General features: G+C 42.5%; 1 protein-coding gene across 13 annotated transcripts; it reads right to left on the bottom strand.

Annotated features, from left to right (window-relative positions):
• Positions 1-76,499: 76,499 nt before the first annotated feature.
• ephb3b (eph receptor B3b) lies at positions 76,500-136,098 on the bottom strand. Of its 13 annotated transcripts, none has more exons than XM_085774574.1 (16): positions 135,075-136,098; positions 103,803-103,867; positions 98,565-99,237; positions 94,677-94,832; positions 93,341-93,676; positions 90,800-90,936; positions 90,012-90,174; positions 89,378-89,486; positions 87,687-87,739; positions 87,196-87,414; positions 84,893-85,140; positions 84,177-84,392; positions 82,948-83,133; positions 82,440-82,639; positions 79,252-79,407; positions 76,500-77,125 (listed from the first exon to the last, which is right to left on the bottom strand). In XM_085774574.1, exons 1-16 carry the CDS (start codon positions 135,136-135,138, stop codon positions 77,017-77,019), a joined length of 3,090 nt encoding a protein of 1,029 aa, XP_085630700.1. In that variant the 5' UTR covers positions 135,139-136,098; the 3' UTR covers positions 76,500-77,016. The 13 variants fall into 13 exon arrangements, with proteins under 13 accessions (XP_085630700.1, XP_085630703.1, XP_085630705.1 ...); XM_085774577.1 differs by having other exon boundaries at positions 82,948-83,097; XM_085774579.1 differs by having other exon boundaries at positions 87,280-87,414.
• Positions 136,099-144,179: the final 8,081 nt, after the last annotated feature.

The raw sequence follows: 144,179 nt of genomic DNA, 5'->3' as shown, positions 1-144,179 counted from the left end.
GACTTATTATCGCCGCTTGAGTTATGAAATGGTTGATACTACAAACCTATCTAAACCTAAAGACTATCATGGTTACTGTAGATCACCTCAGAAGATATCTTGGTCACACAATATATAGAAAATTTCTTCACGCTCTGCTCGTAATATAGGCTAATTTCTGTAAATGTTTAAAAAACTAAATACTTTTAATAATTGACTCAACTTAATGAGTAGTTCAATACATTCTGTCCAATAAAGGCAACCTATAGGCATTGGAAGCTATGTTGTTGTTCTTTTTGAGGCAATATACTCTATTAAAAACAGAGCATTAACCACTCTTTTACTCCAGTTTGTCTTTCTCTCATTTACTGTCTGGGTCTGGAAATGAATGACCCCATCAGTCACACTGTGTCCACACATTGCTCTGACACAGTCCATGTTTGTGCAGGTGCGTGGGTGCATATAGGTGTTTGTGTGCATGTCAGTTTGTCTTCCCTGCTTTTAAAACCATTGCTCAGGGAGCACTTGATCAGTTTGCACACAATCTTTGTAAACCTTTCTCTTTTCACTGGGGATATCTAGGTGGCTCAACTACCGGTATTTGTCTTTCATTTATCATAAGACAGGTCATTAGGTTAGAGGGTTAAAGACACTATAAAGTCAACTCTAAATGAAATTGAGCCTTGGCAGAACCTCAAGTTGTAAACCTTTTTGGCTATGAAATAGGTGCAAAACATTTCAGTGCAATTCAAGTTTCTAATGTGTGTGGAAAATTGAAGTCTTTTTCCTGTATATACCTGTGTCTCCCTTTTCCACATCATCACAGAGAGAAACTTACGAGAACAACATCCCAAATCTCGAAGGTCCCCTAGATTCCGCTGTCTTTTTATTTCCCTGTCAGCAGACACCTGTCCATCTCTTAGGGAAGGTCTTTAGGGAGTGTTACCTCAACCCAAGTACCAGATGTCGACTCACTCTGCCTCTCCCTCTCATCCCTGGTTTGTGTTGCACAACCTCCTCCCGCTGTTAGCACCCTGCAGCCCAAAGTATATTATGAACCGCTCCAGTGTTACAGCTACCAGACGTACACATATACATGCAAACTCATATCCGCTGCCTACTGTTTTAACCACTGCAGCTGTGAGAGCAAGCCTGGGAAGCGAGAGTAACAGTTCTGTTCTATATGGAAGATACAGTACTTGCAATATGTGTTGGGGAGTGTGTGTGTGTGTGAGTAGAGGAAGAATACACACTTTTAAGTGTTTATTACTTTAGTGTAAAGTGTACATTTGTAGCTGAGTGTGTTCATCCTGGTGGAGAGATTTTTCCATCCCGCCAAGTTATCGCCTTCTCCTCTTTAGGGAAGTTTCTATATTTATATTCTATCCTATCCTATCTATCTATCTATCTATCTATCTATCTATCTATCTATCTATCTATCTATCTATCTATCTATCTATCTATCTATCTATCTATCTATCTATCTATCTATCTATCTATCTATCTATCTATCTATCTATCTATCTATCTATCTATCTATCTATCTATCTATCTATCTATCTATCTCCATCCACCCACCCACCCACCCATCCATCCATCCATCCATGCTTTAGTCAGCATAGAGGTCAGGTAACAACTATGTATCTCAAAAGTGAAAGTTTTTTGGGTTCTTTTTTACGTAAAAGTATTTCAACAGAGAGAGGCTTGTAGCATTTTCCTATCCACTAGTACAACATATAATCCATCAACTCAAATCTAAAATTTCACAAGAGCAGCAAGAGACAGCTTTCTGGCGAAACACAAATAAAGTTTGCCTGCGGATGTGTTTGAAAAGCGCTGCATCCTTCTGAAGACTTTTTTTCCTGGAATGAGAGTGGAATGAGAGAGTGCTTATCTGTTTGTACGCCAGCGCTACACTTTATGCTTTATTTAGATACCTGGGTTTTCCGGTGTGGAGCTGATGACACTGTGGTGTCTTGTCTCCCACGCCTGCCCTGCCCTGACACACACAAGAGCTGCTAACAGATAAGCTGTGGGAGAGGGACAGAGATATTCCTCGCTGGCTCCACTTAGCCAGGCTGACACATTCAACTGCAGACACCAGTTCTGCAGTGGAGATGAGTGCATTACTGTAAATATCACAAGGTCAAATTTTCACAAAGGTTATGCGAATACAGAGTTTTAAGGTTATTGCTCAGCTGGTCACTTTCAGACATAGATTTGAATCTCGCAGATTACTGTATGTTTCAACTTTTGTTTGCCTCCTCAACGTTACAGTAAAATAACTGGTCCACCTTTTTTTTCCATTGTATGGAACAAGTGGACTGTAATGTTTAATGGATGTTCATCTTACTAACATAGTTAACATATTTTTGCAAATCAAACCCCAGATGTGTAAATGTGCAGATATTTTGAGATTTAATTCATGCTGCCAAAATCATTAAAAAAATCATTCTTTCTTTTTTTTCCTATAGTCAACAAATATTCCATCCAAGTCACATACTTTTTTTCCTTGGGATTTGGTTAAACTAATCCTTTAAAATTAATTAGTTGCATTTTGAAATCAAGCAGTCAGTTGTCACAAAACAATTGTGTAAGAAACTAACGCAAATGTGAGTTCCGTACAAAGCTCAGAGCAAATGATCTGGTACGACACTAATGGCATAATACACAAGATGACCAGCAGACCATGCGCCCCTTAAGTATAGATTTTCAGTGTTTAGAGCATTAGCTAATGGAGATAACTCTAAACTGCACCATTTACATTCCATTATCAAATCCTCAGTTCTTTGTATGCCAACATCCAAAACAATGGCAGCAACCTCCTCCAAATGAAAGGCTAAGTTTCAGCCAGTGGGAACAGGGAGACTGAAAAACATATCTCCTCCTCCTATTGCTGCTTAATTCCTCCCCACCACACACACACTTGCACGCTGCCTTCTCTTTAAGTGGGGTCCGACAGATTTCTCAGGGAAGGAGTTTTTTTTTTCTCTCTCTGCTCTTTCCAGATGACCTCCTCTAAACTTGGATCCTGGGCTTAGCACACAGGAGGAACACAAGGGGGAACAGTGTTGCAAATTTGTCGCCCAGAGTGTTAAAATTCCCCTAGGAATGTTAATCTGGCCAGTCCTCCCATCTACACACACACTTCAATAATCCTCAACCCCATCGCGTAATACGGATTTGGTTGTCCACCACCACCACTACTTGTATTAAGACCGTGCACTTCTCTTTTAGCCCATCATCTCTCCAAGCTGAAATATACTTGAATAAATTCTAAGTTCCAATTGTCATAAAATAATTATGAGGAAAGAGTGAAAGAAAGAAAGAAAAAAAAGTGTGATTGACCAGTAAGGTCCTGGTGAGCAGCTTTCCACAGAGCATTTAATTACTTCCTATTCTTGCTGCTTTTGATGGATAATACATCTCATGGAAACAGTTTCACTGTGAATGAAGAGGGTCACTCTAAAGTGAGATATTCAGCATGTGGAAAACTTAACACCCATTAAAATTCCTCCATTTAGAAAAAAAAAGGAAAAACATTTAAAGAAAGTTAAATTACTTTTTTCCCTGATTAAAACAATGACAGTGTTTTTTGTGAGTAGATTTTCACAACTAATTTGACAGTAAAATAATTTAGGTCGGAAAAAAACACACAGGTAGCAATTAAAAAGCATCTCATGGAAGAAAGTTCAACTTTAAAAACAAAGCATGCCATTTAATTTTAAAGATTATTTCTTATTTTAGCACTTTCAACAAGTACAGTCAGGCATGGAACATTTTTACTTCACTGACTAATAAGCTTTTTATGTGGAGACAAACAGCTACAAGTTGTTTAGCATTTGAATATGTCAACTTGCCATTTCCTTTTACAACTTTACACACACATTTCTGTTTGTCTATGTAGGTTCTGTGTGTGTACGTGAGGTATAAATGGAAGCACTGTCTGCTTGTGCACTGAGCTCTCCTGAAACACAAGATAAATTCCCCACAGGGCAAGTGCGCATTTCTTTCCTATGCTATGCTGTGTGGACATTTGTGTGGAATGATGTGTAACCAGGATGTGTGTGTTTGTGTGTGTCAATACTTTGACTGCATGCATGTTTTCCTAGAAAAATGAGGCGATGTTTACTTGCAGAATCATTTCCTCTGGTTTGAATGTTTTCTTTTTATGCGTTTTTCCTCGCTGTGTCCGTTCTCGTCATCCCATGGAGAGAGGGAAACAGGAGGCAACTTGGGGGTTTTTAACTTCTTGACCTTCAGACATGATTGAATCTGTTCTGCTGCCAAGCCAGACAAAGGGCTTCTGAAAGCAAAGAGTCAGCTCATGACTTGGCCTTCATGTAGCCATGGACAGAAGGAGGGAGAGAGGGAGAGAGAGGAAGAGAGAGAATGACGGAGAGATAGGAAGACCGGAGAAAGAGCAATCGTGTCATGCACAACGTTTAATTCAAAACTGTCCATCTGCTGTGTGGCTTAAACTTGGCTGGCATACAGTACACACACACACAAACACATACACATATACACACACACTTTTGTCATAGACATTCACATGCACAGACACATTTTACTCAGGACGAGGACGCCAAAGGTTCATTGAGTCATATTCCATTATTCTTCTCAGTGCTCCCTATGTGGTGTTTCATTATTGACTCTGTATTTTCAGCATTTTGCAAGAAGGTAGGCGAGTTGATGAATAATTATACACCTAATTATGAGCACAAAAATGCAAAGAGATATGCCTCCCACTATTTTGCAAAGCCTATGCATTTATGTGTCCGTGGTATTTTTACATTTATATGAAATTCCATTTTCCAGTGCTAAAATGTGTTGGATATGTATTTTTAATAGATACACAGTATGTCAAAAATGATTTAACTCATTCTAACTGTGGCTGATCAGCTACTTACTACAGCACCAACTAGTGGTGAAGGATTTCTTCAAGAGCTGATGACCTGAGTTGCCCCACTGGTTACTGTGGTACAAACTGAAGAGAAGTTTCAGCTGCAGCAGTTTTACTAAAAGCTTTGTGCAGATCAGCTGTCTCAATCAAAACCACTAGACCTCTTTCTCATGACTGTGAATTTCATATCAAATTCTTAAAAGCAGAGCTGTCTGTCTTTGAAATACCAACCTGTCAATAATGACTCATGACTGACTGGAATTTCAAACTGAAAAGACAGTAACTTAGACAGAGGTCTGTGGTCAGGTGGGAGGAAGTCAACCATGCCGTCAGTGTTCCCGCCTCTGTGTGGCTAGGGGTATCGATGATAGAAGATTGTAAAGGAGGCAGCTGTGCAGACACGGGTCCATAAACAGTTATGACACGATGACCCTGTACAGCGTTGATGTGTCAGTGCTGTTCCTTTGTGTTATCAGTCGACCGTTCAGTCGTTATGATGATGATTTGCTTCCTGTGACAAGCTTTGTTGTCAAAGCCGGTGCTGGAAAACAGGCAAAGCTTCAACAAACACAAGAAGTGTGAAAATGCACAGGGAACGGGCTTACACGACAGTACAACAATGCACACTTAACATGTACAGGCACATACATGACTGCGCTCAGTCAGGCTTGTACACACAGAGAGGGATGCGTGAGGACAGATGAACACAAAACACTGTCACACATGCTAGCATATTTTCATAAAACTGTAAAGCCCCCGCATTGCTGTAAAAAAAAAAAGAGAGAGAGAGACTGTTGGCCATTTCCTTTTAATTTCTCCTGGTGGGAAACCAGCCAGATGTCATCATAAGTTTAAGAGCAAGCACCTCACATTTTGCATCTACACCATTAAATCTCATGGCAACATAGTAATGAACCCTCAGTGGATTTCTCACCTGATATTGCATTCCAGTACCTTGCAGCTCATTGGTTTTGTTTGATTGTTGCCACAGCGAACAGTGGCTTTTCAGACGAAATGCTCACATAAATCCACTGAATACCACTTGTCCAGCGCCGACCAATAAAAGGCACAGATAGTGATTAGCAATAGAGGAACATTTGACTTGACTGACTGCTCATCAGGTGGCCAGAGACTTGATGTTGTTATTTGTCTACAGGATATGTTAAAGAGGAATCTATTCAAGATTTGCATCTTAATTAAACAGCTTCTGAGTAATTGTGATGGTTAAATGACTTGTGACGAGGAGAATGGAGGCTCTCTGCCTTCCACCTATTGGGTGTCCTGGCCGAAAACCAACCTTGCAAGGCGATTGCCTCCGACCTGATGCCCCAGATCTTGTCTCGCGACAAACATGGACTTCTTTACAGTGTTACACACAAACATGCCCCGTAATCCATAATCTCTTGTTAATGTTACCCACCTCAGTAGACATCTCTCTAGGGATTGCCTACTCGCCAGTGTCATTGAAACCAAATGCACATAACTTTAGCATATTTCCCCTTTTAATAGGTGAGTAATGTTTGACATAACTGCTTAGAGATGAGGGGACGACAGTCACAAATATCTTGAGCATTTAATGCCTCTTTAGATTTCTGGTTTGATTTCAGCCCCTCTAAAGTCATTAGCCAGTATGGTGCTCTGGTGCTGGAAAAATGGATAAGCTGAGCTACCTTGAGCCCTGAGGGACTTTAAAGCAATATTGTAGCATAGAATAATGTGTTTCATATTGCTACCCTAAAAGATACACTGTGAATCTCAACATCATAGGGCTCTCTGTTGGTTGAAATTTCTCTTCATTTGCATTCCTTTGTTGATAGTTTTCTCTACATGAGGCACAGTGCAGTTTACCTCAGGAACATTTATTGCCACTTTCCACCACTGGTGCCACCAGCCTGAATGAAGTTGATTCTGATTTAATCAAATGTATCAGGTGATGTTTGATTGAAGGTGGTGGCGGCGTTGGAGGGGAAATGCAATGGATAGTTTTACAATAAAAGACGAGACCTGGCAACGTTGCTCAGCAGTACGGGCTGATATCCCTGATGAAATGTTCTGGGAGAGCATGCGGTTATTACCCCAGCGGATGTTATTGTACAAAACCGAAGACGGGTAATGAAATGATGTATGGTCTTTTACTGAGCAGGCAGGAGTGTGTGTACTTGTATGTCTGTTGGCGCACGTGTGTGTGTTAAACGAGGAACCAGACGGCACCATCTGCCTGACAGCGGCAACAAAAGATGATGAGATTGTGTCCGAGAGGAAATCTACTTGTGTTTGCCCTGCGTGATCCCCCTGCTCTCCCTTAAAGACACACATACATACACACACACACGCATATATATGAAGGCACACATGGTGGCTCTTTTGACTCCTTTTAGCTCTCTGAAAGGGTGGGAAGGTGGAGGGGAAAGCAATTTGTTAGGAGTCGACAGTGTCACCTTATTGCCTGGTTTCTCTTTGTTTTTCAGGCATCTCTTGCCAGGGAAGAATGAAAAAAGGAGGGAGGGTGGGGAGGGGTCAGGTCAGGTAGGAAAAGAGAGGGACAGCACTGGCAAGCAGTATCACAGGAGGAGGGGGGGCGAGGTGTGACTCGGGAGGGCGAACAGACTTACAGCTTGTCCTGCAGTTCCTGGACCAAGTGACTCTTTGTTTGACACCTTGGCTGAAAGCAGAGCTCCGCCAGGCACGTCCGCTGCTGGCTGACAAACAGCGTATCCTGTCTCTGTTGGCCCACCTCTCGCTCCTCCAGCCAGCGGTGAGGGTGACGAACAAATGAGAGAATGGGAGAGGACAGAGTGGCAGGCAGAGAGAGAGAGAGTGACAAAGCCAAAGAAAAGGGGGGAGAGAGAGAGAGATGGGGGGGTTGGAGGGGGCATTGAGGAAGGAATGTATCAAGTTCACCTACTCCTGCCAAGAGAACCTGAAGGAGGCTTGCATTATTGGCATTTTTCATCTCTAGATCATCTACCCGACTCGGCCAGAGTACAGGTTGCCAGATGCTTCCTTGGTGATCTCCAGTTTCACTTAAAGAAGAGGCCTTTGTCCCTGCACAGGAGATCTGTGCCTCACTCATCTGGGCATAACCCAGTACAAAGCCGTGTTCAGGATGGAGTATCTTGTCTCCAGCTAAGAGTGCACACAGTAACATTAAAATGTTAAGGAGTTCCCTTTGTGACAGTGATTTGCATTTATTACAGCTCCAGTGACGTGACAGTGAAAGAAGTCACATCGTACCTTTTTACTAAAAGCTGCTAGTCACATAATTGACAGAGATGGAGCGGGATGAAGGGGCAGTAGAGGGAGAAAAAAGGACAGATGGCATGATATGTGTCATAGAGGCCTTAGCAGATGTTTACTTCTGGGGGAAGAAGAAAACGTGACTGGCCATCTTGAGGCTCTGCTGTGTGGGGGGCCTATGGGAGTGGGACTAAATTGAGTTAACATACATTAGCATTGCTTCCTCTATTGCAGGTCAGCCCTGCTTTACTAATTATTTTCAGCTCAATTTCAATTCTCAAAAGACCCATTTCTAAATAGTTTCCTTCATAAACAAAAGGAAATAAGAAGGTTTTTATAAAGCAAACTTGGCAATCCCATTCTTTTCATTTGATTGTGCTGTGAGGCAGAGGGGAAGGGCTGAAGTGTTTTCTTTTTGTTTTCAGGAGGGCAGAAAGTCAACCGTGACGAATAGAGCATATCTTCTGGATCATTACATCTGTACTTCAGGTCTGCTTCACAGATTTATGTACAGGACAAGCTTGTTTTAGCTCTCCTTCCTTTCCACTTCTTATTGGCTTCCGCTTCATGCCTGACTCCGTGCACTTTAACATGTGATTTGGTGTAATTTCAGGCTTTTTACTTGCTTAGATCAGTCAAAGGTAACATCTCAGCCATGACACTGAACCTTGTTTGAAGTTCTTTTAGTAGAGAAAGTAAGTTAGATATGAACCTGTTTGTTGAGCAGCTCTTGTTTTCTGTTCAGCTTTTCCATGCCGCATGCCTCCTGTTTCCGTCTTGGCCAAAGTTTGAGACTCGCAAAACAAGAATCAACAATTTAATTCAAACGCAAAGACTGAGAGCAGAGAAACAACATCGGTCAGAACAGTCAAGAAGGGTAAACCTTGTAATCCAATACAGGACTCATTACAACATCTTATTTCCAAGTTCAAATTAAGTCACAGTACTGTACGTACTCTGTTTCATAGGCAAAGGTTGTCTGACAAAAGAGCCCTTTGAGAAGGAAATCAAATCTGGATCTGAGGATCCAGTCAGGAGTTTGAAATGGGAGTGCACGTATGTGCACTGATGAGAGTGAATGAGCATTTGTGTACTGCAGTGGCCCTGTCGTGCTGCACGTGTGTTAGCATGAGGGAGGGATAAAATGTAAGAATGTATGTAGGCATGTGAGAGTACGTATAGCACAAATTTCCTGCTTTTTCCTGTCCAGCATCCAGCTTTAGGCTCACTGGTAGCTTTCACCTGTTGTAACCACCCCTGACTGATACCACGCATTAGGATCAGACCCCTGCAGCAATAGCACCGGGGCATGGGCGTGTGATCACTCTGATGACATATACTGAGGTATGAGAACTATGCCCAACGTGAGCAATGACCTTCAGAGGATTTCCCAAAGCTATTTTCGTGAGGGAAATAAACAAACATTTTTATTTCGCTGTTCCGAGCAAAATAATAGAGGCCAGTGAGTCACGGGGTGAAACCCACATACAGACATAACAAACCTGCCCACACGGGCACAGTCAAGACCAAGGCATGACTGGCTGTCTCAGCACAAGGGGAGTAAAGATCACTGGGGTCATCACATATGTTCATTAGTCACACTATCCAAACTGGAAAATCCAACTTTTGTCTCAAAAGTCGATTCTAATTCCAAAAATGCCATTGTCCATGTGAAGTACAGTATATCCTATTTTATAATTAAGTATTAAATGAGTATCGTGAATGTGTTTGTGAAATAATGATTTATTATAAATGATAAATGTGGATACTAAAATGCTTTAGTATTAAAGTTTTAAAAGTTTATATAGCTATAATTACTGATTACAAGCAGCATCTTCAAGACTTACAGATACTGTATATCACTATATATTATTTCCACTTCCATGTGAGTCATAGTCAAGGTTGAAGTCAGTAGTCAAGTGGGCCTTCTGTTAGGTAAGTCGCCAGCTAGTACACATCTTGGGCTCAAATGTCAGACAAATATCTGATTTTAAAAATGATACTTTAAGCTTTATGATGAGTTCAGTGAATAGTTGCTGTATTGTAATATAGTACATTCCAGTGCCATAGGGCGTGCAATTTTCAAGCTCTATTCAGTGTTTCATTGCAGTGCTTCAATGTCACATACAGCAAACAGCAGTAAGAGCCAGACTTAAATACAGAGGTTTCTACAATGGTCCACAGTTAACATGTCAGCACTCAGACTGTCTGGGAAACAAATAATTCTTGAAGGATGCAGCCTGCACTCATATTATCAGCTCTTATTTATCTCTGGTCAGTGACTTAAAATGTGGTATGAGGAAGTTGATTAAGTTCAGGTCACTGCGTTGCTGCTATCATTACAGAATAATTAACATGCTAATGGCTGTGCAATGATGAGAGAGACGGAGAGATGGAAAGAGAAAAGGTGCAGAAAGAGGGCAGAAAGACTATCATTCTGCTACTCCTCTTGAAGTGTTCTAATGGTGCTGGCAAAGCAGCTATTCCTGTAGCGCTTATGTTTTACATTTCCCAGACAATACTTGTTACACAGCTTGATCGTTTCTGTCAATGGTTTTCTGCCTTTGAACTTGTCTAATATTGTGCATGCATGCTTTTGAAAAACCAAATCAAACAAACTGGTTCTGTGCAACAGTGGATTTCCCTGAAGAATGAATAAAAGAGAGGCAAGTCTACAAATCTTTCATCACCTGGTCATGGATCAAATCAATATCAATATGGTCATAGACATGTGGTGGGAAAGTTAAAGACAGGACATTTATTTATACAAATGTGAACAGATTATTCATTTAACCAGTACTTCTGTGTCACACAATGAGTCTTCTGCTCTACTGTAAATGACGCCACAGGGCACTGACATCACTCTGTGGTAATGTCCTGAGATCCAACCATCTGTATGTGGCCACATGACATGGGAAGGAATGGGTAAATGGGGGGGGGGGATGTTACTATTGAGCTGTTGCTCAGTGTTGTTATCGTCTGCAGGAGAAGGAAATGGTATATTTTTAGTCAGTAATTGGAGGTTAGTTCTTGAGTTGCCACCGCTGCAGAACGGTCCAGAAAAGGGATAAACAAAACATTTGAGGTGCTTTGTTGTGGTGAAGTCATTACGATGCAAGATAATTGAAAATTTTTAATCCCAAATTGTATGCCAACATGTTTCAGCTCAGTGGAGCCTTCATGCATTTGTTTGGAAGTTCTCCCTGTAAATCACCCACTTTGGGTCTGTTTGTGCGCCTCTGATGCTTGTATTTAAATCATCATTTGATTGCTAATGAGAATTATTTATCTTTTTTTCCTCTTTTGCCAATCTCCTGCTTCCAATGCCTCTATCTCACTTAATCCTTCCGCTTCTGTACCATCACTCGCTATCACTCTCTCCCTCTTCTGTTTCCTCCCTCTGTCTGTGCCTGGGTAGGCTATGTGTGCATCCTGACATCGCTCCAGATCTAATGTGGTGCAACAGCGGCTGACGTAGACTCTTCTTCTTCTTCCTCTTCTTCTTCTCTGTGTTGCAGCAGGCCCTAATTGCTGGTCTCTCACACAAACACACACAGCCGCTTTATCTCTGGCCACACCATGCTTCAACAGACAGCCCCCCCTCCTCTCCCCAATCCCCTCACCACCCTCTGCATCCTCCACAAGCACCTTAAAAGGCTCCAATTAAACCATTACTGTAAGGAAGGGAGGAAGCAGGAGCGGGGGAGGGAGGCAGGAGGGGAAAGAAAAATGAGCCAGAAAAGACAGAAGATGTATCAAAGAGAGTGAGAGGATAAGCTTGAGATAAATAGAAAATTAAGCATTGTTTTGCCATGCAGGGGGGGAAAAAATGCCACAGGGAGGTAAAATATAAAGAAAGCGAATAAACAGTGTGAGATTTCTTGCTATTGCAGGAGACAGATCCACCCTGTAGCAGCAGACTGAGTGTGACGCTACATGCGGAAGGAAGCAAAGAAAGGAAAAGGAGAGGAGATATTGAGGCAGTGATTTACAGTCCTTTTTGTCTCCATGTCCAAGGAGCCTGGGGGTAAAGGAAATGGCAGAAAGCACAGGGAGATAAGAGATAAGAGTCTTTGTTCTGTGGAGGTGTAGAGATCGTTACATTCCACCAGATAGTCTAACACTCCTATCTACCTTGGCTGACTAGAAATTAAAGAGAATGTAACTGTTGAAGATGGCCAACAACTGTATTTTCTCCTAGTTTTGTATGGTAGGTGCCCTTGGCTATTTTTCAGAGGCTCTTCTCGCAAATGCTCATTGAAAACATTTTTCAATAGTTGCCATGGGGAATGCTCTTTGCAGAAGTTAAGCACAGAATTTATCAGTATTAGTACAACGTTTATAAAATCATTAATTTTCGATATATGGCTCTTAAAGGAATACATTCAGTTAAATGTGCTTACTCACTTCAATGAGGAGATTATAAGCACTCCTGTGTTTTGTCTGTTATAATAAAAGGCTGGTAAGGTAATGGGAAGGTTAACCTTACCATTATCTGCCTCCTAGCACCTTTTACTATTTAACAAATTACATGTTTATTTAATCTGTAGGGGGAAAAAAGCAAAGCGTAAAAAATAACAAATTGTGGTTGAATGCAGTGTGCAGCCACACAGAGGTCCTCATTTATCAAACTTGCGTAGGATTTGGTGTAGATCCCGTATGCGAGGTCTCACATGTGATTTAAAAAAGGTGTGCTACATTCCCGATTTTGGTGTAAACGCAGTGTTGATCAATATGGCGGCTGAAAACAATCGTAATTTAAATGACACGCCCCATACTGTATATTCATACTTTAGAGGCCTTGTCCTGCCCCCTTTACGACATGGATACACAGAAGATGGCCAAGAAGAGGAACTTTACTGATGTTACCACATTCAGCAGAGAGAGGGCAGGATCATTACAGTGATAGTTCCTGTGAAAAAAAAGTGTAATCATTGGTGGGTGAGGGCTTCAGACACACGTATGTGTACAATCAGTTGTGCCAATCACATTATAGGAAACCCAGAAGCTTCAAATGTACACCTGGTCAGACCTGCATGGTGTGAGATTGTTGAGTATACGCTCATGCCAAACCTTGTGTCAGATTTGGCGTACACCCATTTTTTTTTCGGTGTATGCACATGAGGGCCAGTGTGAGGATAAAAAGTTGCTGCACCTAGCCAAGAAAGAGTCAAAGAGTTATTTTTGCATTTAAAATTTTATACAATAGACTGCTTTATTAGTTATTAGAAGATGGCAACATTTAGCTTTGAATAGAGCCAGGCTGACTCTAGTATATGCTCCACCTACCTGTTGCTGGCTGTCATCTCTAGCTCTTTGAATAATGAATAAGCATAACCCCCCCCCCCAAATGTGAAACTGCTCCTTTAACATTTATTTTACATGCCTTTTATAGCGAGTGCAACAAGCATCAGGGTGGCTGTTTGAATCATTCAATTACATCCTAGAAACAACACGTAACCCTGACCTGTGCAGAAGTTGTCAGACATGCACTGATTCACAGCAGTGGCACAATCATTCATTTCCACAACTGCTGAAACAGGGATTGACTGATGAAGCCATTCTCCTATGAGCAGACAGACGGGCTGTATGTATCACCAGCCATCCCACACAATTCATTATCAGCCTGTAGCTACCTGGAGGGCCGTGATACATGATAATACCTTATGTTTTGTTTGTCATAAATTTAGGCTCCCAGGCAATACGGAAATCGGCGACCGAGAACTGTGCCACCTATTTACCCAAGGCAGCCAAGCGTTGAGCCATCTGTGCTTGCTAGTTCATATATTCAGCAGCGCACCCCAAGGTGTGATACATCAGATGTAACAGGCTGAGGGCAGGGCTGGGCGTCGGCCGTTATGTAGTCAGAGCGGTGGAAAATGACACAAAATGTCTCTTTCTGCCCCTCTCTGCAGCCAAGCCAAGAGGTTCTCCTGGCAGCGAGGAAGCTCATTCCATGTAATGGCTTGATAGTTTTGCATGGGCAACAAGTCAAGCTGAGAACACCGAGAAGTGAACTGCCCCATCTAGGAAAATTGCCACTAATCGGATACAGTAAGTAGGCTGTGATGCTCCACACCTCAGTGAAATTTATCGTAACATGTGTCACAGTTTTGCAAAAAAAGCGCTTACTGTAAATCATTTTATTTTGTCATGTCTTCCTGCTGGCAGCTTCAGATTGTAACACTTTGGTGTGAGAAAAAGACACAGGTTAAGAAAAGGAAATGGGATGGAAAGGGAATTAGAAAATGATGGAGTGACTATAGGGGAATGAATTAGCTCTGACTGTCTGGCTGTGTGTGTCTGGAGGAAGGTGAGGATTCAGGGGCCACCCTGGGGCCTTTTCTGGTTTGTGTGTGTGTGTGTTGTGGAGGGGGGTTAAGGTTGGAAGGCAAGATAAGATAAGAATGACAACGGAGGGTGGGGTCGTTTAATTGTGTTTATCCAGAGCTTTGGGGTTACTGTGAGTGTGTGTGTGTTTTAAGGGGAAGCATCTCTGTGGGTCAACATGGCCTGGGAGTCATCTCAACTCAGTCTGACACGAGGGTGACGGATCACTGTTGTGAAGGATGGACGACCAACACACATGGACTTTCAGTGGTGTTGGTTAGCATCCTGTCCTCATCTCCTTCAGTTCCATATGTCAGGGAGGGAAGATGGACGAGATTCACCCCCTAACTAAACACAAAATCACCCCCTTGTGTATTTTTAACTCCACAGATCCAGCAATTTCCACCCACCCCTCAATTCATTCAGGCAATATGGGATCGCTGAAGGCACCGACAAGCTAAAACACCATCCCTGGTTCCGTTAATAGCAAAAAACACCCCGCTAATGGACAGAATGGTTTATTACCACTTCAATCATTCCTGACATGTGTTTAGCTAGTCTTTGTGTTAGCCCCTGTTTCACTGAGGTCATTAAAGTAGCCATCTTCCAGGCGGGGGGTGGGCAGGTAAAACGGTCCACTCTAATGCAACTCATACATTACCTGTAAGCTGTTAGGAGGTCACCACCCTTAGGCATAGATGAACGATAATGCCTTCTATTGCCTCAGTTAAGTGTTCCTGTCTTATCATTTATCTTGTGTTGTTTTTGATACTGTGGAGGTGCAATTTAGTCAGTTAACTCCCTACACATGACCATAGTGTCTCTTTATGCCTCCTGGCATCCCTGTAAAAGTTGATTGATTGCTCAGGGGAAAAAAAAGGCAAATTAACATTTCCACCTGGGATGGATGGATGGATGGATGGATGGATAGAGAGATACATACATACATACACAAATACATAGATACATACGTATACATAGACAGACAGACAGATACATAGATAGACTGATGCTGACAGTGGAAAGTATGACAAGTTGGTGAGATGCAGGGGGTGAGAGATCAAGATATCATCAGCAGGAACAGAGAGAACAACATGATGTATTTTCTTCCTGCCCAGTCTCTGTGTTTGACTCAGAGAGCCAGCATGCTCCCTCTGCACCAATTACACACACACAGCTGCGATAACCACAGACAATGCTCATCAGCTGACTCACCTGATAAAGCTTGTCATGTTCAACTTTGGCCTAATATGTAGTGCTAAAGAGAAGTCAATGTTAAATGTAACACACAATGCTGTTATACAATATGCTTGATCAGTTTTTGTTTTGTCTATTTACAATATACACAACAACTTTAATTGATTGAAGGTGCATTGATTTAGATCCATGTATCATCACAAGAGTAAAATGGCAGTGACAATAACAATGCACTCATGTTGTATGCACAGGTGGCACAGTATAAATAATAATTTAATCACTGGAGCAAAACCATAATTGACAACAATTCACTATAAAGGGCACACTATTGAAAGCGAAGGCTTGGTCTATAACTAGCTAAACCAGAAACACAAAAAAGATCAAGTGTCTCATGAAAGGAAATGAGCAGGCCTATGACTCACATATGGAATGTTTTTTTGTTATGTTTTTTTCTCTAGGGGCTTTATAGGAAAAGAAAAGACACAACTATGCATCACCTTAAAAGATCACAGGAAATAATGCTTTAGAAATACAAAAGATAATGGCATTGAGAAGATATCCATAATGAATGCACTTACGCATGTTGTTGTTGTGCATGTGCATACAATAATAGGGTGAGGTCATGTGTAAGAGCTACTGTTTGCAGTGCCAATGTATATCCTTTGAAATGTGGATGGTAAAATCAAGGTTGTTGCATTCTGGTTTAGTTTAATTGGGTAATGAGATAAAGGTGCTGTAACGTTTTTTTAGTATCCAATACCACAAAAGGTTTAGAAGAGTAACAGTGGGCATTTAATAGACATATTGATCAATGTGTTGGATCTAAGCTTTAATTATCTACTTCATTTGTATTTGCTGTGAAAATGAGACCTGACTATTGATGTCAGTTCCAGGTTATTGTAGGAAACCAAAGCAAAATAGATTTTTATAAAGGTCTGAGTGGTAATTTCCATTTCATGTAGCGGTATTCTGATTAACATCTACCATTTAGTGAACAATTTATTCCAAACTGACTTACTAAGCTCCCAGTTTGTCTCAGACATTTAACAATGGCGTAAACAAAGTATGGCCCACTGAGTTACATGGGAAAATAATGAGATGGAGGCAAAAAAACAGAAAAAAACAAGTTCTGGACCAGTAGTTATCAAGCACAGTGGTGCATTTTTGGTCCTGCTTTCAGCGCAGTGAGTAAAAATATTTCACCACCTCCTATAACAAAGGAAATGCACCCTGTCCCCTCCAGGATTTTAGAGAACTGTAGAGCTGTTCTGACCTGTCTGGTCTTCCCAGCAGTGAAGAATCAAAGGGTAAACATGAGTGTGTGTTCCAGTTAGTGTGAAAAAAGAGGTCTTTAATTGCAGACAAGCTGAAAGAATGACGAGTCACTATCAAGCAACCGTGGTGATGCCACGTTAACAGAGGCAAAACCAGCTGGAGCCGTGTAGTGTTTACTAACACAGAAAGATGGTGTAGGGATATTGTGTTTGGTAACACTTAAGATTATAGCCTGTACAAAACACTGTAATTATTTTGTAACTACAGGTGCTAATTAAAACATTTAACCACTGCACTAATTCAGTTGTTGGAAAACAATACTTGGACATAAAAATACATTCAAAATTAAACAGTAACAGAAGAAAATATTATTATGCTGCAAAGCAAAGTTCTGTTGGGATACAACAACATTTAACAAGGAAGTTGAACTTATTCATACAAACTTATTGTTATTCACTCAAAGGCCTCACAACTCCCAACCCCTCACACGCTGGGATGCAATGTGTTAATGTGCATGTCGCTAACAGATCTGAAATTCTCAAGTGCACTTTCTTCAACTACATTTCCAAACACAAATTATTTGTGCGAAATAAGATAGAAAATACTCTTCCCATACCAGAGACAATTCAAAGCTGAACCAACAGCAAAGTGTTTCCTCTTGGAGGTATTTCCCAAGCTAACTGCCCTGACCAAGACTTCTCTAACGTGACTGTTAAACTTATTAAGCAGCTGGTGAATTGAAAGGATATGATTTTCATTCAGTTTTGGGAATGAATCAAGAGCTTTTGACTGGGCACGGAAGGAAATTAAATAATGTAGTAAATGGGGCACAGATATTATGATCCAGCCTTGAAATAACATAGACTTCTCACATTTGCCATCAAGTAGGAGGTCCATATGTGAAGCTCTGCAGATATGATTTAATAATTCAATATAATTTCCCAATGTTTTTATAGAGGCAGACTGCGCTGCCTTTCAATATCAATGGCAAGCACTCTGCCAACATTTTGATGCTAATTACTATACTTTCTCTAATTTACTTATTCGTGCTGAGAACAAAACTGTTGCAGCGAGGTCTCCAGTTGTGTCACTCTCTCTTTCGTGCCTCATCCTGAACCCTAACACCTTGTGTCGGGCTTTTAATTTGGGAGGTGAGATTGGAGGGCGTTCGCTGGGGGAAATCGATGGGAAAATGGGATGGAATCTGCTGAGTGGATCAGAGCGAATGGAGTCAGCTCTCATGGGCATAAAGGGAAGACTGGAATGAGAAAGTCTGGACAGTGTTTTTAACTTCTTCCAGGAGGCTGAAGACAGCAATCTGCTCTTTCAAATCCCTTTGTGGAATGTGCTCGCAGGATTAATTTCTTGTTATTCAGAATTGATCGCTTCTTTATGGACTCATTTGTGCTTGATTTCATTCAAGCCTGCCTCAGGACTACCTGCCAGCAGCTCCGCAAATTCCAAACATGGGAGTTCGTTTTCAAGAGGGCGGGGGTGGGGGGTGTGTGGGGGTTGACTTACTGTAAGACTCGGATACTGCTGCTGGCTCATGGGAAGAGGAGTGCCTTTAAGCTGCGGATGTGGTTTGAGGTAACACCTTGAACGTACCTTTGCCGCTGGCAATCGGAGCATGTTTTTCTTTCTCTCTCTTTTTGAAAAGATGATCTTAATCACAAGCATCCATCTGTAGTTTAATTAAACATCAAACTTTGCACAATGGTCGCGGTTCAGGTTCAACAACTAACTCAATTATAGCTTATTTGGCCAGGAATGTGGAATGAAACCAAGGAAGGAAATGACTGCACAACAGTCGAGCTTTTCATGTGTTTATTAAAACATTACTGGAGTCAATTCATTCCTGATATGATAATGGGAGTTTGAGGTACAGCAAAGGCTGTCGGTGCTGCTAAAGCAAAACAGGGTCTGTTTTCAGACTGTATTTTGGCTTGTGTGTGAGGAAGGTGAAATGATCAAATATCACGTTCACCAGATTCCAGGTACAATATGGTATGATCTTAAATTTCCGACATGTAATGACTTACAGGTGTTATCCTCCATGTCTGCTGCCTCACTATTTCTCTCGTCTTACTATGTCCTTCATTTTTCCAAAGCAGATTGCATCGCCGTTTCTCCCCTGAAATGTCACAAAACTCTTTGCCCTGGGCAGTGCTGAGGACATTATCCCCAATTAACTGGGGAGCTCTGCCAGTAACAAGTGCTGTCTTTTCTGTCATCAGACAATGTGTCATTATCACTGCCGAAACGCTACAGCGCCGGACACTGTGACGTGCTGTCGTCTGCAAGGCCTGTCAGTGTCACGGCTACCCGTTGTACGTCTAAGCCACTGCCGAGATGACATACTGCACTGTCACAGAATCATTTGTAGCTCTCATTATTCCTTACAGCATTTACTCCTTTCTGCATCAACTGCTCTCTCCAGCTTTTATTTTCTCCTCCTCCCCATGTCTGTCTCATGCCTACAGTATATCTCCTGTTACCCATTACTTGGGTTGAGTCCCTGCATCTTTTGAGGGCACAAAAAAAAATTATTTATAATTTCAGAACCTGGTGTAAAAGACTTTATGGGCATGTTTTTTCCTGTACAGCAAAGAAAACCACTGTAGTCTCTCATGAGAGCTTTGTAGGTTGATTTGACAGCTCGGCCCTTTTGGTTTGTTCTTTTGCAATGCTAACAGTAATGCACATTTGGACTTGAAACACAATAATAATGGTCCTACTGCTTAGTCACACAGACTGATGGCATGTGGTTAGAAAAGCTTTCCCAGTGAGAACCAGCTTTGCCTAAGGCGGGTACACACTACAGGATAATCGGGCCGATTTTTGTCCCGATCTTCCCCTTCCCATCAAAGCCAGCAAAGGCCCGATTGTCTGATGTTTGCAAACGACGATTGTGTCTGATTTTCCTGTGGTATACCACTGCCACAAATTTTTCTGTCTCCAGTGGCTGATGTACAATGTCAGCGGCGGGGGGATGCTTGTAATTATATCATATACCCTGCTTAAGAGGAGGAGGCGTGCAGGTCAGTTGAATTAGAAAAATTCACCCACAAGCCATGTGGGCGTTAGGGTTAGGGACGGTGCAAGTGTGAGCTATGCTGGTGTTATGAAACAAGAATTCTAAGAATTTTACCAGCTAAATCAGCATCATTCTGCATTCTGATGATAATCACAGGCTTTTTGTCATGTTTTTGTTGTTGTTTTGACTCTTTCTCTCTTGTTTAAACTCAGCCTTGTGGACAAGGTTAGAAGTACCTGTTAAATCAGACAGAATCAACAGTGTGTAGTCTGGTGGAGATAAATCAGTATACTGTATGTTGTGTATCAGTTAACATAATAGAGGTATTTCTTGAATGGAATACGATCATGTTCAAAGTCCAATTACTAAGGGGCCTTAGTCAAAGCAATTAGTGGCCTTGCCAAAGAAAGAGACTCACTTGCAACCTACTGCATGTGGCATCTAAAGTCATGTGAGCATGCCAATTACCCTGCCATTTTAATGATACTCCCATATACTCACTAATGACCAAACTAGAACTGTACATAAACACATACAAACCACTCATCACTGCACTTAATAACTAGCTTGGTTGCTTTGGAGGGTTTATGAAACCATGCTAAACAGATACCGTCTCCATTTCTCACGCAACAACGGGAAGCTAATTATTCCAGCATTGTGCTCTGAAGACGGCTGCTGCATGGGTGTTCACAGTATGAGAGCGCCTTTGATGTCACAAATCTGTCCACTCTTCAGCCTCAGACTCCAGACTGCTAATGATTATTTGGCTCTGGGTGGCGTAGTCATTCTTCAGCAGACTCATAAAATAATGCAACCACAGGACAAGCAAGGTTTGGCACATTAAGTACACCTGCCCATAACACTATGTTTTGTGGCGTATGCACCCTTTGATCAATCTCAGAACAGTTTATGTTTGGATGTTGAGCAGCTAATCTTGCGTGAGCTCTTGTTATGATACTGTGATGACAGTATTTAATGTGAAACTAGCATCTAGGTTGCAAACATATCATGGTACAAATAGTGGAGGTGCTAGTGTTCAAATGGTAAATGTGTTGGGAGTTTAACCTTACAAAGTGTGGGATGTTTCCACCTGGAAATCCAACGGTAACACGAGGTCTCTGCTGCGCTGATTAATGTGCTTTGTAAAGTGACACTTAAAGGATGTGTGTGAGCCTCCCTTCCTGTCAGAGCCAGTAGTCCACTTGAGACTGAAGTACTAACACACATTTCACACAATCACCCAAAAATAACCCGAGCGGGTTGGTGCAGCACATACCCGTCACAAGCAAGCAAGGAGTTGCCATTTACAAAAGCTGTAATAATAATGATAATAACAATAATAAGGGAATGTTATTTGTTTGAATTAGTTATATACCGGTATAAAACTTTAACTAAACTGTCTGTCCAAGAGAAATTAATCTATGTAATTCTAAACAGCCTTTTGAGTCATGGCCCACTGGTGGATAGCAGTGTTTTCAAGTGCTACTACAAATGCATAATCAGTGCCGTCAGCTTATAGAGTGGCTTTGTATCACATTAGCCAGTGGCTGGTGAGTTAAAGAAAAAAAAATCCTGCTTTTCTAGGGCTAGGGCTTTTGTACTGTACCAGCTGCAGGCAAGTGGACTACTGCTGTCAGCCTCTCAATTGAATTACTCTAATGTTTTATCCTGCACTGTTCCCTGCTTGTAATGAAATTAATGCCACTTTAATTTGCATCACCCTCTTGTTAAGTTTCGGGCTGCAGAATGAATGTGGCATTGTTTGACTGCAGGACACATTGGAGAAAAACAACATTGGGGCTTGGAGAACTGCAGTGTTTGTGAGTGGGTGTGTGTGTGTGTGTGTGTTAACTCAGTGGGTAAATGGAACTTATAAAGTGTCTTTCAGGGATGTTGCAATTTCTTCAGAAGTGTGGTCAGCCATGTTTTTTTTCCCCACACTCCATCTTAGCACCTATGGTTTCATCATGTCCAAGGTCTTTCCAGACACCCTGGTGAGGAATTGGAGGTTTGGTTGTGCATGCTTCACTGCGGGTGTGTGATTCACCTCAAATCAGTGTCAGGTGATTCCCTGAATCATTCTGTGTGAGAATCAATGTTACATCCTCTGTGTATTCATCCTCACAAAGGCAAGACACTAGTTCATTGATCACTCTGTTCCCTCTCATCACTGCATCAGTCTCTCAAAGCAGAGGGGGGGAAAAATATGTATTTTCAATGGAAAATGAGCAGAGCTATTACTTTACATGCTGACAACCAATCAATTCCACTACAGTGTTTTCTGTCTTCAGTTGGAGGAGATGCTCAATAAAATGAGAAAGATAAACCGGGCATATGAATCTGGCTGTCAAATCTCTCCGCCAGATATTTTATGAATAGGAGTGAAAGCCAGTATGTGTGACAGCTGTGTACGTACACCCTCACAAAATCCTGAAGCAACACAGAATAATTATGGTTTTTCATGAAATGTATGTGTGTGTGTCAGCTGCACTGCCCAACAGCAAATCAATGTGCCCCAATAAGGATTAATTGTGGTAGTAATTGAACAATTGTTGAGAGAAAGGAAACAAGTCAGATTCCTGTCAAAAATGTCAAAAAATGTCAAAAGAATTCATTTCTTTCATCAAAATACTTTTTTCCCCTTTCCCTCTATTTCATCAGAGTGCAGCACATGCACAGGTAATGAACAGCAGTGTTAGAAAAGTCACTGAACTGTGCAGTAAAGCTAAATGGCCCAAGCAGTTGGGATCCGGCGCAGTCTTCCACCTGCTACTTGTCAAATAATTCATCTGGTCAAAATGGGTGCAGTCAGGTCCCACTACACAGCCCGGCACAGCCATCTGCTCCTGTTTGTCACACTTTCCCACAATTCTCCTGTTGGCGCAGTCATATTTGAACATATTTGATTTGGTTCAGCATGTCTGTGAATGTCAATAACATGTAAGTCAGTGGTTTTTATGTGTATTTAAATCCACATCACTTAATTTAGTTTCATTCAGTCAAGCTGATTGGGATTCTGTTGAGTCAGTTTTACTCAAAATACTTGCCAGTCTCTCTCTCTTTTTCCCCCCTCTCTTTTCTTTTTTTTATATCTCCTATCTTCCTTCTTAAGATCATAAAGTAAAGTGCATTTTATGCCCCAATCTGGTGCACTGTAATCATTATTGCAGTCTTTTCACACCTCCATCTATTTTCAGCTGTGAGCAGAATAATTAAAAAGCACATGGGCAACTCTCACACAATGTCTTTCTGAAAGTTTGATGATGGAAGTGAAGCTTTGCATTTTACATAACATCTTTAAAGCCCAAGTAAGAAGTTTGCTTTTTGTTCTGTGGGATAGCTTGAAGCTTCTCTTTTGCACATCTCCAACAATATGCTTATAGAGTTTTACATTTGGGTGTAGATCGGTGTTTTTGGTTCATACATTTAGAAAAAACAAACAAAAAACATGTCATATTGCTTAATAACGCTTCATCTGTTTTAATGACTGGACATAACTGTGAGTTCAGCCATTTTCTCGTAGGAGAGCTTTCACTGGCATTTGTTTACTTAATTAAATCATGAGAGCCATCTCGAGTGTGACAGGTGAGCAAAACAGACGGTCGAGGGCTTCTTCCCCCAATCCCATGGAGACACTTGCATCCAGAAGCCTGGCACTAATGATTTCATTAACATGGCTAACAGGGCATCAGTACACCTGTTCACAGGCGTTCCAGCAGATACCTCGGTAACCTTGAGACAACGGTTCGAGGCCCCTGCCAGCACTCCTTTTGTTTTATGGCTGCTGTCTCGGCTCTAGTGTTGTTTTATTAAAAGCTGTAGTTTGTGCCTTTGGATTTTTCTTCCTTGCGCTCAGACCACAGGCTTCTGTGCTATATGCTGTTTTCATTCAAAATGGTCTTAGCTGTGTCACATTGTGCTTCATACCAAGATAGTGTCAAAGTATTTTTACATGAGAAAAACTGGAAAATGTCAAAGTTATCATACAGTATGTTTCTCAACTGCTGAGCCAGGGTGGAAGTCCTGCACATTGTTATTCTTTCAGCCCTGCTGGAAAAGCAGGTGTGAGATATTTCCACATGAAAGAAACAAGTGTCTGAAAGTTAAGACAGCTACAGAAAAAGGATCTAAAAGTCAGTTTTCCTCATATTGCACTATGCTTGATCTGACTGTTTCAGAAGAAAACCCAGCCATCTGGCCCTAAAAAGATCTCAGAACAATTATTTTGCATAAAATCTGAGTCTTGTTGTTTTTGTTTCTACTTTAGAGTACTTGAAGCTCTAAGTAAGCCAGCTGTAGTTTCTCTGATCCTTTTTGCATTGTTGTCTCAAATTGCACCGTGTCTCACCCTTTCTCTCACATTATCTGCATGCCTTAATGGTCTGTAACTTGTCAAGAGGGCCTATCTGTCTCCTCACCCACTCATCTGACAGCCTCACTGGTGTGCCGCCCCTCCTTCCTGCCTCAGAATGTGATCGATAGCCCCTGAGCCCCCAACACCACCACCGCCCCACTGTCATCGCAGGTGGATATCATTAAGGGATGATAAATGAAAAATCAAAGCCGGCGATCTCCTGCCCTCCATATAAACTGAGTATTTCAAAAACAATTTAACACTACTTCATTAATACACACTCATAGAAACAAGCAAGACATAATTCGTGCAGATGTACAATAGTTGTGCACAAACACATACACAAAAGACTGGGCAAGTTGTGGACAAAACAAACATGTGTGCCTAAAATTATTAAAGCATTGTGCCTCACATTAAAGGCTGTTTTTGTTCAAAAATTTTACTTGAACAATGATTAGTTCTTTGCAAGATCATTCGAAGGAAATGTGTCCTTTTTTTTTTTTTTTTTCTTTTTTACAAATTTGACCTTGTCATACGGGTCTAATAGATTACATACACTGAAACTATGTGTTTCTGTCCTTAGTTATCATTCCTAACAGTAGCCTACTACAGAAATGGTTTATTATTATTTTAATATATCAACAAGATCTATGTTCACCACTTGCTTGATTCCAATTTGGCATACAGTATATAGACAGTAAAGCTAGCGTTAGCGAGGAGAGGTGAGACCATATACTTTCTTCTCACATGGAGCAGCACCAGACATTTTGGAATTACTTGACAAACACTGAAAAGTTTACTTTCTTCTCTGAGGGCGTAAAGGAAGCTTATTAGCCACTGAACAAGTCATTAAGAGGGATCAGAGATAGAGTTAAAAGGAAAAAGGTAGGCTACGTAATTGTGGTTTTTATCCACTTTCACTCGCCCTGTATTTTGACAAGACTGTTACTCAACTGTACCTCAATCAGTGGAGCATTAATTCAAAAAGAAATAGTGTGTATAACTAAAACTTCAGTCAGCGAGCAGGATCTCTTCTATCACTCCAATGGCAGGCTTCCAGTATAGAGTGCTACAAGCTTTAGACTGGAAGAACATAACCCAGAAACTGTGGCCTACTTTGTCCAGGTCTTCCACACTGAGCCCCTCTGCTTTTCCAAAGAATCTGCACTCAGTATCAATAAGCATGGTAATTGTATTGTACTAAGCAGAGTTTAATTATGATTGAGGGTGTAATTTTTCTTTAATTTGTTCAGTTCTATGCAAAATATGTGCACCATGCAAAACTCATGACTTCAGCTGATACTGTTTCTAGGAAGACTGCCTACTCAGTTGTACATTTGATATTTCATTATGCATAATTCTCCCTGTGATTCTGAATGGCCAAGGCACAGTGGAACATTATACTTATATGAGAAGTTAAATATGATATTTTGCTTTTTTTGCTTTGCAGAGTTTTCATGGGGTTAAAGGTTTACTGAATATTCTAAAGAAAGTCCAAGTTGATATTATCAGTTCAAGGTATGAACCAGGGACTGGTATGACTAACACGGTTTTCACAGCAGTGGAAACCACAAAAACTCAGCCTAGCAAGTGTATCAAAGTCATGCTGCCCTGTTTTGTGAATCCCGCTGTGCCTGAAGAGAGAGGTAAATCGAACTCCTCGGAACAAGCACCGTATTCAGAATGAGGAAGAGGATATATGGCCTGGGTCCTGTGCTAGATGTTTGCTGATATGCAGTGATAACAGGCTTGCTTTATCACACACTCACACACAGACATGCAGTCGCCCATGCACACTCGTGCTCCCTCACTGTCCCACACACACACACACACACACACACACACACACATACTATCTATCTTTAACTATTTGCCCACATACACACAGACACATGGTCAGCTGTGTGAGATCCCATAACAGAACAAACATTATCTGGCAGACTACCTTGGAGGACAGGGAAGGTATGTGCCACCCTTAGCGAAAGCCCTATTATTTTAATGGGCTCCTGTGTTTTCTCAAATGCTAAAGTTGCAGTAGAATAATGACTGTTTCAGCTCGCCAGATAAGAAAGAGAAAACAGATTACAAGGAAAGCTCAATGTGCGTTTATATAACCTGTGTATGGACAACCGTTGTCGATGTAAGCGAGATTAACGTGTTTAAATATTGCGGTAAGTTTCTGGAGTGGCCGCGTTACGCCTTGCTACCTCATTATAGTACTTGAGAAAACACAGTAGCTTCCAAAGAAATGCTGCATAATACATTACTGTATTACTCTAGGGCTGTGGCAAGTTTGTATCTGTGCACAGAGCCTCTAAGATCCATCTGTATCTGCACAGCTTCCCTTTGATCTCCATTAATTGATCCTTGTTTAAACAAGAGGGCGTCACAGAACACTGTCGCCGCTTTAAAGTTCAAACAGAAATTCAGACCACTGTATGAACCAGAGATATGGCTTTGACTCCCTGACACAAGGGGAGGCGAGGATGTCTTGGTTGTCTGGAGTTATCTGGAGTTATCTGGAACAGCAGGACCCTCCCCGGGCTCTCTGAGTCCAGCTACAAGAGCGATATATCAAGCAGGGAGGGGAAGGGAGGAACGATGGAGGGGGAGGTTGCAGGGAGGAGAGACGGGGGTGTCTGCCAAGGTCCAGGTTCACTACCTCTTCTGTTTGACTTGGCCCGCTGACGAGAACATCGTCATCAGCAAGAAACCTGCAGAGCATTATTCCTGGCCATTATCTGCTCTACTCCTCACAACAAAGCTGTCAAAACATCATGTTGAAAATATGTTGTTTTGGGGTCAGACAGGTGCTGTTTAGCATCACGCACATAATCCTGTATAAATGTGCTGAAGTTTTCTTCTCTAGTTCTGCTTCCCTGGCATGTCAGTGACTTTTAAACTTGTGCTCATCCAGCAAAAACCCATCATTCTTTTTTATCCCACTTTTTGTGTCACATCATGAAAACAACTCTGTGCTGGAGCCTTGTGACATCAAAATATCCTCAAGTGTCAGAATAATTGCACTTCTTGTGATGTGTCACTTGATATTTTTCACTTTTGAACTTTGACCACTCTCCTTCTTCCTTCTTCTTTGTTCCAGCATTCACTTTCTAATCACACAACGCCAGTGAAAATCGGACAAAAAAAAAAGAAAGCCTAAGCTGTTAAACTAAATACAATAAACTTGGTTCAGCTATATCAGAGGAAGTCTTCGTCTTCATTGGTGAACCCTAAACCCACCAAGGTGAGGCTTCTGGGGGGTCTGCATTCTAATGAAGCTGTTATTTCCTGCCAAAGAGGCTGTCCCTGCAGTGTGTATATTGCAGTTGGTGGGTGGAAGATGGGGTTTATATTTAAGGTTGCCCATTTAGAGAACAGTGACCCCTGTCGAGTTTTACTCTCCCAGTTGGAAAATAAATCTAGGTGGTGTCTTTCATGATGCTAATTTATGTGTCCCCACTGGCAGCTTAAACCCTGCACCCTTTTGAATTGGCAACACCACCAGCTGGTGTGTCCTCACTCTTGCTGAAAGCAGCATTGTCTGTGCAGCGTTGAAAAAGTGGTTTGCGTTTAAAAACCTGTCCCTGATCCTGACAGAAGTGCAGGCCGAGTGGGTCCGGCTTAAGCACACTCCTAATGTGTTTGTAGAAACATAAAGACAGTCTCTGTCACATGCAATGTTACACCAGAGGGTGTATAAAACATGGCCTTCATGCTATGGTTGCTTATTGCTGGGTTATCCTGTTGTATTTCTGGAGGGAAAACTGAGTTCAGCCTAGTCTTTCAGTAATATGCACTGTTTTTCTTTGAGCTATTTAGTCATAATGTTTCTCTTTTTCCCGACAAATAGTACTGTGCAGGCTGTTGTGTAAATGGCTGCTCAACCCACCTCACTTTATCTGATTTTGGGGAAATACACCCTTAATGTGTCTGGTATGTTACAGCAGAGACAGACATTTGTTTTCAGAGAATATACTGGCCTCACACTGAACAACAGTTTCAGCAATTAAACCACTTTCGGGTTCATACATTAGTATTTGAGTAAGGAACAAACCTATTTACTCCAGTCATTATGGGAGTGCAGTCTGAACTGTCTTAATATCAGATGTCGTTAGAGTCACTCATGCGTGACGAGTCGTTATCTGTCGTTGACATCAGCACGATGGTGATGATAGGCCTTGTAAATACTGTGTTTACATCTTGAAAAAAAGAAAAGAGAATCTTCCAGGAATACAGTGAAACGTGTGACCTATTTGCGTTCTAATCTTGTGAAACACCGACTGTACCTGTGGTAACATGTTTTTCTGCTTTTTGTTAACGACCTTTAACACAGGAATTACATTTTGTTTTTGTTAAATTGCACCACAAAATCAATACTTCAGGCTTTGAGCTACACCTGTACATAAATATAACTCAGAGATTAAGATGCTTTCTACTTTTGTCTTGACATAAATTTATAAAGTAAAAATCTCTACAAGCACATACAAATGCTTCATGACAGGTATTGTTGAATGTGAGTGTGAGAAAGTATTATATAGATGAATGCACATTCAGATCCTGTGTGTGTGCTTTCCTGCAATTCCTTACTTTAAATGAGCTGTATGGGCAACTTCAGACCAACTGCCTACTTTCTTATGAGAAGCACAGATAGCAATCTTGCACAGCGTCTCTTGGATGAGGCGTTACTCTCAGGAACAATTTGCTTGTTTTGTTTGGCGACAGTCTTTTTGGGATGGTGCCACAGGCCCATTTTAAATACCAGGCAGATTCATTACTTATGTAAGACCCAAATAATTACACGGTCAGGTATAGGAGCATTTGAAGATGCCCCAAACGTCTCTAGGGCATGATACACAAAGGGTTTTAAAATAGAAAGGTAAATGAACTCAAAATCCTGTTTAATCTGGACTAAACTGTTAAGTTTGCTCGCTCAAATTTGAAGGTGCAGCTGCGCAAAGAACTAGGGAGAGAAGAGATTCAGATTTTGCAGGTATGTGCATGCCAGAGTCCTTTGTGTACTTACACCACGAACGCAGTGATTACTCTCAATTTTAAGAGTAATTATGCACACTAACTCATGCTCTCGCGAAAGAAAATACCCCATCTTGTAATAGCAGGATATTTTCACCCTGAGTCATGCTTGTGAAAAGCAACAGTCAGTTGTTGGAGGAAAACAAAATGGGTGGAAATATCTAGGTAACTGAAGAAAAAGAGAATGATATATTTTTCCCTGGGTTGACCTGAGAGCCTTAAAGAAGGGTATAAATACTGTAGAGGAGAGTGAGAGAGCTGTTACAACAGTTTATTCTCTTATCTAAAAGCAAGCAAGAAAAAGTCAGAGATAAAAAAAATAAAAATACTCACATAGAGCAAGGATTCAATTGTACAGGAAACACTGACTTTTGATTCCACGTTTTAATAAAAAAAACTTTCTCATCTCTCTCTCTTTGGCGTGCTGAATGCAAGAAATAACATCCACCATGTTGAAGTGACAGCAAAGGAAGACACTGAGGGATTTCTTTTCCCTCATTCTTTTGATGTCCTCGAACACCACTTGCAGCAATATAGTAAAGTTTTCAGTCCACAACATATTAAACTTCTGACATGGATGAGTGATTATATAATGTGCTTGCAACTCTGTGATTCTAGATGTGAGGCGTCAAAGTTTAAACCGTCATTTTCCACATGTTGGGAAGAGGAAATGAATCCATACTATTCTTGTGATGTTGTCCCATGTTGGCCTCATGTTTTGTGTAAGCAGGAAAATATATTCAAACAACTAGATAACATCACTGATACGCTATATTGGTACTGTATTTGCCAAAGTATTCATATTATACACCAAATTACTGCAGGATGATGTAACTTCTATGTATGTATTGCTACAAAAAAATCTGCTTCCAGGCAGAGGAACAGAGCAGATAAGAGACTGAACAAAAAGCCAGATCAAAGAAAATATGTCACTTTTGACATGAGAAAAAAACACTCAACAATCCAAGTAACTAAATAAATAAATATTATGACAATACTTTTTGTGGAGGAAAAGTATGCAGGAGAGCAGCTGATAAATGTTGACATCTTATCATCTGATCTTATATTATAGTGACAAATATATATACCAAACCCTCAGCATATACTACCCCTATCAAGGCTGAAAATAACATGAACGCGAATAGGGCAGTGATCACAAGACACAGATAAAGGGCAGATACAAAGGTTGATCCAGCAGGATGCGATCAAACCGACATTGGAAGATAACAGCAATGTGGGAGCAAAGGAGAACATCAAACACTGAGGCATTGTCAAGATCCTTTTGCCCCGAGACGCATGCACAAGTAGGGGACCATTTACTTCTGCATGTCTAAACAGGCTTCAGATTCTATCTTATGTTAAAGCTCTGAGAACATGTGATGAAAGGCTTTGTAACACTAGCACAAATAAGTATGTATAGTCCTTTATGCTGTGTAGCATAGGAGGTTCCAGAGGTGGCCTTCACCCAGAATGCCCTCACCTTGAACCTCATTGGCCGGCGTTAAATGGACAAGCGCCATGAGAGGACAGTAGAGCCGTATCAGATAAAACAAGAACATGGCGCTTTGTGTACGTGCCAGGGGGCTGGAAACAGCAAAGACAACAGCAGGGAGAGAGGAGGTAAACACACCTCACCACAAACACTCAGTGTGACTCAACTCGGGGCCAAGATAAAGAAACTACAGTGGGGCTTTATCAGCTTGTGTGTGAGCACAAGGGGTGGCTATGAGCAACTAATGCAAACTGTTTATGAGCAAAATGGAATATGATTTTTCCTTTGACATTGGTGTTGAGCTCGGATGCGGATAGAAAGTAGAGAGTGAAAATCTATCAATGTTTTTTTTTTTTGTGTGAAACTTCTTTAACATCTTCCACATGAGTTACCATGAAAATTGGCACAGACAGGTATACATCCCCACAGGATAAATGTTAAAATGCTTTAATGTTTCCTCTTGCTGATATTTGTCAGTATATACCACTGTTCAGGGCCTTCACTTAAATTTGGTTCACCCTTGAGCCCCTGAAAAATCCAGTGTAAAAGGCAACAAGTTTCATCAACAAAGCACCAAATGAACAAACAAAGTGAAGCTTTCATGTGATTACCTGAATTCTTCCATAGAAGTACTGATACGGTCACAATTTCTGCATTGTTTTCAAGTTACTATCCATGATCTCACCTTAGTCAACCTTGTTTTACATTTTGAAACAGTTTGTCTTATCGCAGCTGAAATGCTACAGTGCATATTTCCCAGTTACAGATCCGTATCTACCAGTTTTATCGTGCCTCACCCTCCTTTTCTCTTTTCCCTGATACATTTCTTCCTCAACCCGCATCAGTAGGTAAATCTCTCATCGCCATGCCATGCAGTAGCCATGTGAAAACGGAAGGAGGGAGGGAGCGCAGAGGTGGGTGTGCAGTGGAAGGATGGTACAAGCGAAAGCTCAGAGGTCTGCTGCAGTGATGACGGCTGTCCACACCTGTCTGGGACAGGAGTCACCATGTTTACAGGAAACCAGTTAGACTCGCTGTTCAAACGTGCCGATCACAAACACTCCTAGTTAGCAGCTTCCTGAAAAGGCCTGATTTCTTCACAGTGGCCTCCGTTTTTTAGGTTGTCTCGTTCTGGTATCTCTGTCCATCCATCATCCACGAGGATCCTCCAAAACCAAACAGAGAAATGTCAAACAAGATCAATCCCACTTCTTGTGTCCTCGCCTACCCTCCGTGTCATACTGTATTCACACGAACAAAGGACCATTATAGTGACTTCTTAAGCCAGAAGAGAATTGATTCATTTAGAAATACATATTTTTTGATCAATGTGTTTAAGATACATACTCATAGTTCATTAAAACACACATCTTATGAAGGCCAGCATGTTAAATAGTACGTTCAGACCACAGCAGAGGGACGAGACTTAACTGCTGCAGTTTTCTGCCGTCCCTTGTGTATTCAGTGCAGCCTTAGCACAAAGAGTTACAGAGTTTTAAAGAATAAGACAGATAAACAGAAAATCAAGGTAAGAGGCACTTGAAAAAAAAAGAAGCCACAAAATAAGTGAACGTCAACAGAAGTGAACGTCAACAGAAGTGAAAAGCTTCATTTTTGTGATCAATAGATAATTTTTGTTAGTCTGCTAGGTGCTTTGAAATGCACACAATGCAACCCCCTCTTGTCTTTATCACACACACAAGAAATAGCAGTTTCAGACTAGTTTCTTTCTTTCTTTCTTTTAGGATAAATAAGAGAGAGACACATTCACACAGATGAAATAAACCACTGTCTGGTGCACTGCCATCAATGTTAGCTTAAAAAGAAACCCACGAAAACCCAATGATAGAATCTGATGTGTTAGTGTTTGACTTCATCTTGAATAAACTGGATAGTAAACCAGTTGTTTTTGTAACTATCATAACTTTTACTCCTACTAATTTAACCTCATCTGTGTCCTACCTGTTACTTACAGCATTGTTACATTCAACATGTCATTTTAAACAGTGACACAGAAAATTATTATTTAGACCACTACTGGTCTCTCTCCCTGAGTGTGATAAAAGCACCGGCTTAACGTTTGAAATGCAAAATAAAAAAGCACAAGATGAGTGTCATTACCTTGTCTATTGTAGCTGAGAGCGCTGCACTGACTGTTAGGAGGTTAATTTGTCCTTATCTGAGGGCGGTGGTTTGTGTTTGGAGTGAGGATTTAAAGATGCTAGATGCTCTTGATTTGCTGTTTCATTCAAAGGCTGGAGTAGGGGCTCTGTGAACAGTGATTGAAGGGTTGCATCCTAATATGAGCGTGTCATGATGATTATTATTATTAACTCAGTGGGTTCACAAGAAGAGGGTATGTGACTACACTGTGTAAAATCATTCATCAGATCTATGCTCGTTCTACAGAGGAGTGTTGATGTGCGTGAGTGGACTGTATGTTTGCTGAGGAGCCCACAGGAGGCAGACAGCCACTGCAACAAATGTCGACAGACGTGTTTGAAATTTTCCAGCGTTAACGAAGGATGTAGAAGTCCTGACCTACATTGTTGTGATACAGTCATACATGGTGCAAAGGATGATTCAAATTTATTTTCTTGGTTTTGGGCTTCATTCTTGTTAGCCAAAACATTGTTCTCACTGAAAGACATAGATCAGGATTGGAAGGACACTGATTTAGCCTTTAAACAAGACTCAAGGTTTTTCTTCCAAACTTATTTGTATGAGTAACTCTAATTGTGAACTTGGTGCAGTGCTTCCCTGCCAAAAACTTTCTAAAAGAATTGACTTTTTTTCTGTTTTAGGCCACATTTAATCATTTTAACAAGAGAAGACTTAGGTCACAGGGCACATGGACAATCTTGGCAATAGCTGCTTCTCAAACCGCTTAGGTGTAACGCTGAATTATAATGGGGGACTGTTTTTATTTGTTTGCTTATGTGCCTTAATCAGTTTCAGTCACTGGCTATGTCATACTGTATCAGAGCACACAGACCCCCTGCAGAGATTTCAGTGCTGTGCTACTACATGTAACCTCAGTCCTGAAAAACATGGCTGTGTGTGTGGATTATAGTACCACCTTGTTTTTTGTGGCAGCATTATGGACGTTGTAAAGTCATTTTGTTCGTCTTTGCAGTACGATTGGAATCACTATTGTGGCCAAAACGACAGGCAAAACTATGAAAAGCCAGGTTGTGTTACGTCTGACTTATCCTTTGAGGTTCATCCGTCTGTCTGGTATCAATTGTTCCCATCAAGTTAAAAAAGAGGTGACAGTCAGAGAAAAAAAATAGGAAGAGGGAGAGTGAGAAAGAGAGTATAATACATAGTCTCTTGTACCGCCTAAAGCAATACATCTCCCTGGAGAGGTTACTGCTGAAAACAAGACATAAAGATAGAGAGAGAGAGATGGAACAAGAGACAGGAAGACAAGGAGAAGGGGAGGAGTGAGAAAGGTAATCACCTGCTACAGGCATGAGAGGTATGGAGATGAGAGCACGCAACACTTAGACATTTCACATCACTCAAACAGCCATTTTCACACAAGCGCAAAATCACTAGCATCAGCTGCATACAGAGTGACTGGGGCAAATGTGTTGTGCCAGGCGGTCACTCATAGCTATTCACCCATTAAGAACCTTCAATGGGAAAAATTAATGCAAACATTCTGAATTTCAGAGTGGAGAAAATGTGGCCCTCACATCTGTTAGAAGCAGCTGCTCTTTGATTTCCAGTCCAAGCACCTTCATGTGGGTTTGGGCAGGAAACATGTTTACTTCCATTTTATTGTTAGTTTCTTTCTCTGTCTCCATTTTTTCTTATTAAAATCAAAGACTAAAGACTCAAACCTCTGTTTCTTTATATGTACACAAGACTCCATTTACACCAGGCATTAAAATGCATTTTGCATCCTAACTGACTATAACCCGAGTTTCAATAGAGAACTGATTGCTGTGTCCAGTTCACTTTACATCATCTTCTTGTTTGTTTATTTGTGGTGGTTCAAGACTAGAGGAAGATGGAAGCTGTTTGCGATGCTGCGATATATGTTGTTTTTGGTTTTAGAAGAAGGAGAGGAAGCCATCTTTGACAACTGAAACAAACATGATAAAAGCAGTGGAGAATTGCTGATTTATGTGACTCCCTATCTGCTAGCTCTGCCTTTGAGTAATTGTGCTCAATTACCCTATGTGGACTGATAGCGCAACTGCATTTGCAGAAGAGGCACTTGAAAAAAAAGAAGCGACAACATAAGTGAACGTCAACAGAAGTGAACGTCAACAGAAGTGAAAAGCTTCATTTTTGTGATCAATAGATAATTTTTGTTAGTCTGCTAGGTGCTTTGAAATGCACACAATGCAACCCCCTCTTGTCTTTATCACACACACAAGAAATAGCAGTTTCAGACTAGTTTCTTTCTTTCTTTTTTTTTAGGATAAATAAGAGAGAGACACATTCACACAGATGAAATAAACCACTGTCTGGTGCACTGCCATCAATGTTAGCTTAAAAAGAAACCCACGAAAACCTAATGATAGAATCTGATGTGTTAGTGTTTGACTTCATCTTGAATAAACTGGATAGTAAACCAGTTGTTTTTGTAACTATCATAACTTTTACTCCTACTAATTTAAACTCATCTGTGTCCTACTGTACCTGTTACTTACAGCACTGTCTTTTTCACTGTTACATTCAACATGTCATTTTAAACAGTGACACAGAAAATTATTATTTAGAGAATTGCTGATTTATGTGACTCCCTAGCTGCTAGCTGTGTATCTGCTAGCTCTGCCTTTGAGTAATTGTGCTCAATTACCCTACAGTATGTGGACTGATAGCGCAACTGCATTTGCACCGATGTTACAATACTTTCCTGTGCAGCTCTTCTTACACCTGTTGCTTACATTCTAGTGGTCAACTACATGGGATATTAGTGTCCTAATATTTATCATAGTTATCTATACACAAGCGTTTCAGTTGGGTTATTTACATATTTACATCCAAACTGCAATAGTCCTCATCTGTTCAAAAAGAATGGTGCCAAGATGATCACAACAGATGGGCTGTACACGAACCAGCAGTTTAGCCAAATCATCAAGACCACCTTATTTGAAAGTAAAACTGTGAGTAAAAATACACAAAATGCTGGTATTTCCTCATTGCACAGGGAAACTACAGCAAGTATGGGAGGACAAAGTTGAACCAGGAGGTTGTTCTATAAAACGTGACAGATGTGCAATGGATAGTTTGGGTAATGTAATGTTTGCTTACAAATAAGTCTTATATCTTCTTAGTAAAATTGCAGTGTGAAAAGTTCTCAGCTTTTGAGTGTGGTAAAAATCGCACAATAGTCTAAAATCTAGAACTAGCAGGAAAGATACAAGACTGAAGTATGTCATAAAATACATTTGTTCTTTAAGGCTCGTCTTTTACTAAATTATATCTGTGTCAGTCAATCTCCATTGCTGAAAATGTTTCAGCTGTCAAACCAGCTCTTCTCTTGTTATCTACACTTGCTTTCTTGTTATCTACACCACGGCTTTGTTGTTAAATATGTCATTATGAGCTCTGAGAGAGCAGCAGCATCTGAGGAATGTACATGCAAGCAGCTGATTTGGTTTTCATGAGTGACACTCGCAGATTGACACTGACAGACTGACTGACTGACTGACTGCGCCTCTGGGAGACTACCAAAGGGTGTGAACCAAGCGAGTGTCAGTGTGTGTGTGTGAGTGTGTGTGTGACTGTATCTATCTGAGCATTCGTCTGTGCAGTGACAAAAGCACAGATGTTTGTCAGATTGACAGAGCATTCTTGTCCATCAGGGCGAATGGTTATCTCTCTCAAAAAGCCTGTCACAGCCGTTGATTCCACCATATTTGGTTTTCATATTTGGCTTACGAAATGCAGGTTCTTCAGAATTCATACTTCGTGGGAAATGCTCCCACTACCACCATGAAATACAACCATGACCTGTATGAAGCTGTATTTTCCATTGAACAAAGCTACTTTTGATTTTAAAAGTGTTTCATAAATGCGCGAGGTTAAGGCTTTTACCCAAGTAAAGCTTCTGTACTTAGCCTCCAACTTTAAATCACTGTAAACAAAACTCTTTCCACCACTTTTTCTGAACCAGCACTGTCATCACACAGGCGGCTGAGTTATGACTTGCTTTTTGAATTTCTACCAGAGCACGGCTCTATGTATTATATTCTCAATCCAAATCTTGTTTCTAGCTTGTTGAACAGTGACACCCAGGATTTAGTTGTGTTCCTCAACAGACAAGTTGAACATTTTCAAATTTCTCAGAGACGCCTACAGTATGTCTTCAATGTGGGTCGAGATGTGATAATAATTTAAAAAACATAGCACCTTGACATGTTTGTCCCTTCAGAAAACCTCTGCAAAGATATTTAACTTTGTTCTCCAGCCAAAGCATTCAAGTAACTATGCACCCGCACACAAATATAAACAGACCTTGAACGACTCAGGCATGGATACAAACACAGACACAAGACAATATGACGCTACAGACACAGATGAGAGGCAGAGACACTTGAGTAGGCTCATCAATTCAGAGAACAAAAGAACAGTTTTGGCAAACTTTACAAGATGGAACTGTGGTGAAAATATGTAAGATCAGAGACACTTAAGGAACTGACCTTTTATGGCAACTTAGTAAAGTCAACAACAGCATAGCATTAGGCATAAAGATGTTGGACTGGTAGAGTGTGGCAAAGTGTATCCACAGAGTAATGCCAGGTTCAGTAACCTCTGTGTAAATGTTTCCTTATAAGCTTTTGACATCTGGTCATGTAATGCAGCAGTTAGTTTGCATAAGAAGTTCCTGTTAGGTATTCCCCCTGAACGCAGGTTTACATGTGCATGCAAATGATGTGAACACTGTAAATATCACCTGTTCATTTTGTATGAAGCTCAGCAGGGTGTCTTTAACATTAGCTGTTACTAGATAGCTGTGAGCCAAGCAGCAGATGCACCCATAGTGACATAGTACTGAGTGCTTTATGTGAATGCAATGCTCCATTGAATATTCTGGTCAAAAGATAGGTGAACTCCACCGAATATGCAGATTTTCAAAAAACACATGATTTATTTTCAAACACAGAATTTGGCAAAAAATGTTACTTACCTAAATGACTGTTTGCAAGACTGTTGCTCAAATAATAAGTGCACATTCTTAATGCACTAATTAGTGAAAACTCATATTGTTTAATAGGATTCATTCAAAAGGAATCTTGGGATTCAGAATGTTTGTGTTTGATATATACAGCAAACCATGAAATAATGAACAAGATAAATATGAAATGCATGTTTGAATTTATAACCGATAAAGTGATGATACTGAATAATATAGACTATTATAATTTCCTGTTAAAACGTTTCTTGCAGTGCCTTCTAACTGCTATGAATGTGTGCAGACAAATTCACAATAATACTTGAACACACACACTCCCACAGAGTCATGGGTGGACACACACACCTTGCCCAGAGCCAGCGTGTTCCAATTATAGGAAGAGCCCAAAGTCCTGCTACATCAAAATGAGAGGAGGATTAAGACCTGGGAAGGAGGAGGGCAGCAGTGAACTGGCAAGTAAGTGGCTGACAGACCCTTCAAGCATCAGCCTGCACTGTCTGGGCGAGTATAGTGGCGCAGCCTGTGTGTGTGTGTGTGTGTGTGTTGCAGTGGGTGCCTCATCATGGACTCCACTTGTCATAATCTGCTTCCTGTACTTTCTGCTGCCAGACCTACATTTATTTGGACTTTCTGGGTCACAAAGGTTCAGGAAAGTGGCAGTTCGATGGAACCTGTCACTATGACAGACATTGCGAACCATGGAAAATATCGAGCCTCATATAGGTGAATGATGTGAGAAAGGCCTAATCTGAATTGAGCTTTGCTATTTTGTTGCTATTAATGTGCTTCTACTTATACAATATGCATTTATTTGATGGGGTTTATTTTGTCAAAGTTTATTTAGATGGATTGATTTATGGTGTCTGAAGTTCTAGACACATGTAATCTTGATTGAAAATGCGTCCACGCCCCGCTGTCTGAGTTCAACCAAACCAATTTCTTAGAGAGCAAACCACATTACGTTTGCTGCATTTTAAACATGCTCACATGCATGCATGAGGTGCAAAGGCTATCGCTTTTTCCCTCGCATCCTCAGTCACACTCACGCACTAGCACAAACAAGTACGCATGCACACACGCACGCACACACGCAGACACACAGGTAGGCTACAGTTTATTTATTTAATTTCTCACAGCAGTGCCTGGAACAGATGGCAAGTTTCAGTTTCATGGGCATGTTTTGAACTGCTGGGTTGGGTCAATCAAACCGTTTTATGGGGTAAAGAAAAGAAGGGTGAAATGGAAGTGGGAGCAAGAACACTGAGGTAGCGGACAAACCATGAGAAAATCAGACTGTTTTGCTACAGAGTTAACTCAGAGCAATACACTGTTTTCCGTTCATAGTGTCAATGTAGAATATGTAAAGCCTCGGTTTTTGGAGTCAGTGCTCTGATGTTGTCTCTCCCCAAAGGGAAGCAACAAATGCAGCACAACAGACAATGGGAAGTGACAATAATAACTTACACCCTAGGGGGACATAGACTCAGAGCCTGCAGGTGGATGCTGAGCTGCAGGTGAGTTTTTTAAAATGCTTCATGAACAGCAGTTGACTACCTTAACTGGCAGGCTGTGCTTTATTTCCACACATTCATAACTAAAAGCAGCTCAGTAACAATGCCTGCTCTGCCTTTAATGGTAAAAAAAAAAAAAAAAAAGATGTGTCATTAAACATCACCATCCTCCACAGTTTTTTTCTTTTCTCTTCATATTAGTGCACAGCGATTGTCACTTTTAGCTTCCGGTCTGATGTCTGCAGAGATATTGGATTTCAATTCACCACTAAATGTTGATAAAATAGCAGTTTTCTGTTGAACGAACAGAGCTCAAAGGTGCAAAATCAGGAGCAGAAGAGTTTGTGGGAGGGGGGAGGGTTTATACAGATCAAAGAGACATTTTAGATTAGACAAACCTCAGGCGAAGATCTTGCAGCGTACTCCAACATGGAGGTAGACCTGCTGTACGACAGGTAATGACAGCCTGCCGTACTTCTCCCGCTCCCTAATGAGAGTTCACCTTAAATTTGGCCTCTCTGATCTGAGAGACATTAGCTTGTTAAAGCTAACCCCGCTCTCTTCACCCCGCATGAGCTGTCTCCACAATTTAAAACTTTTAAAAGTATCAAGAAACAGGATGTGAAATGAGTTTACTTCACTCTGAGTTGAATGAGGGGCATTGCTCTTGTTTTAAACTTGGAACCGTGGGGGGTTGCTCTCATTCCCTGTTCCTATAGCTGTCCTGATACTGATGATATTGGCACTGATGCCCCCATGAGACTGCACCTAATCATCAAATGCATTCTCTTGTGTCCCCTCAAGGTCTCCACAGTGATAACTTGACATCAAAATCACAGGAGTGAATGATGTCTCAAAGTGTCCCAACCAGATTTTTCATTGTTTGCACTGTTTGACAGTTTCATTGTCTCAGGACAACTGTTTGTCATCATAACTATTTCCAAACCTTCTTGACTACTCAGTTTACAGTAGGTAGCAGTGTGTGTATTGGGGGGGGGGGGGGGGTGCACACAAGAAGACACACGAGTAGAAACAACATGTTAATTACCTCCAAGTCACTGAGGGATAATTGCCTCTTGCAGCATACATTTGTTGACCAATTAGTGGGACAATGATTTTACTGCCTGATTTGCTGTTTTCCCACACAGGGAAATATTAAAATTGCATTGCAGAGTGAAGTTGTTATGGATTTTGTAGTATCCTACCACTATTTTATTTACATTGCAATAGTGATTTAGACAAAACAAAAATGATAATAATAAGTACACAGAGAACATTTTAAAAACCTGACTTCAGACATTAGAGCAAATAGACAGTAAGAGATAATGAATTCAAATATCCGCCCACACAGTTTTATGCTTCGTAACAGTGCATTAAGGGGGGAAAAAATCACAGTGATCTTGTGGACAAAAATCAGTATCTAGAGTAAAAGCCAAATGAAAGTTGTGAGTGAGAATGAAATAAAAAGTACTGCCATAATACTGTATATTTGCATACAGCAGCTATGAGAGCTACGCTTATCTGGGTAACCTGTTAATCATGACATGGTATAGTGGTGTCAGGTGGTTCCCCAGAACTCTTCAGTATCATAATTAAATTAGGGATATGAAAAATGAATGAGGGACATGTCATAATGTTGCCACCACAAGAATGTTTCTGACAATTCATTTTTTCAAAGGTAGTCTGTGCACAAAAGTGTGTGAGTAGTGTTTGGCTGTGGGCTGCCACAGTCAGAACCAGCATGAAACCTTTCTAGCAGATTGTACCTCCCAAGGTTGTGCCTATGGGGAAAGCACTAGGAGAAGACACTTCCTGCGAGACTTCCATGCAGACAAACACTTACACATGCAACAGTACACCTGCCCACCTCTTAGCAATGGACTGTGGGAGTGTGCGTGCAAGAGTAGAAAAATGTCAAAGGATCTCCAGTCACAGCACTTGATATAAACAACTTTGTAAGACTCTAAGCGAGCTAGGAGGAGAGAAAACCGACCTATTGTAACAAGGACAGGTTGAGGAGACGAGGTTGAAATCTGCCAAAAAAAAACAAAAGCTGGTAAGGTAGTAAATGGCCCTGAAGTTTTATGGTCCCAGAGGGCCAAATTTGCTAAATGGAAGTTCTTGCAGCAGAACACGGTGTCTGTGAAATTGCTTCCCTTGAGACGTGATACCTGTAAATGTCACTGTCCTCACGGGGCTCACGTCTCCACGCAGCAGGAAGGACTGACTGTTGGTTCGGGGTCAGACCTCGGAGGAGATGACCTGTCTGCGTCTGCCCCAGCTTGTTCATGCCTCCTCTCTGTGACTGTCTCTCTTTTTGTCCTCCTTCTCTATCTCAAATTCCTCTCCATCTGTAATACCCTGCCTCTTCCACTGCCTTTCTCCTCTTGCTTCTCTCTTGCGCGCTCTTTTCTACTTACTTCTCACCCTTCTTTGTCCTTGTTACCATGGCTACTGGCTTCTTCGTATGAGGTGAGGATTCACGAGGACTGATGGAAGATACAGGGCCCTATGGTACTCTTGCCATTCATCAATGTCCTTCTCTCTCTCCTCTTAAACCTTTATCTCTTTCAAGTCTTCAATTAACCGCTGCCACAGGAAAGTCATGCTGAACGAGTGCCAGATCCTTGCCTTCTCGCTGTCCTCTTTGTCCAGTGAATGTTTACAACAGATCAAAGACTTAGAAAAAGTGTTGTTTGATAATTGTATTAACTCAAGACAAGCTTATCTGGCATCGCTGAGCACTTGAGAATTGCTCAAAATTTTGATTCAAATTCAAACCCCATGGTTTGAGAGCATAATGAGCAATCTATCATTAGGTGGTGTTGGCCGGCCAGAGCAGGTATGTGAGCATATGTTAGAAGGAAGTCAGCTATGGCAGACACCAAAAGGAACAAAGGTATGGGCTCATAAGATGCATGGTAGAGGAAGACAGATGAACAGCAAAGGATGAACAAGAAAGGGGAAAGGGATGTGCAAGTCTGTGATGCAGATCAAAGTCTGGGTGATGCCCAGGGAGGGAAGGAAAGCAAGAAAGGTGGAGAAAACACACACACACAGGCGGTGTTTGTGTGTGTGTGTGAAGCCACAGGAGTGAGGCCTGTGAAAAGAAAAGGACGGTGATCAAAGTAGAGATGAGGCGATGGAGGAGGTAAGGGGGAGACAGAGGAAAGAGTGGGAGGTACAGTCAGAGCCACAAGGCCTGTGTGTACATGGCAACTTTATTGTTTTGTGGACTCTCTTTATGGGAACGCTTCTCTTTCATGACTTGTCTTTTTCGCTTGACAGATGCATGCATGCACACACACCTCCACATAAACAACCTTTCATATGAGCTTTGCATCTGCGGGGCAGGGAAAGCTGAAAGATGTGGTCACACTGTGCCTCGCAGCTTCGCCTTGTTATCCCGACCATAGAAAGACGGCATACAAAAAAACGTCAACTGATGTCGCAGATACCACGCCGCCTTCCTGTATTACCTCATTTGCAGAGCTTGGCAAACTAATGAACGGGCACCAGTGGAGGCCGAAACGAGGGAACAGCAGGAAAGTTTAAATACACGTGGCTCCCGGGCAGCAGCAGAGGAAGTTATTTACATAATGCCTCCCTGATTACCCATCTCCCTGCCTGCTTGCACTTTTATGTGTTGGTCTTTTGGGCGAGGTGAGAAAGAAAGAAAAAAGTAAAACAGGCAAGACTGTGATTTCCTGTGTAGTGGTGCGATGGCTAATGAGATATTAATTTGCAACCTTGACTTTCATGGCCTTGGGATGCACAGATCAAAGGGAGAGGATTTGTCTTCTTGATGTGGAATGAATCTTATTTCCTTCCATTTTGGGGTTACAGTCATTTTTTTCTGCATTCTGTGCTTTGCATTGTGCAAATGTGCATGCTGATCAGAGGTGTGAGGATCAGTGAGTCACAGTGGTAAAGAATACAGCCCACATACTTTTGTTGACAACAGTGAACTGTACATGCACAGAGCAGTATTTTTTAAAGGGCACAGACTAGTTACGGTCGCATCTGAGTTAGCTGTTGATGTTAATCTTTGATATTCTGCACTTGTACCTTACCCCTTATACCTGTCTACTTGTACTGTCCTGTCAACAAACTGAAAGAGTATATATATATATATATGTATATCCCATCCTATTTCACTAAAATGTCAGCTGCTTCTAACACCAGGGAAAGAACTGCTTATCTAAACAGAAACACACAATCTTACTGTCTTTGTGCTCTTAGCCCCACTATGTACAACATTGCCCCAAGAAAGACACGGCTGTCAAAGCTTTACTTTAAACATGAATTATGTATTCCTCACATTCAGGTTACAAGTGTACAGTAGCTCTCCATTTTATAAAAAAAATTCTGATTTAGCTGTGCTGGCATATCCTTAGTGCTGGTGAGTGTAGTCGTGTTCTTAAACCCAAAGTCTTAGTCTGACTTGATGGCATAAAAAAGAAAATAGTTAAAGCAAGGTTTGCACATGACGATCTTTCTTTTTTTTCTTGAAAGAGACAGACATAAAGGAGCACAACAAGAATTAAGAACCTGCTGGAGCAAATAAGAGTGCAGCATTTGGTTAGTGCCACTTAAAGCTACAATGAACCATTGGATTACAGGTTAATGGTATACACTGTGTTTACAGCAATTTCCAGATTGACACAACATCACACGTCTTGAGTTCTAGCTATTTGCTTCTGGACAAAGATGTTCAGCTCTCGTGTGTCGTTTTATTGTATTTAGTTTGAACTGACCCCTTCAAGCCTTTAACCATGTTTCTAATGATTAAACCTTGAACTTACACAGGTTGTAAACGAGTAATGACATTTACAGTGCACACAACGCTTTAGGTTACGTTTGTAACTTAGTTAAGAAGGGAATTCACAGGGGATACAAATAAAGCAAGTGTTAAAATAGACACAGTAATTTACATAATCTACGTCATATGAGACGATCCACAGCCGCAGGCCCCGGTACAACCTGAGTCATTCCATACTTGTCTGTTGACGGTCAAACCCTGTTCACCCGGATGACACTTCTACCCAGCAACTGAACACCTTGTCACGTTCGCAGACAGGCAGGAGAGAACATAACTCACAAAGGGCACAGAGGGGCCAGCCTTGGCCTAGAGGTGAGAAGGCCTCAGAGTTGCTGAGCTTCTCTTTACACTCCTTATGAATGATGCATGGCTGGCTGGAGTTTGGTACGGTGCGCGGAGAGAGAGGGGGAGTGAGCGACAGCAGCCATAGAGGCAAATGAGCATTGATCAAGGGCGCTACAATTACACTGACCTCAGCTCCTTCCAGTGGGTGCCCCCAGGAGTGGAGGAAATGGCCTTAGCTGAGTGAAAAGGTCTTGATGTGTGTGTGTGTGTGTGTGTGTATGTATGTGTGTTTGAGTGTTAGGTGGGGGGAGTCTTGTAATGGCAACTTTGTCTTTTTTTCATTTCCCTGCTTGAATTTAAACAAGTAGAAAGAAAAGAACCATTATTTTTCTTCATCCCTGAAAAAAGATACTCAGCACACATGCATGTTGTTTTTCTTTTCTCCTTACCGGCATGCTAGGGTAATACCTAAAATGGGATGGTGAGTAGGTGACAGGGATGAAGTAGGATAAGGGAGGGGTAGGGGGCTTGGTGAGAGAGAGAGCGAGGTGTGAGATAAAAGGGAAGGATGGGAGGAATGCAAGAGGGAAGAGGAAAGGTGATACGGTGGACTGGGGAGTCGACAGATTGATGGATGGCGTCGCTGCAGATGGATACTGAGCAGAAACAGAGCTGCAAAAACACACTTAAGCGCGCGCACACACACATATGCAGACGCCCCATTCATATGCACGCATTAAAGAAACAGACCATTATGAAATGACTCATAAATTAGTGTGTGCATACACATATGAAAACAATCACAAGCACAAACAGTCACACTCCAATACAAAGGTGGCATTCAAGTGCCAACATTTAACCGAACACTTCATCTCCCTCCTTCTCTAAAATGTACACTCGCGCGCACAGACACATATTATTAATGTGTGTCATGCAGCACATGGTAGTGCACTGACTAATAACTGTAAACAAGTATCACCATGGGGCCTATCACGCAGCCCAGTAATGGTTATTACCATCATCATTCTTCCTATGATTATCTAGGCCTGTCATTAGCTAGAACATCGTTCCCCGCCAAATGAACCACTGGCATTAGAGAAATACACTATACCCCACTCCATTTTGCTCATTTACATCCCGAGCACATCTGCTCACAAGGTGTCACCACGGCGTGAGCTGCATTAAGAGTTTCAAACTGATCTTCTGCCGAAGACAAAAAAAAAAAATGTTCGGTTTGATGTATCCCTAACAAGCAGCGACTTACTTGACAAGACTGGAATGCTGCCATCTGTTGATGCGTTGTAGCACACTGTGGTGGCAAACTGTGCAAACTCAGTGTACAATAATCACATGGGGAGCTAGGGCTTGTGGGTAGTAAATGCTGTTAAAGTGTGTACACTAACAAAACAAAAAATGTGACTGTGAAACTCTGCATGTCCCCTCATCTGTCTTACTTTGAGATTGAAAAACCTCCCAAATCTGTTTGTCATGAAGACAGGGAGGCCTTTATGTCAGTGGCTTATATTCTTTTCACCCCATCAAGTTTGATAGCTGTAGGTCAAATGAAAGCGGAAACGCGTTTTATCCTTTTTCTTTTTTCTTTTCTAGCGTGTCCCTAAGGTTCTCCAACCAGGTTGTACCCCGGACCCGACTAAAAACAAAAGGCGACCGTGCCTTTCAAACTGTGGCCCCCTAGGCTCTGGAATGATCTCCCATCTCCAATGCTTTCCCATTGTTGTTCATATGTTATCATGTAACACACTTTGCTTATATAGAAATAAAAATTTGTATTATTACTATTAGAGTAATATTAGAGGTATTCTACAATTGCTCCTTTTTAGTTTATTTTCAGTGAATTGCGCCTGAGTGGCATCTTTGAACTTGGAGGTTGAACTTTATTGCTTTTCTAACTCAGTGCAGTAAAGCTCCTGCAAGGCCCAGCCCGATCGATACTCATACTGCTTGAGCAGTTTGAATGCACAAGTGAAACGGTGAGTGATCAGGTTACTTATGACATGCATTATACTGTCAAACAGGTTCATCATTTCTAAATACATCATAGTAACACAGTTATTAATCCATACACAGAACACTTCCCACTTCCCTCTTGTTTTTATCCCTTTGTTGTTGTTTTTTTTAGCAGTGGTATTACGCAAAAAGAAGTACTGAAGTGATTCCCACAGGTTTGCACGGTGAACTCAGGTTCACAGGGTGATCCAGGATTTTATCAGATTCTTTAACATTGTGAAACAAGACATTTTTTAACATGTAAGTCAGTTTCTCAGGAAATTTGTCTGGATCTTGATGTAAAAATCTGACATATTTATGGTCTTAAATCTAGGAGTTTCTACAATTCAGAGAAGATACAGATAAGAATCTCTATCTCGATCCAACGATAATGCTGACATCACACACCAGGTAATAAACCCATACAGCTGTCTTGCTAAAGATTAAAGACAACAAATGAACAAAGCTTGACTTGAGAACAAAAGGTATGTGTATGATTGTTTGGCCTTCGTGAAAGTGCGCACTTGGATGAGCATTCATGTTTCTAAAGGCAATTAATCTGACTCTGCTACATTGTTTACACGGGTTTTCCAGAATTCCAGTGATAATGGTGCTTTTATTTCATAAACAGCTGTGATTTTGTGATATATTCACTGGACACTTTCACACAATTTATGATTCATATGAAATTATTGAGTGACTCTCGATAAAATATATTAACCCTAAGTTTTTAAACACTCATTGAGGGCTTGTTTTGTTGTGCAGAAGGGCTGTATATGAAATACATGTATTGCACCCAGTCCAGAGTTGATGTTATGTCACTGTTTGTGTATGTGTGCTATAAGGCCGGGTGTCCTCAGCAAGCTCTCCCTGTGTGGATACATTCTTAAAGAGAGTTCTGATGATGATATATATATGATGATATAAAACTGTAAATCTGTCTATTTTGTAAGGATCAGGGGATGCAGGGAACTAAGTGGAAAGACTTGTGCATGAGAGCACATTTCTGAAACACCTTCCTCTTTGTTGCAGCTTAAGGCCATGTTTTCCTTCTTTAATCCAGAAATTAATGGCCCTTAAGCCATGGAGGCTCAGATAATGAAACTATTCACTGTAAATTCATTAACAAACATAACAGTAGACAATTACAGGGAATTATGGAAATCGTGGTATGCATGCATACATAATATATAGTTAACTAATGCTGTATGTAGCAGTGTAATATATAATGCTATCCAATGAGACAGACTAACCTTCAAAGCTAGAGTGACCAAATGTCCTCTTTTGCCTGGACATGTCCATTTTCCATGTCTTCTAGAGGCTGTATGAATTTGTGAAATATATAAGTCAACTTCAAGTATCTTTTAAGTATCTCGAAGTGCAGCAGAGTGTCCTCTTTTTTGGAAATCAAAATATAGTCGCCCTATTCAAAGCAGAGCTGGAACGTCAGGGTCAGTAAAGGTGTTCTGTGCTGTGCCAGGCAAACTTTTTAATGTGGTCTACTTCTCCCTTTTCCAAATTTTCATGGAAATACAACATTAGCCATAAACTGGACCTGGTCCCACAACAATACAAGCCCTCTCTATTAACTCCTACACACTGAAACACTCTGCGCCTCTCTCCAACAGAATTCTTAACCATTAAAAAGCAACTCATCTACATTTTCCTGGACACTTCTGATGCCTCGTTCCCTTTGAGGAATAGCGGCCAGAGGAGAGCGCGCTGTTGATTATGCCTCAGAAGATTTCCTCCCACAGAGAGCACACGATGAAGGCAAGGACATATTTATCATTCAACAATCATTGCTTTCAATGTGGGGGCAAAAAGACAGTATTTGTACAAGGCATTTTTACACTGCGCCGTGTCTACCTTTTCACATGTAAAACAGATGCAAATCCAATGACTGTTTTGTGACCTTTCAAAATTTTTCCAAAATGCCAAAGTGTTCTAGCCTACAATTGATACTGTAGCCCATGTTGCATAAAGGATGGTTAGTTAAAAGTTTTCCTTGTGCTGTAGCTAAAACTGAATTACATCTACCATCTACCCAAGGAGACCCTCCACCCGTTGTCATGGTGTATGGATTTCTTTCCACAGCAGGCGAGAGCAACGAATCAACAACAACTGTGACTGTATGATAATGCGATAGAGCTTCGTTTTGCTATGCTCATTGTGAAAACCGCCAATTTACCCTCACTTTCCCCTTTGGAGGAGACACAGTTATTTAAACTTGAAGCACCTGATGAAATTTCCATCTGCACTTTTTCACTTTGTGCTGCAACGCACACAAGCATCACAGCTTTCCCTGCTCTTTGCTTTGAACCTCTCCAACAGTCATGGCAGGCTTACTTTGTAATGGATTAAAACGCCAAGTGAAACAGAAGCTGCACTTACTCAAGATGATGAATAACAATACTTTCTACTTGATAAATACACAAGATAGATTTAATTGCTTATATGTGCAAGATCCCAAAAGACAGAGGAACAGAAAATTACCGGACCACAGTGGCAACGTGAAACACATGGGTGCATGTTTCTATTTAGTGTTCTGCAGAGCACACATGCACATGTCTGTTGCAAATTCACACAGAGATGCGTGCCCAATGTGCCCAAGGACACTTATATTTTGAACCGAAGGTTGGGGTGTTGATTTTTGCAGGGTTTATCTTTAAACATCGATCCACATGGTGAAATAGATGAAGACCTGTATGAATTTGACTGAACGTCAGGTAGCTGGTTCTAGGATCGACTGAAAGATCCACTGATGATGACACATGAATGAAAGAGTTGATGCTGATGCAAGCTCGATTTCAGTCTTCTGCCTTTACTTATGCAATGCTCCGTTTGTTCTCCATGTTCATACAAAAACAGAAATAAACATTGAAAGCTGTGATCAGAACCAGCTGTAAAATTAACCAACACTCTCTTGGATGCTAAGTTAAAACCCCCGTCCCATTAGGGGGGTGGACTCAGAGTGCATGTTCGCTCTGCTCCTGTCAGCTCACGTCGTAAAACTCAGACAGATAAACTGAGTCTCTGTTCTCACCAAAGCCTCTGAGCTCCCAGAGAACAGTTTTTAATGTTGACTGCATAACCATGTGTGCTTGAACAAAAACGATTTTGTTTAAAAACACAGTTAACAGGACACATACTGCATATTTTTCTGCTCTGAACATGTTTCAATCTTTGTCCTTGACTATTCTGACCTACTTGCCATTATAAAAAATCTAAGTATGACAAGATGGGAGCCTCAATAGGCCAAAGAGAACTTTTTTGTCAGTGTCTCAGTGGAAATTTCAATGTCTATCCATCATATTCTGCAAGCAGAGTTCTCTTTAGGGAGTACGATCCATGCAGGCATAATTCTTTCAATCACAGGATCGTTCATTGATCACACTCAGCCTTCACTTTTAATAGATGATGGTAAATATAAAAGGAGAGGGTAAATTATAAAATAAACTTTTTTTCGTGACAAGTTGTTCCGGATAGTGGTCAATTATCAGGAAGGAAACAGATTTCCATTTCTCTCCAGTTTGCTACAGTGCTTTGCCTTTGATCAGACATATATGATTAGTGACCCCTTGTTAGTAATGCTGGAGCTTCTCAAACCAATTTGACAGGCAGTACCTGCACTGGCCAAAAAATGTTATCTGCAGAGTTTTACATGGCAGCTGTTGCACTCGTTTTCCTTTCACACCACCTGCAACCATTCAGACAAGAGCAACACATGAAGCCTTTAGTCACAGCGCACACATATGCAGCGAAGACGCACTGACTGCTTTTGTGAAAATATGTTTGTTTTCTGTGTTATGTACATTCCTTTGTGTGAACACATCTGTGTGCGAACACTTCTTTATCTGTTTGTTTGATTGATTATCCAGCAGCCTCTCAGCACCTTTATACAGTCCTATCTATCACTCTCTTCAACACGCACACACAGATACACACACACACATATGTACACAAGCCATATAGGGGATGAAGGAGGCCCTGCTAACGGCATATTAGCCACCTGTGGGCAAGCCAAGTACTGTGTAAATACCCAGGGGAGAGAGGGGATGAGCCATGGCGCCCTGTCAGCCCTAATCCAGGAAGACACCTAATCTCCACAATCCCCCACAGAGCCTTCTCCATCACTCGCAGATGGATAGGAATAGTACCTGGAGGAACAACCACAATAGTGTCAATGCAGAGAATTTCAGAAAATAGGCTGGGCCACAACAGGCCACAAAGACAAGATCTGTGGACTCACAGCTGTCAGTGTGTGCGCACAAGATGACATTGTGATGAGTCATCTTTCATTCTCTGAAGAGCAACATTAATCAGTGATGAAGGTCTACACATTCAGCTGTAGAGAAAGATCTTTTTATGTTTCTTGTAAAGATTGAATAATCAGTTACTGTTTAACCAAATCAGCCTTCATCACATTCTGATCTTTATCACTCAAAACAAATCACTTTTTACCGGCTCCACTGAGGTGAAATAAACTTCACTATTGAAATAATGAATATCGGAATGATTTCACTGCTCTGTTTTCATTTTAGGAACCAAAGATTATGTATTTTACTCGGCTGGTTCAGAATGCTTCTCAGTGCTTGCTCTTATTGGACAGAGGACACCATATAGGTGAAATTGTATGGGTTGATAAGGACACATGTCATTCCTATTAAGATCATTGAAATTTTCTGTCAATTAACCCTATCAAGAATCTGCAACAATCTCACCCACCCAAAAAGTAAATGAGTTGTTATCTTATTTTCATCACAAATATGCCACTGAATATATTTAAAAGGCAAATTTAGATGAATAATAATGAATCAGAATATAAACACTAATGGTTGTTAGATGAATCTCAGGATCAGACTATACACAGAGTCTTTAGACCTCCATAGCTGTTCATTGGGCCCATTCAGTTATAAAGAAGGTTTTGAAACAAACATGTTGGGCCAGGTTATGTTTTAGAATGTATGTTGCCTGCACAAAAATCAATTTATGTACCAAAGAAGCAAAACATCTTCTCAAAGTCTTCAGCTTCACATTTGTACTGAGCTAATTAAGTTTTTCTTTGGTTGTTTATGGGTTTTTCTCATTGAAATAATCATTGACAGCATTTTAATTCTAACCCAATTTTAATTAAATTATTATAATTAATTTATTCATTCATTTCTGTACCGAGCAGTTGCTGTTTAAATCACAACTTGCACACTATTTTCTCAATACAGTTTTTTAGTCTGGATGTTATAATTAAGGATTGTGTACATTTTGTAATGTAAATAATGAAAACAAATAGTATTCCATTAAGAATGTTGTTGGTGCAGACTAATTGTAGAGGTTTGGAGCAGGTCCAGTCATTGTCTACCTCAAAAATGAAAATTACATCCTTGACTCACATCCATGGGCTCAGCGAGGGTCTGGGATGGAAAGGGAGGTAGTGTTAGAGACAATAAATAATAAAAACCTCTGAATCTGATCCTTGTACATTCATGCTTCCAACATTTAGAATCAGATACACTCTGCAAGGACGGATGTTTAATAATTCACTTGGCTACTACTGAAGGACATCATAACACATTCATCTGATTTGAAAAGACTGTCCAGAAACAAGGAGTGGAGAGCTCAGCTTTTTACTGGAACAAGCACTTCAGTGTGGAAGTGGGTCTGAGCTGAACCTCCACCCTAATCCAGTTACTCACACCCAAATGTTACTCATACTGCGACTGCACTTCAAATAGCACTTGTAAGGTGACGGGGGGAGGGGAGAAAAAACAACAACCAATTTGCATTTTTCAAGGACCGCTGTGGCAGGTGGAGTGCTAATGAACAATTCTATGATCCATTAATCGGGATGTCGTTTGCACATGGCCGTCATCACAAAGTGGCACTTGAGTTTACGTGGCTCCATCAGAAGGGCTAATGGAGACAATGGTACTAATCAGCCCAAAGCAAACAGCTCTCCTCCAGTTCAAATTCACCTGGTTCAAATGTATCATTGTTCATCATTGTCATAAAACTGCTTAACATGCACAAGGGGACTAAAAGTACACCATGATCTGGAATAAAGGAAAAATGCCAATAGCTTATTTGAGATAAGGGACAATCTATGGCCACGGGAAGCATTTTAGGAAATGTAATGACTCTGCTGTATATATTAAATAAAACTATATGGATGACATTAATCCTACACCTGCAGGAGAATGCCACATATGTATTAGCAAAGTTAACCAAAGACACAATACTCTCTTTTGCCAAACCGGGGTGTATATCGCCCTCTTAGCCTCATCCATCATATGTAACTCAATGCAATGCATTACATTCCTTCTATCTGACATAATCTACCAGCTCCCCCGTGCCAGTACACCTCCTTTTTCCTTCTGCTCCTGAGACGGCACCTTCACAATTAGACTGAACAATGTCTATTCTCTGCCTGCTATCTAGGCCACCTTTTAACCGGTATTGAGGATTGAGATATCAGGGAGGATTACAAGGTGAGTTGACAATGGCACATACAAAGCAGGAGTCACACACCTAGGTGTCTTGTTGCTAAACATAAAAGGAGACGTGCTGGCCCAGTTGTGACCTTATTAGGTAACCTCTAGTCAAGAGCCAGATGGCAAGAGGTGAAAAAGAAGGAGACTCGTCATATGTAACAAAAGAAAGTGCTCTTTGCTGTGTGGCACGTAAAATGAATGGAAAGTACATAGTGATTATAAATGTAATTTCCTCCTTGTAATATGACTTCCATATAATCGGAATAGAACAATTAACGAAATGAGTTCCATCTGCACTGTATGTACATATACATAAATAATATTTTAATGATTAACCTAGAGCTTGTAGAGTAGATTCAATCAAAGGGGGATTTTTTTTCCTCGTGGTAACGCAGCTGTTTTATACCCAATTTCAATCACAACCTTATCACATTTGATGGCCACTATTTAAATTAATAAATCAATCTTATCAAATCTGACAGAAGTACTATTTTTATTGGTAATTGACCTTTGCAACATTAAACCAGGTTTGTATGTCAGTGAAATAAGCAACCTAACCCCGACCCCTTTGTAATTGTATGTAATATTGAAAATAACTGCTAAAGAGAAGTAATAAAATTATAGCAAAATGACACAAACAGCCATTATGCTTTATATAATATTTTGACAGTATCAGGTAATCATTGTAATTGTACAGTCGTTGTGCACCACATGCATTTCCACCACTTACAGTGAGCCATACATTTATGTCAGGGCCATAATATAAACACTTGACAGGGGGGAAGCCCTAATGAGTTAACATGGAGAGCTGTTAACTGTGCAGCCATGAATGATTCATGGTCACAGTAAAGATTACTGTCAGTTAAGCCAAAGTATTACCCCAGACACATAACAGTTCATGTCACCTGAATAATTTGTTGACTTCTTTCTTTTTCAATCATCTGTTAGATTTATGTTGTTTTTATATTATCATAATACCTTAAGACCGTTTTTCACAGTTGAACATGGGTAAAAACAATGAGAAATGAGAAAACATGATAAACATTTTTTGTCAACCATTTTAATAAGATAATGACACAAAAAAGAAGACACACAGTATAGAGATTTTAAAAAGAAAAAAAAAGTCCAGGGCAAGCCGATCTTAATAAGGCAATGGATATGCAACGAATTTCCCCATTTGGAAGTTAAAACAACATGAATACATGGTGTGAACAGACTAGATTTTCTGCCTCAGTATCACTCCTCTCCACTCTGTGGTAAATACTTGAATGAGGTCCCAGTGTTAGTCATGTGTCCCCTCCAACCGATGCTCAGTGATATGCAAAATGGCACGGATCTACTCAGGAGACAAAAAAAGGAGACAAAGCAAATGTCAAACTGTGTTCCCCTGAACTGGGACTGGGGGGTACAGGGGAGGGGGCTTGTTCGTATCGAGGGGAGATAATGTGAAATTTCGGTCTGAAGCAAGAGCTTTAGTGTGCTAGCAGATGTGTGTAAACACACGATAGTGTACTTATGCGTGTGTGTTTGTATATGCAATTATCAGCTTCATCAGACATTACCTTGTCACAGCTATCTCCCCCTGTCACCCAACCGTCCCCTCCCCACAAACAAACACACACACACAAGTCTCACAAGGCTTGATACTTAATGCATGGGGGAAGGAGGGTGTCTGGTGTTACTGTGGTGCCCTAAGCCGGTTAATGACGCCGGGCACCAGAAGCCCCACAGATGGCTAATCTAACCATTGTCTTCCCCACCCAGCCCCTTGGAGCAAACCCTCATCCCATCAGCCCCCCCATGCAGCATGCTACTGTTTACCCCTATTCTAACCAATTCTAATCCTGTTTAGCAACATTCTCAGAACTCTGAATGGCCTTTCCCCCTACCCTCTCCTGTCTCCTCTTCTTTTTGTTTTTTCAAATGATAAAACGGGGCGGCTGGGTGGAGAAGGGCCGCGGTTATCCTCGCTTGTATAGAAGGAGAGATATAGGGCCACTGGGGAAGCAGAGGAGGGGTGAAAGCACAAGGGAGGGTGGGAAGACCTTGGAATGTTCAGGGTCTCTTTCAAGGCGAGTTCATGCCCCAGCTAATTAACAATTATGCTTCATAGTTCTTGCATTCACTAATATGCAGGGATGATGGATATGGTGCTGACATTTTCAGCCGCCTGATGCTGCTCCCAGAGCCTCCCTCTCGCTTCACTTGCATCGTCTGTCACTCCAAGTCCACTGTGTCAATCTGGGCCCCAGTCTGGCTGTCTGATACTCCCACAATTCCTTTTTCTCCTATCTGGAGGGACGTGTCTGTGTGTGAGGAGGGCATTGTATGTGGCATATAAAAAAGGCCTCACTCCTAAATCCAATGCTCCTGGCTGCACATACACATAACCAGACAACGACGCACACACAGACACATACGCTGGCTATCTGTAACCTCCACCAAAGCGAGAATGTCACAAAGTAGCCTAGAGAGGATCAGTGGATTGGGCCTGTGTGTTCACGTTGCCCTCTCTGCTAGTCTTTTCACTTTTGTTTCCATACATATCAAAGCATTTTTCAGTTCTTTTGCTCAGCCTGCTAATATGACACATTGCCGTTTATACTGATTTGAATAAGTGGATAAGGGGCACAAAGGCCCACACAGAATAGGGAATGACTTGAAATGCTTTCATCGCCCGCTGAAAAGGACATTGTTACTGTCCGACCTCACTGCCGAGTTCCAGAGGCGTTTCAACAGCGCGGGGAGATTACAGGCGACGAAAGAATCCAGTTAACATGTTTTGTTTTGTATTTCTATCTTTTCTTCTCCTCCTATTTGCTCAGCGGTGGACAAATGAAAAGGAGGAATTATACACAAATGGGATTGCTGTCTATCTGTTGCACCCAGGTATTGGCACGCTATGACTTCAAAGGCTACCAGAGTGCTTTGAAGTGCTGCTTGAAGAGAGACACCTGTTTTTTTTTTTTTTTTCTTGTTGTAATAATTGTTCAGCACACTGATACTTAACACCCCGTCGAATGACAGGCTCAGATTCTATGAACACAACAATTGGTTAGGGTCATATCCATCGGTGTGGCATAAAATAGACCATCAGCAATACAGCAAATGATACCTTGCTGAAGCAGCTACTAAGGTAGCTACTAAAGAAATATGTGGTAAAATACAAACTGTGATCTGATATTTAAAAAGATTTGATTTACTGGCACTTAGCACTTTCAGTTACCCTAATGCTAACCCTCTAAACCAAACTCTAACTCTGCACTAATGCTGAGCAATCAGCCTCCTGTTATCATGAACATGAACCATAATTTTCCCTCTAACAGCCTTGTGAGAAGCAGTTCAGGTAATTAAGGAAATCAACTCTAAGCCTATAAGGCTGCTGTCTGCATACCACACTGTACTTTCTCTTCACTCTTTAATATTCAAGACAGTTCTGAGGCTTTTTGTTAAAGAGTTTAAAGATGATGGTGAAGGTCTTGACTATGGGGAGGACCCAGTGGAGTGGGTCTGCCTCAGTTAATCTGCAGACATACCTGTGACTTCTCAACCTCACCTGCAAAGATGAAAATAAAAGGGTATTATGTTTCTGACCTCGAGCCAAGCATATTCACTCCTCACCCCACCCGTCGAACTCAATCTCTCTCAATTGAAAACTCTCAAAGCAATTCTCACATTCCTTCTTCTATCACCTTGCCTCATCTTCTTTTCATAGAGTGTATGCTTTTATCCAGAGGATAGAGGAGTGCATATACGTTTTTTAGCATTTGTAGTGCGTGTTCAAATTGAAACCCTCCAGGAGTGAACCTCTTCTTCTCATCCTTCCATCACTTTCTTTTTTGCCACAGTCCTAAACCGAAGAGACCTTAATTCTCATAAAATGCTTCAGACTAGCAAAAATAGATTAGTTTTGTGTTCAGAATTGTTCTAATATTTGTCATGGCAAATGCGCTGGCAAAATATTTTCAGCTTTCACAAGAGAACACCCAAAATATTAGTACTCAGTTCATGGTGACACACTGTGCATACTTTTTTTTTTTTTTTTTGAAGGTGAAAAAAATACATATTTTAAATGTTTATTATTATTATTATTATTATTATTATTATTATTATTATTATTATTATTATTATTATTATTATTATTATTATTACATTTTACATTTTAATATGACACATATTGATTAATGCTGTTTTGGTGCTGATTAAACGCCTGGCAACATTGGACTGCAAAGTAACTTAAACCAGTTTGAACCAACATTTTTAAAGTTGTATTCTCTTGTTGGCCTCAGGTAACATTATTCCACTGCAAAACGAGAAATAAGTTGTGTTGGCTTTGGGAGATAATGATACAGTGCTGATTCAGCACAACATTTTCATATCACACTTTCATAGTATCTGATATGGCCTTATTAAAGCATATTTTATGGAAAGAATGTCAGGGATATAACTTTATAAGAAGCTACACTATTCTATATGTGCAAGAATGCAGGATGGGGGAGCAGTGGACCATCAAACAAAACCACCTTATTTTGTTTTTATCAAATCATCTGCTTTCTAGTTTCACATTGACTTGAGGCCACATTTTGTTGCTCACAAGGCTGTGCTTTGCATAAGCTCAATATCATCCAGTCACAGTTGAAGATAGGTATACAATCATCATTCGTTAACTCTATAATTGAATCAAAAATATTCTCACCCGAGAATGATGTTCAGATGTTCACCTCAGCTCCTGGTTTTGAGTTGCTGTTGAGTCCAGGGCACATTACCTTCATTTTAAGACATTCTGCTCATTCTGAAATTTCATGAGCCCAATCTGCCGTAACATGGGCATCCCATCCTGCGATGTGTAAAAGAGAATGGCAGACCAGCAGCATCAGCAACATGAATCTACGATGTGGTTTCCAAGCTGAGTAATAGGAAGTCTCCAGCACAAAGAGAAGCTCTGTTCCCCCACTGATGAGGCAGCACAAACTGCCTGCCCCCTCACTGAATCATTCCTCTAGTAAATGTCCTTCACCATCGGCTTTTATGCAGCACAGCTCCGTCGCCCAGACTTCAGGCACTGTAAACGGCAAGCAGGGTCGGAGTAATTGAAATCATTAATCGTGTTTTATTCCACTTTGGGGCAAAGTAAGCTTGAATTGGAAAGAGGTAGGTAATGGCTTTGGATAATGTACAAGTCTTTGAGGGAAACGAATGAAACAATATTGAGTTGCATAGACTATTGAGTTTCAAAGGTGGGATAGTTGTAGATCATGTATTATTATGCTGTCATAATAAAATCATTGATTTATCTTTTCGAATTAATCTCATACTGTATTGATTTATCGCATTGAATTAAAGTCCCAAAGATATAAAAGAGGGAACGCTGACACCTTCTCACACAAATGTTGAAATTGTAAAGCAAAAGTAAAGTAGTACTTTGACAGTGTTATGAAAATCTAATTTCTATATTGCACTTTATGTTAATGAAATGTGTACTGCAAGGTGACACTATCAGCCACAAAGATCAAAAGTTATAATTAGAAAAACAACTGGATAGGCACAATGAGCTACAACAGTCAGTCCCCCATTCATGCTATCACAACTTCCTGTGCTGTAGGAGCCAAAACTCAGCTGTTTCTTGAACTGACAAAGACGGACACACAAATTGCCCTAAATTCTGTGATTAAAATTAACAGAAGTACCCATAATGTTCTGTTGTTACTGTTGGACTATCTAGGATGCATCTCCAGACTCAGTATGTCATTGCCATAATCTACTCACAGTTAACCTTCCCAGAGGCCACAGCAGTAACTACTGTCATATGGACCAGACAGGTCTTAGGTTCAAAGGTGACTATCTAGTTGATTGCATGTCCATGTCTGGAGCACCCTGGGGTGTAAGGGCACGACATGTCCTGTACCCTAATGATAGATGAACAGCATGCCGACCTCTGGCGCCATGTTCCCAGTTTGTTATGACCTCATGATGTTTGGCCAGCAATGTCAGCTTGTGTCTAACCTTTCTCTGTTTCACCCTGCTCAAGTTTCAGCATTGTACAAGCACTGGATGAAGACTAAATATTTGTACATGTGACTTGTACTTGTTTTTGTTATGTTAAGTGTCTTTGAGTGCCATAGAAAAGCGGAATATAAATGTTATAATTTATCATTATTATTTTTATTATGGTGGACCATTCATTCTTGCAAGCTTCTCAACATGCACAATAATGTTTACTGTGTCCCTCCCATCTGACCCACATATTATCATACTTCTCTGCCTTAGTCTGACCCTCTTCTCTCCTCCTCATGAAACTAAAGATATTGTTTTGATGTAGCAGTTAAACTATTGACCATTAGAGTCTGTAATCATGCATGGAGCGAGTTTTATATCTCGAAAAATCATTGCATTTGCATCTTACTTTTGTAGAAAAATATTTTGTAATCATGTGTTACAAATGGTTTATTTAAATTTCTAATAAAAAGGGTTTTCTGGGCATAGCTGGGAAACCATCATGTCAAAGTGAAGACCATTGCATTTAATTAGATGTCTGGGGCCACAAAAAACTGAATAAAACTCAACAATGGTAGACAAAACAGTTTTTAAAAATATGTACAAAGAAGAATATAAATTCATAAAATGAACTCATAAAACCCATAAACACACATAAACACATAAACCCTCAGTCAACAAAAGTAAAATTAGGCTAGATCCATGACTTGGTCTTAGGGTTAGGCAGAGGGTTGGGGTTAGGCTTCCTGTTTGGTGTTTAGGACCCATGATGGTCTCATTGATTAAAACTGAATGTGGAAAAAGAAAATACATAAATTACTACTGTTAGAGGTGCAGTATGCTAGCCTCTGGTCAGAATAAATTATAGAACAGCAGGCATTAGTGTGTGTCTGGACATTGTGTAATCTACGCACCGTGACAGCTCGCACTGCTCGCTCTGCTTTTTCAGTTGTGGTTTGCTTCCCATCTCATCTGATGACAACCAACGTGGAGCATTTCATCAGCCTTATTTTCTTGCAGCCTAACTCTCTTCTTTGTCTGCAGTTCTCTCTAGTTGTTGTCCACCAACCTCTAACTGGATACGTTTTTGAAATCAGCGTTTTTAGGATTCACCAAAGTGTCAGGCAATCTGAGTTACTGCTCTTCTTTTTCTGGTAACGTTGCCTCTGTTGTGCTGTCATCTGTCTTTATCAGAATTCAACAGGTTCCAGCCCCGTGTGTGTTTAATGTTTTGGTTTTATTTGTTTCTATGTGTACGTACTCACACTGCTATACACGTATTGCTAGTTGTGTTGTACTCCTGCAGACACTAGCTGTGGTTCATTTCAGTGCGTATATCAACACTTACTGGTCCTCCAAGCTTTAATTTGAACAGTGTCATTGCTTGATACAGTACATGTAACACTTGTGTTTAATAGTTTTGCGGTGAGGGTGTGACTCCTGCTTCCTCTTCTAAAGCAGGTGACTGCCTCAGGACAAGGTTAAGCCTGTTTGCATGCCTGCATATACACTGTGTGACATGGCCGGGCAAGCTTTAAGCACTAACAGGAGATGAAGAGGGATTCCTTCCTGCCCATCATGCCAGCTGGCACACCTGTCCTTATCAGGTTAACAGGCTTGGGACAGGTTGAATTGTGCTCACTCACTGACACACTGAGAGATTAACAGTGAAGGTGAGAGAAAGACAGATGTTTCTGGGTTGCAGTGTCTCTTTTCAGTCGTCTAGAGAGTTTGATTTTTGGTGTGTTTTGTGTCTAATCAAAACAGTGTAAAACATGGGAGTGACAATTGCAACCAAAACTGGAGAAATACAAAATATTCTTGTCTATCTAGTTTATGTCACTCCCACTTCCAGAAATACAACCGTGACAGCAAAGTTAAAAAATGCAGATACATGTGGAAGCTTTGCTTTCCAACCTTGACAACATTAGCAAAGGAGCTGGGTGGTTGCTGAGGCTGAGCCAAGACACAATGTGTCACCTTCACTTTGTTTTGTTTTATTCTTGCAAATCTTAAGTAATTATTATGCTTTCCACTGGCAGCAGCCATGAATAGAACCTTTTATGTGTTTGGGGTTGTAAATGCAATATCGCACTACGCCTAGTGGGGAATTTCTTCAAAGTTAGTATAAATGCTTAACTGGACTTTAAGGATGAAGTGTTTAGATTCTGATGGTCAGAGGTCAAAGGTCAAGGTCACTGTAACACTTCATTTTCTTTCACTAGTTATGACAACATTAAACATAAATGTCTAGTAGGATAAAATATAATGACAAAAGTAATGCAAGTTTATACCCAAATTGATAAATATCTTCCTCTCTGTGACATCATTATGTTGTGCAAAGACACTTCCGGCCATTACTCAAAGAACAGAAGAGGAGTTTGTGAGAATGTTTCCTGCAGCTTGGCAGAGGTAAACAACAATGGGGTTGTACTTCTGGTTTTTCATTCTTGTTGCGTTGCATTTTTCCAGGCATCTAGGTGATTGTGCTGCAGTGATCTTTGAGTGGCACTAAAAATAAAAGTTTGAGTTCTTGTTTTTTAGACAGTTAAAATCATCAGACAACCTAATGACGCTCAGCCAGCTATTCAACATCAGGAAAGATTGTTCAAACTGTACACAGACATGTTCTTGTTGCCACATCCTCAGTCAATCCTCAGTCAGTGAAGTATTCACTAAAGCTCAAAGAAAATTGAGTTTAACTTTCACTCATCTTAAAAAAATGTTTAAAAAGATCCTTCCATCTTTCAAGGTTAAATGTTTTTTTATGTTTAACACTGATGAACTCCTTCAGATTATAATGAATTTCCTACAAACTAATCCGAATAGCCTTTCTTCAGAACAGCAATTATCTGACTAAACTCCCCTCCAAGAGGTGTGTGAACCCATTTTGTGGCCTGATTGAAAGCTATTCATCATAGTTGGCAGTTCCCTCTGTTCTGCACTCTGCATGCATGTGTGTGTGTGTTTTAGAACAGGGCGTAAAGGTTTATGCCTGCATTTACTGCTCAAGGCAACCTAAAGGCCTCTTAGCTTTCGTGTGGTAGATACTGAGTACTCAGGGAGTATACAAACTATATAAGGTTATGTGCATCTGAATTTGGTGAGTCAGGGTTTCACCCTTAACCCTAAGCCCGGTGGCAGCGTGGCCCACCGGCACGACCCTAAACATTGACTGATGGCAGGACCCTATAGGTAACAGATTCATTAAGGGGTAGTAGAATAAGGCATGATTCCATAAGGCCATAAGATCAATGTTAAAAGTTGACTGTAAATTTGAAAATATTATCATAATCATGTGTTATTATAAGACATTTATGTAACATATTTCAACACCAGCTGAGCTATAGCAGAGCCTTACAAAAAGGCACTCTAGAAATACTGTTCAACCAACCACCAAAAAAACCAAACATACTCTGGGGGAAAGCCTGCAATGTATTTCTTTCTTTGGTCATAATACATTATATTGCAGGCCTCAATTCGCAGTGGTAGTGTGTTCCACTATACTACTCTCAACTAGCCAGCTAAATAGGAAGCCTTGCTGTGAGTAAGTAAGCTGAATGTGCTAATACGTTACTTGTAGATAAGCAATAACGTGAAAGGAATTGAAAGAAACATGGGCCGTGTGTTTCCTGTTGACTACATTGATTGCACGCACACTTAATTTCCGCAGTCATGAGTTTCTGTCTGCAGGGTGGATGCAGAATCAGAGAATTTGTGGTGGGCGAAAATATTATTGGGAAAAGAAACAGTATAAGATTGTATGTAATCTACAGTACATCATAACTTCCTGACTTTAGCAAACATGACTGTTCTTGACCTCTAGAGCAAAGGGCAGATGGTGGTGGGGATTAAAATAAAGGCAACTGTCGAGGGAGGGGGTGGCAAAGGCTAGGCAGATCAAAGGAGGAGAGTAGAGAAACTAGTGTCCTTTTGGGAGCGTAGCTGTATGTGTGTGTGTGTGTGTTTTATTTTTTTCTCTATGCCATAACAAAGACATATTACCATAATCACCACTTCTCCACTATCATCAAATCGATTCAATTCACCTCCGCTGTTCTCAAAGTCCTGTGGGAGAAACATCACTATCTTTGTGTTCAAGGTGAACCATGTGTTCTCTTGTGTGTGTACAGGAGTGCATGTCTGTGTGTGCATATATCGTGTGCGTGTGTATGTATGTGTGTGAAGGCAGCAGTTCTTTGAACACTCCATGTGTGGGTGTGTATGTGAGCATGTATGTTCCCTGGCAGAGGCAATAAAGTCTGGCAATAATCACCGGCCCAGTGAGAGAGTGTCCTGAGGAAAAATTGGCTCAGCCAGTAACCACAGCCACATTATCTCAACTACACACAGCGGCAAGTTAACAGTGAGAGAATTGAGCTTTTGACCAGAGGGTCGGCAGTTCAGACCAATTTGGACAGTCTAAACAGGAAGGTGTACGTGATATCTGTTTGCCTCTCAAACTGTCATTACTATTTGTCTGCCCTTAAGCAAGGAGATGTGACCCCTTAAGTGCTATAAGGGGAGCAATTTAGCTGCCGGAGGCACAAAAAATAATGCACACAGGTAAGCACTTAGAGATAAAAGTTGGAGAAATTCATCCAATTCATTCCATCACCTTTTGACAGCATCAAAAACAGATGTTTGCAATGTTTGTTTGATTCAGTTACTGGAATTAATTAATTGTTGATGGCATATTGAGAAATGTCAAGCTGTAAACAAAAATTTCACCATTCTACTAAGTGGTTCATATATATACAGTACATATACTGTACATACTTGGTAGATTGAGCCTTAAAGTGCAAAAAGCAAAATGTAGAGTATATGTTCAATATGACAGCTTAAGGGTGAGTGGGTTCAAAAGTTCAGTAAAATTCACTGAAATCAAACATGAACCAAATCATCTGCTAAATCAGAATGTGGGTGTTTCCTTCCAATTCCATGCAGCTTCTACAAAGACATTCCCATAAATATGTTATATTCCAAAATGAGGAGTGGAACATACTAGAAAATCAAATTAAAGTAAAATATAAAATGTCACACTTTCCAACATTTTCTATGGTAATGAAGTAAGTTGAATAATGTGTCATACTAAATTTATTATGTGTTACTGAGCCCATTTTCTGAGGTGCAGGTGCAGCTTCTTTTCAGATCAGTAGTACACAGTGTACAGGGAGAAGTGAGAGCTGTTGGATCAGGCTCTGCCTGTGCATGTCTTCCAACTGTCTGCCATGCCTCTCAGGCTATGTGATGGTTTTTATCACATCACACGGGACCACTGAAGCATGTGTGGTAGGAGGTGTGCTTGTATTGTTGTTGTCAAGCATGTCTCGAACTCTTTTCTAAACCTGCTGCTAATCCTTTTTTCTGCTCCTGTCAGGCAGGGATGGCGTTCGTATGTCAACGCAGCAAAACTGCCGCCTCTGAAGACATGCAAACATTTGCAGCTGAGTATGACGACGTGAAAGTAAACATGAACAAGCAGAGGTACAACCACACGCAGTCTCAGCTGCAGTCACACCCATATGGGTGACTCACACATAGGGGTCACCCATCTGGTACACGTACAACCATCTAAGAGACACAAAATCACAACCAGCGTAGACAAACAAATATTCTTAGTTGGGAGCAGATGATGTCCAACTTCAGAAATGAAATTCATTTTATTTTAGTTACTGAAATGTGAATTGAAGTTAATAAACCCCTTTTGATGGTGGCCCAAAATACAAAATTCATACAAGACTTGAAAGGAATTAGAACTCTTGAAAGAAAGGGAAAACACGTGCAACAAGAACTGCTGCACCAGAAATGCTATAGGTGTGTGGACAAACAGCAATGTCACAGATTCACTTATCTCCAAAGAGATTTTTTGGTGAAAAGATACATCTACTTGAGAGCTATTGGATGAGCAGCGTAATATTTTAACTCTGAGACCAAATTTTTATCAGGGAAGATTTATATTTTTTTGGTCTAGGATAAAGGTGGAACTCCAGAGAGGACCAGGTGTGTCCTTACAATGCCCCAAAACATCTGAACACATATCCAAACAAACTTTATTTGGATGGACTGACCACATGTTCGAAATTTAAATGGATTCTTTGTCAACTGAAATAAATATCGAAAGTTGTTAGGTTAAATACACAAGCAAAAGTATGTAACATCGCTGTTTATCGAAATCAAACCCATCTCTCCTTCAAGCATCCTGGAGCACATCCAGCGCGCTGATTCATGCATGTGTTTCCCATATTTGTATATCTGTATGTATTTTCTTCTCTTTGAATGTTTGTACTTGCTCTCTTGAATGTCTTTATCCTCAGGGGGCCACAGTGCATTCCAACTATCATACCACACTGATTGTCATAAAAACCTACAATAGCGGAAAATCACTGGCTTTATAATTAAAGCTTCCTCTGTAATTGCACACCGATATACTATAACCATCAAGTGTGGGATTAAGGGGAGAAGGATTAAGGGTAGAACAGAGAAGCAGAACAAACAGGACATCACTGCTCTTGCAGCCATTTCCCTTTAAAGTCTGGAATTTTCTTCCTCTTTTTATCAAAACATGCAACATAGGAGTGGAATAATACTGCTTTCAAATTAGCACATTGTAATCTTGTTATAGAAGCTGAGTTTATGGGCAGCCTTTGATGTGTGGAGCATAGCTTTTATTTCACATTCTCCATGTGTTTAATATGACGGCTCTAACGATGTAGAATGTAATGAGAGGTAATTGCCAGCGCTAACTACGCCTCTATCGAAAGCCTTTATTGTTCTTTATTGGACACCATTTACACTCTGATAGCACACTCTGCTAAATTAGGCTTGATGCAAATCTTTGTTAATGAGCGATATGTGAACACTGTGTGTTTAGGCTTGTTCCAATACAGCTATTAAACACAATGCTCACTGGTGTAGCATGAGGCCAACAACTACACTTAAAGCGTGCATATCTGATTGGTTTATTCAAATCTGTGTCTAGTTTAACAGAGTGATGGCTTCTGTGTTTGCCAGCTGTCCTACTTTTTTTTTTTTTTTGCTTTAACAACTGCCCTCCGCCTTCGTGGAAAAAGAGGGCACATTTTACCCAGGATGCTTCACGATCTGGCCTTTGTATGACCCCGTCCGCCATCTTGCGAGCGTCTGGCCGCGGGCGGGGTCACAAATCGGTCACTTTTGTCCAATTGGTGTTCCCTGCTTCGTCTGCCCGGTTGTCATTGGTCCCGAGAGTGTGCCCGGTGACGTGATCAGGGGCCGAGTCGCAGAGTAAATCCAACAGACAAAACGGCATCAAAAAGACAAAAAAAAAAAAACCCAGACATAATAAAGCCAGTCTCCTAATCTGAGAAATCGGACAATGTCCCACTTTTCATGATTCATCGTATTTCGCTAGAGAGAAACGCATTAGTGTTCCTGCTGTGTTTTCCTTACACTCAAACGCTGTTTTCGTTTTTTTTTTTTCCCTCCTCGCCTTTGTTTCGTGACAACTCCGGGCGACTTGTACCGTTAACAGGTCAGTGGCAGCACAAGGAGGTGAAGCTGAGTTCATAATGAGTTGACACTAGGTTCCACATAAAAACACCTCGCTGGCCTTCGAACCCACACAGCTGTGAAGCCCACAAGAATGTTAGCACATTATCCAATACCCCCTGCCATCTCATCTTTGTCTGCCTGCCACCTGACATTAGACTGCTTCACTTTGGCCTTGTTAGAGGTCCTTAGGGAGGTCAAGGGGTAGCACTGGACACCTGACAGCAGACGTAGATGACTATAGTTTGTGTGTGAACAAGAAATTAATTTTCCCTTTTAATTTGATTTATATCATTAGGGTTGTATGAAATTCATATGGTCCTGATATACATACAGATTGTATAAATAAGATCATAATGCCCACAGAAAACCAACTGTTTTTCCAACCACTGGAAACTGGTGCTAGGTTTTCTTTTCTTTTCAATCTTACACCACCAGACAGCTGAGTTCTCATCTTTCCTTTATTTTAACAATATTTTGTGGCTTGTGTGGGGTGATTATTTTCCCCTCCTGCTGGTTGCATGATGACAGTATTCCTATTGTTTTAGGTCTGTGTATTTTGGGTGCTCTCTGATCAAAACCATTCAATATTTAACACACAGAACGCACTGGAAAGAATCGGTCTGTCAGCGGCATGCAAGCAACCTGTCTCCTTGGGTGGCCAGAAGAAGAAGACGCCCGAAACAGGAATTATTTGGGCTATTTTTATCATCTTATTTTCAATTGGCACAGTAATTAAAAGTATTTCTTTGTTTTATTTTATTACAGTTTTTATAGTATAATTAATACTATTATTGTTATTATTATATTCAGGAGCATTTTCCCTACTCCTTTTTTCTGTGCATGCATTACAATGCGTGAAAAATTATATAGGTAGATATCTTGTGGTATCATCTATTTAAGAGGAAGAAATGTCAGTATAAATAACACAAATACACATTTTGGAAATAATTTAATAAAGTAATAGAGATATGGTTGATCAGGGACAAAATTGAGATAATTGGTGAGATAGAGAAGTTATGATGGCTGTCAAATAATTAAGTAATGGGTTGCATTGCGAAAATTATGCGAAAATTATGACTTTTTGATTATGACTTTTGTATTTGTTACGGACACTCAATAATACAACACTTTACTAAATTCACAAAAGAAAAAATGTAATGATTGCCAAGCTTGTATGGTGATGCATTCTATCTTTGACAATAAAGAGAGAGAGAGACAACTGTACTGTGACGTCTGATATAGTCTTTTTATTCAGTTGCGACATTTTCTGCCTGGACTGTTATGCTGTTTGTGTGCATGACATGTGTTACAATGATCTGTAGCATATCAGGATGTATTTGGCGCGCATGTCAATTATGTTTTGACTATATGCATTGACATGAATGTAAATTTTGGTATTGGGGACCCCAGGAAGAATAGCTGATGTTACAGCATCAGCTAATGGGGAAATAAACAAATAAAATATGGCAGAAGCTGGGATTTTGCTGTCAAGTCCATGTTCATTTTTACATGGTCCTCTCAAAATTCCTCAACCATGCCGGACTGTTTTTCCCTCTGTAAATCAAGGACAGTGGGGAGGACGAGGTGTGATTGCTTTCACACAGAGGAAGTAATCACAACGGACCTGCCACAGCTCTGATTAAGACTGATAAATATCGACGAGCAGTTAATGAGATGTCAGGCAGGAACAAGGCCCTTCCCTTCATGCCTACTGATGACACCAATGGAGAGGAAAAATGACCTCGACTTGGCAATGTCATGACCATCTTCCATAAGCACAAAGCACAAGCCATTAATTATCCTTAGTTGGTGAGCAAAATTATGGATGGTATACCTGGATTATTCACATAAAAAGAAATAGTAGCTATTAGTAGTAGTAGTAGTAATAGTAGTCGATTCTTGTTGAGATTTACTATAACATGTTCATTTTCACTCAGTGCAGTGCTTTGATTATTTTTATTTATTTATTTGTTATTATTATTATTATTTTTTTTTTTTTTTTTTGGGGGGGGGGGGGGGGTAGTCAGAAAAAAGGCAGGTCAATTAGCTGATTGAAAAAAATAAAATAAAAAATATTTGTCTCCAATTGGCTGTGCCACAGAGTAGATGCCGATCACTGAGCTTAATAACGATCAATAAAATTCAAATAGAGACTTATTAACATCTCTGTACGGCTGGTGCTTATGTTCTTCGTTAGTGTAATGACACAGCACTGTTTTTCTTTATGTAAACATGCCTGAAGCATTTTGCAAACACTGCAGTGCATAAAACACCCACAAAGACACAAACACAAGCCTGCAAGACGTCTGCTGAACTGAGATGAGGACATAAGCTCAGCAGGGGAGCTGGAACAAAGTAAATTCATTATCTCGCCGAGAATCATATATGCATTGCTGTATGTGTGAGCTCTATTCCCCTGAGCAGGCAGCCCTGTGTCAGTGTGGTTTCATACGAGCATTTGATTTATGTGACACTGCACTAGTATTACACTCTGTTTACAGTAAATTAAGGCTCTGTCTCTATAACTGCAGCCATGAGGACATCTTATCTTCCAACAGAGGCATTTTGATGTGCCTGTTCAGTGGCCTCACTGCACCTGAAGGCTGCCATATACCTCTCACATGTGACAGATTCCCACCAACTGTCCAGCTTTGACCATGAACTCCAGGTCACCCCATGGTCCCCGGGCGCAGTCCTGACGAATATTGTTTCCCTGGCAGACATGTTCAACTCATCAGACAGAAAGACCATGCAGCTGCACCCAAACACCCAACAATAGGATGGTTGTTCTGGGGCAGAAAAGGCCGAGTCCCCCTTTTTTTTTAGGGGGGAAGGGGGTGATTTGAGCGGGTGGTCAAATATTTCAGGGGTTTTGCAATAGGATAATCCTCTGTGATGTCGCTGTGAATGGAAGTAATCGTCTGCAAATTTTGCAAGCATTCGACAAAGTGAAAAATTCATCCTTCCACTATTTAGCCACTAAAGACTGAATTGCTTTATATTCTGCACAACCACTTTGAATCTGAATCTGATCAATGGATATTTTCCAAATTTCCCCCTTTATAGATATGTTTTTTTCTTACTCAATTTCTTTCTGTTCTTAATCCATTTAATTGTGGTCACGCCCACTAAGGAGATAAAAATGTTGAAATCAGTGGAACGTAATGTATTGGTGAACTAATACAAATTATTCACATAGAAAATAGTTCAGTCAGGTCTGTATGAGTCTGCAAGAGAGAGAAAAACTGGACCGAACTCTCTAATCAGACTGAAATATAATTGGCATTCTCATGGCAGACAGAAAAATAATACAACAGCAGCATGATATGTGATGCATGACACAGTAAAACTTGTGCTTTGGAGATGACAATTAAAAATTTTGTTTTTGGAAATGTTACACATGTCACATTTTGGACAAACCTCTCTGATGACTCATATCATGCTTTCTTTCTTTTTTTGCAGTTTTTTATAAAAAGTGTTTTATTTACTCATTTATTTTGGTTTCACAGAGCCCTTGACTAAAGGAAGGAAATAAAGGTGCAGACAAGCACACATACATGCACAGAGGCGCGCGCGCACACACACACACACACACACACACACACACACACACACACACACACACATTTCTTTGTTGGAAGTATTTGCCAATTAGCAAGTTGTGGAGTTGGAGTGGTAATTAGGCTTTCCAGTCGGCTGGTGTCTGTGCACAGCTTAGCTGAGACAGGTCCGAAGCTAAACGCCTCACTATTTGTCCAGCAATTATGTCAGGTCCCCATGTCACAGTACAGACGTGACCAATTAGCTGTGCCAAGCCTAAGTGAAAGAGAGGGATTATGGCAGAGGAGATGGGGCAGGATGAAAAAGTAGACAGGGAACGGGTGTGGGGGTGTCGGGAGCTCGTGAGAGGGGGAGAGTGAGGGATAGTCTGTGGAGAATAACAGAGAATAAAAGGGAGACAGAGTCTGGCTTTGGAAATGAGGGGCAGGAGTGGGTAAGGAGGGTATAAAGGAACGGATATCTTTTTTTTCTCTATAGCCGTGTGATCATGTTTTGCATTGATCCTCCTCCTGACCGACATGTGGCTAAGACATGCTAATGCATAGCGATATTAATGCTAATGCCGCCTCACTGAACAAGTAGGGATAAGAAATTAATCTTTATTGACGTCTCAATAATTCTCTCTTGCATTATGTGACATATTTTGATGAAACAAGCCTGCATACAATCAATATTCTCCAGCTTGGAGTAATGTGACACTATGTCAATAGCCGTAGGAAAGTATACAGAGCTCTAGTTCATCTTGGCATTGGTCCATATTTACTTCCAACTGACAGATTATACTACGTATCAAGCATTGAAGGAGCACCCTATATCTGGACTAGTCAAAACAACTCAGAACCTATGAAATGGCCCTGAATCTGTCCCAGGGTATTGCAGTATGTCATAGTTCATTTCTTTTTCTTCACAAGGTTTTTAAGTTTCCTCTTCAAAAGTACTTCCACGATGGAAAAAGTTGGAAAAAGCTGGTTATGATACCAAATGACAGGACAGAAGAAATTGCAGATTATATGTCTGTGATATGCTGCTGGACCTTCAATACATGTCAAGCGAGTCCCATCATCAGATAACAACAGTGGAGAACAAGGAGCTGTAAAACTTGGGGAGATCTGAGATGAAATTTATTCTGCCTGCTGCAACACAAAGGGATCCCCACATAATCCTCTGTTGAAACTTCACCGCGTGCATCTTGGGGGGAGCGATTCGAAAATATCTGCTCTACCCAGACACCGAGACCGTGCGATCCAAGTCTCTGAATTTAATTGGACAGGGAAAGGGAGAAGAGGGGAGCCAGGGGACAAGGCAAAGGGTGGATGAGGTAGAATCTATGATCTGAGCATCTTTTCCTTTTTTGCTGGAAAACAAGACTGCTGGCTTAGTGCCTGCAGAGATGAGTGGAGCTCATATTAATTAGTGGGCTTGAAAGACAATATGGGGAGCTTTAGTGTTGCGAGTTATTGACATAACTCTACTGCGGATTGCAAACTTTTGGATTTGATTGTGACAACATGTCTTGAAAACTAGCAAGCCTGAGAGCAAATCGACCCAGTTACGATGGTAACTTTTGAAAAACCATATCTGATTTGTAATTACGTTGCTGTGTTTTTTCGGTATTCCTCTTGACAGATGTGTAATTTAAGTCAGCTAAATTTGGCACACTACTTTTGAATGGTGGACTTTAACTCATAGTAACAACAACTCCCAATATTGGCAAGGAACGTAGCAAGAAAAGCAGCATTAGAAATAGATGAACTCTGGGTAACTTCTCCCAAGGATCAATATCCATTCATCAGGTGCCTGTAGCTATAAAGATGAGATAGAGCATTACAAAAAAAAGAAATTTACAGACATTGTTACAAGAAATGTCCTCAGGCATTTCAAAGGCAAGTGGAAGAGTGCAGCCTAAACATATCTGAGGCCCACACTAAAAAAAACCCAACAAATTTGGTTAAAAAATGAAAAATTCCTGCTTTCAGGTAAACTGACCACATAGACATGTACATATGGGAGTGTGGTGTGTGTTTGTCTAAAGCTGATAGTTATCAGAATTGTGATTTTCATGCCACTTTATCAACTTTTTTTTTTTTTTTTTTTTTGCTGCACTAACTGCTGAAAAACAACATGATGTTCTGGCAATGATTATAGGAACGAGAGACGGCCATAAATGATAAGCGGCGAAATTAAATGTTTGTCTTGGGCAATTGCTTAACTGAATAACATGTGTGTGATTATGAGTTGGCACGGCACTGTAAGGAACAATCGACTTCAAATCCACATGGATGAAGGATCAATTCAGAATGAAACACAAGGACTCAGTCAGGAGATCGGGTCACATTTCTTAAATAATTTAATTGCAAAAAGGGTCTTTTAAAAATATTTCTACAAGAATGCATCATCATTTTTAGTAATTTGCTGTGTATGTCTGCACCATTAAATACATCTCAATGCTTCTCAAAGAGGAACTAACAATTGCATTTCTCGGCGCTTCATTCTGTCCCCCTTTCCCCAGATCACTACACATGTACAGTACTCTCTGAAACATCTCGCTTCCTTGTACGAAGAGGGAATATTCAAAAGTGACCAAAGACAGATTTGCTGTGAGCTTGTTATAAGACAAAAGAAAGGACAGAACTGCGTATATTTATTTAAAACAGACAAGTGAAGAAAAGAAAGTTAGAAAGTTGCAAGTAAAGGGCCTTCGGGGAGGGTGGTGGTGGTGGGGGTGGTGGAGGGGCAGGGGGGTGGGAGGGTGGGTTGGTGGGTGTTTGATGATCTGTCGAGGATGTAAAATAGGGGAGAGAAAGATGGAAGGAATGTTGGGATAGTTTGAATTCTATTGGCACACAAAGAGATAACCACATCTGACAAAGCCTAGTCTCCGCTGGTCAAAAATGTTTCTGTATAAAATGCCAATGCTTTTTATTCTACACACACACACACACACACACACATACATACATATACACACACAAACTCAACAGTCCATCTTCATTTCAGCAACTTGCAGTCAGGAAGATGAACAATCACACACACACAATCACACACACACACACACACATACAGATGAGAGCGAGATCCTTTTCCTCTGTGTGTATGTTAAATATTAAACACTCCCAAGAATGTGTGAAAAATCCACTTAATGATTAATTGTTTGCAGTTGATGTGGTGGCAGTTTAATCACTTTAAGATGTGCAACAGTGCCAGTTGAGCTCATCTCTCACGGCTGGTTGACTTCAGTGAACACAACTCCAGATCCCAGCACACCATGTGCACCTCATCAATACTTCATGCAAACTCCAAAGCACTGCCATTTTTCATGAGTGGGTATGTCTGCCATCTGATTGTGTTTAGCCCTGATGCCCCCCCACCCCCTCAACACATACACACTTTTCAACCCCCACCCCAACCCATCGACCATATCTTGTTTGGTGCCACATGCTTGTTTTGCGGGAGGGGGGGGGGGGCAGCTTAAGCTGATTGAATGATTGGGCTGAGGGTGCAGGAAGAGGGAGTGTGAGGTTGTATATTCCTGAGAGACTTTGAGTGAAAGTGAGCTTCTGATTGCATTAATTCTGCTCTTCTGCCATTGCACCAAATGTGTACACTCCATTCTCCCTCAATCAAAAATGCTGTTTTGCTTTGAAGAAACACAAAAAAAATTCTTCAGAAATCATGTCGACTGAAAAAAAAAAATTATAATGTTTGCTCATCTAACAGGCACTTTGAGCACATTCTCGCCATCATGGTAGCATGTCTTGTTGATGGCATGGGCTCTGCTGATTCTGAGCCATCATGTCAGAAATCAGAACCGACAGTGATGAAAACAGAAAAAATGTGAGACTTATTTCCTGTACAGTGCGAGTACACAACTGTTTAAATTACTTTTTGATTGTGTACTACAACTGTTATTGGTTACTAAGCCTTTTAAAGTGTGTACTGGCGGCAGTGAAAAACATCTGTGTGTGGAATAAGATGAAAACAATAGAAAATAGGGAACACGTTGCTGTTTTTGCATAATATTCTACATGGCTTTTGAAGAGTCTAAAGCGTGGCTGAAAAAAGTAATATGGCAAGACACACTGCAACATCACGCTATCGCTACACACCTAACTAATAATAGTCACATATTGCATCGATCAGCTCCAACTTTAACAATGTGGAGGATCACACCAGCGATGCAGCCCTATCCCTTAATCCGCTACCTTCACACACACCCCTCTGTCACAAGCTGAATAGTATGGTCTCCGTGATGCAGCTGCTATCATTTAGGGATGGGGAGGAGGCGAAGGGGGTGCAGATTTTGGCTGTCGGCGTGCCAGGGCTGTTGATCCTGCACTGTACTAATCATGCAGCAGCCTGAGACAGGATGATTGCAGGCCAGACAGGAAATGAAGAGAGATAATGATAGGTCAGCTCGCCGTATGTCTGCGCTCGCTGCGTGCTCGTATCCCGGCAATGCCAGATTGGCTGCTGCATTAATCGACCTGACAGACAAAGACCAATAGGTTTCTCTTCTGACAGCTCAGGATTCTCTGATGAGGATCTCGTTGCAGAGGGGCAAACTGCAGGTCTTGTGATGGAGCTCCGCCCCTGGGATGATTGAAATGATTGGCAGGTAGGCTCTGTACCTTTCCCCTAATGACTCTTTAACCATCCTACATAAGATTGGTTGGGAGGATCCCATTGTTGGAAGTGATGGCAAATAATAAAACCACAGAGGTACTTTGCAGTGGTCTACCGGAGGAGGGGGGCTAAATGAAAAACAATGTGACTGGAAGACAATTAGTAACAGCTCAGTTTCACAAATGCTTTTTATGTTCAGAATGAGGATGGATTTGGGGGAAGCTCAGTATCCAGTTCAGGCGGCACACACAAACTTGAACACAGCTACATAGACACACACTCTATGATGGATGAAGAGCAAAAGGGCGACATGTTTACAGTCTAACCACTAGCTCATCCTTCTCTCCCAGTCCAGTCTCCCCCCCCCATGTCTCTCTCTTCTCCTCCTTTGCCTCATGTTCATTTCACTCTGAATCACTTCACAACGACACTTCCATTTTGTCAAAACACCATTTTTCTTTTGTTATTTATCGTATTTTTGTTACAAAACATGTACAGGCTGTTTAGAACAACAACAAAAATACAATATCCAATTTATATGCAATTTCTTTCGTTTAATAGTTATCAATTCATTAGGTGAATCCTCTTGGAGTTTCTCTTCCTTCTGATTGTTCCAAGTCCACTGTCCCAAATGGCCTACAGTCCATCTGAGTGTTGGTGGGCCGGGGGGAGGAGGGGGTGTCGGCGGGCGAGGTACAAATAAATACATAGGGCAGGATGTCAAGAAATTAAAACAAGAATTTTGATTATTTCTAAATCCAGATAATAGTTAAGTAGAAAGTAAGGTGTCCGTCAGGGTTTCTCTCATTTTCTGCATGATGCATATATATATAATTTTATATATATATATATGTGTGTGTGTACGTCCAAAGTTCATTGTTTTGGATTCATTTAAAAAAGAATGTTTAACAGTTGTCCACAGAATATAGCGTAATTGTTTCAGATATATTTGCTCCTTGTCACGGTTCAGTTCATGCGTTAATTCTCCACAGTGGCAAATAGCGGAAGCCATACTGTACAGTATACTTGTGTGCAACCCGACACATCCGCACATCCACGCACACTGAATCACACATACACGCACACATGTGCGCGCACACGCACACGCACACATACAAAAACGCACACAAAAGGCCAAGTGGTCTTTCTATAGTGTTGCCACAGTCCATGTCTCCCCTTAATCACAGAAAGTGTCCAGTGGGGGTACTCAGGATTGGCCGGCCATTTTTAAACCTCAAAATCTCCCAAAAATGTGTAAGAAAGTAAAAAAGAAAAAGACAGGAAAAAAGGAAAAAAACCTGGGGGGAAAAAAGAAAAATGTAGTGTGGACAAACAAAAATAAAACATTTTTATGTGTATAAACACACTTGATGAGCAGGTGATCCGTAGCTGTTCAGGTCAAAGTGAAGAGGTCATCTGGGAACCTCCTGAGCCAAAACAAATGTCCAAAAAAGTGCACAACTGCACTACTTTGACCTTCTTGACCTATGTCATGCTCTTGGCCTTTGACCTCAGCCTGTCATATTTCCTCCTTCACCACCTCACCCGTCTCCTGCAAGTGCCCTTTTAGATAACACACCTTCAATATGAAGATGGGGAACAACACACGTGCACAGTAAAACAACTTCTATCAGGGGAAGAATTGTCCTCTATCTCCTGTGGGTCCAGAACGCCTCTGTTTTTGTTTTTTTTATGTGTGAACATTTGTTCACTTTTTTTATGCCAGGGTATTCGTACTTTTACTATATATTACATCCATCAAAGCTGGGCTGAGGGGTCAAAGGGAGAGGCTCTTGCGTGTGGACCAGAGTGTGACGTTTCAGTTACAGGGCTAAGGCCAACCTCACTAAAACACACATGCATGCAAACGTCAACCCACACCAGAGCTGGTGAGGCACGCATGGGATATAAAGGGGCTTAACTCTTTCTCCTCCTTCAAAAACACACAAATTCTGCTTGGATGGAAAAAATAAACAATGATGAATAACGAAAAAAGCAGAAACAGGAAATGGAAGTGGTAATGAAATAAAGAAAAAAAAAATATTCAGAGGCACCACAAGCCAGTTTCATAGCGTCTAAGTGGCAGAGATGGGTCAGGCAGCTAGGGTTTTCCAATGGCTCTTTCTGGCACAGTTTCTCCCCCATTTTTCCTGTCTGGCTGTCCTTCGACTGCATCGGTCTGTGTGTCCTGTCGTTCACACCTGAACGGGAAGTGTTTGGTTCATCTGTAGTCTCATATCCTGAATGCTACCAAGAATCTTCTTCTGATGGCCAGCCAACGTCACCCCTATCCGCAGCAAGTCCCTGTGGAGTGAGAAGAAAGGAAAAATAAGAACAGGTGGCTCAGTTAGATTAAACAAAAAGTAAACAAACATCACAGAAGTTGAAGTGCAAATTTAGCTTTTCACCCAGTGAGTAAACACATACTCAACCAGGAAGGAACAAGGACCGGCAGGCACCTTGGCCATCACCTGTGAAATGGCTTCCTTACAGTATGTCAACAAAATGGGGACACTCATCCAGCTACAGGGAACGTTAGTTTTAATACAACATACTACTGTTGCCCGGCAGGTGGGCAAGTGGAGGGGAGTGAAAGCCATAATGTGATAGTTAATGATTAAAGAGCAAACTTGACTACTGTTCGACAGCTGGCAGATTTCACAGAGCCCACACCAGCCTGCCGCTTAGCTATAGAAACAGAGGAGAAAAAGTTTTTTGTTTTTTTTGCAGAACATTAGCCAGATTACTCAATACCCTGTCATTCATACTTAGAACGGGTCTGTGTGTCAGTAAATCAGCTTTATGTTGCCCACCATTGCACAACATTCTGCAATTAATTCCTCCAAATATCCAACAAATGCTACAGCAAACAAGACTGGAAAGCGTGAGTTAGTCTTTCCCCAGTGTGATCTTTGAAGCAGAGGACGTTAACCCAAGGTTGAGAGCGCGGTGGCAAAATACTAGAATGTTGACATACAGTTGACATTACTGCGCCCTTAAACAGGCCGCGGAGAACGCACCTGCTTTGGCCGTCATTAGTCAAACAGCATAATCTAATCATCGTGGTCATGTTGGTTTAACACTGCACAATAATATCACGCGAACCTCTCTTTTCCGCTCGTTGTTTGATTTCCCTAGTCGATAACTGAGGAGAGAGAGGACGGCGTCTGGGACAGCGATTAGCTGACTGTTGGGGCTCTGCCACAGTCTGCGTCCTCTCCGTTCAGTCGCTCTCACACACACACACACACACACAGTGGATAATCTAATATTACACGCAGACACCATACACTCTGCTTGTCTCATTGACTTTGTGGCCCTATCCATTTGAGTACAAAACCGTGCACTGAAACCCACACATGAACAAACACACTCATAGAGTTTGGTGCGTGCACACACGTGCGCGCTCATCCACACTGCACACACATCCTCTCCACAGCCAAATAAGGGTGAATCACTGCAATTTCACACAAATAAATGTGTTTTTTTGTTTTTTTTGTTTGTTTCATATTTCGCCATCTCCATCAGCACAGCGATGGAGGATGAAATGATAATAAATGGGCACCATTAGAGGAATTACTGGCCATTAAGGGCAACAGAGAGCCACAGTACACCACACCTGTCAGCCTGGCCAAATTGAAACAAATTACCCCCACCTCCATTGCCTATTATGCAGCTAATGAGGATGATTTATTTATCATTATAATTTTAATTCATTTATTTGATCATCACTGGCCTCCAATTTCCATGACTTCCATTACATCATTTCCTGTTGGTAAACACGGCAGAAGGCGGGTGAGTCGTCAAGGTCAACTGCAAAGAAGCAGCTACAAGTGCTCGCTCAAAGACTGCTCTCCTCTGTTTAACTGTGCATTTGTTGATTGTGTCAGATCTGTTTTGATTTTAAAGCAGGTGATTCTTACTAGTTAACCCTCCCTAATTACATAATCCCTATTCTATAGTGAAACTATCCTTATTGGTCAATTACTCACCAAAATCACAGGTTGTGTTTTCTCATTTTGTATTCCTACATAACGTCTCTCCTGGCAAATTCAGCTCCTGTAAATCTTGTTCACGCAGTAGTATTCTTTATACACTATAATAGCTGGGAATACATTACAGTAAAAGGTCTGATACCCTATGTCTTCATGGCATGATTTATCTAGCTGAACAAATGCATAGCTGAAAAGCCCGCTAAATGCAGCAGTATGGTAGAATGTACTTTATTTGCTTATGCTTTAAATCTGGTATTCATTTGATGTTTGAGCCCACTTTCCACATCTTATCATGTTTAATTTAGCCATGAGACTATTTTTATTCCCTCAAGGTCAATCTGTCTAACACTAATTTGACTCTCAAACTCAGCCCAGTCAATCACTTTAGGCCTGATTAGCTCGGTCTTCTCTCTCTCTCTCTCTCTCTGCACTCACTCTGCTGTCATCTGGGCCACCAGGTCAAAGGAAGCAAATCCAGCGTTGACGAAGTTGTCACGGTAGCGGCTCATCTTGATGGCGTCCAGCCAGTCCCCCACAGTGGTGAAAGTGGTATAGTCTGGCACACAGCGGTCAAGCAATGGCTGGGATACCCTACATGAGGAGGGAGAGGGAGGAGGGAGAAAGAGAAACAGAGAGAGAGAGAGGGTTAAGGTCGTCACTCTGCTGCCTCTACCGGCCAACCTCACCCCCGAACGCCCCCCGCCGAGCGCCACCTCTCCATTTCTCCGCCTCTCCTCCTCTCCCCTCTCCTCTCCCCTCTCCCCTCCTCTCCTCTCCTCCACATGTAAGGAGTTGTGTGCACATGTAAGGAGTTGGGTGGGGGATTGGGCTGGGGTGCTTTTATGATTGTGGAGAGACTGGCTGGAGGCTTGGGTGGTGGATGCTGGCGCTGCAGCTGGTGAGGCGAGCTGGTGTGTGTTCATAGAGCAAATGTCAAATTTGGTCTTGAATCACGAATACCACATTGTAATTTACACGGAGCCAGATCAAATCTATATTAAGAACCTGCTATCATTTTCTATTATTACAACAACAGGTGTCATAGTAACCATGTGTGCTTTTCTCTTCTAGTCAGAATTGATTCATGTGGCAGTATCAGAATGTGCCAGAATGTGTCTGGGTTGCTTTCTTTTCTGTTTGCTGGTTTCTGTTCTTGTTGCACTGGTATGTCACTGTGCTGCATGGGGGCTGACAAGACAGGAAAAAAAACAAACAAACTTGAAATCCAATCCAAGTGGTTGTATGGAGTTGCACCAACAACAACTGTGGTTTAAATCTGATCTGAGAAGACTGGATTTCATGCGGTTTATCTGTTCAGCTCAAATCAGATTCCGGCTGCCAATGTGAACGTAGCTCAGGTCTATAAGGTTTATATGCATTATAGCTCATGTTTACCGCATTTCAAGTACATTCTATATGCATATGTTTGTATTGATCAGGGTAACTAAACAGAAGGATGCGTGCAACATAATCCGACAGAGGTAGAATGAAGTTTTGGGAAAATGGTTCACGGCAGGGGAGAAATATCTGAAGAATGTAAACACAGATGTTTGTGTGGTTGCATATTTGGACTGATTCATGAACCTGTGGATGCTGATGTTACATGGAAAAAATGACGCACAAACCTATGTGCGTGTTTGACTGCAAATCTTTGTGTATCTTTGAGGAAATATAGCTTCTTCAATAGTGTGTGTCTCTGTGCGTGTATATCTGAAAAGTGTTTGAATGTGTTTTGCATGTTCCTGCACACCTGTTGACAATCTAAAAAGGCCTTTTCTAAAGAAGAAGCTAACCCACTGTGCTGATCAATGCTGTAGATAGAGGCCACCTTGGGAGTTTTAATAAAACCCTCGCTGCTAAAACTCGGAGCAAAGTGGAACTGATGAACAAGAGTGGAGGGTGGAGATGAAGGGGGTGAGAGGGAGGCGTGGGGGGAGGTGGAGGAGGAGAAACAGATGAGGGACCGGGCGAAGAGAATGAGCACCACTGTCTCCCCTCCTCTCTGCTCTGTTGATCCCTGTCATCCTTTTTGATGGCATTAGATTCATTAACAATTAAAAGAGGAATGGAGAAAGAAAGAGGGAGAAAAGAGAAAAGGCATGGAGGGGGAGTTAATAACAGTGATACAGAGGCACCATTGACTGGTGTAGATGGAGTGATTTTTAATAAGGCCTGTGCTTTGGAGCCCAAGGCCTCAGGCCGTCGTTAACGCCAGACTCTGCCTCTTCGCTTAATGGAGTATTGTTAGTCCTCCTTCTAAAGTTGGCTTCAAAAGGGTCCAGACCATTCCCAGCCACATGTTAGCCACAAGCAGAAACACAGCAGGAAAGCTGGGTAATATGGTACGTTAACTATTGACATAGTCACACACCAAGGCTGAATTCAAGCTTGATTGCTGGAGCTGTCACAGCGGCACCAAAGGGTTCGAGCAGAAAGACAAACACAGAAATGAGTTCTGATGTCACCAAAGCTCATTTCACTACATTACCCTCACGAATACATACAGCACACACAACCAAAGGACTTTGATGTCAGACAGTGTCAGCTAACCTCCAGCCACCCTTCAATGCCGACCAGGACGGCGGTATCATCTCTCACTCCTCCCTTGTTAGGTTTGTCGGCAGGAGGCCACCTCTCCGCTGGCCCGTTTAAAATCTCGTTAGTGGCTAATTAAAAGGCGCTCCCATCTCTTTTTTGCATCGCCTTAATCGAGCTAATTAACCGCAAGCTTAATCTTCTAAGAACGTCACTCCGGTGGCCAACCGAGACCCTGGTTTCTCTCCTGAGCCCAACCGAGGATTGTCTGCGGACCTCCCTCAAGACAGAAAGACCCTGATGCAGGGACAGATAGCTAGGTCACCCCGCCCCTCCTCAGTGCTCCAACTCTGCCACCTTCTCTCCTCCAAATTCTTTCCAAGAAACAGGTTGCAGAGCAAGGCTGGTGCAGCTAAATGTAGATGTGACATCACTGATTGAGCTCCCAGTCGGCGGGGGAGTTGCTTTAAGAGCCGTATTGAGCGATGGTAATTTGGATTTGCATAATGGCTCAGGCTGCATTTGTGAGAACCGTGGAGTTGTATGAGAAGAAATCTGCACTTTATAGGAGTTAAGAGATTGTTGCAGCTGAGTCAGAGTGACTCACGTACACTGTATCAACTCGGATAAAGAATATTTGCACAGTGGAAATCATTATCACAGTTGCTCTGGCTCAGGTGCAAATGAAATGACTTGGCTGGACTTCTCACGGTGGAAAAGTCAAGTGACTTCATTCAATAAACTAATGACCTTTAACTGAAATCTATCAAGAGAGTCCAGCTGGGCTCCGTCAAAATATGACTTAAGAAAACCAGAGAAGATTTTTCGAAAGCAATCTGCACTAACGTCCATTATGCAATGACCATAATTAGATATTATTGCCCTTTATGAAAATCACTAATCCAGCTAATAAATCTCAACAAGGACCTCCAGGGAGTCTAAGAAAAAACAGAACCATAAGTGAAAGTCTATTTCTGTAATTACCAGCTCCACAGAAACGACAAAACATAGAGTATTTGCTATAGAGCTTTTCTTTATGGCTTCCATGCTGATTCTGAACTTAATATGACCAGCATGCTTTGACTTACCCAGTGGACTGCGTGCTGTTGGTGACCACCTTGAGGCTGGCAGCGTTGCGGATAAGCTTATCCAGCGTGGCCACAATCTGGGTGAATTTGGGCCGCAGGTTTCTCTCTTTTACCCAGCAGTCCAACATGAGCTGGTGCAGTGCTGTGGGGCAGTCCATGGGTGGGGGGAGTCGATAGTCCTGCTCCACGGCATTTATCACCTGAGGAAGGACGAGAGAGAAATCACAATCACTTCTAATCACCAAGTATGGCGTAGAGGGAGGACGAGCTGCACTACGAGGAGAGAGATGGGTCGATGAAAAGAACAAGTGAGGGAGGACAGAAGAGAGATGAATGAGGGAAATGATAGAGAAGTGAGAGATAAACAGAACAAAACTGCCTTAGAAAAATAAAGAAGTAAGGGCCAGAGAAAATAAGTTGTGAGGGGCAGCTGCAGAGAAAGAATGGCTTTTGGACAGTGGTAGGAGAAGTATATTTTAGTATGTTTATCTATCATATCACGGCTTACATCTTGATTGCTCATGTCCCAGTACGGCCGCTCGCCGTACGACATCACTTCCCACATGACGATGCCGTAGCTCCACACATCGCTGGCTGAGGTGAACTTCCTGTAGGCGATCGCCTCAGGGGCCGTCCAGCGAATGGGGATCTTTCCTCCCTGTGGATATGCGAATGAGTAGGTGAGCATGAAATACTGGAGGGATGGAGCACAAACACAGAGTCACACACATACAAGAGGGAGAGAGAGGGTGAGAAAAAAACACGGTCTGAGGGAAACACTGATACACAACACACGGGCGCATGCCGTAAGGCCCCGAACACGTACAGACACACGGTTAGTAACACAGTTAGAGGAAAATGATATGTACAAACACGTGAAGCTACAAGAATATTTAATGTGCTACAAACTGCATTTTTCAACATCAATATATCACCATTATTTTCAGCCACACAAACTCATCCCTCACTTTAACTGACACTAACACTCTGGGTGTTTTTGCTTTATTAAAAAAGAGATCTATATATTGAAAGTGACTTTTCAATGAGCTCAAATCACTTCTTTGGTGATCCATCACTGTAACATATTCAGAGGAGAGTTACTCAGGGATAGAAGAAATTTAGAAGCACACAAATCTTGAATTACTGTAGGCTGGAGGAGGCTGCTTGTCTTGCCACTTGTACTACATCTAAAATCTGCCCTGATGTGCTTTTGCCACTTTTAAACACTGTGATGTCAGTGTAGGGGCCTCAGTCAATATTTCATATCAGATGTTCAGCAAATATTCGGGTTAAATATTTAGGAAATTTATTACAGCTTTAATACTGACTACATCAAAGTGTCCATAATGCTACGTATCACTTTAAAAAAGACTCCAAAATGTCACAATTTCAGCATCATCACCATCGAGCTACAATACCATTTTTAAGTCCATGGTTTTAACTGCTCTTATTTTTTTCTCCTGCCTGACATCCAGAGAGAAGCAAAAAAAAAAAAAAACTCTCTCTGCTCATAATGGTCATGCCATAAGGGAACAGACTTGACACAGATCTATTTTTTGAATGCACTCAATACACATGGCAATACTTGCCAATGTCCCCTTTGAGAAAGGGGCCAATTTTTTTTAAATAAGTGACAGCGATGTATTGATGTTAAAACGTCAGTGTAGCACCTTTAAACATTGATTTTAAACGTGGATACACAAACACATACACATGGACGCACGCACACTGACTTACCAGTGAGCTAGTGTAGGTGGGGTCTGTCGGGTCGTCCTCGAGGAAACGAGAGAGGCCGAAATCGGACACCTTACACACCAGATTACTGTTGACCAGAATATTGCGGGCAGCCAAGTCTCTGTGCACGTAGTTCATGTCAGACAGGTACTTCATGCCTGCTGCGATGCCACGCAGCATGCCAACCAGCTGGATCACTGTGAACTGACCATCATTGAGCTGGCAGAGGAAGAGAGGGAATGACAAGGATAAACTGGATTGTGAAAGCAAGGTTGCACATTCAAAGAAATATACAGTATGTTTGTCTCTCTATTACTTTCATCTGTCTGATGTGTCTCTTTCTTTGCATGTTCTCTGCATCTCCTATCACTTCATACTGTGATACCCAGCTTCCCCTCCTCTCCTCACTAGATCCCTTCTCTGGCAGACAATGTATGGTGTGGCTTTGAGGCAGAGATTCATTTGAGACTGACATCTTTGTAAATGTCACCGATTGCATGGATGCAGCATTTGTTAGATATCCATTGTGGGCACTGCAGTAGAGCTTAAAAAGACCTTTATGAGTCCAAATAAAGTGAGAAAACTAACAGCAAGGGGATTTGGATGGGCTTATTTGCTGGGTAGGAATGCATTAATGATAAAATCACAGATCCATGTTTTATAAGGAGTGGCTCATATTAGGACTGTGCAATGTGTTTGTGTGTGTTCATTTTTCTCACCCTTAGGAAAGAGTCCAGTGCACCATTCTCCATGAACTCGGTCACAATCATCACTGGCCGACTCTTTGTAACCACACCTTCCAGGCGGATGATGTTGGGGTGGTCGAACTGGCCCATGATGGAAGCTTCGGACAGGAAGTCTCTTCTCTGACGGTCAGTGTAGCCCACCTTGAGGGTCTTGATGGCTACAATGATCTCCCGGCGGCCAGGCAGCTTGAGGCGACCGCGGCACACCTCACCAAACTCTCCTGCGCGAGTCCGGGTGAAAAGGACAGCCAGAGAAACAGCAAAAGAGGGAGAGGAGAGATGGAGGGAGAGAGAGAGAAAAGGGAAGGGGAGAGAGGCATGACGGAAGAGTGGAGGAGAGTGGGGGGAAAGAGGGGAGAGGGGACAGTTAACTGGTTAGAACCAAGGAGCCAGGGAGGGCTAGCGGGAGGGGTGGGACTGGGGAGGGGGGACTGCAAGAGAAGCCAGGACTCTAGGCCAGTGTCAAGGGGATGGAGCATACAATGACTTAATGCTGTTATGCTACGGATTAAAAGAAAAAAACACGGTGAGCGTGAGGCATGATGATGCAATGTGAGAAGATGTAGTTGATAAAAATGCATGTTGAAATTTAAGAAAAATGGGTAGAGTAGGGTGACAGGGTGAGAGGAGCTGAGGGGGAGAGAGGAAGAAGGGGGTAAGGATCAGGGGGCGGTGCTAAGCTTCAGAGGGACTGGAGACATGGGCACAGGAAGAGGAGATAGGTGGAGACAGAAGCTTCGGGGTTCTCGGGGTCGTGGACGTTTTACGTTTAGAGTCTACACCAAGCGTGTGCAAGAGTGCAAGAAAAAATTAGGCAATGAGAGCAATGTGTGTTGACATGGGTGCAATGGTCAGAGCGTGGGGGGAAGTCGGGGGCGGAGGAGAGAAAGGGCGGGGGATGGAGGGATGGAGGAATGGATCGTGGAAGGGGGAGAGGAAAGTAGGGGGACAGGGAAGACAGGGGATGAGGGTTCGTCACTTTAAAGGCGAATGCTGGGAAGCGACGGGTTTCAAGTAGTAGCCTCAGCAGTAGAAGAGCTGTCGTAGTAGTAGTAGTAGCAGTAGTAATGGTAGTAGCAGAAGCAGCAGTAGGGGAGTCCCATCTCTGCCATCACAACGTCCTCCTTTTTGGCTCAGACACAATGCTAAGAAAACTCAAACTCACTTGGCACAGTCCTGTAGCTTTTGAGCAGAGATATTACTATCAAATATATCAAATACATTAAAAATATTTTACTATCTACGACATCAAATGTAAGGGAGGGGTTTCTAATGGAGGGGACACAACCACATAGTAGAGGAGGTGTAAGTGTCAGGTACAGGGGTCAAATACAGTGATCCAGTAGAAGCCCTCTTTAATAAAGAGGTTCGCAAGACACTAAAAAGTGGACAGGGTCAGAGACGGCCAATCCTGGACAAGAAATATTTTTAATATCTGGTGCCCCATCTGGACAGGATTAATACTTCAGAGGGATGTGGGGAAATAAATATCAGCCAAGCTCCTTGGTAACAGGCTTTGTAGCCTACAACCTAAAACAGAAGGATTTCAATTATAACTGTATGTCATTAACCAAGTAATGGGTTTGTATAAAATGCTTTCATTACTACCCACAGAACTCAAAAGTGGGCGAATACTGAAGTTCAAAAACTGGAAAGGGAAACTTTGTTCAGGCTTATATCTTAAATCATACAGTGCCTATCTATAAAGGAAGGCAGAAAAAAAATGTCCGTCCAACAAGTGTGCCAAATAACAAAAGGCTATAATTAATACTGAATGAGATAAGAGAAGAATTACACACATGCGCTTTGGACAGGATTACATTTTCCCCAAGAGAAATAAATCCTGTCTGTATGAGGCTGTAGTCTTGCATTGTCCAGAATCTGCTTCCAGTACTTTCGACAAGATTTTCAAGTCACTAAAGAAATGTTCTGCTGTGTCATACTTATTTGAGTCAAATCAATTTTCCCAAACAACATCTCTCTTGTTCCAGGATTGGGCTCCATTTTTAAGTCACAGGTGAAATGATAATCCACCACACAAAAGGGTATTTAAGCTACTCTAGATGTAGACAGCATGGTACATAAGATAAAGGGTGCTAGAACTGTCAGTCTCGCTAGCTTAAAAGAGATAGAGACAAACTGTATCTAGCAATGCTTTGAACATAGGACAGTGCTGGAGACATCTGTAAGACTGGAAAGGGGTTCCTAAGAGGTGACGAGTGTGGTAGGGGGAGAGGGAGCAAGGAGAGGGCTAGCGATGAATTGAGTGAAAGTACCGCTTGGTGTGAAGTCCTCTAAGGGTATGGCCTGGAGGTGACTAGCAGTCTTCCCCCTGTAGCTCAGGAGCTTTGGTGGGTTACCTGCGCCGATGACCTCCTCGATCTTCACGCAGGACACATCTATCTCCTTGGCAAACTCGCGCACTGCCTCATTGGGGTCCTCGTAGGTGAAGGGGTCAATGTAGACTTTCATTCCCGGCGTTACTATTGGGGATTCAGTGGCAAGAACAGGAAAGTGAATCTATGCTGCCAAAAAAACCATCTCATTAACACCGTTTAATGCTCTAAAAATGTTCTTGATCAGGCAAGTATAGATTTAAGCAAGATCCCTCTCTGCAGCTTTTCAGTTTTTACTGCATTAAATCAATGAAGCTGAATCATGTTATGTGAGCTATTCCTTTTCTAGAGGGGACTGTCAGGTGATGTGTGGGAATACTGATTGTGGAACGTAATGTTACAAGGAGGGTCATCTCAGCAAAGAGACTTACTGTACTGCTGCAGTTTCTCTGTGTACTCCGACTCTGAACCGTTTCTCTGCTTTCTGTTGAGAAAGATGAAAACACAAACTGAGTCACGTGGACTCCTCGCAGTAGGGTGCCAATACTGGAAAGGAACAAAGGCATGAGGAAAAAAAAAAAAAAAAACAGATCCCTGATAATGTCTGCGGAGACGTAGCCACGCTACGATGCGGCTTGGTGAAGATATTTAGTCTTCCTGAACTGGAAGCAAAGGGATACATTGTAGATAAAGACCGTATCAATGCCTTGTGGTAAAATGATTCATACTTTGGGACTGTAACTGGAGCTTAAACAAAGGATAGCATACCATTGTCTTATGCACTAAGTGAGAGCTGTTCACTCTGGGTACCCTCAAAATGAGCAGCCGAGACAAAAGCAGACTTCAGCGGCAAGCTCAGCTGTCTTGCCTTTCTCGCCCTACAGACATCACAGCGCTCTCAATTCAGTCTGCTGCTTATTTTCTCCTCACAGACTCTCGCTCTCTTCCTGTCATTCTCTCCTCCCTCTCTTTATCCGTTTGTCTTCTCCCTCTATTTTTCTCTTTTACTCGAGCCCCTCGGTTTCTGTATCCACACCTTCCTGCTTGTGTCCCCTCTGCACTCGGGAGGGAGGGGTGGGGGCAAAGACGGTGACAGAGTGAGGGGGCTGGGTTGTTGAAATTACATGTTAATGTGCTTCCTTTGTTGTCTAACCAGTAACCAGGGCAATAATACCCGATGGTGATTTGCATCTTATTTCAAATTCTAATTTGGTTCCGGAATATGCCGAAGCTCTGTGTTTTGTATTATTACTATTTTCTCCTTCTTCTTCTGTGGCAGTCGGAGCAGGAGCTAAGCCAAGACCCTGAGAGAGACACAATGTAGTGGTGTGAAAATAGAAGAGAGCGAAGAGGCAGGAGGGAGAAGGAGAGGAGGGGGGAGCCAGGGAGATTATTATTCAGTCTAGCGTGACCAATGCCCACGCTTGTCAGACGTTGCCTGAACTGGCTTTCTGAGGGAACCTAGTGAGCGCCAGTCAGCGGTTGGTGCCAACCTTTCACACATACACATACTCACTGAAATGCTGCTTGACAAATAAGTAGTATAAGGATAAACGAGTGTGGTTAGACCCAGCTGATGCAGAGTCAGACTTTTTTGAAAGGTGTGAGCAGCAGCTCTGCATCTTCCCAGTCAATTGGGCCCAGCAGACAGGGCCGCATCTGGGTTCTTTGTGGTTGGGCAACTGCATAGTTAACTCTGAGTGCTGGGCCATGAGGGTAGTCCTATCAGGCCCAACAGCTGCTCCACCATGCTGTGTCCAGTGCGCAGAGTAGCATTTTGGCCAAAGCTGTTTACTATTCACAGATTCAGAGGGCTAATCTGGCATTCAGTGGTCTCACAGGTGGCACACAAATCCACAGAGACTGTTCTGAGTTCTGGAGGACATGCAAACAAAGTTGACATTTGAAGCTATCTCTGTTTTTCTTTTTCAACTTAAAAGAAAACTGTTTTCACAAATGTTTCCTTAAGTCCAAGTTGTTTGAAGAAACTTTGAAGGCTAGATAAAAGTAAATGAGTGCGAAAAATGCTCTGCCATCTATCGTTACTGGTTAAGATCATGCCCATCTTTCACACACGCTCTGACTTTCTGAAACACTGATAAGGGAGGAGTTAGATGCTGACCTGAGGCAGACGATAGCGATTACCACAACCGCAATGACGAAGACACAAGCGGTGGTGATTGATCCCACGATGAGCGGCAGCTGCTCCTGCAGTGACTTTGGAGGGTCAGCTGTAGGGTTCACAGAGAGACATGGGGTGGTTACCGAGAGAATGTGCCACCAACATACACCCACACTAATCCATTTGTACAGCCAAACTATGCCACTCTGCCTTCCCTGCCATCAGCCTAACTGTGGGCTCCTGTGCCTCTCACGCCTACTTCAGATCTGTATGCTTATGTAAGTAAAACCATGCCCCTGTGTTCATACTGTATTTAGCAAGAAGAGGAGCTACCTGGGATTTAAGAATGCATTGACGGGACATGACAAGTATGATGGGCAGCAAGAATGAAGCTGAAACCGTGACTGATTCTTAGGAAATGGTAGCTTTATACCAAATTATATGTCAATTTCTCTACAAGGATTTTAGTTATTTTTGCATGAAAAGTAGGCATAGTAGCTACAAGCTCTATGAGCTTTTGAGCCTCCATTATGTTCCTAAGCTTATTCACAGCACTATTATAGTGGTATTGGTATTAAGCCACAAATACCCCAATATATCCCTTGGTAATAAAGTGGGTATGGGAAGAACTTACTTTGCAAGTTGGTGCTGAAGTCGGCCGGGCTGCTGTAACGGCCATAACCGGCCACTGTTCGGGCACGGACCTGCACCACATAGGGCGTACCGGCCTTTAGACCTTCGATGCGTGCGTTGCTCCGCTGGGCAGTCATGGTATGGGCGATGGCCTCACCCTGATCCTGCAGAGACAAAGACAGTCAGTGATGAAAACAACAGCAAACAGCAGCCCCTTGTTGCTGTCTTATTCATCATCAACCCCTCTCTGATGCTCTACCCTCCCTGACACAGCTGACCAGTTGAACCATGCAGGCTGGTGAAAGAAATATGGAGACAAGAGAGAGAGAAATGGAGATAGACAGACCGGCGTGTTAATCCAAAGGGAGAAGGACAAGACAACAAACAGAGCAGATATACACTGAGCGCCTTTGTTCTCGACGCACAACTCGGGCTGCTGCAAAAGAGAGAAACTTCCTAATGCACGCATTGAGAGAGGATGGGGGTTAAGAGCGAGGGCAGAGGGGGAGAGAGTATTAGGGGTACAGAAAAGGGCAGCGCATAATGGAAATATGGGAAAAGGATTGAGAGCAGAGAAAGAGAGAATAAGAAAAGAGGGATAGAGGAGTGGAAAGAGGGGAATAAGTAGCCGAGGATGATCACGCAAGCTATGATTGGAAAGGGTGTCTTGCCTCACTGCAGCCATGTGTTTATCAGCCGGGGCATTGTTTTCCACATTTACAGAAACACAGACGAAACAGAGACCATGCAAGTCATTGAAATTGGATTGAATTAGAGGCGTTGACTTACATTGCCGCTTACCTTCTCATGGTACTTAATCTCATAATCCAGAATGATTCCGTTGGGTTTCTCTGGAGGAAGCCAGGACAGGCTCATGGTGCTCGCTGTGGCCGCCATCAGGTGAACCGTGGGCACTGCAGAGGGAGCTATAGAGGGGGGGCACATAAATGAAAACCCGATTTATTTATTGTTTTCTGTGTTATGTCTTTTCAAACTTCTATGCCCTTTGTGTGTTCACATAAGCCCAAACACAAAGTCTTGGGCTGTGGGCTTTGTGAGAAGCTTTTGGCCAATAGTTAGTATGCAGACCCATTCCCCACTAATGCTCGAATTCTCCCTCCCAGAGTCCTTGGGGAGGGAGAGGGGATGTCTAATTCTCTTGTGACAAGAGAATCAAACTCCAAAACTGATGGGTAAGTCTCTGGTACACGCAATTCTCTCAGCCGTACACCAACTTGTGGGCAAGCGCACACATCCAGATGTAGACATTTCACACATTAAACAGAACTGTTGTTGAACTTCTGCTGCACTTTTGAGGAAGTGTTGGAGAACAGTCATATTTTCCATGCAGTATATAATGGCCATACGTTGACATGTAACGATACTGCGTATTGGAAATGAGCACAAACTATATAGATAGTTTATGTTTTATGGACATACTCTTACTCACAGTGGGCTATAAAACACACTGGCACTCCACCCACCTGAGCTTTTCATGCTTTGTTCACATGTGCCTATTAATGGCCAAGTGCCGTCTGCCTGCCTGTCTCCCTTTTCCTCTTTTCTAAGTTCAGGCTTGTTCTGCAACTGTGACTCACTCCCTCCTCTCAGTCTACTCCACTGCCTTTGTTTTATAACTTTAACTGTCTATCTCCAGTGGCACCTTCTCTTCAAAAATACATTTCCACACTTTCTACCTACACTCTGCGCAATCATCTTAAATTTCCCCTGTTTCACTGTCTTCTTCACCACCTCACTTTTCATTTCCTTTTCACCGCTTCACACACTCTCTTCATTTTTGTTAAAAGGTTTTTAATCCCCAGTTTTTAGTTCTTTGATCCTCCCCCTTGTATTTCCTTTCTCCCTCTGCTGCCTGTGCTTGTGACCAGACATCCTTCAGTCTCTCTCTCTCTCCCTCTCTCCAAACCTTCCCCTCTACCCCACTTCCATTCCCTCCCCTTCCCTGTCCTGCAAGCGCTGTCCACACTGGACCTCCACATCTTTCTTTCTCCCCCTGATGACAATACTTCCTAGGCAGATCCCCTGGTTACTCCAGCCAGGGGATTAGGGGCCCTCCTCCGGGAGAAGACGTCGCAGTAACCATGGAGGTGGCCCCTGGGGCTTATCACCGCCCTAGTATTTATTTTGGTTCTTAAAAGGTGAATGCAGATGCAGGGATGGTCTTGGGACTACACCAGGGGATAATCTGATCACAGTTGATGCTCTCTTGCCCCCTCCTTTTTCTTCAGCTCTCTCTCTTTCTGCACCCAAGTGACCCCCAACACCCAAGGGTGGACAGTGGTTCCTGTCAGCCCAGTGCCAGATCCCTCGTAAAATAATGAGGCCCTCTCATGGGGCCCTGTGGGGTCTTTTGGTGCTAGACCCACAAACAGAAGGCATTGGTAAAGCATTTTTAGGGGCAGGAATACAAGGTTAGAGGTGAGGAGGACAAGGCCATGGAGAGAAGGGAGAGGGATGACGGGTGATGGAGCAGGGGATAATCCTTGGGGTTGTCTGAGGCTGCAGAAAGAGCAAATTTAACATAGCGACTAAAATCCAAGGCACAACTTAAGAGCCCTGGGAGAACCTGAACAAAGAGACCAACTCACAAGAACAAAAGGGTAGAGGAGGCTCAGCAGCACTGACATGTACTGAGGTTGTTTAAGATGAAATGAACTAACTAAATTTGCAAAGTTTTTACGAAAGTAATTACAAAAATGATCTACCTACCTAAATGTCCATGGGCCTACCTACCAACCAACCAACCAACCAACCAACCACAATTTGCCTATTTTAATTAAAACTCGATGACCCAATTTACACTCTAAATACAAAAGGAAGATGCACAATAGCTCATCACTGCTACCCATTGTTAATCTGTATATACATTAACAGGGGTTCATTCTTGGTTTAACGCCGCACTGACTGCTACAGCACATTGGTCTAAATACTGGTGTTGCTGTGGGCTGGCGGAGCAGTGGGTTGGAAGCAGTGGGCAGCTACAATGCTGAAGGTTCAACACTTTGAATACACACTGCCTCGCTATTGCTATTTGCAGCAGTGTTAGTGCAGAGCACGTTGTGGGCGTCTGAAAAAAAAAAAAAAAAAACGTCCCCTTCTTAGCTCATTCAGAAGAATGTCTTCCTTCTCAATCCCTGTTCAAAAGGAAAATATGTAACATACTCCTACATGCATACGAGAAATTGATCTCTACTTCTTAAGTGCAGAACCCATTCTTTTGATTCTTTTTCTGGGCTTTGAAAGTTGGAAGTGCCTGCAAGTTCAATATTGATATTTGACAGGCAACCATGAGGCTGCAGCTCTACTTACCGGCCTGATTTGTGGTGATATTCACTGTAGAGAACTGGGGCGTATAAGGGCTCTTGTTTGAAACACCGTTGACCGCCTGGATCTCGAAGCTGTACTGCGTGTGGGCCTGCAGGTTACGGACGGCTACGCGGCGCTGGTTCAGGCCCAGGTGGCGCGGCGAGATGTCTACGTTGTCATCACACCGCGAGCACATCCCCCGCTCAGGCAGGCACTTCTTACAGATGACGTTGTAGAAGGTGTCGTCCCGGCCACCCATGTCACGTGGCTCACTCCACTCCAGCACCAGCGAGGTTTCGTTCACAATGGAGATGACACTGCGCGGTGAGGAGGGAACAGCTGCGGAAAGGGAGGTAAAGTACGGATGAGATGAGGGAAATAGGTTTGAGAATGAGAATGAATTTAATCTCCATGCACAATATGTGTAAAGAAATTTGTCTTGGTGACAGCGAAGAGACATGCTGACAATAGAAAAAAAGATTTATATTGAAAGACACAGTTTACAGTTTTTTACACATACATTCATTATTCTGTAGCAGCTATCAACACAATTTATGACCCAAGAATTTCCTTTTTGCGCTGGTATTAGTACATCTTTCAGTAGAACAGTTTTTTTTTTCCCATCACATAACAAGAGACTGTTCCAGCAGTGTTGCAGAAAAAAAGAGGACAGGAGTTCAAATTTGAATTGCATGCTCATTTTCAGTGTGTGTGTGTGTGTGTGTGTGTGTGTGTGTGTGTAAAGTGCTGGGGGGGGGACGAGCAAGACAAACTATTGGCAGAGCCTTGGCAATTCTTATCCAATTACCACAGCCTTATCTCTCACTGCACTGTGAAAGAATCAGCTTCCCAGCCCAGCAACAGAAAAAAAGGATCCTCTGCTCTCTTCAGCAGTGAATGAATTAGCTCCTACGTGTGCGTATTTGGTCTTAACGAAGGCACTGCTAGCGGAAAAATTCCCCTCCTTTCTGTCTGCAAAGGGGTGGTGGCGGCGGCGGGAACAGACAGACTTCACAGGGAGGCGGTTCAGGGGAGGAGCTGGATGATAAAGTTCTGGATAACGCTGGGAAAGCAAGCAGGCTTGTTTGTCATCCGTGTGCTGTGGTGTGCTGTGGTGGGAACGTTCTCCCTGAGAGCTTTTATCAGCCTTTGAGGACACAAAGCAAAGCAGGGAGCCTGGGAGAACTCTCACCACAGTCAAGTATTGTGTTTAATGGCCACCGCTCAATTTTCATCACTGGAAATCTGAATTAAACAAATGACTCTATTTTGATTGGGAAACAAGATGATACAGAACGCATGCATTAAAAGCAGATCATGTTAAACAGTCTTCACTTACTGGTGCAGGGGGAGTCAGGAGAGTCGGTGTCTGAGCGGTAGTAGCCGTTTCGACAGGAGCAAACGCTGGCTGCTCCTGAGCTGGCACGGCTGTTGGCAGGACATGGCAAGCAGAAGCTGTCTCCCTGTTTGGATTTGAAGGTGCCAGGGCTGCAAGCTGATGGCAGAAGAGAGAGAGCAATGATGAAAAGTGTGAACAACACCTGGTTGTTCACATCAATGGCCGTGTCTTTGCAAGATTTATGCTACATTTGTGTGCTTCTTATTTTTCAAATGGTGCAGTAGACAAATCCTATTGTAGTATGAAATCACTCAATAATACTCGCTAATTGAGCCTGAGCTTCAGCATATAATCATTAGCAACGGGATGCAATGTATGAACTGTAGCGGGTAATGTTGTGGCTGTTCAGCCTGCATTTAAAAAACACTGTTCCAGCTCAGTGGTAAAATAACTGACACATCTTATTTGATGCCTTTTTTACAGTGTGTTTGTTTATTTACATATGTGCGCATGCACATGATTTGTCTTTGTCCCTTCAACCCACATGTCCCTCAGTTTCCCTTAATTATGGAGTGTGCATCTTCAGCAAACTGCAGCGGAAAAGCAGCAGCACGTAGCTGCTTGCATAAACCTATGCTCACACGAAGAGATTGTCAAACCAAATTACATACACGACCTTCAGAGCCAAAACTCGGGCATGGGGCTTTCATCTGAATTCAGTCTTGTATGAAATGCATATAAACATACACAGAGAATCCCAGAGGCACACATACCACATGCCGATGTGTACACAAACCCAGGTCTGTGCACTAGCCCCCTGTGCAAAGATACTATACACAAACACAGCAACCTGGCCTCAAGTCACTTCAATGCATTTTATTTTATCTTTTTTAAGAAAAATATGAACACTATGCTTCCTTCTATCTTTGAAATCACTTCCTTTACAGACCCATGTCCTAAACAAGGTTTAGAGTGGTACCTTAACAATAAACATGCCTGACTACCTTGGACATAGTTTCTCCTTAACCCTGTTCTTGATTAGGTGAAGCCTAGTTAATCTGATGAACGAAACAATGATGGCCTTTTTAATTGACCTAGCTCCATTTATAGCAGCTGTTTGGAAGTTTATAACTCAGGTGATAAGTTGCAGCGGCGCCAGGAAACACTGACAGCGGCACTGTGATCCAGAACACTTTGGCAGGCTCCATATCTTTGATAAACTGTCTCGTTAAAAGATGAATGAGTTTGCGGTGGCGCTTAATAAAAAAGACGAGAGCAGGTAAGACAGGCAGAGTTTACAGGGGCCAGTTGATTAGCTGACCCACTAGTGCGTTAGCTCGTCAATGTCAAGGACACACTGCTATGTTTGGTCCCCCCTCCCTGAATGATAATTATCAGAGGAGCTTCTGAGTTTGTTTTTCACTCGTGTTCCAAAAACCACCAAGGTTGGAGATCAGAGCTACAGCGGAACACTTCTTGTTCCTGCTGTTTTCCCATTTTTCAAAGTTCAATATTGGCACACAACCACCAGTTGCCTGCACCGTGTACATTAGCGCTGAGTGTATTTGTTCTTCCACCATTAATCAGAGCCATCACACCACCCGCTAACAGGAAGCACTGCTTGATAAACAGATAAGAAATGACCTCGGGTTTTGCCAGGTGGGAGAACAGCTTCGATTTGATTTCGTGACCCATGAAAGTTCAACCACCACAAGTAAATTAAAAGCAATTTCTCAACTCACAGAGGATCAGAGTATTGGTTTTGAACATGCTGGCCTAACAAAAGTTGTTGAGGGTGCATTCCCATTAAAAAAAAAAGCACCTATTTTTTTACATGGAGGGAATGAACATGCTGATCAATCACTTTCAGTGAGTAAAGGGGTCATCCTCTTCCTTTCATCCATTTTCTCCAAAGAGGACTCACTAAAGAATGAGGAAGAGAGAGAGACAGCGAGAGCAAGAGAGAGAGAGAGAGGGTAGAAGAAAAGGGAGCGAGAGGTGGAAGAAGCGGAGGCATAGAAAATGCTAATCCTGTGCCCCCCACCCCCTACCCCTATCCCTCCCTCCTTCCCACTCCCCTGTGTCTTATCCTCTCATGCAGAACATAGAGCTTAAGGAACTGATTAGAATGAATGCTGAAATTGGAAAGTGTGGAGCATGAAGGGAAAAAAAAGAGTAAAGAATATTGGGGGTGAAAAATGTGCAGCAAACGAGCGGAGATGCAGGGCAAAAAAAAGAGCTCATTGATTAATATTAATGCAGGCATCCTTACTGTAACTCTGCCGGTGTATTAACAAGAGCAACGGCCTTCAGATTAGGAGGGAGTGGGAGAGGTAAAGACTGGTAGAGAGGAAGGGAGAGCAACAGTGGTGGAGCTCGAGGACACGCTGCTTGTTGGAACGAGGACAGAAAAAAGCAGAGAAAGGAAAGAGTCACGGCCAAAGGATGATGAGAGATGAGGATGGAGTAAAATACTGGGAGGGGAAGAGAAAAGAAGAGAGGACCTGACGAGAGGTGATGTGAGAAGAGAGAAAGAGAGAGGGAGATTTATCCCTTGTGGTTTTGAGTGAAGCTTGATTAGAGAACATTTTATCAGGGCCCGGTCGCCATGGCTTTAACCTTGAACTGCCAGGAACAAACAAATGAGTTTTTAGCCACATGCACTATGCTTTAATTTTACCATGCTCTCTCTCTCTCCCTCTCTCACCCACACACGCACTGATCAGCCACAACTGGTTTTAATGTGTGCTGGATGTGTGTACACATTCTCCGTCTAAAGGTGAGCATGCATTCAGTATACATGTATCTCCTCAGGCTCATCTCTTTTTCTTTTTTTTTGCATAAGAAGAATAATGAGCCTTGAGAATCCATGCAGGCAGGGGTGACGTGCAAAACGGTATGGGGCCTTCATATGCACAGACACCTCGGATCAATAACCCACCGGCTCCCTTCTCCCTCACTCTCTCATTTCACTTTCTCCATTTGACCTGCACACCCTAAGCTTAATTTTACGCCCCTATATCCCTCAACACGCACACATTTTCCATTTATCCTCCCCTCTCCCACTGCTGTCACCCCGCACTCCATTTCAGATGAGACCTGGTGTTTAAATTCACCTTGCTTTCAACCTCTGTGAACCCGTTATGTTTTCCATCAGACCTGAAAGCATCATAGGGCCTCCCAGCTCTCATAAACAGGCACACCTCCCCCTGCATTTCCATTTATTTAGCAGCCAGCTGCCAGGCAAAACTGGGGTCAGAGACGTAAACAGCCGCCTGCTGACAGTGTCATCTAGTGTGTGTTATTCTACCTTGTTGTCATTGGATTAATGTGTCAAAGAATACAAGGCAAATAAATGGCTCATAATAATTTGGCAGCTGGGCCAACCTCGTGTTAGAGAGACTGTAACCTGTAGCCAAAACAATACAGATTCAATCTCTCCACCAATCAGTGTGTGTCCACAACAGTCATGTGTCCAGATGAGGCGTCCTTCAGTGAGACTTTGACCTCTTGCTACTCGCTCATTGTTATTCACTCTGCATAGAAGCATCAGATACTGTGTGCCTAAAATGCAAATGTAACTTTTTTCTCAGCAGTAATAATATGATACATTATTGATCACCGCAGAGAAACAGCACCCCACCCTTCCCCACCACTATCTCATCATCCTCCAGGAAAGTAAGACTGTGGTATAACTCTGAAAATCTTTGGTGGAACATGCACAGATTCTTTGACCTACTCTGGACCAGTTTGGCAGCTGACATGAGCCTTAAGCATGTGTGCAGTTGCTGAAGAATGTCTCACTAAGCTCTAGATTAATCTAACTTTGCAAACAATGAATTATGAATTGCCGGTCTGACCTTAAATATCTGTTGTGAAAACACTCACCTTGACATTGAGTTTCTTTCATCGCCGGTTCAAAACCAGCCGAGCAGGTGCAGGCTCCCACAGGAACCATCCACTCCCCATCCCCGTTGCAGTAAAGCTTCAGTGGCACGGACACCTCCAGGGCATTGGGGACGCAAGTTCCTGGTGCAATGACCAAGGATGTTGCCTCCGCCCCGGTCGCCGTCTCTGGGAAAACGGCGAAGTTGGCAATTGTGGTGGAGCACTTCTTATAAAAGACCCTCACTGAGATGAGTGACATGCAAGCACCGAGGTCCTGGAAGGCCAAGTAGAACCCAGCTTTGGATAATGGCCCGAAACTACGGACTTTTGTGTTTACGCGTCCAGACTCAAGCATGGAGAAACTCTCATCTGGGGCAATGGTGTCCACCTTCACATAAGGGTTCTCCATCCAGAAAGGGCTGGTGGCTGTGGCTGAGTCTGAGTCAGACTCATAGTAGAAGAGGTTGAAGGTCTCTTTGCAGGAACCGGGGATGTTGGGAATGCTGTTGCAGTCACGCACAGTGAATTTCATCTCCACGTAAACACGCAGCACATCCTTCCGTGGGATGAAGTCACTGCGAAGCCAGTTATTCTGGTTGAGCTCACGTACATTGCAGACTTGGTACGTCCGGATGGGGTTCATGGCATCGTCATAGCCACTCACTTCTTCCCACTGCAGAGAGAGTAGAACAGGGACATACACTGGTTAGAGGTTGGAAAGATTTGTTGATATCTCTGAGAGATACTCTGACAGTTTGACAGATACTAAGACATTCTGTCTGTCTGGTTTTTGCACCTTGAAGGCTGAACAGCTACATTCAGTCACATTGCATGAAAACATAAAACCAGGGTGTAGGATGGACCAAGAGAGAGAGAGAGAGAGAGAGAGAGAGAGAGAGAGAGCAGGACAGGGATTTTATTTTCAGTTTTTGGATATTGTCAATTACAGCCCCTTGCTTTTGCCATGCTACGCATTTCATCTCTGGTTAGTGTAGCGAAGAGCCAGGGACAAGGACTGCAAATTCATCACAATTACAGCAACCTGTCACCCCCTCACCACAGAGCCACCACAGCATGTTTACCTCATATCTGTTTGGAAGTAGCAGCCACACTGCTTCACAACCAATTACGCTTCAATTACAGAGCAATGATCGCAACGTCCTCTAATAAAGACGGGGAAAAGGCGCCGGTTAACCTTCATGCTTTTCTGTTTTTACACTCCTCTACGTCTTTCAATGTTACTACAGTACCCAGGGGGTGAATTACTCAGGATAAAATGGGATTAAATTTTCTAAACTTTGATTACCAGCTTCATTAAATGAGCGAAAGCAAACTAGACTGTAAAAGCTTTGCTGTGAGACACTGTGATCTAATGCATTTTTCAATCTCAAATGAGGACACCACGATTAAATCATTTCACTTCAAATAGCGATTCCCGTGTGTATAATACATCTTCGTGCATGTGCGTGTCTACAGAGGGATCTGCCCTCCTCTCCGACAAACACAGTGCATTCATTTTTTTTGTAGCTCAGCTAAAGCCTTATTTGCATAGCACCTTTCAAATACAAAGGCAAATCAAAGTGTTTTGCATATGGCATGGTAATGCATTAAAGCATTTAAAAAACAATGCCGAGGAAAATTAAATAGAACAAAATAAAACTAGACAAGGCATTCAAAGTTTGGGTTTTAGCTTAAAGTCTGTGTACATTGCTCACCTTGGTCACAGCCTTGGTGCTTAAATCCATAATGCTGAACCTTTGACCTCCTGATTACAGGGCGGGTCTTTAACATCACTCACAACCCTTGCCACCCTAAAAGACTGAAATACTTAAAGTCTTAAATAGCAAAACACGTCTATAACAAAATGAAACGCCTACGGTTGCACCCTCGGGAACCAAAGTTTGCTTTGGAAGATTCGACTGTCTTAAAACTCTGGCGTAAAGGCACCAATTTGTTCTCCAGAGCCAGTTGTTTCCATCTGAGCTCAGAGCATCTTAATTAAGGCTGTGATATGGATGTGGTGGAGACAAGGCTATTAATCCAAGACCCTGGAGGCCATGAGGGAGAGAGAGAGAGAGAGAGAGAGCGGGCGTAGCTCGGCCGTGGCATTAAAACGACGGCCCAACGAGACCGAGAGAGAAGGAGGAAGCGACCGGTGGGAATCGATAATCACTAGCCAGGTCAATGGGATGGCTGAAAGCATGAAGTGTCAATGGGTATTTAGTTCTGTGTAATAAATCACCCTCTGCAAAAGAGCGATACAGCCAAGTGTTTGTGGGTGTATGTATGAGGTTGCGCGTGTTTGTTTAAATGTGCTTCTGTGACTTGTGTACTCGCTCTGCATGTTTGTTTGAGTGTATGTGCGTGCAGGTGTGTGTCTGTTTGTGAATGTGTGTGTGTGTGTTTAGGGAGACGTCATCCCCGCAAGACACAAACACACACACCAGTGACCAAACACTCTTGAGCGCCTGCTTAGCAAGTCTGAATGAATTAAGTAGGTCATGTGAAAAAGGGTCAAGTTTCTTGGCACTGGTTTTCCAACAAAGATGGATCATTACACAAGATTTGTGATCCACTCCATTTTCTCTTTGTCCTTTCCAATCAAAGCTTTACATTTTACTTTCAGACATCAGTGAGAAAAAAAACATTTCTGTGACATATACTGACGGTCTTCTTGAAGGGCCTGAACTGCAATGGGAAAATATTTCACAATATTTTGGCGACACTATGGCTGCTTGGAACAGACTCATAATATGAATGTGATATGAGGACAGCATGTTGGTTGTGTTGCAGGAGTTTATTTCAACACCCCTTTTCACTCAACTTTTAGCAGCCTCAATGGTACCGAAACTATCATCGCTAGCTTCAGGAATTAGCTAAAATGCTGAAGCCACAACAAACAATTAGTGTGCTTTTATTTTTCGGTTTGTTTTTAGCATGAATGAGCTCTCCGGGACTAATTTTGAGGACATTTTAGCTCGTTCATAACATGCTTCAGCATGCTGGGGGTCTGTGAAGCGCACAGTGATACACTAACAATAGTTATTATCTCGACAAGCTAACTAATTTGGTACAGTATATTGTTATCAGTGTGTGGTAATGGAAAACCCTGTAGGGTGTCATCCCAGGTCTGAGGAGAGCCCTGCTATAAAGTGGAATTCCCCCTTAATATCCCATCTGTTTTGTCAGACAAATGATATAGTATACACATACACTAGGCAGGGAGATTTTGTAAGAAAAAAAAATGGAAATCCAAGTGACAACACAGGCCCAGCTCAGACGCTAGATGACATGCACAGACACACACGCTTAAATGGCACACAGGCATGATGCACTGATGCTACAGGCTAAATAGACATAATGCAGACAGTGAGACTGTAAAACCCACATACCTAAGTGCGGACACAGAGGTAAAAGAATATGTCTGGATACATGTACAAACATGTACAGGCGCGAGGAGCTGGTAATGTGGTGTGCGAAGATACTGCCTTGCAGTTATCAACACTTAAATATGCATTTATCCACACTAACCCAAAGTGTGGCGGTATAAAAATGTAAACATGAGGAAGAGCCAGCTTGGCTCGAAACATCATGTTTTAATAAATTACACTTGCATTGGAGCCCCTTTGGTGTGCAGACTGTCCTCATTATTGGCATGAAAATGTAACATACGTGCAATATTTTGTCTCTGGGTTCACTGTCACAAATAGATACATCTTATGTTCCTGTCTGTGTTGCTGTGTTATGTCTGTTGCTTTATCTGCTTGTGTTGTGCAACACTGTGAAATAAGACAGAGATGCTGTGACTCAGACTTGGCTGGACAGCATCCCGGTGAGAGTGTGAGTATGTGTGTATGGGGAGGTGGGGGTCTATTTTCCAAGATTTTTTTTTTCTAAGAGATTGATTTTTTTTTCCCTTTATGTGCTGTCTGTCTCCCTCTCCGTGTATGGACGTTTCTTTGGGTTTTCATCTCAGTCTCTCTTCTCTCCCCCTCACCCCTCTCCAGTTTCTTTGGTATGTTACTTTGTTTGTCCTCTACCACTGTACCGGTTCCTCTTAAACACTTGTCACCCGTAACAAAAACAAGTCACGATGTTCCCGTTACAAGACCTCAAAAGCATACAAATAAACACACGTACACCACAAAAACAGAAAGTAGGGGGAGATAACTCGGGGACGTGCACCGTCTCTGGCACACTCTGCTGCAAAACAAAAAAGGCTTGGGAAAAATTAATCTCCTGTCTTTTGAGTGAGTGCAAAGGAGTGCTAAAGGCTCTCCACTGTATGTACGACTCTTGAAAGGGAGCATCTGTTGCTGGTTTGAAACAGTGAGGCGTCTTTTTTTGTTCCTATGCCATTCTGCATTGGACCAGTGGGAGCATTGCAACAGCATTGTAACTTAAAGAGGGGGAGGGGGCACTGGCAGGCAAAGGAAGATGGACAGATAAGAGAAGGGAAGGAGGAAGGGGAGAGAGGGCACAACAGGCTGTGAGGAGGGGTTTGTCCTACTGATTGTGGCTAGTGTCTGGCTTCATTAGTGCTTAGTTACTTGGAAGTAAAGGATGAGGAGAATAAGAAGGGTGGGTGACTTCGAACAGCTGGGGTGGAATCTCCCTGCAAGTGCAATGGGGTAAAAACAAAATAAAATAAAACCTTTCAAAACACAAGGGCCAAGTCGGAGGGCCACACAAAGGCAAAGGGAGGAGTGCTGGTGCTCTTTGAAGTATAGTGGAGGAGAGGTCAAGACTCCTTTTGCTCCTCTTTAGGCCATTGTGGAGACCACATGGGAAAGCAAGATGAGGCTGTCACTAGCACTTTGTGTGCGGTAGATTTGGGTGCCTGAATGTGCAACGGGTCAACGCTGAGAAATATTTCTGTTTTTAAAAGCCTACTTCACGAGGAAACTGACGCTTTTCACATGTTTAAAGTGCAGTGAGGCGGGAGAAAATGGGACATCTGTGACTGCGCGGGTCAGTGAAACTGGATTGCAGTTTTTTTCTGTTCGCTAAAAAGCGCATCCTGTTGAACACTAAAACACATCCTGAAGATATACAGGACATTTGGACTTCAAAGAAGGAAACAGACACACTGTATGTAGTAAGGGCAAGGTCAGAGTCACACCCACTGTCCATATATGATGATGTGTACGTGTATAACATCAAATTTAAATTACAAAGAGAAAACAGAGCAGTTAATATGTCTCTGTCTCCATGGAGATCATAAACACAAATACTCACTCCGCTCTCAGGGTGGGCAGTCCAGGCTAATTCTGTCGTAGCCCACTTTGTGTCCATCAATGTCTCTGTAAACGGAAACAGAAAGAAGACAGCCAGGTTAGACAAAGAGGAGCAGATTGACGGAGGAGATCAATAGTCAACTCAAACGTTTTACAACAATGTCATAAAATGTGTGAAGTGTTCTGGGGAAGACATGAAAGGCTTTGATTAAAGTTGTTCTCAGATAACTGAATGAATAACCCGGAGACAGAAGCAGTGGGCTTAGAGCGATATTAGATTCAATTAAAGAAAGAAGGAGTGCAAGTGTGCCTGCATATGCACGTGTGTGTACGCGCATGCGTGTGAGAGAAACACACATCAAGGTGGGTAATCAGTAAAGTATTATTGTGTAACATTTTATTGCCGCTCCTTGTCTGGCCATTTACACTCTATTAGACATTTACTTTTTATACAACGGAAAGGAAACAATGTCTCAATGAGAAACAGTTCCGATTCCTGCAGTGCACTGTGACACACACACACACACACACACTTACACATACACACACTTACACATAACATACACACACATACAGTAAGTAACAGGTTGTAAAACTCAAGAAATATAAGCCAACAGACAGCTTTAATGAAGAGGGGGGGTCATAAAGTTAGGTGTCACAAAGAGGCGCTCATGAGCAGAACCACTTTCTTTATGTTTGTTTGTACACCTATGTCTTGGCACACACACACACACACAGGGGAATGTACACACCTCACAGACTCAATACACACACACAAAAACGCACAAAATGTCGGACTGGGATCTCTCCTGCAAAATCCCTTCCCTGCGATCCACTTTCCACTCTCTTGTTTCTACTGGCAAAGACGGCGGCTTTGTGAGAGCAGAGAAGGAAGACTGTAAATGTCGAGTCTTTTACTACCTGGCGCTCAAGGCGCAGTGTGCAGCCACCGTTATTATCTCAACCGCTGTGCTGTTCTACAAGATAGTAAAAGATGATGAAACGGCACTGGCAAGAAAGTGAGCTTACACTGTCCCCGGTCATGGAGGGGAGTGTGAGATGTTCCCACTTTGGCTGCTTCAGTTTCAAAGGATGAACCTGAAAAAAGTCTTTTCAGCTCACTTTGCCATCCTACTACCATTCTCAGTTGTTCTCTGCCTCTGTCGCCCTCTTTCATCTCTGCAGTTCTTCTCTCTTTTTATTTTGCTTTCACCGGGTGAGCTGACAGGAAATGGCACATGGGAGAAAAATAAAAGTATAACCCCAGGATTTCACCATCCCTCCTCCAAATGTCTGCTGCCACCACCACCACTGCTGCATTCAGGAGCACCGGCGGTGACAAACGCAAACACCCCCAAACTCAAAGGCACTGCGGAGACGCCATGCTCCTTCAAACTGGGAATTCCCACTGAATTCCACCCCCACATACCTTGAATGACAGTGTCTGTGACATGTGTAAGTGCCTATTACACTGGTAAAAACATATGACTTCCAAGAGAGCTCCAGCCAAAGGGAGACATCTTCTGTTACAAAAAAAAAAAAAAAAACCTCACACAATCACTTTTCAAATGTAGCTTGGGCTTGTTTCCCGCAGGCAAAATGGTCTGGAAGCCTCAGTGTGTGCCGGTTCACACAGAGAGAGAGAGAGAGCTGTCTGTCTGGGAGTGGCTGGGGGGAACTGAAGTGAATATCATGCACTCTCAGCACAAGGTCAAATCTGGCGCACAACCTTTGTCACAAATGATCTTCTCTCTCTCTCTATCTGTCGCTCCAGTCTCCGATACTCTCTGCTCGCGCTGTTAGAGGAAATGCCTTTGAATGAAATCATGACTGCAGTCTGCTTTTGCTGAGAGCATATGCAATGAGGAACATTTGTCTCTTGAGCAAATAAAGCTCTACTAGTGTTTTCATCCTAGAAACTGTGTCAGTGCATGTTAGCTGCAGGCTTTCCCCCTGACTCACACAGTGACAGTGTGTGATTTGGGACCTGTTACCGTCAAGCTACGCAGGTAAGTAAAGCCGGTGTAGTGGAAATGATACACCTCTGCTGCCTGGTGTTTATTATTAAGACTAGACCTTTGTGTGTGGTGCTCTGGCTTGTCATTAGCGCTGACCTTGCTGAATATGGCAACACAGTGAAACACAATGACTAAACGGGGGGTAGGCAGGTGGGGTGGGGGAAGATGGGGTGAGAGAGAAAGAACCAGAGTCAGAGAGCAGATAGAGAGATATGCAAAGCACACACAAACGCGTGCACCTGTGCAATCTGACTCAGTGGTTTGGACGATGGATCATTCGGGAGTGCACGTCCAGCAATAACCCTTCCCCACCTCGATGCATCTGCATTGTTTAACCGTGTCCAGTCTGTGCTTGTGTGTGTGCGTGTTTGGTGCAAAGCCCTGTATTGTGCCCAAAGTGGTGCACCAATCCTGAGTCAATGGGCCAGAGCAAAAGCACTGAATGACCCCAACCTTACACTGCCACTCCCTCTCTGTCAGTGTGTGTGTATGTGTATGTGTATGTGTGAGGGAGGGGGTGGGTATTGTACGTGCGTTTCTACACACTGTGTTTGTGTGTGAATCTGTGAATAACACATCAGGGAATGGAAGCGCACTGCAATATTCATGACTGTACAACAGATTCAGACACCTGCCCGGTCACAGAGAGCACACAGACAATAAGGGAAATAAAGCAAAGCAGCAAATATATTGCTATAAGCAACTGCTCTTCAGTGTCAAACCAGCAGACTTGTGCTACGTGAATGGTAAAGGCTCAGACAGAGGCAGAGTAAGACAAATTATAGAGAGACAGTTATTTTTTTTTAATAGCAAACAACCTCGGAAAGCTTGTAAGACCATACTGGCTGCTTGCCTAATGGGCCTGGCTGAGAGAAAAGAAAAAAGAAAAATAGACGGACAGAAAACCAGAAGGACGAGTTAGGGGAGAAACGAGCAGTGTGTAAACTTTAGGACACTTTCTCTGCGCACAGCAAATACCCCATTTTCTCATCACTTTTACAAATCCTGAAAGTGTAAAAAGAGAAAATGAAAAGTTGCAGGTTGTACGGGGGGGGATAAAAAACAAACCGAGCAAACTGAGTAAATCAGGCAAATGAGCATGCAAATTTACTGCTGTAAAGCACACACACACATTGAGGGAGTGAAGTGCGCAGATGTGGGAGGTAGCGCTGTAGATCATCATACACTACACAGATGCACAAGGCTGTTTAATCCATCTTCCTCGCGTGCACTCTCACTTTTTTTCTCATTCTTTTGCAATCTCTATCTCATCATTCCTGTGAAATAATGGATCTAATTCCCTGCTGTTTCCTTTTCTCCCACTCTTTCACTTTGTCTATCCCCTCTTTTTTTAATCCCACAATTTATCTAACTACTCTCTCTCTCACTCCACTAGGAATAGATAGGTCCGACCTCTTTTCATTTGTCTTCTTCCTCTCTCTCTACCTTTTCTTGCCAATCTCAATATCTGCAGTTTTCACGCTGTGCTGTGATGGATGTGACGTGCGGTGTACAGGGGAATGTTTTTCAACCACCTACTGCTTATGAAGACTTTTCAATTAGCGAGTCACTGTTTGAGTAACCTGGGGACTGCTTCAGTAAAGTGTTATTTATGATCGAGGTCAAATGCACCTGGGATTAGCGAAACAAACATGGGGGGAAAAAAATGGCAGCAACATTTGTTTTCTCTGCGTGCTCTGATTGTGTGAGAAAAACTGCAGCAATGCAAACAGGATTGGAGAGATGCAGGCAAATAAACATGTACACGCACACACACACACACACAGGCGAGCGCGCGCACATGCAAAGCCAACCCCAACACTCTAATCCCGTAATGACAGGGCAGGCCTAATAACAGGGGAGGGCACTGAAGCATTCGTCCCTTTGGCCGCATCCAATACACACACACACACACACACACACACATGCATGCACACAAACACGCACACACAGCACCCAGAGTTACAAGCCTCTTAAAATATTTCTTTGTTCAAACAAGCAGACTTCTTAAAAGAGAGAGAAAAAAGACGACGGACCAGAGGAGGAAAGGAGAAGAAAGGCTATAGTTGTTTCACGGGGGCTAAGTCCTCCGGTCGCAAGGAGCAGACAGGTGAGGGATTTAGCTTGGATCTCGCCTCGACTACTTTGAGCTTTTTAGCATGCTTGTCTTTGTTAGCGTGACCCCGTCAGATGGCAACTGAAAGATAACTGAACCGAAACCCTCGGGGAGCTAAAAGATGCGTCTCGACAACCTTGTAGAGATGATGTGTCACAGACACAACAATGTTTGAAATGTCAAACCAGAAACCTTTTTTGTTGATGTAATAGCTTCCTGTGTTAGCATTTCTTCCTGCTATAAGTGCCTATGACAAGATGGCTGCTGTATTAATGAAACATGATGACAGCGGGATTTTGTATTCAGCCAGAAAAAGTAATGAGGAAAAAAAAAAAAACCTAATGACTCCTTCCCTGAAAGTCCTTCCCTTCAGGCTTCTCCACTAGTTAATTATCTTCTCCCCACCTCTTCTCTGGGTAGCTTTTGTTGTGTTCTCCGACAGTCAAACAGACCAAGCACATGGCAACCTGGCATGGGGTAGCCACTCCATTAAAATACTATGCAGTCTAGTTGCCAAACACTTGAGCCTCTGTTTAGCCACAGAAACAGTGAAATGTGTCAACATTGAGAGCGAGGACCCCACGCTCAAGTTATTAGCGCTATTAGCCTGATTGCTTTGTGCGCTATCTTTGTTGGCTCGGCTTTTGTCGTCCAATGTGAGGCTGAGGAGGAGAAAGAGGAAGAGAGAGGGATGCGGAAAGAAAGAGCAGGAGGAGAGATGCCATTCACATTCAAATTGTCCAAGCAGCCTTTTTGCCTTTGTGCGGGGCCAGAGAGCGATGATTAGGAGAAGCCCCCTTCATTTTATGGCAAGACCTCCCCTCCAGCACCCACACACAAACACTCACAGTCACGGTAATTGGTTGCTGCGACATGGACAGGCCACGGAGGTGATTCCTCTGTGGAATTCCTGAATCCCCCCCTCTCTTTCTTCCCCATCAACACACACACATACTTCACCCTGCTAACACTCACTGTCAGTCATCCCACAATGGCTGTCGCACAAGAGGTTTGTCCTGTGTGTGTGTGTGTGCGTGCGCGCGCGCTAACAGGGTTACAATGTTGATACCTAGCAAATATCTACCTTTCTTTTTTTTTCTCTCTCCTTGTCACTAATTTTTTTCTCCCCAGATTCTTTCCTTCTCACTCTGTCTGACTCTTATATCATCTCTCCCTGTGGGGAAGTCTAATGAACGCAAGTCTTTGCCCTCTGCATTTGTCACTGGGCCCCTGCCCTCAATTATTTTCCCCTCGTCAAAAGATACCTTGGGGCCGAGTACTATTTGGGTTGTTACAGCGTGCCATTTCTTTTTCCTTTTTTTATGTGTGTATGTCTGTCCGCTTGGCCAAATGTGTCTGCAGAGGCAATTTCTGACAAGCAGCTCTTTCCCAATGATGCTGGGTCTTTGTGATAAATAAACAAAAACAAACACAACAATGTTCTTTTCTGTCAGACGCTGTTGAGGGAGCAGTGCAGAGCAGAGCAAAGCGGTTGAAATGGAAAAAAGAAAGAGCTTTGATCGTGGTAAGGGGGACATTGAAAGCTAGTTCAGCTGCTTTTTAGAAATTACATATATGTGAGTGTGCACTTATGAGCGTGTGTGTGTGTGTGTATGTGTGTCTGCAACCAAGTCAAGAGGAGGGTGCTGCCTTTTTCAAGGGCTCATGAAGTCTAGTCTAGTTCCTGTTCTGCTGATGGAATGGGCCTCTTTGTCTTTACCCCCCTCCCTCTTTTCTTTCTGTTTCTCACTCATTCCCCCTCTTTCTCAAATCTCTCTCTCTCTCTCAGCCCCTCCCTTTCCCCTTCTCTCACTAACTCTCCTAATTACAAAGCACAGAGGATCTGACGAACAGGTAGCCCTGAGGGCACCTGTCTACAAAACCAGGTGTGCTTTAATGTGTGTGTATGTGTGCAAGGATACATGTGTGTCGGCATGTGTGTGTTAGAATGAGTGTGTGTATGCATGTGTGCATGTTCGGCCTTCAGAGGCCCGTGTCTTACTATAATAAATGAGTGATAGCGCGTGTGTCTGCTTGATATATGAGTGAGTATAAGTGGTTGAAAGTGCTTCTGATTGGTTTATTGCGTTGTCACCGTGGCATTTACTTTATTTAACTTCGACCTCTTGAAACTTTGAAGTTTCTTTTATCGTTTCACTTGGAGCAAATGACTGTGGATGAGCATGAAATCTAACTGACTTCAATGGAAATGCAAAAAGATGAACACTTACAAACTAGTTTCCCCCAAAGCTCCTTTTCCTTCACTCTGTTTTGTGTGTGTATGTGTGTGTGTGTGTGTGTGTGTGTGTGTGTGTGCATGCACACTTGTGCATTCTCTTCCCTCTTAGACTCAACTTCCTAGTTAACCACCCAACCCCTCACCCTGCCCAGGACCTAGCCGTTCACAGCTGTGTGCATTGTCCCATGGGTTTCATTGAATAGTTCTGTGTTCAGTTGCTATTGAATAAGTCACAGCCCCTTCATCAACAGCACTGACAACATACCACATACACACACATACACACACACACATTCACGGCTGGGGGGTGAACCGTCATGCTTTATTGGCTACTTGCTCTCTTGACACAAGCCTTTTAGATTGCCTTCAAAATCCAATTCCAGGTAGGCTGAATGTAAATTGTGGACATTTTTGCTCCTCCTACTGCACCTAAATCCAATCACCGGACAATTGTTTTTGTATTTGTCACTTGTAAATGAGAGAGCTAAAGCAACAAACAGCACAGCAGATTACCCAGGGCATGCAGTTCAACTTGCAGCTGAGTGACTTCAGCTTGCTTTGAACCTGCAACCTTGTAGTTACCACCTCATTTCCTAAATTGTGAAACACACACTGAACATTTCTCTCTTGTTAAAGCTTTTGTTCAACGTCCGTAACATTCCACATTTATCTTTATGTCTTTGCCTGCCCCTTTACTCAACGTGCACATAGTTATCTTCATGTGTGTGTACTGTTGCTGCAAGACTGCTGATGCTGCTGGCTGTTGTGGCTTAATAACAGTGTTCTGCGCCTTTGTCTCGGAAGACAGAAACACCTTTTTTTCTTTTCTTCTTTTACAGCCATGCCCCATGGTATGACGTGAACTTTAGTGGTTTTCATTCCCTCACTGAAACATTTCTCTCAAAGAGTCATCCCAGCACATGCTGATTTACAACACTGAGATGTTTGGCCTTGTCATAGGAAATCTAACAAGGGCTGCCAACGCTTTAACTCACCTCTCAACTCTAATGAGTTGAAAAAGCTCATAAAGTACATCAGACATGAGTAATAATCAAATGTAGTTCCACTGTAACAATGATTTGGTAAGGCTTTGTATCATGTATAGCAGTTACATCTCATTTCAGATAGGTATGTTACTCATTTGCAATTGATTATGTTAAGGGCATCAGGCCTGTCTGTGTTTAACCAACAGGAAATGGGCACAGGACCAGACTTCTGTAGGGACATGGAATGTTTACATCACCTAACATGGAAACTATTGCCTCAAACTTCACCATAAATGAAGCCATTTCTCGCTTACAAGCCTTCCTGGAAATGCTCCACACCTCTCTCGCTCTCTGTTTTACAACATTTGATAATTCAGTCTGGGTTTTGATTCTTTTTTTTCCCTCTTTTGTCCCTCCAGTGAAATTCAACATCAAACACTGACAGTAAACACTGTTTAAGCATAACATGCCAGTCATGAATTAGATTGCTGAATCCAAGCGAGGGGTGACTTGTGTGGCGTGTGTGTGCCTCTGCGTGAGACGCCTTGGTGCCATCATCTGATTTCCTGGCGAATGACTCAGCCAACTGCAACTGAGAAATGCAAACAAGCGCGCAAGGAACAGGTTCGCCTTCACCCCGAGGATCTGCATATGGAAATACACATCTCCTAGTCGAATTTTGTGGGTATTTGTGCGTGTGTTTGTATTAGTCAAGAGTGAGAAGGGAAGCGCGACAATAAGTAATTTGGCTGTCTGTTTGTGTGTGTGTATGTGTGTGTGAGATGGAGTGAGCGTGCGTGTCACTACAGCTGTTGATTTCATTCCTCATGCTCCCTGGGGGACAGCAATACCTCGAGTACGATTCATATTTAAAATACAATTTAGTGTAACTGCAACCTCATCAAGCTGTGATTGATTCAGGATCTGCCACGCAGATGAAAGGCTAACAAATATACCTGATACACCGAATACACACGAACACACGTAGGTGCACATTTCACATTTCTATAAAAAGACTTCTTTGACACATACCAAAATAACAGGCAGGCAACATGCATCCCAACATCAGCTCCTCTATTACCTAGCTTTCAACCTCTCCTATTTATAGCATATACAGTAAAAACTGCACCCTCTGTCTTTTATTCAATTTCCACCAAAGCATTCTTTTGTAGGCAAGGGTTCAAAGCCTTGCTCAAGGGCACGTCAGTAGAAAGAAGTGCAAAAAAATGCAGACTGTTCTGTTGTGCAGACAGTGAAGTATACTATATAAAAACAAAGGCCGCAGAATAAAGGGCATCATTCAATGGAAGTGAAATTTCTCTTGACATATTATTTAGCAGGCTGTTTTTTTTTTTTTTTTTAGAGTTTCAGCTAATTTTAATGCAACCAGAGTTTAGCTGCAAATCCGCTGACACAGTGAAAAAGAAATGTTCACATCTCTCTATCTATCCATCTCATCCCATGTACTTTGGCATTTATTTAAAGCTTGTTACTGATGTTCAACAATTGGCTCATTATATGTTCATCTACAAAGAGAGAGACATAAAAGGAGGGCGGTGGAGTAATTTACCCGATGAGATAAAGCAGTGGTGATATCCTTTGATTCGCTGCTTTGTCTGGTCAAACCTGCAGACTCCTCTGACGATGCCTCGGTGGATGTAGCTAATGAACACGCTGCGCTATGTGGCACAGAACCCCGATAAGAATCGCGTGAGGTAGCGTGGGTGCTAATAAATATGAAGTGCCTCAAAGGTCAAACAAGAAGAGGGAAAGATAGATTATGATCTAATTAATCTTGAAGTAATCCTCATTCTTACTGAGCAGTAAATGTTAAAATCTGAAAAAAAAAATACTTCAAATGAATTAAAGGGGACAATGTGTGAGTTATCTAAGGAACTACATTCGTATTTATACAAAGCGGGTGATTCTGTGGCTGTGCGTGTATCTGTGAGTAGAAATTCACCTGGCGCCTCTGTCTCTCTGAGGGATTTTGGGTATTGGTGGTGCTGACTAACATTGTGACAGGTGAGTGTCAGGACTTGCTAACTCCCTCCAAGTTGCATTTAGCACACCTGCTCTCATGCTTTACCTTCATCGACCACCCGTCACATTCCTACAGATCCTGTCCTTTTGTGAAAGCAAAGCCTACTTGGCCTTGTGGCGACAGAGACCACACTGAAGCTAGAAAAAAAAAAGACCTCACAGGTTTGATCCCCAAGGTCAGCGTGTGTTGATTAACAGACTGTTAAAATGTCCTTCAGATGGGAAATGAACCTGTATTGGCTCAAGTCAGTCTGGATTGGAGCACCACACTGCGGTGAAATTAAAATGTTGGAACATGCACGCAAGATGCAAAAGGCAATGAATGAGGAATGAACCGTGTTCAAACAATAACAGAATGTGTGCCAACAGTCTCCTGCATTTTCAATGCATTACGTCTCAGCTTGATACGGCAACAGCACAAAGGAAATAACTATTGAGTATGGGTTTATTTGTCGAGATAAGTGAGGGAGAGGCAAGTAAAGAGAGAGAGGGAGAAAGATTCCCAGCTTTGGGTGTGGCAGCCATTCAGCACACACTCATCTATACCAACGTTAGTTATAAGTCTCCACAGATTTCACTAAAAGTGGAAAGAGACAGAGCGAGAGAGGAAAGAGGGGGGAGAGAAAGTGTCACGGAAAAAACAGAGGAGAGAAGGGGGGGCAAGAGATGGGAGTGCAAAAGAAGAGAAGTGATATTCAAAGAAGACACAAAGAGAGAGGGAGCAAACAAAGCGGAGAAAGAGATGGGAATGAAAGGCAAAGGGGGCCAATAAGGTAACAAGGGGCGGGGGGGCTGGAGGGAGGAGAAAACACAGAGGAGAGAAGAGGAGGGAGAGGAGAGGAGAGGATGGAGAGCTGGTAGACACTCTCTTGTATTCCCCACAGCCCCTGCACTTCTTTCATTGCCACTGTGTTTTTGGCACGCTGACACGCAGCGGCCTTCAGAGACCGAGTGTGTGTCTGCGTGCAGACGTCTGCGATATCCTGTCTATGTTTGTGTGTTCGCCTGAAGTGTCTGTGTTTGACATGCAGCCTGATGGGAACTGTTCTTGCTCATTGCCTTACTGCGGGCCAGGGAGCCATCGTCTACTTCACTGCTGTCCTTTTCTCTGTTCTTGCTTGTCCTTTTCTCTGTTCTCGCTTGTCCTTTTCTTCCTCTTGCCCCTATGCCAACCATGGCCTCCATTCATAACGGCCCGATAGCTGCGGCAACAGACTGTGTAGAAGATAGCACTGGACCAAAATATGAAAATGTGATAGCAGCAACTGTCCTTGGGGAGCAAGTGTGAATTTCAATGGAAACATTTTAGTGGTGCAGAGAGTGCTTTTTGTGTGTGCGTGGACACACTCACCTGTGTGAATGAATGAGTATTTGCTTGTACGGGTGGAAGCGTGCGATTATCTGACTGTCTCAGAGGCGCTGGAAGCATAAATATGCACAAACACACACATACACACACTCTTCCATTCAATAGGAGGTGGGCTATTGTGCTGCCTGTGCAGACGGATTGTGCATGAGCAGTTACTTCACAGCTCTAATAGCAGGTTTTAGACAATTTTGTGTGTCAGCAATGGCTGACTCAACAAACAGAACTCAATTACATGGGAACACAAACCCATACTGTACACTTACATAATACCAATGCATACACATTATGCACAATACATTACTTAAACAATAATAATACCAATTCATATACAAATAGAAAATGAGACATGTTATTAAGACTGGGGCGCGCACACACACACACAGAGTCACAGACACAGATCCTGTTTGTTCACTGGGGGTGTAGCTTAGAAAGAGCTCGAACTGGGCATTGAATAAAAGCCGTGGCTTTTTGAATGGCTGTGCACCACAAGAAAAGTGCTTAGCACCCAGCTTTGCCATTCTGTTTCAATAGCCACTGGGTCTCTCTCACAAACACACAAACACACACACAAACGCACACACACACACTCACAGTATCTCTCTCTCTCTCTCTCTCTCTCTCTCCCTCATTGTTTCCCTTAATACAGTCTATCCTAATACAGTCATCTGCCAACATATCAGATCACCTTACAATGCACTTCCAGCACAGCATGTAATGATCGTGTTGAATCTAATTAAAGATGCCTACTTCCTGTTCCACCCGGAACAGCTGCCTGTGTGTCTGCATTGAGGGGCAAAGCCCCAACGCGGTCCGCATTTTCCGCATGCCAGTGGCTTCCAATTACTTTAAAACAGTTTAAAAAATACCGCAGTGGTAGAGACCAAAAGTCTTTGAGGTCTGCTTGTTTCTTTTCAGCTTCTCCTCGGAAACTTGCACAGACAGAATAAACAAAAAAACAGATCCAGAGTAGGAGCCTAGGGGACTATCCTATTAGCCTGGGCGGTAGCTAGACATACCAAGAGCCATCTTTTTGGCTCATCGAGCAACCACGGATGATTTATGAAGATGTTGCGGTGTAATTATCAAGTCAATTATCACCGCCAGTCATGTTAATTTCCCAGGTATGGCCTCGTTTACCTGTGAGAAAGGGGGAAAAAAATGTTGGCAATATAGAAAAAACTGCAGATGGGGAATTTTAGGAGATGAGTAATTACACTATACCCCCCCTCACCATCACACAGACACATCATTGCACCTCCACTCCCCTGTCCTCTCTTTTTTCTAGAGGAAGGATAAGGAGGAGCAGGTGACGTGCGAGCCCTGCGGGCAGGCTGGTGCCTCTCACATCAGCTCATTAAGTCGGCAGACACAGGGTTTGTTACAGTTTACCTGCCTGCCCAGTCATTAGCCATTCAGGTCAAAGACGCTACTAACAAAAAGGGAGGTGAGGGCAGTTAAAGTAAGGAATGCAGCTCGCCAGGTCAGGGCTCTGCGGGTCTGTGTGACTAAGACAATCTCAAAAACACTTGCGCACACACCCACACACCCTTTCTCTAACAGCCACGCAAATCCACATACACACACACACACACACACACAAAGACCACACATACTGTAGTACAAGCACAGATACCTAACTCCTTGTATAATCGCGTACAAAGAAGTTGGGGAGTGGTGCTGTATGTAAAACAATTAAAATCCTAATGTGGTATGAGACATTACAAATACAAACAGGAATGGGAACAACGGCTCAGACACCAGGTGCTGTTTATATAAAACACTGGGCGAAGGAAAATGGGCAGGTTATCTCATTTTGTCCTTTCTCTCCCTCCTTTCTTTTCAGTTTCTCTATTGTCTCTACCTTCAGTCTCTCCTTCACACACATGGCAACCACCACCATTCTTCTCCGTCTTTGACTCTCTGTTTACGTGTGCTCTTGCTGGCTTTAACTAACAGACTGGCTTTTAAGTGAAGTTGTTTAAATTTCCGTCCTGCAAAAAACCCTGGCAGTTAACGTTGCCTTCTTGCATGAGACAGCTGGGTACAACCTCATTTCTGTCTTCATTCTTTGCACGGCGAACAACGGTTAATGATCTATGATGACAAGCAGCTGCCGATTGATTACTGGAAAGGCTTCATGTATTTATTCTGAGCACAAGGCTTTTATTTCATCTCTGAAGTGGGTGGTGGCAGAAAAAATGTGTTTATTGGTTATTTGGCATCATTAATTTAGAGAAAGGGGTGAAGGGGGTGGGGTCATCATAATTTATTGCTATTTTGCTTTTCCATGTCACATACCCACAAATGGCGGTGTGAGATTAATAGTGTTGATCTGTTTTGGAGTGGAGGCTCTCTCTCACACTCTCACTGTCTCTCTCTCCCTCTCGCCATCCCTCGTTTCCACAGAGATTCTTGTCAGAGCGGCATTCTTAATCGCCACTGAGTTAATTAATCTCACACTTGGCTGCTGTAATAACTTGACTTGTTAGACCTCCTCTGTGCAAATGGACTTCACCTCTTTAGCAGCTAAAAGCACCAGTAATGAACCAGCAAGGAGACGCGCATACAGCGAGAGCATCCATAAAAAGCTTAAAACATTGCCGTGTCACTGCTAATATCTGCTTGACCTTACATGGACGTTAACATTTACATTTTAACCATACAGCTTGTGTTCTTTGCGAGGTGGCCCTGCTGTAAGTGTAACCGTGCTGCGGAATAAGATTCATTTTCTCGGACTGCCAACATGCAGCAGGATAATATGAGAAACTGCGAACATCAGCTGGAACATTCTGACAACAGATGCAACAAAAAAACTTTATGTGACTCCAGAGGGGTGATGCAATTTGAAGGGAGTAAATAAGAGCTGAGAAGATGGAGAAGTACTTGCTGGCTGTTAAAGGTAAGAGCCGTTGTACTGCCTCAATAAATTATTACCACATTTCTTTTAGCATAATTAGCACTAATAAAGAAATTAACTGCTGTGGAGATTGGCAAACTCTCCTCACACTTCTCAGATACACAATGCACCACACAGATTCCAGGAGTCTGGCTACATAATTTTACAGTACACAGAGACATAAACTTTATGGCACAAAACAATAACTGCATTTATACTGCAAACAATACAAAACTCTGTTCTCATTGGATGCTTTCAACAACATGATCTCAATACAATGAAGGGCTGTTTTTGGTTATTCTTATATTCGCTCTTGAAAACAAATACAGTCAGCAGAAGGGGAAGTAGCACCACCTAGTTTTTTTTATGAGAAATTTGGTAGCAGCTTTGAGAAACACATTTAGGAAATGAGGGTGTAAATCAAATGAGTATGACAATGACAGAATAAGGAAAGTTACAGCCAGACTATAGCCTTAAGCATCCAGACTGTACCTGTTTCCAGCTCAGCTCAGCATTATCTGGTCAATCTCATGGTCAGGGATTGGTGAGGTCCCAAACCTTATTACATATTAATGTATTTAACCTATGGAGAAACCACTCGATAGATAGCAGTGGCACAGAATCCTGGCTCTGGGCAATTAAAAGAAATTGACGGATGGACAGACAAGCATCCAAGGCTGCTGGGGTCCATATGGCAGGGGGTTTTCAGAGGCCCGCTTCAATTACATAAAGACCTCTGCGCATTGGCATGACACACAGAAGGCCCCAGACAGCAACACAAGTGAAAGAAGGAATAAATCATACAGCGGTTAGTAACACACACACACAGACACATGGACACACACATGTGCACATATACACATGCACAGAAACTGAAAGAGTAGCGAGGATACAAGTCCCTAAATGCAGATCCACACACACTCACTGCACAGGGCAACACAGACGTAGACAAAATGAGCTTTCCATCTCTCTCTAACACACACTCACACAAACAGAAACTCATCCTGTCATTGTCCCAGTAAGATGGATGTTGAAATAATAGCACCATGATTACAAAACCACTTGCATCACTGGTCCATGCTCAAGGACCCTCACACACTTCAGCAAGTCAGCTAAACCCAAGCCAGCTGACTGGCCTGGAGTTTATGCCTGGACTCCTTTCATCTAAAGGTGCTATGTTGTCCTTTAAGCTCCTTAACAGCAGCATAAATCTTAGGGAAGAAGAAGAAGCTGGTTGTGCACTAACACAAGGGAGGAGGGACACTTGCTAAACAGGAAGCGAGGTAAGTTTAAGTTTGATGGTTTGGCTGAGCGATGTGGATGACAAATGAGATTAGGGAGGGAAGGGGCACTCAGGGTTAAATATCTTTTCTCCTCTCGCTTGTTTTTTCTCCATAAGAGATACATGGTGTAGATATATTTCATTCTGTCACCTGTCTACTTCTCCATCCCTCTCTTTCTCATGGGAAATGTAGGAGGAATGTGGGCTATCCTGGCTAATGTATTATTCACCGTTCATTGATGTGTAACTAAAGCTGGCAGTGTGGAAGGAGCGCTGTGTCACCAATTACCCCCATACCACCAGTACCTACACACACACATACACACAGTAGCTCTAGCCACAAGGCCGCCAGGCATCCATTGATTTATGTGCTGACACATGGTGCATGTTTACGCACATATGTGTGCACACATATTTTCCTGTATCCAAAACATGGATTTCCATTTGTGTTTATGTGCGCGCATGCATGTGGTTGCGTGTGTGTCTGGAAACAGACAGTCATCTGGGAATTTCAACAGGACCACACAAGTATTTTAAAGGTGCCACATGAATTTACAGGAAGACGGCAAGTAGATCAAAAGGGCAAGGATCGTGCTCAGAGGTCATTGGTTAAAAAGGTCAGGTTGACAAACAGTACTTAGTTTATACATTAACCTTTGATTTATGTGTTTTGCTGTGTTGACTGCACGCTACACTTTCAAATTATCTGCTTGATCTGACTACTGCAGAGGATAAAGGGATAAATTGTGCCTCAGTTAAAAAGAGAAGCAAAAATGGTTTGTAGAGGTGAAGCTATGCTGAAAGTAGCAAGGAATTTGTCTTTGTTTTTTCTTCTCAGTGCCTTTTCAAACAACGGACACAATGAAGTGAACACAAATGAGAGGAAGGTTGTTTTGCCCCGGGGTTGTCCAAGAGACACAACAGTTAACTTTTTCATAACTCACCCAGAAGTACCCCCCACAACCACCACCACCTACCCACCTGCCTTATTGTGATCCTCAGAACACAGCCTGTGGCAAACTTATCCAGTTAAAAAATAACAATCCCTGTGTTTATGCCTAAACTCACCCATTAGCACATGTGTTCATCTGGGTTCAGTTCTGTTGTGGCCTGTGGTGATACAATCTGAAGGGAATAAACAACACCAAGGTGCCATTTTTTTTCTTTTTCCCCCCCAAACTCGAGACATGGGAAATGAGATGCACCAAAAATATCTGTATGTTTCCATCCAGCTCACGGGTTCCATCTACCTTAAACACAAACACACAAGCCAGACCACTTGGTGGTCCAAGTGAGCTAGGTGGGGTTGGTGCTCCGACCGCAGGGTGTGGATCAGCAGTGACCTGATTAGTCATCGGCCCTGACCCTGAAACAGCCAAAGTGGGTAGAATACAAATGAATCCCCAGGGCTGCTGGCCAGTAAATCTGACTTGGGACCAGTGTTTATGGCAGGGGTACTCAAATACATTTGTCGAAGGGCCAGAAATTTTCTTAACAGACACCTTGGGGGCCGCACATTCAAATAGGCCTAGATTGAAATTAAATTCACCTTTTTCGTCTAATAATTTATTTTTATTTTACTTGTAAGCACATAATTTTTATTTATACACTTCATGGTGTTTTGTATGATATAAAATGAAAAATCTTGACATTGTCATATCATCATTTACATATCATGCTGGAGCTTTACACTGCTGACTTGTATCCTCAGACATGCCCTGTGATTTTCAACTTAAATATGACCTGGCCATCACAGGACGTCTGACTCTGTTCTGAGGATACAAGTCATTGGTCCTGAAATGTGTGTTTCTCTTCTATAACACACATTCTACATCTCGAAGGCGACGTCTTTCCACACATGGGCTTCCTTCACCTTTCAAACGAGGCAGAGCTCAGTGGGAAACAGTAGGAGACACAGACCGATGGAACCGGGACACAACACCGGGGGAGAAGCAGGTCGTGCAGCTGTGCGCCGCAGGTGTGCACGGAAAAACAATTGCGTCTCATCAAATGCGTGCGGCTTCACGCTTCATCTGAACGGCCCCCCATGCATGATGCACACACAGTTGAACCAAGACAGCGGTCAAAATCACCCACGGTCTCTGCAGACAGGCAGGGAAAACCCTGCAGTCCAGCCCGCTCCCCAAACACTCGCGCATGGTGATTTGGGTTCGTCGGCGTTTCTGTATCCCAGTGCAGCGCCTCACAGGCACACACAAACGCTCCGCACGTGTTTCCATGTCCCAGCGCTTTGACTTACAGGCGCACGGAGCCCGAGAAATACAGTATACAGTAATATGTAAACTAGTAGAACTCAGTCGCGGGTCTGATTGGAAGGTTCGGCGGGCCGGATGCGGCCCGCGGGCCGCCTATTGAGTACCGCTGGTTTATGGGATTGAAACCGCACCACACAAGGCCACAGTGGATGGGCTTACTGACCCTGAACAGTGACTTCATTGAAAGGAAGGGAAAAAGGCTTTTGGGCTGAGTGTTTGCAGGACTGATTGGTAGTTACAGTTAATTATAAGATTGGGGTTATAGGAATGATGTCATGCTACTCGCATACTTCATTCAAAAAAGGTGTTATGAAGTCGACAGTACACATCTGTTGTATTTCAGTGATTCCAACAAGCCCTTGTAATGTACCTATATCAATAAATCATGACTGAAATCTGCATATCCATCTCAAGCTCTAGGTAAGTGTTAATATTTCACCAACATGAAATCTCCTGTTCTGTTCCTTCAGGTTCTCTTACATATCTGATGACTGTGGAGGCTCAACACATCCGGCCTGCTCTATTCATGGGTTAATGAACAGGTGAGGAATTACTTAGACAGACGGAGATGGAAATTGATTTTTTTTAAGTGTTGCCTCATTATCCCATGTGGGGCACTTTATCCAGTATACCACAGAAACACAACACCAAACAACGTGGGTGTGTAATGTCAAGGTCATATTGGGCGTTATGGTTGCGTGTGTGCACAGACAGAACGGGGGGCGGGGTTTGGTGGTCTGGATTGAGATTGTATGGATTGTCTGGAAGCCCAGCCATTAGTGAGGGACTAATTATGGGACTAATAAGTGGTCTTCAGCACCGGTCGAAGCCAGGATTCATAAATAAGTAAGTGCAGGGGCAGCTTGGTCGCTTAATTAACAAAGCGTGAAAAAAGGGTGTGAATCCCAAGTGGCGAAAACCCAATCTGGTTGCAAGGATGGGCTACCGGCAACAATCCTGTCTGTCTTGGTGGCATTGATTGATGGCAAGCCAAATTGAATCTCTAATCATCACCACGCTTTTAGTTCCTGCACCCCTGGGGATTTACAGAGGCCAAAAGTGGCACAGGGGGTAATGCTTTTGTATCTCATTCCTGACACTAGTGGCACAAACATTGCAACACCCCCCTCCGCGCGCACACACACACACACACACATGCAACCTCTCTTGCCTGTTCATTTGACCATCCCCATCTGGCCAGGGGTTATCTGACCCCTCTGTGTGTTCTCGCTCACACTTTCATGTCTCTGTCGATTGTTTTCACACTAAGCTGTTTGGCTGAGGCATTTAAAACCCAGACACCTCACGCGACTCGCTCTTAGACACCCTCTGCCAGCTAAAGCAACATATTGCGTTACAGCCTACAGAGGCACTCTTGCCTTTCTTTTATGTAGCCGTTCCCTCTGCTCTAATCTTGTTATTGTACAAGCTGACAGGCAAGGAACATGTCTTGTGAAAAAGGCAGAGGGCGACAATGACATGTTGAAAGGAAAGTGCATGTCAGACCTGTCACTTAAGTGTCAGTCTTTGAACCAGTTTTTTTTTTCCTGTTCTGTATACAGAACACCATTTGGCCTTCGTGAGATACAGAAAACACTTCAGGTCAGTGGAATGAGTGGAGATGACGTGCGTTTGCCATGCCTTTTAACTTAAGACTTTCCTCTTTCCGCACACAATAGGGGAAGTCATCCTGACAGTCGAGACGTTATCAAGTGGTAGGTGACAACAAAGGGTCTCCGAGCAGTAAATAGCATCTGTCTCCGAGCTGTTTACTGTCGCTGTTGGGATTTTGATACCACAAGGGCATGAGATAACAGGGAAGAGGAAAATAATACTGCAATTAGGACCTACACTGTAACTGTGATAAGCTGCAGCCACAGAGAGGGACCTGAACAGGGGCAGAGGGCAGAACGATGGACAAAAAGGATGAGATGAAAGAACAAAGGGCTAGAATGACAGTTATTGTATATTGAGAGGGGCCGGAGAGATCATAGGCTTGAGAGCAAGGCTGGGAAAGGGACAAGGCCAAAGAAAGTGGTAGCAAAAGAAAAAAGAAAAAAAATGTGGGACAGGTAAACACCACATCAAAGAAAGCTTTGTCTGCAATGGATTTTTTTGCTTTATGCCCACCTTTTTTTTTGTTAGAAAGCCTTGAACCTTTTTTGGTTCTTTCCCTTTGACAGGCCGTAGCGCCGAGCTGTCTGGCCGGCACAATACATACAGAGACCTTCATGTTGATGGCACCAGATTAACCTGTGCAAAACTGCTTGTGCAGTTGCAACAACCTCAGACTTCCTCTAATCAAACTGCAATTAAATGTACTACTTCTTAAACATCAGTGACAAGAACCCCAACGTTAGAAGTCGACACTGTGCTTTGTTCCCATTGATAGATGGTTTAACAAGGCTTTGAATTTCTCTGACATTTAACCGTAAGCAGATAACAAAACCACAATGCTGCGCTATTGGCGAGCTTGCAATCTCAACTCGTATAAGATTTGTGTTTACTCACTCGTTCCCTCTACCTTTTGTTCAGCCGTAATTATTTCGTTCCGTCTGCCATTGACTCACCTATTCTGACACTATCGGAGATTGCATCTCGAAATTGTCGCACAACGTTTCAATTGATTGGCACTGGCTCCCTTGTCAGATTCATTAAAAATCCCGCCTGCAGATTCCTTCCTTCCTGCAATCAAAGCCTAGACCTTTCATCTAGGACCAATGTGGGCGCATGTGTGGGTAAAAAATGGTTCAGTACTGGTGGGAAGGTGAAGCTCCCCTTCCCAGGCACAATCCTGTATCAGGAAGGAAGCTGCATAGTGTGAAAGTGCAGACTTGGACGATAGATAGGTGGCAAATTTCCAAATCAGGAGATTACGGTTTCTCAGCTCAGATGGATCTCACAATCTCAGAACCTACTGCTGCTTTGTTACACCACTCCTCACACTCACTTCCTCTTCTCCCCTAACCTCAACTCAGTTGACCTTGGTTCCTTATAACCCCTCTTCAACCTCTGGCCCTGGACAGTCACTTCTCTCAACACCTTCTGAAATGAATCGGCTGGCCAATGAACAGCGGCTTTAGAAAATGAGCACCCTCTCTTCTAGCCCTCCTCTCTCACTCTGCATGGCCTCATGCACACACACACAGCTCCAACTTTGAGGTGCTTTAATAACTAATAACCTTTCTGACTTTGACTCAGTAGGTGGGGGAGTGGTGCATGGCGAGAGTTGGACCCACCATACACATGGCTCAGCTAGCCAAGGTAGAGCCTCCAACGCCAGAGGTAGGGCGGGGCGGTTTGTGTAGCGCAGCAAAGAACGGGCATCCGTGGAAGTGAATGAGCTTGCACCTGGCTGAAATCCGCCACCCGCTATCTCTGGCCTTCCTGTGATGCAGGAATCCACAGTGCTAACACTCCAGTCTCGCAAAAAAAGGTAAAAACAAGGTCAGACACTGCACATAAACTCTGAGAGGAGACGTCTTGCTTTTTCTTGATCTTGTTTTTAATCCCTTCTCTCTCTCTTTCATTGCACACACACACATGCATCCACAGTGCTACGCACCATCAAAAATGCCATATTTCTGGGGAAGCGGAGCGGATAAGAAATTAAGACTCTTTGAAGTGTCTAGATGTTTCTTCTCCTCTCGATCTCTGAGCTCCCCTGCTGCTCTGTTGGGATGGGGGAGAAAGATGCTGATCGATGGGGTCTGACAGCAATGAAATGAATGGAACCAGCTGATTGATTCATTAGCAGAGGAGTGGGGGAGTGATGTGGACGTGGACCCTGACCCTAAGAAGCGGGTGGGTGCATGGGTGAGGATTTCACGGAGGGGGAAAGGCTCGTGTGCATGTGTATTAGGGAGAGGTAATGTAATGTGTGCGTGCATGTGTACTGCTGTGTGATTAAGCGACTGTCACCATTCATGTGTGTGCACTGTGCAGTGTGGGTGTGTGTGTGTTGTGAGGTCAGAAGGGATTTCCATAGGGTGTGAGAGGGTAAAGGGAAGCTGTTTATGGCCTGACTTGGCACAGAGGGAGGGGGTCAGCCTATATTGTGTGGCGCTTTCATCTGGCTCATTGCAATTAGTCTTTCACAGTGCTCACTGTCAAATCCCTGTTAAAATCACAGCTAACAACCGCCATGTCACACCGGCCCACACATAGAGAGCTAAATATTTGAGCCTGCACGATATGTATGGATTTATATTTATCCTAAGTGAAGTGAACTTGCAGTGAGAACAGACATTTCCCTGTCAAAAGGAAGAAAGTCTGCCAGAGAACAGACTTTCTTTTTAAAAGTGGAACGGCTCTGTGAGCTGACTGAAGCTGATGGCAAACCCACAGGGTGGCCTCACTTCCCATCCTCCGTCTGCTGCTGAAAACACACATCATGAGTATCTGTGTCACACACACACAAGCGCCAGTTTATAGCTGTGTCATCTACAGCTCTACCAAATGGACAAGTGTTAGGACCATCTGAGTAACAAAACACTAAAACCAACACCTCCACATCTGCTGGATTGCCCTCGTGAAAAAAACGTTCCTGAGCAAGCCTTTTAACCTTCCCTTCATCGTCCTCTAAATATTGCACTCAGTTAAACATTAAAGTCACTATGTCACTGTGACTCCATTTTAACTTGAGCGGAGGTTAAATAAATGCTCCTCACAGCTGGCAGCGCCTCCAGGAGACTGCAGCGTGGAACCATGGGGATTATGTAAATATCCTGACACAAGGTCACGTGTGATCGGCGCCGCTGCCACTGTTGGATTCAACCTGTGAGAGCTGTGCAGAGGAGCAGGAGGAGGAGGAGGACGTCTTTAAGATTGTATTTGGTGCACTGTTGATAAGAGAGCAGGGGTCTGGTTAAGCCTGCTGCTGTTCTCGAGAAGACAAAAAGAGGAAGGGAGAAATATTTAATGGAAGTGAGGGAGCCCTCCTCATGCCTGCGGGCCTTTTGAAGTGTAGATGAAGTGCAGGTGGCGAGTGTTTTTGACACCAAGGATGAGAAGTGGGCCAGAATAAGGCGTAATAGCGGCCTGCTGCAACGCGGCACTCCACGTGAACAGACTCCTCACTAAGTAAAATATACACCTTTCACACACTCTTGTTCTCACACATGCATTATGGTTAATTACAGTGGACATTTGAGCCCATCACATCAGTCATGACTCCGGCGGTTCCCTTGAAGCCATTCCTATCATCACACATGAGCTTACTCAGGATGGCTGTTTGAAAATTAGCAAAGGCTGTTTTCCTACTCTTGAAGTGTAAGGGAGCCTGGGGCTAGGTCCTCTGCCGCAAAAAGTCCCAGCATCCACCACCCAGCTGTAGTTAAATTTCCCTCCCCATCTCCCTTTTTCTTCTGATATTTAACAAGACTGGCAAAGGCTGAAACCAGGTGATGTGGCCTTCCTTCCCCCCTCAAGGCACACTGTTTTACAGCAGCGTTCGCTCTCCAGACAGATGTAACTGGCCATTTTTTAAAGTCAAATATCAAAGATCTTTTTCTGCTCCATCGGCAAAATTTGTTACAAGAGCCTGTAGCTCGTAAAGAAATTGTGGGAGGAGGCCCTGAGGTGGATCAGACTGCCGCTAAGAGAAGTCACCCTCCCCTCCTTTTAACTCCACCCTTCAAACTTCCAGTGCCTGCTGCCATTTCTGTACTTGCCAACAGACAAGCAGCCATAATGGCCATCGCATGTCCGGACAGGCTCTTAGTCATCGCTCTGAAGTGCTCCACATCCTACATGCAAATAACAGAACTGCCCTGATCTGCAAATCGTCCGTGATGACAAAAAAAAAAAAAAAAGTCAAGCACACATCGCTGACCCAGTCTCCGGCTGTGCTTTTGACCCAGTATGTTTGTATGAGTGTTTGTATGTGTCAACGAGCCCTGCAAAGTTGCGCAGTGGGTCTCTCTAAATATACACATCCTCTTTCAGAGTATTTTTATTCGCCACTGGAAAAGGATAACCCCTGGAGCTTGATTGTGTTAGGACAGCTATTGTTGAGAAGCAATGAGGCTAGCCTTGGAGAGTAGCCCCCCTCCCTATCGAAAAATCATCCAAACAGACCCCCCACGTGACCTCTGGGAAGGGGGTCACAGGACGTGGGTTGAGCGTGGGTGAAAAACACAGGGGGTCTTAACTCACTTGTAATCTGGTCATTTCTGACACATGGTACTTTCAGCTGCTTTTATGGACATCCGGTGCAGACAGGGACAATAAAACGCCATCTCCGGCAGCCATTAATATTATGTCAGACATTTCATCAGTATTTTGAAAGCCGTTAATATAACTTAACAGTGAGGCTCAAAGAGGGAGAAGACCCCTACATGTGACACACCCATCATCCAAGTACAGACACAAACACTGCCGTGCATAAAACTTTCATGTTGAATTTCCCTAGAGACCAAAAAAAAAAGTCAGTGAATGTGTTTTTACAAAAATCGCAGGAAATAAATTAGTATCAGATTCACAAGAGTATATTTCAGAAAAAAACTTTTTTTTAAATATCAATATCATAAGCTAAAAATCAGTTCTTATTAATGACAATCTAATATAGAGGATCTCTATCTCTGCTGCCATTACATAACTCTAACTACCTTCGTTGGGGGATGGAGCAGACTTTGACACGCTGTACCTCCAGCAATACGCACACAAACACACACTCTTACTCTCCCTGTTAGCTCCAAATCTCCCTCACTCTCTTCCTCTCAGTCACTCCCCATGTGTGTGTGTATGTGTGTACGTCTGTGTGTGTCGCTCTCTCCCTTGTTCTGCACGGCTGACTGCAGACAGCAGCAGTGTGTCTGTGCGGTGGGCAGGCCCAGACACATTCGCCCTCTCCTGCTTGCTCTCAACAGTGGGTGTCAAAGACCTGCCATCCCACAAGGCCCCTCTGTTGGACGCCAGGATGGACTGCACACACAAGTGCCATATAGACAAAACAGCCATATGCACAACGTGCAAAGCTGCATTCTCACATACAGCTTTGGAAATGGTCCAGAAAATATCCTTAGATCCAAGATCGCACCGTGGCATTAACTGCTCAATTCGGCTTGTTTCCATGACCAATAAATACATAACTTAAAAGCAATTACAACAACGCTGTCAGAAAGGAAGGGCCAATTTTAACACTAGGCACGGCTATATAAGTGTGATTGTGTTTGTAAAAGCAAGCAATGAAATGCAGTTAAAGTTGTACTTAGACTTCACTTGGACTAACATACAGTAGAGCAGTTATAGTGTATGTTAATCACATTTCCCTACTTGTAATCACATTATTCATGCCACAGTTACTGTATGTCATATATACTAGATTGGTGTCACTTAACTGTGTCGTATGAATGAATTGAACTATTTTGAGTACTAGCTGCTTAAGGTTGATGCTTTTGTGTACATATAGCCACGACCCTTTTGAGTTTGATAGGATTAGTAGCTGTGTAGGTCACTGTAAAGTGACATTCACTGCTGACAAAACAATCTGTATCAGCCTTCTGTAATAACAATATCATTAGTTCCATTTTTTTCTTATGCTGCTTTGTGTTCTGCCCCTGCTGATCCTGTTTTCTCCAAAAGCCAAACCAGAGAGCGCCTTTGTGATGCAAAGCCCTTAACAAATACAGTGAAACGGATTTGACTTCACAACGTCCCGGGTGTCATACTTTCTCATCTTCAATATCACTCCACAGCAGAGTTATACAGAATCAAATCTGTATGGACAACATCCACATTTTCATCCCTGCAGCCTGATTTTTCATTGGTCATCCTGCTTCCTGGTGTGTGAAGGCCCCAGCAGGCCTGACACGGCTGTTGGTTGCCTACATGTGAAATTCCAGCTCGGTGAATCTTTCCACGACGCCATTTGAGCTATGACCCATCGGTCGGTGCACATGAGCACTCCCGCAGGCCCATTGCATCTGTAAAGTCTGTCAGCTCTGCTGCTCTCTAGGTCTCTGATCCAAATCCGCCCCATATCCCAGCCACCACCACCACAACGCCCCCCCACCCAATACCATCCCACCCCAACTCCCAACATGTCGTCATCCACTCCCCCGTCTTCCTGAGCGCCTTACGCCAATCTGAACCTAAGTCACTGTACATCTGTTCAACATGGCTGCTGCCTAGCATATGACCTACTGAGTGGCTGGGATCCCTGTCGAGGTCAAGATACCAGGATACTGGTGAGGGTGATGGACTGGAACTGCTGTTGTCTCTTATGTCTTTATGCTTTCTTTTGTTCTTGTACGCTCTTATACAAGGGCAGATATGTGAATGCTGACCTGGGTCTGCAATTTGTTTTCTCTCAAGCAAGTATTAGAATTATTAGAGGTACTAATGTGAGGTGCAAGTGCACAAGAATAATTTAGGCAAAAAATATATATCTTGAATCAGATTAAAATTGTACAAGGTGAGAGGCAAAATGAAACAATGTAATATTCACAATGTAGTAGTAGTAATAATAATAATAATATTTTTTATTGATATTAGAATTTATGTTTATTTCTATTTCATTTTTGTTGAAAAACAATTATATAACATGGTAATAATTATATACGTATACAATATATGCTTATTAACCTCGTAAAAAGTTATTTTATTTAAATAAATCAAATCCCAGATTTGAATATCTAATTATGGTTTTGTTAAAAGTGTTGTTCAAATAATATGAGTGTTATTATTATTATTGTTATTATTATTTCCATTATTCATTTATATTTATTATTATTATTATTATTATTATTATTATTATTATTATTATTATTTGCGTTACTTATTATTGGTAGTAGTAGTAGTTACCGTTGTAGTAGTGTAGTCCTTGGTCTTGTTGTTAGTGTTATTAATTAATATACTGGACAGACAGAGCGTTGTGTCTGTGTGTGCCCTGTGTGCTTTTGCGGCTATTGCACAAGAGGCAGAGCCATCCTTCACCCTGCAAATTGATTCAGGACGCATTGATAAATATCCTTATGAATTGGTAATTGGTTCTACGAGAAGACAGTTCGGCAGTCTCCCGCATCAAACCTGATTCTGCGCTTTTAAGAGGCTGAGCAGCGCTAATTCGCCCGATCAATAGGCCGCATCAATTGACACTTAGTACACTCTGTATGTTATGTGAGTGTTTGTGCGACTCTATCTTATTACAGCACTCTCCCTGCGCAATTGTTTTTTCATCATTAAAAATCATATAAGGCTCCTATTTCTGTTTGATAAGACCATTTTTCTGAAATTAATGACATAATAATTAAATTAATCCTAGATAGATAGATAGATAGATAGATAGATAGATAGATAGATAGATAGATAGATAGATAGATAGATAGATAGATAGATAGATAGAGATTGATTGATTGATAGATCTTGACTTCTTTATTGCCCTTTGCAATGATTCATTAGTAGAACTGCCAAAGTGACTTTTGCTTTTATTTTGCAAATTCACCTCCACGCCTCTTTAGCAGGTTTCCCCTCGGCCCTTGAAACGCTTTGTGTGCTGGCCACCTCTAATAGCCGCCTTTGTCACGTCAATTGTGACCCTAAAACGCATTTGTTCAGTAATTTGCTTGTGAATGTTATGCAGAAGAGCTCCCGAAGTAAAGTTTCCACACAGCAGCTTAACTGTTGAGGTCCTGCTCGGGCCACACACATGCTGCGCTCTTAAATAAAGCTCCGGATGGATGGAGGCCTTCAGGACAGCAAGTGTGCCGGACAAAATGGCCCCGTTACTGCACTTTTTGTCATGAATGTTAACTGTGTTTTGACCACACATGGTCATCTCAGCCTACACAGGTCCAAATTTGATGTATATTCATATAACAGAGGCAACAGATAGTCACAGACCAGTTTTGTGTGCGTGTTTTTAATATAAAGGGCAAAAACTAACTTTTTTTTGTCAAGAACTCCTATTAAATCACGTAAAACAACTTTTAACTTAAACGTGTTCTTTTATTATTGGTTGAAGTTGACTTTATGCTTATTTTTCATTTCTGGTGTGAGTTTATAGTTACCAGAGAGATAAAGTCTTTTTAATGTATTCCTCCTCTTAACATAATATCTCTCAGAAAGGGTGGTGTCTGCCTGATGATCACCGACTGGAAATCATCATTTACAACCCCCCCCCCCCCCCCTTTATGATTTTCCCTGCCTCACTGCCGAGCAACGTCTACTTATACTGATAGTAAAATAATGATGATGATGATGATGATGATGGTGGTGATGACGATGGCGAGGGGAGCTCCTTTGCTAAATAAAGAGCAAGGAAGAGAGAGAGAGAGCGCGAATAAACCAGGGGAGCTTGATGAGAAATGTGCCAACTGCAAAACAGGCACAGGAGAGCTCCCGTGGAGGTGTGATCTCACCCACATAAAAAAACATAAACATGTGCGCTTCAAAGAGCCTGACTGTGCGGAATCATTCCACGAAACACACCGCCGTAAACAGAAAGGAGGCGGTGGTGGTGGTGTATGTGTGGGAGGGGGGGTTACCCACCCTGAGCCGCGATCATAAAAGCCCATTTGTCTTAGTTTAGAGAGAAACATTTTTCCAGGTGAGAGTCATTCAAGTGGAAGTCACCATTAGAGGGTCTGAGCTGAGAGTGCGACTTTAAATACACTTTTTTCCTCCACTGAACACAAGTTGTTTGTTTCACTTGAAACTTAACAATCTGATTGGCCAAAGATAAGAAACAGCGATTCATATTCTTTTACGCACTTGAATCCCATTACGCACAAGCAGGGACGCATTCTGACGACACAGCCAGGCGCACGTACGGCATCGCCGTGGGTCTCCTGCTCCTTGCCCTGACCTGAATATCATTATGCTCCTGTAGCTTTCTGTTGCACTGCTTCCTCCCTCCATCACAAGTAATTTACACCGAGCAGTAACCAAAGCGCCTGTGCGCTACACAGGACTGTCATCGGCGCAATTTGTCTCCTGATAGCAGCTGTAGGTCCAACAGCCAAGGCCTTTCTATAACACTCACCGAGGCCACTGGATCCTCTGACCTCAGCGCAGCACTGCAACGCTCGGCTTCTCATTTTGACAGAAGGAATAATGAATTTCATTATCGAACGTGAGCAGAAAACAGCCCAAGTGGCATTACAGTTCATGATCAACATTTAATGAACACTTCCAACTAAATTTGAATATCCAAATAAATAAATAAAACGAATAGGTAAAATTAAAAAATAGGATTATAATGTGGAATCTGGACATTTAATTATATCCACACACAAGTCAATTATAGAAACATTGTGAGAAAAAGAACTAGTTATGCGCAAAGTGGTCTGTCTTTGTTGGGCCTAATTTTGGCTATGTAAAATTGTCCAAACAGTTCAGTGAGGTGGATTCAAATGCCTGTTTAGCATTTCTGTTTACTGCTACAATAGTACTCAGGAACAGGCCAGACCCAGCGTGTAACAGCCCCATTAAAGGCAAACTAAATTCACAAGATTGTGGAAGTTGTGATTGACTTTATATCTCAATTTGAAAAGTGGATGTGAAAAAACGACCGAGGGCAAAAAGAAAAAAAGGGGAGAAAGAAAAAAAAGAAAAGAAAACATGGAGTAATTAAGAGTCTTATTTTCCCCCGGGCTGTGTGACCCTGGGACCCGGAGAGACGCACCGTGGGGCCGGGGGAAAACTTCCCCTCGACCGGGCCCGCTTGTTTCTCCCCTAAATCGCCATAAACCCGGAGATCCCAGAAAGAAGTCCCGGCAGCGGCCATAAATCAGCCGGCTGTATTAAAAGCTTAGGTAAACCCCCTGCCAGGTCAGTCGGGTGCAATTTATGGCATCACTTATGTAGGGAATAGATTGTTCTAACGAAATACATCAACTTGAAGCCGGTGCGCAACCAAGTCCCAACTACTGTTATAAAAATACCAAGCTCTCTCTTTCACTCTATCTTTCTCTCTATTCTATTCTTTCTCTCTCTCTCTCTGTCGCTCCCTCTAGAGCCTCCAAACTTTTGCACGAACCAGAAGCCACTCATCCATTCAAGCCATGTGTTTTAAGTCACTGGTGCCTAACTGGGGTCCGGTGACCTGCAGGGGTCACTGACAAGGTGTCCGAGGAGGGAGAGAGGGGTGGTGGTGGTGGTGGGGGGGTCTTATAGGCAAAATGTTCTGAAAACATCGACTTTGAAAAATAATTTAATTCAGAAAAAAAGCTGCCGTTGTGAAATTATAATGCAATGCACATCCATCTGTCTGCAGCGAGAGCACGGCCTTCATTAATTCTGCACTTAATTCAGCGTCAAAATGTAGTCTGACCGGTGGTGATCTACGAGCGAGTAAGTGACTCCTATTGGGACTCGTCGCCACACAGCCTCATACTTCTCCCCCCTGTTATCAAGAGGCACCAATAAACACAACAAAACAACTGCTATCAGATAAGATTTACACAGTTTTCCAGCCCTGTGTGTTTCTCTGCCACCCTGGTCCTGGCAGAGGAAGCAGTGTCGAGGAAAAAAGCATGTGTGCAGCCGAACTGGAGAGATTTCATGAAGAGATCAAGAAGCAGCACTGAGCTCCAGTCTGGAATCAGGCCTACGGATGTTTTCTCACACCAGGGTCAAGACACTGGAGAGTGAGACTCGAGGAAAAAATCTCGCAGGGTGCAGACGTCTAATATTGATTGGATATCTGCTCAGTAATGGATGCGCATTAATTAATTAATTAAAGTAAACTAACATGCCTTTGCAAGTGTAAACTTTTCTATTTGTGTCGCTTCACATGCAGTGCACTTTTTTTCAAATCAAAGGGGCGGAATATCAAAATCAAAGTGCGTTGATAATTAATGGATCCGATACAACACTTTTGTTAGGGGGGTTTCACTTTGAGTTAGGGGTAAAAAAAAAAACTGCTTCGACATTGTAGAGTCTACGAACAAGTCGAGAAACAAGCTGAGAGAGAAAACCGTCTACTGAGCCAGTGGCCCACTGTCCTACTTTCCTACTGGCATCACAAGCCAACCGGGAGCCTCGCCTGAGCTCCTGCATTCATAGTTAAAGCTTTAGGCCCCTTTCAACCTTATTTCCACGGTTCCTTGTTCTTCTGTCTCCAAACAGAGCAGAGAGAGACGCTGGAAAATTTAGGAGAGAAATAAGGCGAGAGGGGGACACTGATCTCACTGAGAAAAAAGAAAACAGAAAAAACAAAATAGAGATGGCTAGAATTTCTCATCGATTGTACGCACGGCAAAACATCAACACTCAGCTGAAACACAAGGCTTTGTTAGAGCAACTGCTGCGGAATAGAACTGTAAATAAACAACTGGTGCCGTTTGAGGAAAATGTCATTAACAGAACTAAAACAACAGAATGAACATTTAAATGGATGTGGATTAGAGTTCATTTGCTAAATCATTTCCAGCACATTTTGTTAAATATTTCTCCAGCTTTTTTCTAAGTATGAGTATGAATATAAAAACGGGCTTCTCTGGGATTTTTTTTTTCCAAGAGTTTACTTTGGACTTTAACTGATAGTCCACATGTCAAGAGGCCACGCACTCAACACAGCCCTAAAATACACGCAGCCGACCTGGGGGAAAGTGTCTCGAGGAGGTGGAGTGAGGGAGGGAGGTAGGGAGGGAGAGAGGGGTGCATATAGGTCCGCGGCTCCCCGATGAGATACAGTGTGGAGCTAATTTCCTTAAAGTGAGAAAGAAAAGCAGTAGCAGGCGGCCAAAAGCTGATGTTACAAAAAGAGAATACACAACTACCATTGAAATGGATGAGCTTACGTTGACGCGCACAACAATAGTGTATTGAAACCTGCGCCTGGCTGCGTAAAGGCAATAATGCCATCAGTGATTCCCTCAAAGCGAACCAGATGGCCACTTTGAAAATGAAACGTTTAGTTTTAATTCGGGGATGAGACAAAATTTAGTTTTTTTTGGAGGGGGGAGGTATAGAGAGGAGCCTCACCCCGCCGCGGTGCCGAGCCTCTGATAGGCATGGGTGCTGGCTCGCTTGGTATGGAGGAATAATACGCGTTAGGCATCCTGCAATGCAACATAACACCATCTGAAGATGAAATGTCTTACCTTCAACGGCGGACACCACGGGCAGCAAGAGGCTGCATAAAAGCAGAAAGTAATCCATTGTCATAAAGCAGTCAGGTCGGACATGTAAATAGACCCACGGGAGAGAGAAAGAGCGAGAGTGAGGAGGGAATACAATCCTGGGTGATCCGACGCTCCACGCACCCAGTCCCGTCCCTGTCCCAGTCCCAGCTGTGTCAAGCCTCCAGGACCAGAGTTACCCCCATTCAGTAAAAAAATAATAATACAACGCGTAAAGGCGAGAGTTCGGAGGTTGTAAGAGCCCTGGTAGAAAATGTTTGAATATGCCCTTTTTCAGTGATCTCCAACGTGCTTTGTCAAACCAGAGAAAAGGTATCGGGCGCAAGTCTTCCAGTCCCTTCCCCACGCACTGAGCCACTCAGCTGAAAACAGGTAGTCCAGCCCGCGGTCACCATCCGGAGAATATTTCCAGCGATATTTGGTTGAGAGTCAATGAGAACAAGACACACAAGCCTTCTCGGTGAGATCCAAAGACTTTTTTCTTTTCTCCGTGTGGTCAGAGGAGCAGGAGCAGAGACAGCCGCACTTGTGTCAGAACCATGGTTGTATATTGTCCCGGCTGATAGGCATGTGCGCGCTCACATGCGTCCACGATCAAGTGTTATTCCCGTATAGAAACAGCCGAGCGGTTTATAGTTGTTTTATTCCCTGAGAGCGAATTTATATAAGCTTTAGGCTGCTGCGTGAACCGTCTGCTTCGCTCGGCTTGTGCACTGGAATGAAGCACAAGGCTGAGGAGGAATAAGGAGAGAGAGAGAGAGAGAGAGAGAGAGAGAGAGAGAGAGAGAGAGAGAGAGAGAGAGACCAGGGGGGCACCGGGAGGAGGGGTTACGGTTGAAGCAGCTGCACTGAAAAAAAATGTCTAGTACCTTGACAATCATTTAGTCTCACAGTTATTATCAAAATTAAATCATAGTGTGTTTCAAACAAGACTGATTTTTGCATTTTAACTTCTTCTTTTTTTTTCCCAGGGCAGCCTTTGTTTCCTCCTCCAGTATCTTCATTTAAAAACACTGTGACATAAAGACTGAGTTAAATCATATTTTGTGGTTATTTGAACAACATTTGCACATAGATTCCATTTTGTATTTTTTTCGTCAATGATTTTTTTAAAGTCTTAAATTAACATCTTAATGATGCAATTGGGCTGATTTTTCTTTCTGTTTCTATCTGTTCTTGCAGCGTGTCATTCTGCCGCTGCCTTTCTTTGGGACTCCCAGCTCGTGCACAGACGTGGACACACAGCGCCCCCCTGCGGGTCGCTCTGTTTTCATATGAAGAGAGAGAGATAGAGAGAGGAAGTTTCTGTTGAAGTTTTTTTCTTTCTTTTTTTTTCTACCTCGATTAAAACGTTTTCGTCTGCTACAGAATTTCTTCACAGCTCGGAAATTTATCTGGAAACACCTCGGGTGGACACTCGCGGACATCTTCTCCCCTCGAGCCTTTATATTCATAAAAAAGCTGCCTCGCCCATGTTTGAGATTTTCTGTGAGTATGAAAAGTGACATCATCCCACTCAGCCACAATCACACTTTATATCTTAAAGTTTTCGTGTAAAATGTGAATAAGTAAAAAGCGATTTTGAATGAGGAAAAAAAAAACGTATCAAAAGTTGTTTTTTCCCTTTTCATTTCTATTTAAGAACCCATGGTATCGAAGTTTTCTGTTGATGAAACGTAATTGAAAAGTAAAGAGAAAGTTTCAAAGACGCAACGCTTGGATTTTGACCGTGAACACACCACCGTTCCGTTGTTTAAATCAACTGCGTGTGAATACGATAATAATAATTATTACAATAATAATAATAATACAGCCGACCGGGCAAAGGCAGCAGGAAGGGCGCGCGCGTGTGTGTGTTTTGCCTGCAGTGTTATCGAGCTGCAATTTACTTTTCCTCTTCCTTGGACAAGTTGAAGAAGGGGGCATCTGTCACGACCAAGCTTTTACAGCCTTCCTCTGCAATCTCTTTCTGCCTCTACAGTCGTTTTATTGTATCACTAAGTGCTTCAGTCCCACAGTCAAAAAAGACCGTAAACAAAGTTAAAGAATGTGCCAACAACAATGCTTTCATTCCAAACACCTAATATTTGATGTTTTTGTTCACCGACAAAAACAATAACAACAACAAAAAAACTAAATATAAATATACTTTTTGGCTTCTAGTACATTTCAGTATTTTAGGGGTGATTATAGTTGTTTAAATAAAGGGAAATAACCATTTGGTCTACCACATAAAATCAAGTGATCTGCGGGGGATTGGAACTCAGCACACATACTGATGTAGCTATGGGGAATAATTCAATAGTATTGACACTTAGGCTGAGTAATTTAGGCTACTGATATATTGTTCACTTAAAAAAAAAAAAAAGCAATTGTCAAGTTATGCCTTTAATGAAGTCAGGAATATATAGAGCCAAGAGATGTCAGACGCAGTTGTACAATATGAAAGGCTGGACTTGGCACAGTCAGCATTAATAGCCTACAAGGCTTCCAAATAGCAGAAGTCCACTACATTATTAATCATGTTGAATATTGATGTGTTCTGTGCTGTATTTGGAGATAAGAAAGAAATAAGTTAAGAGTTGAACACTGCTCTAAAGTTATTATTATTAAAGTTAATGTAAGGGATTTGCAGCATTGCCAATTTAACATCATTCTATATGCAAATAATAGCACTAAGCTAAGTACTAAACTTATAGCCTGCGCTGGATGGTATACAGAGAAATGTTTTACTGTAAGTGTATTGTGAGGAAGTTGGACCTGTGAAATGTGCAAGCGGAGCCAAACGACTGGTCTGTTGGTGTGAAGTTTAGAGGTGGTTGGATGCCATTTCCTGAGTGGTGCGAGCAGGGAGACGTAACCATGTGCTCTGTTGTGTGTCTCTGAGTCCCTGTTGCCACTGTCACAGAGTTGGATGGTGATTAAAAAAATAAAATAAAAAACTTTCAAGTTAATATCCTGCCATTTGGCAAATGTGTGTAACTTCACTGCAGTATCAAAAAAGTTGTGGCTTTTGTCATAGCAAATTATTGAAACATTCCCTCTTCCATCTGTCTCACATTATATCTTATTTTAAATTTTCTCCCAGATTTAGTTGTGTGTGTGTGTGTGGAGGCAGAAGCATTGACTGTAATAAAGTTTAATATTGCCGTTTGATTTTATGGAGCAAAAGAAGAAAAAACAAAACGATAAAAAATATAGCTTTTTTAAAATGAGAATGTAAAGCTAATATACAAATTATTTGATAATAATTATTGATGTTGTAATTAAAGTAAAACAAAGATTTGACCTTCGTTGACACACTGTATTTCTATATTGTTAGGATTCCACTGCGTGAAGTGACCCAGCACTTGTTAAACTGCTCTAATCTGATTTACCTTGTGGTTTAGGAATCTGGAGCTGCCGCCACCTGACTGACATCAGAGCGGAAAAATATGAAGAGGCGATGGAACTCAGTTATAGGCCAAGTTGTCAAAGGCACGTTTAAACAAGTCGGCCTTGTAACCTTTACTGTTCTCACTGTCAACAGAGATCAGCGAAGAGACCAGAATACTCAATGAAAAGAAATATGAAGTCACAATAAGCTATGTAGGTAGACGGCTATAACAATGCATGTGACACATTTCCTTTCAACATCTGTTACGCCTGTGACTAAGAACACTGTCGTTTGATGACATAGTAGTTTGGTATTCAGGATAGCAGCCTTTAAAAAATCCTAAAAATATCATACTGACATAAAGTTTTATACTTTTGGTGGTAAATGATGAAGTGAATAAAAGTCAGTTTTAAACAAGCGTTTACTGTTTGTAATTTGCTTCTCATATTTAAAAACTAAGACATGTCTTTAACACATTTCATTGTCCTTCACAGAGAGAAATTCTCTGCTAATGATACTTTTTTGTTCTCATATTTTCTGGGACAGAAAGTCCGGATGTATTAAAAAATACTCTGAAAGTAGAGGAGAGAGAGAAAAAAGAAAAGGCGTGAAAGACTGTCTTATTTGGCTACATTTTTGTTTTTTGCAGGGGGGGGGGGGTGTCTCACTGACACTAAATTTATCACATATGAATTCCTGTGTACCTCACAACGACATAGTCCGTTTGAAAGGAAAATCATTTAATAAGTGAAGCAACGTGGGTAAGAGGATCTGTGGAAGCTTCAAAGAGGACTGTCTCATTTGTTGCCAAAACCACTGAGAGCCTTGGGGTCTCCTGCCTGGTCGCCATTAAAGGGTAACCACTGAGTTCACAGCTAACACCTCTGGTACTTCTATCTGCTGCTGAGTGCTCTTAAAAGGAAACGAGGTAGAAAGGCTTCTCTAAGAAAACAAAACATGATAATAATAACTATAAAAATTTGGTTTTTATTTGGAATTTTGATTTTACTTTGGAGGATGTTACATCTTTGAAGGTTTTTTATTTTTATTTTTTATTCCAGATCAAAGAGCAAAGATCTTGGTCTATAATAAACAAAAAAGGGTAAGTCTGAGAGAATCCTAAGCCCCCAACTGTATGCCAATGTAAAAAATAAAGTGTGTCAAACCATAAATATGGGCTTGGTATAAACCAACACACTGGGGGGGACGGGACTTTTTCCAATGTCTGCAGCATCCACATTAATAAATCGACGGTTCTGTACTTTACAGCTGTGGTCGGGTTTGTACAAAACTTCTGGAGCAGGTTTATTTTTCTGCGTTTTATAGTGTGTGTGATTTGGGTCCGGTTTGACGGCTGAGAGTTTCCCCCGTCTATGAATGGCAGCAGTAAAAACTGTATACACAGCCCCGACGTTATATAATGACTCCAACTGGACAACATTAGAACCAGAAAACACCCACCGACACATAGTTTATTCCTGGAGACGGAAGATTAATTTTTTTTTTTTTTCATTTTTCTTGCTGGCTTACCGTAACCATTACCCATAACCAGAAAATACTTGACCCTAACTATTACTCTTACCTTCACCCTATAATATAATCTCAATGACGACAAGAGGACATTTTGAATCCAGCTTTTCTGAAACCAAATTCAGGGCGACGCCAATTTTGTCTCGAAGCAGTGTCTGATCTGGTCTGAAGTCCACAATTTGTTCCAAATGCGACCTTAAACTAGCACATATAAACACATACTGTACACAGACACAGAGAAATGGTCCGCTAAGTGTTCCTGAGAAACACCTGGCACACATTAGAAACTCAATAAGTAAAGTGGCAGACATTTTACTGCCATATGGAAATTTCTCAAGCTTACACCTACTGCGCCCTCTCCAGACCCTCGCTAACCTCATCCATCCTTCCTCCCACTCATCTCATGCCAGGATATCAGTGTCTCTACTTTCTCTCTTAAAACGTACAACACGTAGACACACACACACACACACACACACACACACAAACATAGATACGAGACATTTTCTGACTCACTCTTTTCGCTTCCTCCCTCACAAATCACATGCCCGGACGCAAACACAAACACACACATTTCACCCCCTCTAGCATGCATAAAACTCTTGCAGACTTCAAACACACACACACACACACACACACACATAGACACACACACGTACACACACCCTGTAGCTCTCATGTCTGGGTCTGGTCTAATAGCAGCACTAATGTGATGTGAGTGTGAGGGGATCGCTTTACTCTGGCAATATTAAGGGGAATGGTGAGCTGCTGGTTATGTTAGAGTGTCTTTTGACGTGCATGTGTGTGTGTGTGTGTGTGTGTGTGTATGTGTGTGTGTGTGTTTGCATGTGTGAGTGAGAGAACAGGCAAAGAGTACTGGTTGTACTGGTGGAGGAGGAGCTGGTGGTGGGTGGCTCTGGAGAATCTCACAAGGGCTCAAAGCTGGAATCCAGGCAGAAAGGAGGTGTGTGTGCGTGTGTTTGTGTGTGTGTGTGTGTGTGTGAGAGAGAGAGAGAGAGTGCGTGGGAGAGAGAGGGGGGCTGTTCACAGGAGTTTCAGGGGTGGGGAGGGGTGGGGGTCTAATCCTCCAGGCCTTCACCACTGACCGAGCACTTAACACAGGATCACAAATGCAGCCTCAACTCAACCCCCTCAAGACCACCATCATCCACACTCCCCTACACACACACACACACACACACACACACTAAACACCACATCCACTGTCTGGGCCTCCAGCCTCAGTCCTGCCGCTGTAAATCAGCACCTCCTTGCCAGCCCCCTCACTCTCCACTTACCTTACCAGCACCAACTTCTGCCACAACCAGCTACTGTCTGTCTCTGGTGACTATCTATCACCTTTCAGCACCTTCTCTACCTAAACCGAGAATAGATATACTTCACTGTCTCAGCTGACTGCAGATTTATGACTCAGCCTCGCATCACCCCGACCCCGCTGTCTTTGTGCCGACAGACAGATAGACAGGCGGGCATTTACGCAGACAGGCAGTCATAGATAGACGCCGTCGTACACGTGTGAGGATCAGGCTGTCATGCAGGCACACACATGCATAGCTGACAAACAGCCAGAGCATTCAAATCACACACTGTGCAGACGGGGGGGAAAAAAAAAAAATGAGAGAAATGACTTCTCACCACTTTGTCAGGATTACGTACAGAACATGAAACACGCAGCAGGTTTGATGGGGTGTGCTATGCGGTGGGAAATTGCGGGTGTATTGAGCTCGAGGTGGTGGATAAGTGATCAACAACCTGGCAACCCGAGGTTCAGTTCCTGACTTGACAAGAGGTTTTGAAGCTTTTTCAACCAAATATTCCATTTGCTTTGACCTTAACCTTCATGCAGGACTCCTGCTGAAACTTGATTTGATTTGATCAACTTTATTAATCCCAGAGGGCAATTCTGTTCAGCAGTCAACCAAGAACAATACAAACTCATCTACATTCGTACGCACAGGTGCCTGTTTGTGTTTACAATGTCAGTGGAAGCAAAAAGATGTCCACCTTTGTCTCCCATGCATGTGGCCTTCCAGTGTGCAAAAAAATAAAAAATAAATAAACAATAGGTTCAGTTTGCAACACGTGGCTGTCACAGTGGAGATGTTGTATCTCCAGTTTTCGGCTCACATTCGTAGCGCGTACAAGTGGGTGGTTACTTCAAGGACTTTCAAACAGCTGTTCTCTCAGAAAACAACAGGTATCACTTCTTTATCCTAAAATAACCCTCTCTTCCAAAAGTATTTTCCGTCGTCGTGTAACATGTCTGTCAGGGAATTTTTTCGAGCCAAAATAAAAGCCGAGCACACACGCTGAATCAAAGCTGTTACTTGTAAAACAGCAAGAAGTGGGAAAAAATGACATGAAACCTTTGTAAATGTAACAATGTTCCAAAATGGATATGGTCTTCATTCAAAAACGGTTACTAAAATACCTCAGACCACACACCTCTCACTTACTCCAAACATATAATTCTCTTCTTCTTCTGTCCTTTCCTGTATTAGGTCTGGCCCGAGTGGCAGAGCTGGTGGGCCGAGGTCAATGCGGGTACACTGGCCAGCAGAAACACTGCTGAAGGCTTCAGAGCTTTTTCCCATTAACACACTGGAAAAAATCCCATGTGCCGATTGTCCTTACAATTATTGCCTTTGCAAATGCATGCCTTTCCAAATGTGCGACCTGCTCTATGTCTGTTCCTGAGCTACGTCCGCCTGTACTGTACATTACAGATTTATATGCTGTCTCCTTACATCCATTACTGAACTTGAAATATCTAGACCGCGACTCGTGCCAACACAATTGCTTCAGATTCATAAATATTCCGGACAGTCCATCGCAGCGGTGGATTACATTCATGTCGGACTAAGAAGAGAACACTCCATTCACTTTCATAACTGAATGTTTTGAAGAAAATACAGCCCTGACAAATTCCCAAGGACAAGATCCAGACAGCGCGAGAGAAAGGAGGCTCACGCAGGGTCCGTTTGATGTCAGCCAATATCAAAGGGCTAAGATGAATAATCACCGGAGCTGCTCCAATAACAGAATGATTGATTGGCCCAGAGCCTCACACTGTCTGAGATAACATTGTTTAAAGTGTCCAAACACAATGTCAACACGGTGTCTCCCTCGTGGGCCCCCGTTCTTCCTCCATAACCAGAAACTCTCTGTTGACCCCTGACCCCTTTCAGCATGTCCAGCTGCAAAATGCAATCTTCCATGCAGGCAGTGACCCTGAGGGTTGGCAAACAGTGGCAAACGGCGGCAGATGCTTTCTACTGTAGGTTATTGGAGGTCACCATCAACATCCCTCCAAAACAAGCCAGGAAATCAACTTATTAAACAGTCCTGGGGGGTGGGGGATGTTCTGCGATTTGAAAGCACATCAAAGTCTATAATGGTGTAGTTACTGTTACACTCATCTCATATAGAAGTCTTACTCGAGGCCATCCACTGAAGCAGAGGTCAATAGCTCTGGTTTCTTCTTCCTTTTTTTTTTTTGAGCATCAAATCACAACAAATCGGCGCTGTCTAGTTACTGTCAGTCAGGTGAAAGGGGATTTTCTTCCCCCCTCGGTGTCCAGCTGTACTGCGGCTCTCCCAGAGGTAGTTAGTCATGACAAAGTTTCTAACCGCAAAAGCACATGGTTTCAGTTTAGACCCCGCTACCATTCAATATGGCTCCCATCCGGTCTCTCTCTCTCTCTCTCCTTCTGCATGATCACACCACATGTATACGACATACCGTGACCCAAAAGCTGTGTAATAGGAAGCAGAGCGCCTTAACCACCACCACCACCACCACCACCACCGCTGCCACCACCCAAAATCTGGGCACCCAAAGGGAAATGTCAGCCACATCCCTGGATAAATGCTTGTAATATTTCTAATGACTCTTCCTGTATGAATAAGTAGGGCTCTCCTGAAAGATCTGAAAGCCGATTCAAGCCACTTTAATATGGGCAAATTGTTTTGCAGAAGGTGGCGGTAGTACAGGAAAATCAGCTGGTCAACTGGTTAGCTGGTCATTTGTTTGTCCTGATGGCTGCAGGGCATGTGGTGAGAGAGCACAGGCACCTGGGCAAGATGGCGCAAGACTGGAGTCATTCAGTGCGTGTGCAAGCACGCGTGAGTGTATTTAT

Source organism: Trachurus japonicus, chromosome 4 (genome assembly GCF_045865225.1).
Source record: "Trachurus japonicus isolate A0001 chromosome 4, Traja_1.0".
Classification (NCBI taxonomy): Eukaryota; Metazoa; Chordata; class Actinopteri; order Carangiformes; family Carangidae; genus Trachurus; species Trachurus japonicus.
This window is presented reverse-complemented; position numbering and strand designations above follow the sequence as displayed.

Coding starts and splice junctions, on each gene's coding strand:
- ephb3b (XM_085774574.1), bottom strand. CDS start 135,138: ATGACAATGGATTACTTTCTGCTTTTATGCAGCCTCTTGCTGCCCGTG. Junction 99,238..103,802: donor CTGCCCACCCTGAGAGCGGA/GTGAGTATTTGT, acceptor CTCTCTCTGCAG/TGGGAAGAAGTGAGTGGCTA. Junction 87,740..89,377: donor ATCGCTATCGTCTGCCTCAG/GTCAGCATCTAA, acceptor CTTTCTCAACAG/AAAGCAGAGAAACGGTTCAG.